Source organism: Trachurus japonicus, chromosome 8 (assembly GCF_045865225.1).
Source record: "Trachurus japonicus isolate A0001 chromosome 8, Traja_1.0".
In the NCBI taxonomy this organism is placed as follows: Eukaryota; Metazoa; Chordata; class Actinopteri; order Carangiformes; family Carangidae; genus Trachurus; species Trachurus japonicus.
This window is the reverse complement of record NC_140914.1, coordinates 23,412,740-23,536,497: the sequence shown is the minus strand read 5'-3', so window position 1 is coordinate 23,536,497 and position 123,758 is coordinate 23,412,740. Positions and strand designations below refer to the sequence as shown.

Genomic DNA, 123,758 nt, shown 5'->3' with positions numbered 1-123,758 from the left:
GCAATGCTCAATGTGAATGTTCATTTATTGATCAAGTGTTTCTGCTCAGTGTCTACATGGTCTTGGGCTCCACCTAAAAATCCTGTCGCTGGCTGCCTGCCACCTCTCTCTCTCTCTCTTCCTGGGATACAATAGTTTGACAAAGGTGTGTCGTGGGATATTTTAGTAGTCGGATTATAATGGTGCTTGCAGTGCACTTGATGTCGATGTTGAATAATACCTGTCAGACAAAGTGTCATGGGATGATTAGGCCTAGAGAGATGACTAAACACTAACCAAGGGCCTTTCACTTACTGTTTCCTTTAAATCATGTAGTAGACTGTATCTCTATTGTTGTCATTATGAGCCAGGCAGAACGTCTGGAAATTACCATCTTTACCCATTCTTTTTCAGGCTTATCAAATAAAAAAAACAGACACAAACAATGCTCATGTTTCCACCTACTGTAGGACTGTAGATTTTGGGGCCTTTCTCCCTCTGCCTCACTCATATCTGACTGATGAGGCCCATGTGACACATTCTCAGACTGGCCTTTAAGCCTCGGGTTGGCAGGGTAGTAACATTTCCATTCCTGATTCACCATATTAAAGTTCCACACACCATCAGACCATGCTGTTATCAGAAATTATGCCACTTTTTTCCACCACGGTGAATTTTATTCCCACCCCAGCCCCTTCTTCACCTCTACTCTCTTCCCTGTTTGCCTTCACCCTTCCCTCCTCACCTATCTATTTAAAATATAACGCTTGGCACACACCTTTAGTCATTGCTCCTGAGTCATGAGTGTGTGTACATTAGTAGAACGGCTGGGTGGCCTCAGTTACCATTTAAAGCTGTAGCTGTGGCCACTGAATTGTGCAGCAGCTTCTTCTCTTCCTCCTTCACCACTTCCCCTTCCTCTCTCGCTTGTATCAGTTCGTGTGTGTGTGTTTTTGGTCTTGGCTTCTCTTCCTTGTCTTCATTCATGCTGTTAAATTGGCTTTAAATGGACATTATTGTCATGGCCACATGGCTCATATGACCCCTTTAAATTAGCTACAACTCTGTGGCTCTACAGTGTGAAACAGTGCTCTTTTTAATGAAGAAGACAATGGCCTGGTAACTTCCCTGTAGCCTTGTATGTCTGTTCCAAGAGGCAATTTTTACATTAAATAAACAGGAACAATCAGAGCTAGACTTGTCAATTCATCAATGTTGAGTCAGAGTTTTGACTCTTGTGAAAGTCTGTACAGACTTGCACAGATGCTGTTAGAGGGGTTTGCAGATGGAAGTAAGTGTGTATAAGGTGGTCAAAGGTCTACCGGGCCCACTTATTGATTTACAGGCCGTAAGTCCCATTGTTAAGATCATACCTCACCCCAAGTTTATCCACGTCAGACTTATGTCAGCCAGGAACTTGTGTTTTATTTCATTTCTTTAATTGATCTTAAAGTAAAAGGTGTGACCAGGTGACGCTGGTAACAGAGATTTGAAGAGAAACCAGCTGAGAGGATTGTTTCTTCATGTTGACAATGTAATGGCGTGAACAGGGATTGGCTGGGAAATATTTAATCCACCCTCAAGGGAGTGCCTTCACTGCGTGTGTCTATACATTTGCACATAAATGGACAAGTGAATCATTGTTCTAGCCCAGCCTACTTTGAATCAAATGAAAAACTTTTGATGGCATCAAGTATTTTGCTTCTCATAATAAGAACTAAAAACTAGAGGAGAGTCATCAGACTTCTTACGTTAGACTTTGGATATGCATGTGTTTATATGTACTGTATGTGTGTTGTGGCTTACTAGTTGTAAGTGAGAAGTCTCTGATTAAGTGGTGTGTTGTCAACACTCTTCAGTAGGAATTTCTATGAGCCAAGTGCTTGGAATACTGTCCAGGGAAGACTCCTCTCATGTATCATAACAGTGTGTGTGTGTTTACGCCCTGGGTGCCCATGAAATGCACACCCTCTGAACCCGGGCCTTGCTGCCAAAGTCCTTAGTGCAATAAAGCTACCTAATGAATTTTTCTGAGGATTTCTATTCCAGACATGAGTTTATACAAACACTCTTGAGGTGTTGTGTATATTGACTATTACTATGAGCAGTGGTTGTCTAAATAGACCACTTGTCAAACTAAGTGACACTTTAACTGGAGCAACAAGTGGAAGCTCTGAGCTTTAAACCTGTCATTTAAAGTCAGGGAGAGTTGGGGAGCTGCTGCAAAAGACTGTAATTTTACTGTAAAAGTCCTTCCCGATTTGGCTAAAAACACCTTGTTTGTATGGCTCTACAAAATGGATGTTCAGCAGCTCGACCGTGCAGCCACTAGTGGAAGCCAACATGAGGCCAGAGTCAGGTGGTACAAAGGTTTTCAGCCAGGTGAATTGTTTGTCCGTCAGCCTTTCAATGCTTGTCACCACTCATCTTTTTTCTTTATGGCATTAAAAGGGGCCGAGGGCTCAACCTGGAATATCATAATTTACGAAAATAGTCAGACATTGATTGATCACGGTTATAACCTGTGGAAAAATCCACCAACCATCAACCAGCACCACTGCTGTTAAAAATTGCATTATAGTGTATAGGCTATTTGTTTTTAGTCATAAAAAGATGCTGCTTTTATGGATATTATGTAACATTATATGCTAAACATATACTGGTACTTTTAGTTAGAGTCAAGCTAGTTTTTAACCCTTAATGCTAACTCACTGTTGGCTGTAGCTTCATATTGACTAGACGGACATAATAGTGGTGTCAGTTTTCTTAATATGATGTACACCCACACACATAAGTGAATTTCCAAAACGATCAAACTATTCCTTTAAAGCAGAAGTAAGCGATCCGGTTGTTTTGGCTAACTCTGTGTCAGCCGATGGAGTTAGCAGTCCCCGCCCTCGTCCCTACGTCACCACATTCACGCGCATCCCTTGGCTGCACACACAGAGAGGACCGCCCCTTTATGCCGTTCTCTCTCCTCATTGGATAAAGGTTGTAGGATACAAGGAAAGTTTTCTCCTCGGCTTACAGCAGAGCAGAGTGACTGACAGACCCGTGTTTCAGACCAAACACTCTATGTAAGTCGGAAGATATAACTATTTAAGACTTATATTAACACAAATATTCCGCTTACTTCTGCTTTAAATAATGTCTTGTTTATCAGTAAATGAAACTAATTTAATCTGTAATATCCTAAGTCACCTACAGTGGCAAATTATATCACAGGAGTAAACGACAGGTGATCTCACTGACGTTTTGCCGTTCCCCTGCTGAAGTCAGGCATCACTATGGCCATGTGATAAGTTAATTAGTAACTGAGTGACCACTGTAGCACGTGTGTTTATATGCCTGTGTGTGTGCGATTCAGAGGTCAAAGAACCTTAAATGACAACAGCCGATCATATCCAAATGCTATCTCTGATGCCAGTGGGAGTATGTTTATGAGGATGGCAGAGCTCAGTGGTAAACTTCACATGGACCTGCACAGTCATCAGTGAGTCTGTGCATGTGTGACTGATTGTGTGTGTTAAGCCAAAACAAAAACACTGCTGACATGCCACCAGCAAGTCTACTCATAAAACAAATTTCTGATGTTCATTACAAAAAACACACCCACACAGCCTAACAAACTATTCATATGTGTGCCTTAAAGCATGCATGTGTAGTGTCACTGTTTCCCGGTGAATTGAAGCTGTTGTGACACGTTTGTGTGGCGTCACCAGCTCAGGTTTTTTTTTCTTCAAATAAGGTAACCAACCAGGCAGCCTGCAGGAGCAGCACAACAGAAGAAACAGTCTGTTCTTCAGTTCTGCCACGCCCTGCGTTTCTACACCCATCCCACCATGACTTCCTGTTCCTCTAATGAGTAAAGATGCTGCAACTTTTCTTTGCCTTAAACCTCAGGAGGCCCTCCACAAACTCACCTCCTCGTCTCTCCTGTCCATCTACATGTAGAGAGTTTCCTCTTCTTCCTGCTGTCATGCATTTCATGAGGAGAATTTGATATTTTATATGCATTATAAGGGTTGCTTAGGATAAAACAAACAAGAGCATTTTGGTGTCTATGTGGGCGTATGTCTGCGGGGGAAGGGAGAGGAACCATAAAAGGCCTGTTGCTAATGGGTAAAGCTGGTCTTAGGGGGTGCGCATGAATACTATATCTATTATCCACACACACACACACGCACGCACACACACGCACATAGGCAGAGTTAAACATCTGCTGCCTTGAGTCTAACTGCTACTAGACTGCAAGACTGCAGTTCAATACAAAAAACATTAGCTGCAATTAGCCTTGAGTGAGGTTGAGAGCTAAGGCCTGGAAATGTGGATGTCAAAGAGGGGCGGAAACAATAAGAGTGAGATGAGACAGAGAAGAGAGATGCATCCAGCAGATAAGATCTGATGGAGTAAAGTTGGAGACACAGAAAGGGAAGAAGACAATTAAAAATGTGTCACGACACCCTGGAAAAGCATCACATGTGTCATGCAGAGGATTTTCACTCTTGCCTCACTGCCTTCCTGGGCTTGTGTAGAAGGCTATGTATGAGCACGTGAGCTCAAGCTGAATGGGGTAATGTTGGGATTTCGTCCTTACCTAATTACCCCCATTTGGTTTTTTGGAGGAGAGTTAGATGAAAATAATAGATACCAGTCTATTTTATTTTAGCCTGTCATAGCACAAAGACTGGAAACAGGTGGAAACAGCTTACCAGGCTGTGTTCAAGGATCCATCTAGAAAGAAACGGGCACATAAACCCTTTTAAAATAGCCAGTTGTCATCTATTACTTAAGGGTCCTATGCTGCTAACTTGTTTTGTATTAAGCTAACTGAAGCCCCATAGGCTATTTTCTAAACCAATAAAATGAAAACACTACATTTCAAGTTTATCACCAGTCTTACTGTGTAAACTGGGTTAGAAATGTTCGATTTCTTTTAGAGTTGCCGCAGTGCAAATTAGTTCACTTGTCAAACTTTGGCTTATTAACTTTGCTCAGTTCAAAGTTGTGTCTGTCAGCGGACTCTCCTCATTCATCCATCCCCCCCTCTTCACCGAGGAGCCATGTCGATCCTCTCCTCTCTTCTTACGCCCTTTCTTTCTCCCATGTCTTATAGCAGCCTGTTGAAAAGTGACTGGCTGACCAATTGTTTGCCATCTGTGACTGGTCATAGTTTCGGAGAGGGAAGCCCTATTCACCGACGTTCCCTCACCCCCTTCCTGCATCCCTCCCTCTCTCCCTTCCTCCCTCCTTCCTCTCCTCTGATACAGCCAAAGGATTGGTTGTGTGCAGCGTCATTGATCCGTGGGTCACCGTGGTGATAGTCTCACTCCAAGGCACGGGCCAGTTACCAGCTGTGTGTGAACATGTATATGTGTGTGTGTGTGTGTTGTGCCTGCCAGCTGGCCTGTTCGTGCTCCGATTGGATTAGCTTCCCATTTACGGCCCAAATGGATCCTTAACTCCAACCCCCCACTTCTTACTCACTCACACAGACACACACTCACTTTACTGGCCACACCCCAGGATGGCAGCCTGACCACTATCTTTGCGTCATTAATCAAACTTACTATGTAGCTATGAAACTTCTTGGAATTCACCTTCGAAGTTCTGCATGTGTGTGTGTGTATGTGTGTGTGTGTGTGTGTGTGCGCTTGAGACTAGTTCATCCACTGTAGCTTAACAAATTGTTCAGATTAACGAACACATTTTAGTTGTTATACAGGTTTGGCACTTTTAAATCTGTGTCACAGCTCATGTTGGTTTCACTCCAGCTCTACAACAAATGTGACTTGTTACCGCCGGCTACAAACTAAAGCACAAAGTCTTCAGCTAATAATAATCGATCAAAGTCTATAATATTACCCCGGAGAATCTCCCTGCTCTTTGAAATTTGTGTGATTATTATGGCTAAATCTGATCAAGAGCTTGAAGTGTATAACCCAGTTTTCAGACTGTTTTTGTGAGACAAAGGGAGCTTCTTTATAATGGCTGAACTAATGTAATAACCACATGCAGTGCTAAAGGCTGTGGGGCTTTTCTGAATGGTGTTTTTTTTCCTTTTTCTCTTCCTCATGAACACACACCAGCCCCTCTGTCCTCTCTTCTTCTTACTCTTCCCCTTCCTGTGCAACAACCTCACTTCCTCTTAGTGTTCAGGCCTCTTATTGGCCCAGAGTAAGGACTGAGGTGCCTTTTAAGGCTGTGAGGCTTTATTCTGATCTCGTGCTAAACAGGCATTGAGTTTCCAATGTCTCAACCATTAATGGTGAAATGTCACAACTGAACCTACATAGACACATCCTGTCGTGTATAATTGGCGATGTCTGTGATGTTTTTTGAAATAAAGTGCGTATACAAAGACACACATGTGTGCACCATCACGTGGGAGAGAACAGTGTTTTTGTATGAAGTTTATGCAAAATACAGGTAGCTCTTCACCCCTGCTGCCCAGGCTGAGAAGACTTACCTATCTCTGTATCTAAATCTGTATCCCACTGATATGTGCACAACACACACACATACACAAACACACACTTTGACACACTCCTTATTCACCCCCCATGCACGGTGGTTAACCCAGGGAGGCTTATCTATCCTCTACCATCTGTCTCTCTTGTTTAGTGGGAGGGCTCCTGTTCGTAGATTGGCTGAATTCTCATGCTGCCAGCCTTTTGATTGGCTCGTTTGGGAATTGTGAGCCTCTTGACTGGCGGCGGCGCTGCTCTCACTTCCTGATTTTCCTTATTCCATGGCTGCTCCCTCGACTGTGCAGCGAGAGAGAGGTCAGCCACCTACACACTACACACGCCCATGCACTTTGGTCTGTAGTCCTTGGCAGTCAGCTCTGTTTGTACATTCCTTACGTAACATTACAGCCCAGCGTGCCTCCTTGCTCTCTCTGTTTCCTCGTTCTCTGAATACCTTTTCATATCTCTGTATCATTCTCTGCCATTAACTTCCTGTATGTCTTCATTTAACCGTGACAGGCATCACTCAAAAGTCAACTGTTGATTAAAAGTGCACATTAACAGGGTGCCTAGTCATTCCTCTGTTCAAGCCTATTCTCAGCCCTACACATCTCTCCTCTCTCCTCTCTCCTCTCCTCTGCATAGTAACCGAGCCCACCCTCTCCGTTTGCCATCAAAAAAACAACTTCATTGCAGCGCTGCAGCATGCACCCAATGCCCCTGAAATGCTGAGTAAAGTTTGCATGCGTTGCTTTGCTTTGTTGTATTGTAACACCTCCTTTTTTGTTTCAGGCCAGCAGGCAGATTGTGTTATATGTGTGTGTGTGTGTGTCTGTGTGTGTGTGTGTGTGTGTGTGTGTGTGCTAGTGGGCTATATTGTTTTGTATGGTGCGGTGCTGTTCATTTCTGTTTGCAGTTCCCACCCTTCTCTTCTCTCACACTCGCCGTTTGAATGAGCTGCCTGCTCCGTGCTGATTGGCTGCCGGCGGCTGCCATATAAGGGCATAGGGCAGCAGCAGAGGCAGGAAATGGGGTAAAGAGGAAGTGGAGAACCGGCTCTCGGAGACCGGCAGCAGAATGTGCAGCCTATAGAGAATTCACAAGACACTGCCACACCTTTCCTTCGATCCTTCTCCATCTTTTCTTTTCAGTTTCTAACATGTCATCCCTTCATTTTTAACATCATGTTCTCCTCTCTCATGTTCATGTTCTCTTTTTGTCTTAGCACAAATCACCCACTCTTTTCTTCCTCCCTCCCTTTTCCTCCCCTCCTCTCCCTCCTGACTTAGCATCCTTTCCCTGTTAGCATGTTGAAAAACGTGTCTGGACACATTGGTAATGCCTGCTGTGTGCATAAGTGTGCTCAAAGTGTGTGACTGGAAGCCTCTTAATCACTCATGGCAGCGATCTTTCAGCTTAGTGCAGCAAACTAGCTTTACTTTTACAGCCGAGAGCTGGACAAAGTCCACTTGGAGCCGTGCAGCAGCAGAACATGGTGCCGCTGTACAGCAGACTGTTATATGAGTACAGTATGATGTAATGTGTCAGTGTGAGACATTCGAGGGAGAGCTCTGTGTTCGGCTGACGTGCTCTAGCTTGCAGATAAACACAAAAATGCCATCGTGATCCAGAGAGTTTCGTTTGAGAAATGGAGGCCACAGGTTTGTGCTGTGTGGACAAATCAGAGCCAGAGCCTTAGCTCCCTGTTGCAGACACTACAGTTACGTTTTAACAAGTTCTAGGGAGTAAAGATCAAAACATACAGGTGCTGGGTATTTTATGAGCCATTTAGTATTTTTTTAGGGTGACTTTGTTTAAAGCAGACTACCTCTGGGGTTATGAATAAAGGTTTTGGCTCTCCCACCCAAACCTTTTATCAGATGATTCGGATGCCTCCCCGTGGGGGGGTTGCAGGCACATCCAGCTGAGATACCCCCAGGCAGAGGCAGAGCACACTGGAGAGATCCCATCTGGCCCAGGACGGGGGATGAACTACCTTGTGTAGTCTCCTGCCACCACAAACCAGACCAGAATAAAGCAGTGTAAGATGAGGAAGGGAGGGGTGGGTCTTCATTTAGAAAACTATGACCTCCACATTTCTTTAAAATATACATAGTAAATGTATAATTATAACACACTGTTACTAAACTGTGCTAACGTCTTTATCAAAGGCCAAGAACTGATAAAAGTCGACAAACAAACTTGTGACTTTTGTCAAATGAGAAAAACTAGGAGCAGTCTGACAGCGCTAAGTAACAATTGTAGTGTCATAACTGTATCAATCAATCCCAGCCCTGTTTGCACTGTAACACTGGCTCTAATCTAAGAGTTAATCTCTTGTCTCAGTTGGGCCGTGGCAGTGGAGTCGACCGCTGGAGTCTGGTTGTACCTGTGAAGTGACTTAGAGGATGATGACACTGCTGCCAGTCTGATTTCACAACTCTGTCCCCCCTTCTCTCTCTCAGCAGGTTTGTGTTTCTGTTTGTTGTTTGAATTGGCATGAATGTGTGAGGTGTTTTGTATTTGTGTGTGTGTGTGTGTCTGTGTGTGTCTGTGTGCATGTGTATTTGTTGACCTGGGTGTGTATTAGTGAGGCCGCACCCTCCTTTTTAACACTGACGTCCATAAAAGGAGATCTTTAAGTTTGTCACATGACAACAATCTGAGGAATGCAAGACCGGTCACATGGGATGCCGTCTCAAGGAAATCAGCTTCACCCCCCAAGGACTATGAAATTATGTGTGTTGTCTTTGTGTGTGTTTGTGTGTCTGTAGCCTATGTGAGAGTTTATGTTCGCCTCATTAGGTGTGCTCCCGTTTGCTGACACCTATAAAGACCTTTCATATACTGTATGTGTCAGCAATTAACAGAGTATAGCTTTGTGTGTCTCTGTAGAGTGCATGCCTCTCTTCTATGAATGTGTGTGTGTGTTTGTGTGTGTGTGTGTTTCAGGGGAATTCACAGCTCAAGAGATTTCACTTCTCGTTCAGTTGTGTTTCAGTAACTGGAAACTGCAGAGGAGGATGTTCCAATTTCCTTCTCTCTCTGTGTGTGTTTGTGAGATGATGGATTGTGTGCTTCAGTGTGTTGTTTGTCAGTCACAACAGTTGTGTGGGTCCACACCTGTCAACTTCACATCAGGATGAAAGCAGAGAAGCGTCTGAATGATTTGAAATGTCAAAATAAAAGCCTCCGATTCCCTCGGCAGCTCTCGTGTAGGACGAAACATGAAACAGTACTACTTATTTTGTGTGCATGTGTGTTTATGTAGAAATGAGAATCAGCACTCACACCACTTCCTAAAGCTGTAGCCGCTGTGTGGGCTGCAGCGCATACTGCTCTGTGCTGCCTCCTACAGCTGCCAGCCGTTTACTGAAACCACATGGTTGTCGCCTTTTTTTTTTTTCTTGCTGCACACAGAGAGGGACTTCCTCTTTATTCACTATGGGGGACCATATAAGGTCAACATTTGACAGGTATAGACACACAGACACCGCTACTACACGAGTGAAGACGCTGGCATTGGTTGGAACGGTGGAAGCCATATCTGGTCAAAGTGAAGCTGCATGAACCATCTTTCCTTTTATCTGCTGCTGTGTCAGTATGTGTGTGTAAGTGTGTGTGTGTGTGTGTTAGTCATCATGAAGACAGGAAATTTTGGGCAACAGCCTGGTGAGGTTTAGCTGTCATCAGCATTGCATTTCTGTTTTTTTCCAGACTGGGCCAAGAGTTGCTTTTCTTTTACTGACATTTAAACTCAGTGACTGAGTTGAAGGTTTTCATATGAGAGCTGCAGCAGCCAGCAGGGAGGCTCTAGGTATGGTTATACAGGTCCATCAACATACCCCAACAAGTACTGTATGGATTGCTTAGTTTTTTCACATTCATGGCCCCCTGAGTGTGATGCTTGCAGACTCTGGTGGCCTCCTTGACCTTTCCTTTTGTGTCAACATGTGTGATTCTGAGTGAAATGTCTTAACGACTATGTTGTGTTTAAAAGTGCAACCTCACACAGCCGCTGGCCTGACTGTAGGCCTCCACATCAGCCCTCAGAAAACAGGTTTCCTCACACACTCTCTTGCTACAATCTTGTTTTTCTCAACAGTGTCTGCAAACTGATTGGCACTGGAGGAATAGTTCATGGTCCAAGGAAGAAACCATTACATTTTGGAGCAGATCTGACTCATTTGATGTGTTGTTTTTCTCTGAAGTCTGGTGTATGTTGTTCTTTCAGGTGTTAGCATTTAATCTGGCAGTTTTCAGACACAGATTTGTCTTAGAGTTGTAAGACGTAAACTTCTGAATGAAACCAGTGCGATTCCTCTCTGCCCCTCATCCCTCTGTCATCCCAGGAATGTGCCGTACACCACTTTACCACAGGAAATGAATAAACAGATTCTAATTCAGGCTCCTGTCATCCCTGGGCACTTGGTTTCTCTGGTCGTGACCTCCGAGCTCCGCCGCCAAAGACTCAGCTCGAGCGTCTGCAAGCGGAGGGAGGAGGGATGAAGAAGAGAAAAGCCTGATGAAGACACAGCTTCACTCCCTCTTGCCTGAGAGAACAGAGGGAGGTGATGTAACTTTGGGAATAAACACCGGGGTAGATCCTCCTCCATTCTCCCTCCTTTTTTTTATTCACTCCCTTCATTCATTCATTTACTCCCTCTCCTCCGTCATTTCCTTGACTGTGGTATGTTTCTCTGTTAACTGCACCATCTCTCTCTCTCTCTCTGTGGAGGTTAACAAGCCTGTTTGGCAGCATGTCCAAATAAAACACCCCTCCCTCCCTCCTCCCCTCCCTCTTCCCATCTCCCTCTCTGCATTGTTACACTGACCATTTGCACAAAGCTGTGGCCTAGTTGCACTCTGGTTTCCCTCCTCACTGAGCGCATATATTCACTTCCTGTCCGGGGGTTAAAGTGGGAACAGCTGTCTTAAAAGAGCGGGCTCAAGGTATCGCTCATTGGAAACAAAGAGGGAAGACGCTGGGAGAGAGGAGAAAGGAGATTATGTTTGTGCGTGTGGACACGAGTTTGTATAAATGTGCATCTCTATGTGTGTTCGTCGTGTGTAAATGTGTCACAGTTAACGTGGGATTCCCGATGCAGTGGGATACAGTCAAACTCTGAAATGTAGGTCAAGAGGCACAGCACTTTCCTTGCACTGTTGCATAACCATGAACACACGCGTACACTACACATACACACGCTCGTGCATATATATGCACAACTGTGTAGCTCGATCCCGCTCAACCAAGATACACAACGTTAGCTGTGCAGGGAAGAATCCAGTTTGCTCTTTATGAAACCCTCAGTTGCAGCTGCTCCCTCCCTCTATCACTGCACATAGACCTCTGATATGAAAATGTCCACTGCACTGTGTGTGTTTATATGACATGTGTCCACATATGGGCTGAGCGGATGGAAGAAGAATAGAGGAGATTAGACGTGTGCAGGTAGATAACTTGCTGCACAGCTACTGGCTGAGGGCTGCAGGTAATCACCTGGGCTGGATTGCCTTTTAAGGAGACTCTTGTCACACAGTCTCTGCTGTAAATCCCTCATTCACTCACTATGGATCCTCCCTCTCCCTCTCCTTCTCTCTCTCTCAGATCACTGTTCTTTTTTCTCCCTTCTTTTCTCCTTACATCCACTTTCTCTCCTCAGTTTTCTCAAAGTGTTTTTCAGTCAGTCTCTCGCCCTCCCTTCCCGCCCCGCTGTTTTACACACTCCTCTGTCCCACACACTACAAACGGGACAATAGACAGAGGATGAAGTGGAGAACGAGAGTGAGAAGAAAAAGAAGAAGAAAGAGAGATGGGGGATTGAGAGAAGGGGAGTTACGCCTTTCTTGGCTCATCTGATTGTAAGCTGATAACCTGGAACGTACTACCAAGCTGTTACATAAGGGATAGGAGACACCCTGAGAGACTGTACATGTGTGTGTGAGTGTGTGTGTGTGTGTGTGTGTGTGATAGAGAGAGAGAGAGACAAAGTAAGGACCAGCCCCATTTCTGTCTTGTTTTCCCAAGTTTCTTTGGTAACGCACGGATAACTGGGTCACACTGCCATTTTTTTCATATGAAAGAATTTCCATGTATCTGTGGTTCATTTGTGTATGTGTGTGTGTGTGCGTGTATGTGAGTGTCGAGCATGTCGAGAGTCAGCGGGTCTTGGCTTTTATTCATCCGATTTTCTCTGACCTAATTTCACAACATATCACATCACATAGAAACTATAGTGAACTTACATTATAGACCAGTGAACAAGGGCATGCGGTGGAAAATCCTGAAAAACACATTTGTTTCATTTCAGAAATGAAAGAGTGAATTGCAACAGAGGGGAGGGAGAGGTGATGTCCGGGGAATGTTGTTTGCATAAAGTATTAAAAGTAAAACTTTTTGTAAAATTCCCTGGACACCCCTTCCCCTCCCTTCCCCTCTTTACATGGCCCTGTGTACATTTACATTTGGTTGCAGTTTCTACTTGAGTAACTCTCCTAAACAATTAAGGACAAACCCTTCACTTACTGTGAAAACGGGGCCATGAACAGAACAAAGACATATGAAGTGTTCTCTTGAGCTCCTGGGCTTCACATTATGACATGAAATATTAAAATATGATCGTCTGCCCTCGCTACACTACGTCTGATGACTCAGACAGGGGGAAAGCTGTATTTCTGTGGTGACATGATCGGAAACCTGACGCCAGCTTTTACAAGAAATTCAATAGTCTCAAATTAGAAAGCACTCACCGTGTGTATGTAGGCTATATAATGTAGGGATGTCCATCAAAGCTGAACAAGTTGTTTATCTGCATGATGTGCTTCCATGTCTCTATCAGTAGCTAGTCACATAGGCTAAATACAACCATGGGCTCCATGCATTAGTTTACAGTTTGAAGAAATTGCTTGAGATTCAGGGAAATATGAACTTTCTGGGCCAAATATCTGATGGGTTTGATACCACTCTCATATCTGAGAAGCTCCATCCAGTAGCTCTGTGGCTTGGGTAACTTTATTAGCACAAAGACTGGAAACAGGAGGGATCATCCACCTCTGTAGCTCACTTATTGTCATTTTGCATCTGTTGTGTTTTTTATAAGAAGAAGTAAGTTTAAGTGTAATAAAAATAATTTGCGGTTTTACAGATTGTTTCTTGGCCGGGATTTGTTACTAGGCAACCGACAGAAACTCAGTTAGTTGCTCTTGGGCAAGAGACAGTCCAACACATAACTCCTTGTCTTGTGTTTGCACTTGGGTTTTGTACTAATGGTGGTGTCAGTCTTCTCATTCAACTCTCAGCAGGAATGTGTGCGTCCAAAATTGTCAAACTAGCCCTTGTCAAAGAAGTGCAGTTGTCCATGAGAACAGAACAGACCCGACTGTATTGTCTGAGTAGGTCAACATTTAAAAAAAAATCCCCACATCTGCAGGGAAAACAGATCACTTCCTCATTATGCCCACGATCTACGTTCTCAGACAAACACTTATTGTGCGGGAGTGGCAGCTGCTTGGGCAGAAGTATGGACTACCAGGTATTACTGCAGTTAGAATAATGAAATAGTTTTAATCCAGCTCTGTTTTTCTTCTGCTTTTGCAGGCTGATACATCTCTGACCTCCGGTTAAGAACAAGGAGAAGTGAGGCTGATTCACCAGAATTTGATATATTTAGAGTAACATAGAAGAATATAATATTTCACTGAAAACTGGTGTAGTTATTGAACAGCCCCATCACTTATGTGTCGTGTCATGTGTAGGCTGTACAGTGTGGGAATCAAGGTTCAATTTGATTCATACAAACTGTCACAACGATAGGCTACTATTTACTACTGATGGACACACTTCTGTCCATCAGCAGGAAGGGGCACGAGCACTCGGCTCTGAAGATATGAAACTTATTCAACCTTTGTATCACGCTTTGTCAGCGTTTTGTTTCTTGGTTTATTTTGCACTGTAGTGGGAAGTGAAATTTGCATTGATATCACATCTGATAGCTAAATGTGTAATTTGACACTTACACTGGTGGCGGTCAACACAGGATATTTAGCAGGAAAGGTTCATTAATCAGACGTTCTGCATAAACACACTTTGTCTTTGTCAATATGATGACAACTCACTTTAGATGATCTCTGAAACCAGTGTACCCCTGTGCCCACAAGATGGCTGACCATTGTGTGTGTGTGTGTGTTTAAGGTGGCCATCTGTGCCAGATGTTAATGATCCCCCGGTGTGTGTGTGTGTGTGTGTGTGTGTGTGTGTGTGTGTGTGTGTGTGTGTGTGTGTGTGTGTGTGTGTGTGTGTGTATGTGTGTTTGATAGCTCGGTGTGTGCAAGAGTGTGTCAGCAGATGGTGTGTGTCTGTCACACACATGCTCTCTTCCATTATCAGTTCCCCACCATCAATTATTCACAATAGGAGATCGAAACCTGTGAAGAAAAGATACAGGAGCAAATTGACAGTCAAATCAGTCACATTTCATTGCACAAGCTGCTAAATTACACATTTTACTTCAGGCTGATCAGATGTGTCTGTTAGGTCTTGCCTGTTTGAGAAAGTGTGTGTTTTTATATGTGTAAACTGTATGCATATGTGTGAGTGTGCATGTGCATGTGCAAAATGAAAAAGAACCAACGCTAAATCTTTCAGGCGATCTGTGTAATAAGAGGCCAAGCAGAGAACAGCTGGTGCTTGTGCTTGACAACGAGTGTGTGTGTGTGTGTGTGTGTGTGTGTGTGTGTGTGTGTCCAGAGAGGAGAGGCTCTGTGAGGGGGCCTCTAACTCTTTGTTGCAATGGGGCATATCATTAGCATCTAAAACTCCTTTTTGCCCATGAGATGAAAAGGTGGAGATGGTGCAAAGAGAGAGAGAGAGAGAGAGAGAAGAAAGGATGGAGATATAAGGGGGCGAGTGAGGGAAAAGAAGAAGGGGACCCAGGGGATACAACAGGAAAGTGGTGGCAATGACCAGCAACACCTGCCAGCTCGCACAACTGTACCCTCGGTGTGTGTGTGTGTGTGTGTGTGTCCAATCCATGCAGATACACATGTGCTGCTCCCAGTGCAGATCTGTGTGTGTGTGTGTGTGACCATGAAATTGATTCAGAAGTAGGCGGTGGCTCTGACGGGTGCAGTTTGCAGCTGCCGCCAGTGGGTGGCGCAACAGAGCTCCTTTACACTCTGTGAGGAGACAGAGCGAAGACTGGAGGTGCAGGCCTGAATGTCAGTCAACACATTGTAAAGTAGAAAACTTTATTATACAGGAGAGAAATTCACACTGTCTCCTCACAGGAAACAGATTCAGGTCTAATAAAGAAAAAAGAATATGAGTGAAATAGTTTTAGATTCATTAAAAAGTCTACATGCATTATTCATTAGAATACTACCTAAGTAGAGTTTGTAATGGCAGTTATGTATACATTATGGTATTTTGACTATATAGTATTGCATATGTATTATGTCTATAAAAATGCAGTAGTACCACTGTATATGATGTCATATTGTGATATATTGTTCTAACGTTGGGCTATCATTATACACTGACGTAAATGATAGAATTGCATGTAAATGATTCATTATTTACATATAGCTAATCCTGTTGCTTGATGCTTGTTACAATTATGCAACTCTAAAGCCATAAAGCCTCTGGGTGGTCTGGACCAGTTGTAAGTGTATATACAGAGTTTATACAGACAGTGAACATGTTTTATGATTTATACTTTTGAATTTAAAGTCCAAGATTGTCAAAACTTTAATATTATTATTATTAAATCATTACCATGTTACACATTGTAAACAGCATTAGTGACTTAACCACAGATAACTGTCCTCAGCTCAGCTCAGCTCTGGTTTAGCATCTCTCAGCTCATTGTTTTGGTTTTAAAGCCCAGATTTGTCCCGTCGTGCTTCACTCTCTGTCATTTCCTGCAGGTTGGAGGTTGTGGAGTACTTATCTATACTCAGCATGTTGACCTGCAGAGAAACTACAATGAGCAGCAGCCCAGTTTTCATTATTTTCCCCACTTACTCTTCCCGTAGTTCTTTTCTCTACAACTATGGTGTACACTGTGCATGGTTGCACTTGTGTGCACATCCGACAGGCAAAGTTATCAAACAGGTGGTGAAGACAGTGGAGTAGGAAAAGATGTTAATTAGGGGAGACCAAAACAGAACTACATGAAAAGTGAATATTGGGTTTTATTTGAACTTTTTGGACATTCAAACAACATGACTCAACCAAGTGATAATGTTTTTCATCTTTATAAAACGACAGCACTGTTGCCAAGAAGGTTTGACTCCCGGGCCTGGGTCCTTCCTGGGTTTCTCTCTGGGTTCTCCATCCTCCTTCCACAGTCCATCGACATGTATCAGGCTGATTAGAGACTTTAAATTGCTTGTGGGTGTGAATGTGAGTGTATGTGAGGTATTTGTCCCCATATGTGGTCCTGTGATAGACTGGTGACCATGCCCTCGCCTTATGTCCCTATGTCCCCCCATGGATAAATGGCATAAAAAATGGGTGGATGGAAGTCAGTGTTGTGTTTGTAGCTCAAACAAATGATGTATGCTTCTTTAACCAATGTCTATCTGTGAAGAAGCTCAGAAAATGTAAAAGGAGACCCATTTCCATTTCTTTTTCAATGAAGAGAAGTTTAGGTAGCACTGCAGCTGTTTACTGCCACAGGGATCAAAGAGGTGGCTCATGGTGTTCAGAGAGGGAAGGAAATTAGTCAGGAAGGAGAGATACTCAGGCTACTGACCACAGAAACAGTGTTCATTCATGAGGGCAGGATGTGATGTCACAGGCCCTCGCTGAGCGGCAGGAAGAGATATTTTTAGTGGCGTCCTGATCAAGTTTCCCTGTAGTCAGTGCAGGAGGCGCCAATCAGCCCCCACAATCAATTCAAGCACACAAGTGCACACACACGCGCACACACAAACAAAAGACGATGTGGTGCATTCTCATGACCTTGAGAAGAAAATCAGCGTCTCATTTCATCGCCTACAAAAGTCAGAGAGTCAGCGGTGGGGGGATGGGGAGGTGAAAATGAGATGAGATGATGTGACAGCTGCACACAAAGCTGACCGTCATGCTATTACACACTCACACAAACACTCAGACAGAATGATACCAATGCAAAAAAGACACACACAAACACACCCTGCAGTGCCCTACTCATGCCTCATTGCTCTGTCTCTCTCCACTGACCTATATCTTTCAGTCGGCTACAGGCGGCATAGCCACACAGACACACACACACACACATAGAGCTACACACATATAATCACACACACTTCATAATGTGTTAAACAGAAGGAGAAGCTATGGAATTGCTCTGCTGATCTTGGCTCGACTGCTTTGCTGTCGCCATGGCAAAAAGTGGGTGGAGAATCTGGAGGTACCCCCAATGCACACACACACACACACACACACACACACACACACATGGGCACACACACACACACAATGCTGACCTTTGGCCCGACTCCTGTGTGGAGATTGGTGGCCAAGGCGAGGAGGGGAGTGTGTGGTGTTCCCCAGTGGCTCCAGCTTCCAGCTCTTTGTTAGTGGAGAGGAGGCCCTTGGTAAGGCTGCAGCTGTGCGCACACACACATTCACACACACATCCACACACACACACACACACACACACACACACACACACACACACACACACACACACACACACACTCACAAGCAAACACACACATTCCTTAATGATTGCAAGAGACACCAGAGCACACAGCTCACTCACTCACTTCACACACTCGGCATTGTGTAGCTGCCTGTTTGAGAAAATGCTTCCATAACTGTTGCTCTGGCTTCTGTCCACTGGGAAACCACCAGCAGCATCAACATAACATTTAATTTATGGCTTAAATGTTGATGTAATAACACTTTATCCGTTATTACATCACCATTTATTCAGTAAATACAGCGCAAAGTGCTTCAGTATAGTAACAACACTCTTCAGCTTGCTGGCAGCTCAGTACTATGCTAACATGCTCATAGCGACAGTATGAAATAAACCATCTTAGACCAGAAGTTGTCTGTTTAGTCTGTTAGTTGCTAACATTTGCTAACTTGCACTAAACACAAAGCATGGTCAAGGCTGATGGGTATGTAGTAATTGTAATTAGACTTAAAGGGATAGTTCAACATGGGAAAAAAAGAGAAAATCCCAAGGCACTCATCTTGTATCAAAATATTAAAATGGCTTTATTGTATTAAGGGCCAAACATAGTTAAAAAAGGACGCAACATTTGGCAAATTGGTCCATTGCCATAATCCCTATAGTTTTAGGAGCAGGTTCGTTATACCTTTAATTGTCGGTGCAAACTACAAACAACTCCATCTTGTAACATTACGTTATTATCTCATAGCGTTGTGAATGTGCAGGTCACAACTTGTCCATCAGAGCGTTTTGGAGTTGTTGGATTGTGTGTTTGATGAGGGAAACCAAGAAATCCCATAAGCCTCCGTAGCGAATAGCTCTGAGCAGCTCGCGGCTCTGCTCCGCCGTTCTAAAAATAGCTTGCACTATAGGGATTATAGCAATAGACCAATTTGCCAAAATGTTGAACTATCCCTTTAAGGAAATTTTGGTGGTGTGGTGTCTAGGACTGTTCCCTCTCAGCAAGAATGCGATTCTAACTTGCCCTAGGTGTGAATCTGAGTGTGTTTGCGTTGTCTATCTCTATGTGCCGGCCCTGGGAAAGACTGGTGATCTGCGTCAGCTGGGATCGACTCCAGCAGTATAGACAATGGATGGATAGAAATTTTGGTCACAAACCACAAACCAAAGTATTGGACAAATTTGACTTTAGCTTGAGGATGAGGGTGGATGGAAAGTTAAGGGATCAGTAAAACTGTTGATGAGTCTACCAAATTTTCTGCCAACCCACTCAATAGTTGTGGTGATATTTCACTCAATCCTCACAAATGACCACCTCAGGCAAACACTAGGAGAAAATTCAAAGGCTCACCAAACCTGGTCAGGTTCATCCTCTGTGGACTATGAAAGTCTGTGAAACTTTCCATGCCAATCCACCCAGTAGTTGTTAAAATATTTCAGTCTGGAATAAATTGGTGGAGCAACTCGCCATCATTCTCAGGACTACACTGCTACAGCGGCAGGGACAATGAAAACAGGGATGAAACAATGTAATGAAGAACACAGTGAAAACAGTTGAGCAATCTGGAGAATCTCGAGAATTAAAGTTAGAGTCCTATTTTAAGTTTCAGTCAAGAAGAACTTGGACTAATTTTAAGTTGTCTCTGAGAGGAGCAGTGAAAAGCTAAGTGCTGAAGATGGAGCTTGATAATGTCCACAGTCTGAAGATTATTTGAGATGATCGATATCTGTTCAGCTCCCTGAAGCTTCAGTCAGAATCCTAAATAACCCAGAGGTTTGTAACTCTGAGTTGATTTTCATTCTCTCTTCTTGTTTGTGAGGAAACATGACACTAACAACCAGACAAGAAGGACAGGGACAAAAAAAGAGAGACATGGAGAGAAGGTCTCTCAGGACAACTGCCATTATGACAGTGATCAATGTGATCAATAAAGGGACCAGCTGACATCAGGCGCAAGTACTCAAACATGTCAGGTCATCTGCTGCCCTCACCAGAATCTCATTAGACACACTAGGATGCAGTTTGAATTTCGTGTCAAAGGTATTTGTTGTATCTACCTGACACAGTATCACATGTTTCAGTGTGGGACCAGAGCGCTACAATGGGACAGTTTGTTACATGACGGCTGATGTTTTTCACACACACACACACACACACACACACACACACACACACACACACACACACACACACACACACACACACACTGTACCATCAGAGCTGAGACTCTCTCCGACCTCAGCCACGAGCAGGTCAATATTCACAGTCAAATATGGGTTAATGCAGAGCTGACATAGATCTCATAGATCTCATGTGTTTTTGATTATTATCAGTCTGATGTGTATCACCATCCAGAACCTGTCGAAGCTCCTACAGGCTCGTGTGAACGTGTCGGCTAAAATCTGACACAGTCCCATGCAGGTGCCCATATACGCACATTTACACATACCATCTTCCATTGGTTTCTCAGCACCTCTTTGTTCTCTCCATCCCATATTCACACACGTTGATATTCTTCCAATTATATAATCTCTCTCTGGTTCACATGCATTTATCAAGCAGGTCCTTCAGTCATGAGTTAAAGCTGCAAGAACATCTGCACAGTTGCAGCCAAAAGATGCATTTAATTCACCGTATAATGCATGAGACCTCAATGAGAAGACTTCTTTTCAACCAGCACTTGTTCCACACAGGCCTTCGGTTGGTCATATTATCCAGACACATCTGGAGAGGCGTTTTCTGATTGGTGGATGTTTTAATGCAGGGGTGAAAAAGAGCTCCTGATTGGCTATGGCTCAGAGGTGTGTGATAGAAAAACATACTGATTGGTCAGCTTTGCATCTGCTGACGCAATGCTGCAGTGCCGTGAGTGCAGCAAGTGTGTCAGTGTGTCAGAGTGTGTGTGTGTGTTCGCTGCAGCAGACTGCCTGCCCTTCATCAACCAACAGATTTGAAGCGGGTCTCCCTGGCAACCATGCTCAAAGCTTGACGTGAGAACAAAGATAGCTTCCCTCTGTGTCCCTCCCTGCCTCCTTCTGACCAGGCGCTGGAGACTCCTGCAAATGCTTGTGTTTGAGTGTGTGTGTGTGTGTGTGTGTGTGTGTGTGTGTGTGTGTGTTCATCTGGGATGATGATATATAATAATCAGAGAGAGAGAGAGAGATGGTGTGTATGTGTATCTCTGTGTGTGTGTGTGTGTGTGTGTGTGTTTGTGTGTTTATGACAGAGAATCAAACACAAATGAACTTCCATTTGCAACAATGGAGGCACCCGTCTGGAAGGGAAGATAGGCAAAGAATGAAGGGAAATGCACCTCCATACACACACACGCACAAACACACGCACACATTTTGTCCATTAAAGGCTGGTTTAATGACATTAATCTGCAGTCTGGTCTGTGGCTGACATGAGGCGTACATATGTCTGTAATTGTTCTGTTTCCGAGTAACTCTGCATTGGTAAGCACCAAGCTGGAAATGACAGAGCTTTCAGAAAAATCTGTTTTCCTTTTATAATAATAAGGTGAAATTGATGTCAATGCTATTTACAAGCTACAAACCTGTGATTACAGTGACGTTGGTGTGAGATAAATGCAGCATCAATAAGAAAAGGCCTAAAAAACATGGACGACCATGGCCCGGTGCAGTTAAACCTGACTTTAATGAACATGTTGTCTCGCTGTCAGTGCACATTGATTTAATCCTCAACAGTCTTGATGGTGTAGATGCTGACAGTCGTTTTTCATCTACACCACATGATGCGAATGATTTACTGTATCTATGTATTTGTTTTCTACATAAAGTACAGAGTGAACCAGTCTTTGTGTTTGATGTAACACCCATCAGAAGCCTGTTTATGGTCATCAACAGATATTTCCCAAATAAAATGGCTGTGGTCATGTGTGAAACAGACTCTCGGTTCATTGTGATGAGGATTGTGATGATGACAATGTCGCTTCCTAACAACCAACAAACTCACAGTGGAACATCTGTGGATGCTGACCACTGTCAGTCTGCCAGTCCAACAACAAGCCTGAATCAATTATTCATCTGAACCTGCTGCAGTTGGCACAGGAGGAGGTGGGGGAGTTGCACTTTAGGAGAGAAAGCTTGTTACTGTAATCAATGCCAAAGAATTGACTCTTTCCATTTTAGGATCAGTACGGTCATTGTGCTGCAGAGGCTTTCATCCCTCTTAAAGGTGGACGCCTAAAATACTTTGCTTAGAGGAGCAGTTTAACATTTTGGGAAATCAGCTTGTTAGATTTAGATGCAAGGATCCATACCATACTTGAGCCTGACGCAGCGTAGCTGAGTCTAGCATAACAGCAGTAGATGCTGCTTTTCTGGCCCTGTGTGAATGTTACAGCTTGTTTGTTAAATCTGTACAAAAACTAAAGTGTAAAAAAAAAAGACATTGTAATTTTACAAGGAGTTACATACTGGAAGTATTTTTCCACTTTTTGTCATGTATTTCTAAATGTGTATGTGACTTTGCTCTGTGCTCTCTTCGATGTGACTCATTAAAATAGCAGTACCCCCAACAGGAACATTAAAATTTCAGAGTCAGTGCATTTCTTTTCAAAAACTCAAGCAGCAAAAAAAGTTAAATGAAATATTGATGTTTCTGTCACACACTGTATATTTCAAACAGGGCTTCTGGTTCCTCTGTATGCTACCTTCAAGTTCAGCTATGTGAGCAGTAGCTTCAAAAAGCTTATCATTTCCATGTTGCAAAGCTGATATTTGCAGTAGTCCGACAGAGATCATTGGTATCTGCCTGGTCAAAGGAACAAAAACATCAACCTTTGTGCACGACTTCCCTGGGTCTGAATTTTCTTCACTGGACCTAAAGGCACCATCGCACAGTGTTAAAGTGAACCTCTGAAGAGTCACTTGATAAAATCACTGATGCACAATTCAGTTCTATAACTCAGGATGATCAAAAATAAACATTACACAACATGGGTATACAGGCAAAAGAAAATCTATATGTCAGGGTATGCCTGGTGGTTTTATTAGATTGTGATTCTGGGGCTGAAATTACACTGAGATTGGATTTGTTTGAAGATGTTCTGTCTGAAGATTGGATTCACCCAACGAGAGAGGGCAAAGAGAGAGAGAGAGAGAGATTACCATTGATTAAATTGCACTTTGGGATCGGATTACTTTCCATTTGCAAACCCACCAGAATCTGACAACATGTGAAGTACTGTACACACTGAAGCATCATGTCTCTGTTGTGACTCTGAATTTATGAAGAGTGGTTATTTATAAAAACAACATAAAACTGTTTTCTTTATCTGGACACTGTAAATATTGAGGAGGATGTAAGAAGTCAGTACTAAACTGTGTGAGTTTGGGTCAGCTGGAAAGAGAATCCCAATTTCCTCTGTGTTGCACAAGTTATGGTGATTTAACAGAGCTCATTGTGCCAGAAATGACTCGACAAAACCCTGAGACATTTTCATGCAAACTTACTAACTCTGCCTCAGAAGTCTGGAAAACAAGGCAAGGTGAACATTTCAATCAAGATAAGATTAAAGCAGAAGTAAGCGGAATGTTTGTGTTAATATAAGTCTTAAATAGTTCTATCTTCCGACAGCAATCACTTATATAGAGTGTTTGGTCTGAAACACGGGTCTGTCAGTCACTCTGCTCTGCTGTAAGCCGAGGAGAAAACTTTCCTTGTATCCTACAACCTTTATCCAATGAGGAGAGAGAACGGCATAAAGGGGCGGTCCTCTCTGTGTGTGCAGCCAAGGGATGCGCGTGAATGTGGTGACGTAGGGACGAGGGCGGGGACTGCTAACTCCATCGGCTGACAGGAAGTTAGCCAAAACGACCGGATCGCTTACTTCTGCTTTAAGATATACTTGATTGATCCCACGCAGGGAAATAATGATTATTTCTCTAGTTCCCCCCTGTTAATGCTTTTCCATTGACTGATGAACTCTGACAAATAGCTCCATATCTTTCTTTTTTTAAGTATATTTTTTGGGCATTTTCGCCTTTAATTGATAGGTTAGTGAAGAGAGACAGGAAATGGGGAGGCAGAGAGGGGCGATGACATGCAGCAAAGGGCCGCCTGAGTCGGGATTCGATATGGCACTAACGGTAGCGATCACTATAGCCTCTGTATATGGGGCGCCTGCTCTGCCAACTGATCTAAACGACGCCCCGCTCCATATCTTTCGAAACGCTGTGCATCTGCATGACATGAATTTATATTACCTTGTAATCCAATGCACGATAGAATAATAAAAACTTCATTCATTCATAAGTCAGTGAGGATAAAACTCACAATATTTAATTTCCTCTGCCTTAAATCTTCCAGATGGAGCAAATGGTTGTTATAAATAAAACATGTAAATCAAACTGTCATTGAATAACAATGAAATAATACATTCTGTCAAAGAGAGGTCAAAGGTCAGAGGGTTTGGTGCTTCTTCAGCAGGAGAGTTGGACGCCTGCTGCAAAAACCGACCTCTAATCTTACACAGTTCCTTTGCATAGAGCAACTCATGCTTATCTTAACGTGTGGTTTGTAAAGGAGCAACAGGGATGAAGTGCTGTCAGTCCCATCGCTCACTTTGCCTAAAGACACAGGGACAGTTGAGCAGCGTCCACTCTGGACAGAGCAACAACACTCATGTAATTTCACTAGGAGGGAAATGAGCCACAAGATAATTCTGCTTTGACCTTTGTGTTTACAAAAGAAAAAAGAAAAAAAATCCACCCTTTGTTTGTATACTTGCATATACATGTGTGTGTGTTTGTTTCTATGCGTGTAGCCTAGACACTGCGTGAGGAGACTCCAGTGTGATCTGTTTGGCCTCTTTGTTTATGGAGCCTTTCCTGCCCTCTCATGTGCGTGCTGGGCCATGAATAGAGCTTTGTGACTGGACGCTCACAACCCGTCCTCATGATTTCAATGCTGGTCCTTCTGATCAGTGAGGCCCAGACAGACAGTTGAGACTGATACGATGTTGGCATCTTCATAAACAAAAAGATTGGAGTGATGGAGGTGAAGGAGGTGCAATGAGTTAATTCAACCGTCTCCTTACTTTATCTTCTAACACTCCTAATCTTCCTCCCTCCTCTGCTGATGCTCTTTAGTCTAAATCTTGTCTTTACTGAAACTTAATCAGTCTCTTTTTCTGTCTTTTACTTCAGCTCCCTGATTTCTGTCCATTCCAGGTGGGCGTGGCCTGCAGCGCAACGTCACTGATGGTTATATAGGCTGCAGCTGTGGCGGCGGGCTCGCGCTGCTGAGACAGGCAGAGCACTGAGGACCGGCGGCGGCGCGCGCTCACAGACTCCCACTCAGCCGTACACACACACACACATACACACATTCACACTCACACACACACACACATATACACACACTCCCCAAACAAAGAGAAGCACGCGAGGCAGCACAGCATCCCACCCTTTCAGCCGCGAGCTCAGTCACTTGCAGAAGCAGAACCGCCCCCCCCCCTCTCCCAGAACCAGACCCCTCTCTCTCTCTCACACGTCCTACCTACCGACAGAACCGGTCCGGTCCCGATCGAGGCTCTCAGCGCACAGAACCGACAATGACAACTAACGGAGCGTCTAACGGAACCAGCGACATGCTGCAGATCCAGTTCGGTCTCATCAACTGCGGGAACAAATACCTGACGGCGGAGACCTTCGGCTTCAAGATCAACGCCTCCGCCACCAGCATGAAGAAGAAGCAGATCTGGACCCTGGAGCAGAGCGGCGACGACTCCAGCGGGAACGTCTTCCACCTCAAGTCACATCTGGGCCGGTACATCGCCGCCGACAAGGACGGGAACGTGACCGGAGAGAGCGAGACCCCGGGCCCGGAGTGCCGGTTCGTCATCACCGCCCACGACGACGGCCGCTGGTCGCTGCAGTCCGAGCCGCACGGCCGCTACCTGGGCGGCACCGAGGACCGGATCATCTGCTTCGCGCAGACCGCGTCGGTGGCGGAGAAATGGAGCGTGCACATCGCCATGCACCCGCAGGTCAACATCTTCAGCCTGACGCGCAAGCGGTACGCGCACCTGAGCGGCAAGGTGGACGAGATCGCCATCGACCGGGACGTCCCGTGGGGGGTGGACTCCATGATCACGCTGGTGTTCCGCGAGCAGCGCTACCACCTGCAGACCTCCGACAACCGCTTCCTGAGGAACGACGGCGCGCTGGTCGCCACCACGGACAAGAGCACGGGCTACACGCTGGAGTTCCGCTCCGGTAAGGTGGCCTTCAGGGACTGTAGCGGCCGGTACCTCGCGCCCTCCGGGCCCTCCGGTACCATGAAGTCCGGCAAGAGCGCGCGCGTGGGCAAGGACGAGCTGTTCGTGCTGGAGCAGAGCCACCCGCAGGTCGTGCTCACCGCGGGCAACGAGAGGAACGTGTCCACCAGGCAAGGTGGGTCGGTGTGTGTGTGTGTGTGTGTGTGTGTGTGTGTGTGTGTGTGTGTGTGTGTGTGTGTGTGTGTGTGTGTGTGTGTGTGTGTGTGTGTCCTGGTAGAGGAAGGGTTAAAGTGATGGAATGTCAGGCTGCATCTCCCCTGCAACACACACACACGCAGACACAGAACAATGATGGCCTATATATTCACACACAACTCCAGGCCTGAGTGTATTTGTACATGCTCAACAAAGGCATGTTGACCCAGAGTACATTAACACTGATGATATGTTGAAATGTGGGAAAAGGCCACATCATCACAGTCTGAGGCTCGGCCTGTCTGTGAGTGATGCACCACCTCTACACTCTCACACACACACGTCAACAGGACAGAAAACAAGAGCTGATGACTGAGCGTTGTCCATGTTGGCTCACGTCTTTCTAGTGAATTTTACACACAACTGACTTGAAAAGAGTGTGACAAAGAGGCAAGCAGTCGTCGGGCCTGTTAACACACATCCAGCTCCATGTGCACGTGTGCCAGTATTCAAATGTAAAACAGCCTTAAACTGGCAAGAGGCAGAACTGGCACAAAGCAGCACAGCCCCAAGGACACACACATACATACACAAAACAACACAATTAAAATGACTGAGTAAATGGGTCCTGATTACTCATACAGAAGCGTTTCACCTCTGCTGCAGCTTCCAGGGGAGTCCCTACTGGTCAGAACTTTGTTTAAAACATAGAGCAGAGCCCATCTCCGTTGACTCTAATGATATATTGAGTCATCTTTATTTTAGTCACTCAGCCCTGGTGGCATCACGGCTCTAAACCCAAACTCCTGAGTGCATTTTCCTGCAGCTGTATAATCATCCCGGATAGCAAAGCTGAAATTTGAGCCTGTTTTGTAGGTTTGAAAGCAGCCAAGGTCTCACACGTTCACACACAGGAATTTTATTTGATGCACCTGGCTGCACTGTCCTTACGTGACTGTATAGCTTCTTTTTTCTTTTTTTAAATTCTAGATCTGTGTGTGTGTGTGTGTGTCTGGTGTACAGCTGTTCCAGTGGGCAGAGATACGAGCTTGTCCACCCGCCTTCTTCCTTCCTTCCTTTCACGTCCTCACCCCCTGCTTAATTCTTTCCACTTCTTCCTGGCCGTCACCTCCTTTCACCCACTCCCCTCATTGTTCATCCCATATTCATTTCTCACCTTTTCCCTTTATGCCTTCCTCTCTCCCATCCTCCCATCACTTGTCCTCCTCAGCCTCCTCCCCCCACTCCTTTCCTGCAGCTCCAGCCTGAAGGCCTGCATGGCTGCTGTGTGTCTGAGGCCATTAACAGAGGCATCCCTCATGCTGCACACTTGATGGGCTAAGTGTCTAAGTACAGGAGCACCGTTTAGCCTCTGATAAAAGGCTGTAAAGTGTAAACACATCTTTGAACTTGACCAGGAAAGATGCTGGGTGGAATAGAAGTGTGAGCTCTGAGTGATCGTGCGGACCAGAATGTGAAAACACCTCTGTGAATGTGCTTTGGATAAAAACAAGGAAAGGCCAGAGAGACACTGGCACTGTGTCTGTAATGAATCATAGCTGTGCACTAATTGATGCTCTTTAAGCCTATATTTAGTCTCTGGTTGGGATGAACACACTGGTGAGAAAGAATACACTGTGGTTTTAGTGGTTTGACTTCCTCTTTTCACAAAGTATGATCCACCTCTCCTTTTATTTTCCTCTGCTGTCTCCGTGTCACACCCCGAGCCTGTTTGCTGCCTCCACACTTTGTCTACCTGTCAGAGGGATGTTTATCAACTTTTCTCTCCTTTTAGAACGCTCAGTCTCCGGCTCAAAATGGACGCCATTTTTGTAGATGGATGTTGGGATAAAAAGCTTCATGAGATGGAAACAATGTTGAAAACTGGCAATTTTAAATGAATTCTTTGGGATTAGATGATGACATCCTCTGTAACGAGAGCATGAATTATTGTTCGTTAATCTCCATCCAACAAATGTTGCTGTTCGCTCCAACGTTTTTGTAGATCAGATTAGGCCCTTTTATAACAGAGGTTGCAGGTCAGTGAAGGCAACATCCCTTTTGAATGACATGCTTAAACCATGCACTACCACAGGGTTCACTTCTACATGCACAAATTAAGCTTCTATTGACCATATTCACAGCATCGCCATCGTTCCATACTGGTGTCTGTGTCCCTGGCTGCAACAAGCCGTACAAATGGCGGGAGTCTGATAAACTGCTTTCCTTTCATCGCTTCCCAGTTAATACAGATTTAAGAAAGGCATCGGTTGTTAACGTCCGAAGGGAGATTGGGCCATATTTCAAAGTAAAACGACATTTGGGTTAAACTGATTTGGATTAAGTTAGCTGGCATTAGCTGCAACATTAGCGGTAACGTTATATGGCGGCGTTGAATCTTCCCACCCCGAGTGACGACGTAAGCGAAGATGGCGACACTGTGAATATGGCTAATAAGGATATGTTTTAGCACTAAAAAGAAAAGTCTAAGTGGCAACTGGCTTTTTTCAGTGCAATTCATTATTTCACATCATCCTTTGTTGGTTTTAGGTAAGAGTTAAAGGAAACATGGACCGGACTGTGTCAAAATGATTAAATAAGCTAATGATAAATATCATCAGTCCAAGGTTGTGATACCTGATCAGTGCTAATGCTGTATGCTGTGTCTACATGGGGAGTCAGAGGTAGATGTAGGCTATAATTGATGAGTTTTACTTACATTCATACAGTGTTGATCCTGAGAGCTGATTAACATGTAGAACACATTTTACTCCTTATGAAGCATTTAAAAAGCCAATTAATTTTTTTAAAACCATGTCTAAATTGTGCATTTTTAACCTTCACGTTTGCTAGTTTGTCTTTTGGCACATTGCTGCCTTTCTCTGCACGTTACTGTCTGTGTCCAACTGTCGATCTGGGAAAAACTGGTGTGAAACTGGCAGCTGGGCAGTATGCATCACTGCACATTTCTCCACAGCAACACTGTTGGCACCAGTCTGACACCAGTGTTTTAGACACGGAGAATCTAAAACACTGGTGTCAGTCAGATTGGTGCTCCATATCGGGGGGTACCTCCACTTGAGATAATTAATTGTGGATTAAGAAAGTTGTATCAGTGCAGCAGAAGTCAGTTCCAGGTCCAGTGAGCCAGTTGTGTTGGTTGGATGCTCTCACTGATTGACCCCACGTCCTCCCTGCCCTGTCTGCGTCCCGCGGCTCAAATCTGTCCATAACGAGCAAGAGGTCTGAATCTTGCGAGAGGACCGTGTTCAACCCCGCCAACAACTGGATCATTGTGATGTGGATTAAATGTTGAGAGGAATTAAACGGCCTCCAGATGTTTTTAGAACCGACAGATGCTCGCAGCCTCCCTCTGCAGGGGCGATTGGCCTGGCAGGCCGTGAGCCAAGATGGTGGTTGAGGTCGGCTGGCTTCCATTAGCAGCCCAAAGGTTTTTGACGTGTGCAAGCCCTAGTGGGGCAGTCCACAAGCTGCGCCGTCCAATCAAAACGGCTGATTTTGTGACTCATGTTTAATTGTTGTTGATGAAATTTGTGTTCTGGGACGAAGTTAATCCAGTTTAGACGTCCTCCGATAAATAGGGTCATGATATGTTGAGTTTGTTGGGAAGGCTGAGACCCAACTAGGGGGAGTTTCTGCACATTGGAAACTTTATTCCTATTTATCTTTACATACAGCTGCATAAAGTAAAATTGTAATTGTAGTTTTGGTTTTCATTTGCTCTTCAGGTTTATTTTAGAAACGCAGAACAATTTCACATGTCAGTTTAATAAGCAAAATGTGTGCAGTGATGAATATTATCCACATGTTGGTTGAACTCCACTGCCACTTTTTGACATTTAAAAATTGTCTGCTCACATGCGGTGGTCGCTGTTATTGATCTCTACATCCTTACATCTCAACAACAAGCTGGTTAATAAATTATTTCCCTGAGAGAAAAAACAAGACCCAAGTTGTGCAAAAATAGTGTATTGAATCAATCAATTGACTATATGACCCCACCTCATGTGGCTCCAACTGACCTACATTGGATTTGATATTAAACTCATTTTGAACAATAGTGTCTCTGATCTTCTCGGCTCATTGCAGCACTTTATGAGTTATGTGTTTGTTGTTGTTGCTGTGAAGAAATCACAGGAAATTCTTTTCTGAGCACTGACTACGATGCTGCCAGAAACCCTTAACTCCTAATTTATTTTCTCTTCCACCGACGTCCATTATCTTTTTATTTCTCGTTCCACCGTTAACTGAAAAAGGCACGCAAGTTTACATATTTTCATTCTACCAGTTGGTTGAATAAACCATTTTTGTCTGTAGTGAACCTCCGCAAGCGAGTTTCCATCTGACAAATATTAGATGAACGGTACAACAGTCCTTCTGTTTCTACTGTTCTTATCGTTCATAGAGCTGCCTCTAATTTGACCCTGTGCTGTAGCTTGTTTCCTGCTCCTACTCTCCTCGTCCCGAGTCACAAATTCCCTGAGAGACTGTTTAACGGCTCCTCATATGAACGGAGACACAATTATCAGTCAGTTAGCCTGGAGCTCAATGGCCCATTAAGTGGCCTGTTCTGCCCCTAAACCGTGGTGCAAGTGTGAGTGAAGACTGAGCACCGGTTTGTCTTCAGCTAAATGGATGAGCCCATCACTTCCTGTTGGCTACCGGTGTGACCGCTGAGTGCTGTTGACTGCTGCTGACTGCTCTTTGTAGCTGCTGGTCCCCCAGGCCGCTGGCTGTAAGGACCCATGGTGAGGGGCCTGAGGCGGAGACCACAATACTGCAGGGTTTCATTGTTCTTTTCTGCTCCTGGTTGTATATTTGTGTGATAGTGTGATTCCTGTCGGGGTCAGGCAGCTGTTTTTATGTCGGACAGTTGCTCAATGAATTCCTGATAGCATCTGACGCTGTGGCAGTAAGCCCTTGAGCGTTTTCTGGCAACTTCCTGTGACTAAGCTCCTGTTGTTTACAAGACTTGGTATGAATGTATGATGAAGCTCCTGTTAGTCTTATAAAACATGACCAAAGCCTCATGAAAAGCTTTTAAATGCCAAGTAATTCTTAAAACACTCTGACATTTAAAGCAGCCATTTGCCATTGTGGGAATTACACTTATTTACTTTGTTGCTGAGAGTTAAGTGGGTGGATTGGTGCCACTGTAATGAAGCCACAGCTACTAAAAAGTTAGCTTACAACAACAACTTAAATTTAAATGGGGTTATGTGCTGTGGACAGTGGCTATTATGTCATATTAAGTCATTGGTAAGAAAAAGTTTAACCTAAAAACCTTTATTGATTTCGCACTTAATCTGTTGTTACCTCTAGTTGTTTAGTCCTTAGGCGAAGATAAGATAAGCTAAGATGACCAGACTCTGGATGATGCTTCACATTAAGAATACACATATTTCAGAAGAAACAGACACTCTGTTCAGATTACAATTGGTTAAACTCTGTTTTTTGTTTTGTTTTGTTTTTTTTGGCCAGATCACTGCTGACTCCACTGTGAGCTCTCAAAAGTGTTGAAAATCACTCAACGTGTGAGATTCAAGTTAAAATCCGGCTCTACATCAGGCATTAGAGACAAAGGGAGACAAAAAAGAAAAATGCTGCTCCATGTTGTGTCTGGCCACAGTTCAGCTCTTACACCCTTTCTGTATCCTTCACCCCCCCACTGGCAGGAAATGAGACATGAGACACGCAGCTCCGACCTTGGCTGGTGTGTCTGTGTGAGTGAGTGTGTTAATCCCTGCAGGGTGAAGGGCGATGGTTTGCTCTCAACACAACCCACTCACCCACTGGAGGGGGGAAAAAAGGAAAAAGGCCATCAATGGAATGGATGTAGCCTTGGTAATGGTCACTGGTTTTGAAAAAGTGTGTGTGATGATGCTGTTATGTGTTCACATAATGTGTGTGTGTGTGTGTGTGTGTTTTAGTCTGGTGTCGGCAGAGCTTCACTCTGCTCCTTCATGTCGTCTACTTTATTACAGGGTTCGGCTGCAGCCGGTCTCCAGTGTGTCATCCTGCTCTGGGTGTGTCTCTACGTTAATGCCCTCGAACTCATAGTCAGTTGATTTTGGCAACACAATGAACACAGAACTGGCTTCAAATCAATTTACAGAAAGATTTGGGTCATCCCCAGGCACAATGCTGCATCTGACCTCATTTTTTTTTGCATTTGTAAAAGGAAGTGGGGGCATTCATGTGTTGTCTGGATTGTATATACTGTATGAGCACTGATGTTTCAGTGAGCACAGTGATGTGTGTAGGCTGGTTGGCCTGTCATACTGTGTGTGTGTGTTTGGATCAGAACAAAGGCCGATGATCTGGCTCCCTGTTTGTGCCCCAGCTGGTCGCCTCCTCAGTCAGGCCCGCCGAACAATGGGAGACACTCACACAAACACAGAGACACAATTGCACTTGATACAATCGTGTGCGTTCACAGCAGACCTCTGGAGCTGGCTCACAGCGACCAACAATCTGTGCCTGCCGCCATCGGGCTGAATGCGGTGGGCGGGGTGAACAGAAAGATGGACGGCTTGTTTTTGAAGAGCCGGAGTGTGCGTTCGTCGTGCTCTGGTGTGGTTTGGGAGGATTCAGCATGTGTGGCCGCGTCTTTTTGGTGTGGTTGTAATGGGATGCTGAGCGTACAGACCCTCCTCCCTCCTCCTGCTCTGACCCTGTGATCTTCAGACTGATCAGAATACGCTTATAGACGTGTAAACTGAACTCACACACACACAAGCTCAGACCCTGACAGGCAGCCTCGGCCTCTCTGAGTCACGGCTGCAGCTCCACAGGCCTCAGCACGACTGTTTTGTCTCCGTCAGTCTTATTTACTTTGAGTGCGTGTGTGTGTGTGCCCATCAGTGTTGTCCTTTTCCTTGTGGTAACTCATCCCAGTTTCAAGGTGCGTGTGTGTGTTTGTGGAAAGAAGTGACACCAAGTCTGTGATAATAGTGAAAAGAGCAGAACATTTTCTCCTCGTGCAGGAGCCACATGAACCAAACATCGACCAGTTTCCTCCAAAACATCCAGGTTTGTAAATGTTATGAAAACCCCTTTCACAGCGCCTGAATGCCTCAGCTATGGACATTCAAATTTCTGAGGAATAATTTATTCAAACCATCTTCATGGTCATGTTGAAGTGACAAATGCTGCACAGTTACAGTACAGCATGTAGTAAATGCTGCAAAACATGTGTGAAACTCCAACAGGATGATAGAAGACATTTACTTTCTAAAAGAATGCAACAGGTTTACAGAAAGCTAGCAGCCTGTGAGCTTTGCTTTGTTTAGTATAAACAAAAGCAGACACACTTAACACAATACACTTTGTATTGGGCTTTAGAGGTGTTGCAGATTCAGTTTCCTTTCAGCCAGAGCCAGGCTTAGCTGTTCACCTAAGACATGAGTGGTATGAATCAAAATGTGGTAGTGCTAACCCTTTTTTTTTTCACTTTTCCTTGAAGTTGATCAGATATGAATGTTTAAAATGAGCTGCTAACTTTTAAAAACCAGAGTAATACCAAGTGCAAACTATAGTCAGATACTGGATGATAAAATCAACATCACAGATGATTTCTCTCAGACTTCGTATGCAGCGTGTTGGAATGAGCTCATTCATGTTACAGGTTAGCCAGTAAGTCCTCGTGTCTAGCAGATGCTTATTCTCCCTCCACACGGCCACAGAAATAAATGGGCTTTCTCGTGCTACTGTACTGGGTGAGTGTGTGTGTGTGTTGGCTGAACAGGAGGCAGCCAGGATTAGAGGACAGTCCACTGATGTGACTGATGATGGTGCAGACGAGCAGAGTCTGACCCTCTTTTCGCCTCATTTTTTCCCCCTCCTCTCTTCCTCTAATGTTCCTTTAAACCTTCTTTGTCTGTTGCAGCTAAACTTCAATTTCATCTTCTTCTTTACCCCCCAACACCACCAGCCTTTCTCCACCATGTGTTTCCCATTATGGTCAGTTATATTTTCCTTCTCCATCATCTGTGTGTGTGTGTGCGTGTGTTCATGGTGTGTGTGTGTGTCCCCACATATTTCTACAGAAACTCAATCTGTCCATAGAGGCCAGATTTCCTAGGCTGACTCTAGCGGGCACTCAGCAGGACAGGGGTAATGCATTTCTTCTTCTTTTTTCCAGACACAAAATGTGAGCAGTAATTCTCCAGTGACTACGAGCTTACGTAATACGTTTGAACGCAGGCGTGTCTCCCCTTCTTTATGTTGAAGTACATCCTTGGCTTCAGATGAGGACAAATGGTGTTCAGCTTGTAATGGGACACCCCTGTGTGAAAGGAAAAGCAGTCCGAGTGTTAGGGACTGTATGAAAGACATTGGATCAGAGGGAGGACACAAGAACTGTTTGTAATTTTTCAGAACCTTTCTCTCAAATCCTTTATATACAACATTTAAACAGAAGTTAGAAGTTAATTGACCGATTGAGGGACTTTAAGTGAAAGAACTGAAGGTGGTGGCCATTGTATAATGTTGCATTTAAATTGAATGAGTACGTTTAATTTCCCCATTTTGTGATCTGTTATTAGTGATAATATTCAATCACATACTGTGTATAGACCCAGTGTATTCTTTGTGTTTCTCAAAACTGCTACATTAGTCCTACAAGCGAGACAGGACCTCTGTAGCTTCGTGTCCCATTGCTCATAGTGAAGTCATCACTCTACAATAAACCTCACAAGAATGGACAGGCTCTTACAATGTATCACTGTTCATCAGCAGAACAACTTCTAATCGTGACAAACATGTTTAAAAGAAAACAATATTCTAAGGCCGACTTTCCCTTCACCGTGTTCAGTGTGGAGGCGGTAAAAGAGCAAGAAACATGGAAAACATGAGCTGTAGGAGGGGGAGGAGAGGCCACACATGAAAAGAGAGATGGATAGGGAGCACATGAGTGTGTTGGTTTGTTTTTTCTCAAACACGTCTTTCATTCTCTCTGTCTGCTTCTCTCGCTCGCTCTGCACACATTTACACAGCAGACAGTTCATCTCTCTCTGTCCAGCCCCCCGGCTATAGGTCCATCCACGCCATGACTTCATCATATACAATAGCTCACATTGTGCCCCATGATCTGTGTGTGCGTGTGTGTGTGGAGGGGTACTCTGGAGGGTTGTGTATGTGTTTATCTTATACTTGACTGATGTTTGTTTACTTCTTTTGTTGCTGGAGTGGAGTTGATGTGATTTTAATGTGGTCTGGTTTTTCTATAGATGTATACTGAGGTGTATTGAAACACACACACACTGGTCCATAGCCCAATTTACAATGATGTGAAAGAGAAGAAAAAAATGCTAGAACCAGACATTGCTTCACATATTTGTCCTGATTGTTGAATCACAGCAACTATTGGACGGAAAGGATAAAGGCCTCTGGCATCGTGTATCTGACCAAATACTTGCAAAACTAAAGACACTAATAACTGTGACAAATGTTAGCATGCTAACTAAGATGGGGTCAACATTTTCCCTGCTAAGTCAGGATAGTCAGTGTCAGAATGGCACCGTGATGATATTAGCATTTAGCTCAAAGCTACAGGGTTAGGGTTAGTACAGAATCACAGTGCTGCTGGCATGGCTGTAAACTCAGCCCAATTTAATGTTAAATTTGATAGTTAATAAAAATACAAAGAAATGTGTTAGAAGTCAAATCTATTGTGTTATTGTTATGTACCTCATGTGCAGCCTAGTTTTTCCTTTGTGTTTCTGAGTTTGGTTGTTGTGATGAATCATCGCGATGCCGTGGTTCTGGTTCTGTGTTGGTCTGCTGTTGATCGCACATTTCTTGGTGTTTTTTATCGATCCGTCAGTCATTGCCAATACTAATGACTCTGGTGGCTGTGACATCCACCATGACCACTAATCCTTTGAACTATGGCGGGGTCTGTCTGGACAGATGTGTGTGTGCAGCTGTGTGAAATCCTTCACTAATCCAAGCCGTCTGATTTTGCTCATTTAGTGCGTCTGATCCTGACCAGGACGTGTGTGTGCGTTTGTGTATGTGTGTGTGTCTGCATCTGGACTGTAGGTCGTTAATGGTCATCAATCATCTGTGGTTATTTGCGGCCCTTCACGTGTGTGCTGGACTCATGACTGACCCTGTCATTTATTTCACCCCACCCAGGTATGGACTTGTCAGCCAATCAGGACGAAGAAGGCGACCAGGAGGTGTTCCAGGTGGAGATCTGCCGCGAAAACAGGAAGTGCGCGTTTCGGACCGCCGCTGGGAAATACTGGACCCTCACTGCCAATGGCGGCCTGCAGTGCACCGCCTCCACCAAGTAAGAATCACACACATCTGTACGTGTTAACACTCACCACAGTCACACCCGCTCCAGTCGGTTCAGTTCACACAACCTGTGTGTGCATGCAGCCGTGAATCACAGCTTAGTCCGTTGTCTTGTTCTGTAACTTGAGCTGTGATATGACTTGGAAGTTTTTGTGGATTGTGTGTGTGTGTGGCTGGGGGGTGGATGACATGGTTGTGTGTGTGTGTGCGGGGGAGGTAAAGTGTGAGTGAACTCATGTCATGGCAGTGACATGTTGTGGGAGATTAAGTGCGTTTGTGTGAAACCTGTGAGGAGTAATTCTCTTTTATGTGCAGTAGTTCTGTCCAGCCTGAGTGCAGGCTGTTAACCTCTGACCTTTTGACCTTTGACCTCGAGCTCCTGGATGATTTTCCCCACGAGGCCTCAGACAGACACAGGAGTCAGAGCTGAAGCAGCCTTCCCAGTCAACTTGTCATCTTGTCATCCTTGAGTTATGAGTAGAGAACTCGGTTGATATATCTGTGTTAAAATAAAGTACCTTTATTTTGAAAATCTGTTTCTAAAGCAAAGATGATTGGTGCTGAAAACAGACTGCAGATGTGACACAGTCTTGAAGCAGATGTAAATTACAGAGCACACCAATAATCTGATCCAGTGTCACATTGGGAGAAGCATGTGTGCCGAGTTAAGTCGGGGCTGAGGCTGACACCCCCACATTTTTCAAGATAAGATGAAGCTCAGACGGTCGTCGACACCGAGGGGTCACACCGCAGAACGCTCGCTGAAACCACGTTCACCGAATTCCTCCATCACATTCTTGAGCTTTGACTCTGTTCTCTCCCCGAAGATTAGACCACAAAAATGTTTTCTCGCACCGAGTCGTCTTGTGATTCCAGGAGAACATTTTGAAAAATGTCTGAGAGATCCTCTGATTAAAACACAGCAGAGATAAAACTGAGTGTTTTTCACGAAGGAGCGTTAAAGCCACACAGGAAAATAAATCCTAACTCTCTGCCAAGTGAAAGGATTTAACAAGGTACTTGATTCAAATTAAGTAAAGACTAGCAGCTTATCCCTCTGCCCAGAGCCTGCCTATCCAGTTACCCAACAATTACTTAAGCTCTTGATAAAACAGCTGGGTGGAGTTTCCTGAGCAACAGGAGATCTGAACCCGACTATGTGTTTACACCTGACTGCCACTAGATGCCCGGCTGCCATGTGAATTTAATCATCCTTCTTACCTCTCTGTGTAGGTCAGCTAATTGCTACTTTGACATTGAGTGGCGTGGGAAGAGGCTGACTCTCCGGGCCGCTAATGGGAAATACGTTGCCGCCAAGAAGAACGGACAGCTCGCAGCCACCATGGACTCTGCAGGTCAGTGATGCGGCCGTTCAGACAGTAAAGCTATGAGGAAATGAGAAAAAAAAAAACATGGCCGCTCCAGATGTTTCTAGGCTTCAAACGCTTCAGCAGCTCTGATGTAACTGTTTACTCCGTCCTGTGGGATTTGGCTTTGTTGAAGTCTTTTTTTTAAAGTCTTGTAGTTGTTTATTTTAGGCTCATCCCGGTGATTGAACATGTGTGTTTGCAGAGTCACTGAGGAGTTTGCATTGTTTCACTATAATATCAGATCTGAAGACAGAACTTTAACAATGCTGATCTGAAACAAACTCTGCATGGACGTGTGTGTGTGTGTGTGTGTGTGTTGTAGTTAAAACAACAGCTGGACATTTTATGTAAATAGGCTAATTTCTCCGGCCTTTTATTGGCTCTGAGCAGTTGCCTGGCAACCAGTGGAGACTCTGCATCTCAACCTCCACATTAACCTCCGTAAAATGGCAAATTGACATTTTCATACTTTTACATAAGATGTAATGACGGAATTAGCGAGGCTCCACAGATGCTGATGAGGTGGATTGTGGGTAAAATCAGACCTGCTGTTTGCACCGGCTAAGTGATGCTAACCTGCTGCTAGCGTCGGCGGTGTCGGTCTTCTGTGACGACAGGATTCCCAAGTGTCAAACAATTAAATTCAAACAGGATCTCACCCGGATTCTGACACAGATGTCATGAAGCAGACGAAGTGAAGACAGGACTCGATCGTTAAATCAGCTGCATTCATTTGTGCGAGACAACATGCAGTCAGCAACAGATCAGTCACTGCTGCCGTCTGGGTGTTGGCCTCTGAGCATCAATGCTGAAACTTTGTGCTGCAGTTTCTGCTGAGACGGCTGAGGTGTCTGTCACAAGTTGCTTGCGCAGATTTATTTTAATGAGATACATAAAAACTCAACCGCAGCAACCACACACACACTGTGCTGTTGCGCTACGTAAACATGCTGCGTCCTTTTGTTTGCATCCAGGTGAGACCGAGGAGTTCATCATGAAGCTGATCAACCGTCCCATCATCGTGCTGCGTGGGGAGCACGGCTTCATCGGCTGCAGGAAGGTGACGGGGACGCTGGACTCCAACCGCTCGTCCTACGACTACTTCACCCTGGAGTTCAGAGATGGCGCCTACAGCCTGCAAGGTGAGCTCTGTGCCGAAGCACGCGTTGGCTGTTAGTCGGACGCAGTCTGAACCTGCACATGTGCAGCAGACGGCGACTGTGCAGCGACCTGCTGCAGGCTTACGAGGGATTAAACCATCTATTCTTTAAGGGATTCTCATTATGGATTTACTCATTAATCATGCGTTGGTGCCAAAAAGAGGGATTTCATGCGGATGATTTCACTGCTTTTTTTGCATTATGTAATTCAAATGAAGCAAATTGAAGCCGAACCTTTTGTTCCCTCCCTCCGGTTTTCACACCCATCCCCCACCTTCTCCACACACCGCACCTCCGTCACCCTCGTTCCTCTCCCTCTCTAATCCATCCTTTTCCCCCTCTCTCTCTCTCTCTCTCTCTCCGTCCCCTGCAGATTCCACGGGTAAATACTGGATGGTCGGGAACGAGCAGTCGGTGGTGAGCAGCAGCGACACGCCCGTCGACTTCCTCTTCGAGTTCTGCGACTACAACAAGCTGGCCGTGCGCCACGCCGCCGACAGCAAGTACCTGCGCGGCGACCACGCCGGCGTGCTGAAGGCCAACGCCGACGACCTGGAAACCGCCACGCTCTGGGAGTACTGAGGGGGGTGTGAAACCATGGCAACGGGGGGGATGCAGTCGCCCCACTTCTGCAGTGCTGATGAATGAATGAAGTGTGGCGACGCGGCATGGCAGCACTACCCGTCCGTACATCTACCTATCCTCCCCCCCTCCCCCACTCCCCCTCCCCCTCATTCATCTCCTGTACTTCTGACTTTATTTGTTACAAACTGCACAGAGAGAACGGGAAGGATAGAAGGACGGAGACGCTCCTCTTCTCCATCTCCTGCCTCCCTTTTCCTTTCTTTTATCCTTCCTTCCTCCCTTACCCAGCTCTGCTCTGCAGCGCCGACCTTTATCTGTTGCCATAGTTACCACGGGGCTGTGCACTTTTTTTCTGCTCCAATCTGGTTCGCTGCTCGACCTGTCACTCACTTCCCTCCCCTCCTTCGCCTTACGATTGGGCCTCCCTCTCCCAGAGTAGAGCAGAGCCACATTTAAAGAGCCCCCTTTCTCTCTGAGTTAACCCCCCCACTCCCCACCCCCCACTCCCCACTCATCTCTACCTGTCTCTATTGTCTGTGTGAGCAGCGCATGGTGGCAGTATTTATGGTGTCTGGCCTGGTCTGGTGGAGCCAGACCTGTTTCTACCTGGTCTAACCTCCCACTCAGACTCAGATCAGCTGGATGTGGAGCGATGAGAGCGCGGCGGTGTCTGAATCAGGTGGAAACTGGTCTCCTGCTCCTCTCAGACCAGACCCAGTATGTTTGTCTTCAGGAGCAGGTCTTCGCTGCCTGTGTGTGTGATATAACTGGATCTTATGATGATGATAAAGATATCAAAACATGTAACTGACGGGTTTAACCTCCCCTCTCTTCATCTCAACTGTAAAATATTGAAATGTAAAACCAGTTTTTCCTGTGTTGTTCTCTAGCTGTGTTCTCTTCAGGTGGCGAGCGGGGGGGAGGGGGAGGGGGTCCGACATATCCTGGACCAAACAGGACGTAGGAAGTTAACACACTTGTTCTCTTTGTCCCCCTTCACAAGCTTAAACCTATTGTCCCGGGAACAGTATAAAGAAAATTAAAAAAGAAATAAATAAAAATAAAAATGGTGCGGTCACTTATGTTTACTGCACCCGCACGTCTTACTGGTAAAAAAAAAAAAACACTTGCTGACACAGTTGGATTAATTTCTTTTTCTATGTCCAAGGCACAGACATTATCATGGGTAGGAGTACAGTAGGTAGCCATGGCAACGGGAGTGAAATGATTCATAGATCCTTTTTTGAAAGCTGCTTTTTTTTCTTTTGAATCCCCTCGACCAAACAGAAACCTCAGCCTTTATCTATTCTAGACCAAACCTTTGATACTGGAGAAACAAACCGTCATCTCACACACACAACCAACTACAAAACTGGAACCTGGTGCTACTGACTCACTCAACAACACGTTCACAACCATCTCCGTCCCGTCGAAACGCCTCGCGTGGAGCGGCAGCTGGCGTTTTCCGCTGCGTCTCTGCACTCGAGTGCGTCGCCATATAACCGATAGGCCTGTGAGGTTGGATGTTTTATGTTCATGACTTGTCGTCGTTGTAGGTGGGGGAGGGATGAGTTTAAAAAAAGGAGCAGACTCTGAATTTGTCGTCTATTTAACTGAGATGTCTGTTCTGCAGTCGTGTAGCACATCGCCCTCTTTGATTCTCAACCCTTCTGCTTTTTTTTCACAACACATTAAGCAGCAGTGGTTTTTACAGTACACTTCAGATTACCTTGGCCCTGGATTACTGGGCTCTCCATCCAATCATCATCATCATCATCATGCAGCATTCCTCTGATGTGGAAAACCAATCACTGCAGCCCCATTAAATCATACATGATTGTAGCCGGCTCTAAACCAAGTTTGTCCACTTTGGCTTTTTTTTTTTTTTTTTTTTGCATGAAGGGCTGAGAATCTCAAGCGAATAAAAAAGGACTGGTTATCCTCAAAGAACCCAGCGTCTCCAAGGTTACCAAGACCAAGGCTTAGACGAACGGATGTGGAAGGGTAAACATGTGGTAATGACTGTGCCTTACTCTTTAGTTTTTGGGCAGTAGGAAAAAAAAAAAAGATTTAAAAAAGTTGAAAAAAAAAAAAGATTAAAGTCCACATCTTTGCTTTGTATAACTGGAACTTCCTTTTGTATTATTATTTTGTATAATTTTTTTTCAATATTGTGGAATTAATCACTCTCTTGTGCCATTGGTTCACCTGAAATCCAACGACCAATAAAACTGGGATTTGGAACGCTTCTCGTCTCCGTCATTGTTGTCTTTTAGACCTTTTAGTTTCCTGATATTTTCAACACTCCCACTAAGTTTCAAACAAGGATTAACAACAAATAGCCTACACAGACAGTCAGGATTTCCATTCTGCATATATACAGTTTAGCAGCAGCAGATTCACCATCACAGCTCTCAGTCTAAACAGGACGAGGAGAAGAGTTGGTGAATCTGAGCTTCCTGAAGTTAGTTTAGATGTCTTGTGATGGTTCTGTAGCTTCAAAACACTGGATGGACCTGCTGCTCGGCTCATTTCTCATATAATCACGGTGCTTCACACAGGTTTCTGACCACAGCAGCTCCATGTTCTGCCCCACTTACACACATACACACACATGGATATGGAAACACACACACTTTTTCCTCTCTCCTGAATAGAGCCTTTGTGTTGAAACATTTATTCCAGTGCAGGGAGAGGGCAACCCCCTCCGAAGATTCACACACACACACACACACACACACACACACATGGTGGTAATGTAATGATAGAGCCTCCAGAGCAGGTCTCTAATCCATTTCCCCCCGTCAGACTTGCAGATCCCAGAGGAACACCCAACATGGCAAAACAAACACACACCACCTCCCCATCTAATCTCCTCCGCTCTGCTGCCTCACCCCCCGCCTCCCACCCTCCTTCCTCTCCCACTCATCAACCCCTTTTTACCTTATGCACTTTTTTTTTTTTACATTTTCCACCTCTTCCTTTTCCACCCCTCTCCTCCCTCCCTCCTTCTCTCCTCTGAGAGATTTCGCTGAAAAGATGAGTCACTAAAAAATATGACCCAGATCCCAGAAATGGGTGCAGTGGTTTATGGGTAAAGTGTCAGGCTGCAGGCAGAGCAGGCTGGTTGTTTCTCTCTCTCTGTCTCTCTCTCTCTGTCTGTCTCTCACAGAACAAATGAACGAGTGAGGCGAGGGAGGGAGGGAGGGGGGGCATGGATGGATCAGGGGACAGTAAAGGGAGGGAGGAGGAGAAATTGTGTACGAAATGGCTGCCATCTCCACCCACATCTGAGTATCCCCTGCACCCCCCAGCCGGCCGCCTTGTTGCCATGGAAACAGCAGCTGCTAGAAGCCGAGAGGTCTGAATCGAAGAGGCAGGCGGGTGTGTGGCGTCGTCAGGGCCAGAAAATGTCAAAAACCTTCATCACATAACAAAATGAAGGCTGACGGAGGCCTGTAGCGAGGCTTGTGTGTGTGGTTTGAGGGGGGTGGGGTGCACAGAGCTTGGGGGGGGGGGGCGAGGAGCCTCGGGAGCAGCAGGAGTGGGAGGGGGGAGGGGGCGTCTGCCTTTGATCAGAAAAAAGCTCATCATTGAGGAAACAGCACCGAGGCCAAACCCGGCTGAGCTGCTTCAAACCTTTCCCCCTCCTATGTTCCTCCCATGTACTCCACAACAGATGTGTGTGTGTGTGTGTGTGTGTGTGTACACTGTCTCCTCCATCTTTCATCTGGCCGCCTTTCTACAGTCTCCCTCCGCTCTAATCAAATCTACATCCACCCGTGTTTTTCCATGGCAGCCAGTCAGCGGGTCACTGGGTCGCTCAGTAATCTCTTTAGGGGATGTGAAGGGGCAACGTGGGCCTGCGCTGGATGAATAGCTGTTGACTCACTATGACAGATCAGCCATAAAAGAGAGAGACAGAGAGAGGACACTCCTGACAGGACATACTCTTACACCTACAACCGGACTGAAAAAATGAATCATGCAGCAAATTATGGAAATAAATTCCACTACAGACGAAAAGTCCTGCTGCTGCTTTCAAGCTAAAATGCTCAGCATGTTTTCATGCTCAGCGTCTTAGCGTCCTAGCCCACGTTGCTAATTTGCAGCACAAAGTAGCCTACAACTGGGGATGATGTAGTAGACCAATGGTTCTCAAACTTTTTTTTTTTTTCATCAAGGCCCCCTAAACTGACACAAATTAGACCATGGACCCCCCCCATTGGACAACATTTTGAAACAAACACCAGAAATACACAAATATTTGTTCCAAGACTGAAAAACATTACTTCAAATTATGGCCAAAGGTGTGAATTGTTGGAATTGGAAAAATGTTGAGAGATTTCTTGAAAAAAAAGGGGTTATTTCTGGAAAAAAGTGGTAAAATTTCGAGAAAAAGTTGGGGACCCCCTTGAACCCTCTCAAGGACCCCTGGGGGTCCCCGGACCCCACTTTGAGAACCACTTATGTAGACTACAGTTAAAGGATCAACAAAGTGGTAACAAATCATCCTGAGAGGGGCATTCATGTTTGTTATAAATATAAAAGCTTTGACCTGCAGGGAGAACCAGATGTCAGGGCATCAATGTGACTGAGGCTCATCATCAATATTTGAAGCAGATTATATGGGAATTGATTATCAAAGTTGGTTCAGGCCGATAAGTATGGCAGCAGAAGTCACGGCACAACTGTAAAAACACACTCTCATTAAAAATAGACACACTCATTACAGATACACACAAACAATAACAGACACAAACAATGCCGGCGGAGGTGGAGCAGCAGAAACTGTCAGGGGAGAAACATGCTGCCAGACACCAGCGGTCCCTGTGGACGAGGCAGCAGAGGGCTTTAATATGCATATGCACACACACACACACACACACACACACACAATGTTTGAGTCTCGGGTCTGAAGGTTGTCTCGGTCACAACAAATAAATGCAAAGCCTATAGAGGTGGGTGTACAGTACAGTTCGAGCCACGCTGTCTCTCACAGGAACATGACTCAGAGGAACAGGAAGCTGCAGCGGAGGCTGTTTATCCAGCTCAGGTGTCTCAGCAGATACACAGGTTCATGTATGGTTCATGTTTTCAAGGCTACACACTGAAACACAGCTCACATGGCGTCTTATCAGAATCCATTCAGGGCATCTGGTCCGTACCGGCTATTCACCACGACGACAGGGTTTGTTTTCAGTGGGTTGAATGAATAAATGTACTGACTGATGTGTCGGTTTACAGTGTTTATATCTCAGAGTAGATAAGGACAACGTGTCTCTATCATACACAACTTCACTCACTGCATAAAAGAACAATATTAACTGAACAACACTGATTTAAAAGAACAATCTGTTGGTGGTGATATGTATAAAGTGATTAAGTGCACATAGATGTGTGTTGTTTTATTTTGGATAATCTAGCAAATCACAGTGACTGTATAAGAGTGAGTGAGTGAGTACATGTAGGGTACAGGGATGTCAAACATGTGGCCCAAAACTGGCCCACTAGAGGGTCCAATCTAGCCCACGGGATGAATTTGCCACATGTGAAAATTACATTCAAGACAGAAGAGGCATAATATTGTTGAAATTGCATGTGTTTTTTCCCATGAAATGAAATTTCAGGTTGTTCATAACATGTTTTGTAAAAGGACAGTTCATTGAACGTAAACATCTAAATAATGTACTTCTTTGCACTTAAACAAACAGAAACGTTAAGAGTTCTCATTATTTATAGGTTATTTTGCTCTTATTTTACCAGTCTGGCCCACTTGAGATCAAATTGCGCTGAATGTGGCCCCTGAACTAAAACGAGTTTGACACCCCTGATCTCATCCATCATCTCCTAGCTGCAGTTTAGTTTTCAGAGTATGTTAAGTGTGTGTGTGAGTGACAGCAGCACGTTACCACCAGTCTCCTTTATTGAGCCTTATCACGTTAGTTAAGCCAACCCCTTTGTTCTTTGAATTGAATGAGTCATTAGCAGATAATACTCTATAATACTATCCAACTGTAATCCATGACCCACACACTCGTCTGGAGGGCCCCGGGGTGTCCTGAAGGACGACAACAGGAATAAAACACAGCTGGAGAGGATTTTCTTTTAAAGGAGGAGGCGTGATTGTTTTCAGACTGGAGCTCTTCATGACATCAGAGAGCAGCGGTGACAGTCAGGGTCAGAGGTCGGGGTTTATAGAGGGTGATTACACAGTCACAACCGCAGTCATGGGAGTCACTCACACAAACTGTACTGTGGCCTACAGCAAACAGTGAGTTTACACATTAGGATCATTGTACCCATGAAGAGACAACACGCCTTTTAATAGGTCACATGGCCGTTACTCAACATGGAGTAATTATTTCATGCTTCATGTACTAACACTGAATTTGGAAAAGCTGCTTTTAATTTCTCTGTTGCTTCCTCCTGGAACATTTTTAACAAACACTCAAACTCAACACAATTGTTATTTTGGGAAAAGTTTAAAACTATCAAATATTATTTCTCTGCTTTTGAATGTACGGTGTGTTCCTATGAGAGCTTTTCTTCTATCATATTTATCATTTTTTAATCATTTCATCAGGGTTTGGCCTCAATGCTTCCTCAAGACTTAAAGCAGAAGTAAGCGGAATATTTATGTTAATATAAGTAGTTATACCTTCCGACAGCAATCACTTATATAGAGTGTTTGGTCTGAAACACGGGTCTGTCAGTCACTCTGCTCTGCTGTAAGCCGAGGAGAAAACTTTCCTTGTATCCTACAACCTTTATCCAATGAGGAGAGAGAACGGCATAAAGGGGCGGTCCTCTCTGTGTGTACAGCCAAGGGATGCACGTGAATGTGGTGACGTAGGGACGAGGGCGGGGACTGCTAACTCCATCGGCTGACAAGAAGTTAGCCAAAACAACCAGATCGCTTACTTCTGCTTTAAATAAAGGTTGAATGAGAATGAAATGAACAAATAAGAATCAGGACTCAAGCCTATAAAACCAGAGTGAGATCACTCCGCATTTAGTTCAGCTACTGTAAAGTCAGTTCAGTTTGTTTTGTAGTGCTGTCTGGATGTAAACAGGTAATAATTATACCCCGTAGTGGCCTCATGGTATCCCACAATGCATCATATAAAAGTGATGGTCGCTCAACAAGCAATATGTACCATCATGCATTTCGCTTATGGTGAAAACAGAAAAATGGCGCTTGATGAGCTCAGTAAATTCTCCTCTGCACACACACACCTGACCAAACTCTTCAGCCTCAGTCTGCCGAGGCTCTGATCTGTCACATCATGATGACATCATCACAGTTATCGCTGCCTGGACTCATGTGGAAACTTTGATTGTGTTAAACAGGAAGCTTGTGTTGACTGAAAGCAAGAAAGTTGAAATATCAACTATATCGCATTATGGGAAGTGTTAACCGCCATCTCAGTCCAGAAGTTTGTGGTTATGAGTAAAGTAATTTGTCGCTAGTCAAAATGTCAGATGTGCACAGTAACAAACTGCCGTGGAGGTCCACAGATGTCCTCATGTATCTTTGTTAAATACTACATACATGATCTCATTCATGGCATTCATTGGCTGTTGGAAGATGCTGAATCTGATTAAAGTCTAATTCTGGCTCTCACACCAGCAGTCTGTCTCATACCACCCATGACTAATACCATTAGGACCCCCGGGCTAAAATGGGGGGGTTCTCTGTGCTACTTTTACAGTCTGCATGCAGGAACAAGAGGCCTGCGAGTGTGTGACTGAGTGTGTGTGTGTGTGCCTGTAAAGCAAAATGATTTGTCACACTCGCAGCACACTTGGCTGAACAAAGAAGACCCCTCTCTCTGTAACATCACAAAGCCCGGCGGACGCAACGCCGTGATTGGTGGAAAACACCTTCTCCGTCATGTGATTGGTTCATAGCTCCGGGGCTCAGTTATCATGAGTCAGCCCCTTTTTCTGCTTGAGAGGAGGGAGGGAGGAGGGAGACAGACAGACCAGGAGAGAGGTTTTTATAACACACAAACAAACACAACATGTGAAGTGGCGTGAAGCAGAATGAGGAGGTAACGTGAACTGAAAACTTTATTAGAAAGTTGTGTGGTCTCACACGTTACACAAAAGGTACGGATAAAGGGAATGCTAACTTTTTTTTTTTTCATTATGTACTCAAAAATATCTGTATAAACTGGAAATAAATGTCTAAAGATTTTCAACCGTTTATCATGGCAACCCCAATACTGAAGCAGGAAAACGTGAAAAAAGGAACATGTTGGGGGCTCTATGACATTATTGAAATCCCTAGATCAGTGGGAGAAGGCAAAGAGTCCCAATGTGTGTGTGTCGTTCTACAGATGCACTTTTCAATCATTTCAGTGTGTTTTACTGTCTGAACTCAAAGAAGACCAACAGAGAGTCTGGAATCTGCACGGAAACAGACAAACAGACCGAGAAAGGTAATGCACACAGAAAATGATAACAAGGGAGTAACATGAGATCTAAAAAACTCCACTGAAATGAGAAGTATAACTGTAGTAAGAGAACATGAGTGTCCGAGGGCGACCTCATTGCACCAGGATGAACACACTTGTCAGTGTGTGTGTGTGTGTGTGCGTTAGAAGCGTCTGTAGTAGCGGTGCGGGGGTCCGTAGTGCATGGGCAGGTCCATCACGTCCATGTTGTGGTGGTGAGGGTTGACCGGAGGGTTGTGGTGGTGATGATGGTGATGGTGGTTGTTGTTGTTGTTATTGTTCAGTGGGGGCAGGTGCTGGAGGGGGGGCACGTAGGGCGCCGGGGGCAACCGGGGCACGATCACCTGGTGGTATATCCCGCGCTGAGGCGGACCCGGGGGGTAGCGGGCGCGCGGGGGGACGAACAGCGGGGCCTGCACCGCCTGTGGGTGGGGCGGGGCGGCGGGGTTCTGGTTGGCTGGGTTCTCGGGGGGCGGACCCACACGCGGCCGCTTCGCTTCGGTTATGGGCTCCGGGGGAGGACCGACTCTCTTCCCTGAATTATCTGAGAGAAGAAATAACAGGAAGTTACTGATGATGATGAAATGGATATCTATGTAGTACTGAAGATAGATAGATAAACCATGATGAGTGCATGTCTTCCTACTCCTTTTTCAAACTTGTGTATATTACTGTATGATTTGATGGTACACTTATATATATATTTTTTCATTTTAGACATGTTAAATAAAATTCATTCATTCAACCAGCTGTATTGTCCCCGGTCCCGGTCGTAAAGACTTCCTCCGGAGGACTGAGCCTCACCCCTGCACACCCTCACCTGCTACACACACTTTACACAAACACTTTCAGACAAACCAAACACAGGAAACACTCCTGCAACTGCTGCCGGTTCAGGCTGTAAACATCCAACTTGTCTGAATAAATAATGGTTAAAAAGACAAAGAGGAAGCAGCAGAGAGAAGAGCGGCCATTTCTCTGGCAGGGAACAGGACCCAACCACTTTTGTACATCAGTCTATAAGAAGTAGATAAAGGCGGCGGGTGGGTGATTAATAGGCTTCAGACATTGATCGATCGTTGACAACATTCAGTGAACGTTTGGTCACAGTTTTTTAAAGTGCGGCTGAGCGACTGCAGCACCGACCTGAACTCTTCTTATTCAGCTCCGCCTCTCCCTCCTTCTGGATCTCCTGGATGATTCTCTCGTCATCTTGCTGCGGAAACACAAACACCAAGACGAGGGCAGATAAATAACAGGCGACACAGCTACCAAAACAATTTCCACCTGAATCAACCACTTCCTTCTGCAGCGCTACCCCCTGTAATCCACAATCATCAAAACAGGCTTCAGCCAACGCAGCGCTGGTTGAACTACAGGCATGTTGTGTCACAGTCTGGAGGAGACCGACTCCACGCCGCGGTGTGTGGAGCCAAGGGCGGCCATGTTTTGTCTAGCTGAGGGTGGATCCGTATGGAACGTGCGTTACTCCAACTTAAATATTAAACGTTGGAGGTTAAAGCTACTGTCTTGATTCACCTCTGTGTGTTTCATTTAAACAATGCTCAGGAGGCGGCAGACCCCCTTCACCGACCCTCCATTTGTCCCTGTATTTATCCGTTTCTTGGCGAAGCCGTCAGGAGCAGCTCTTGGCCGGCTCCGCTGCCTCTGCAGAGCGGCTGGAGCAGCTCCAGCTCATTAACTTCTCGGGGACTAATTGTTGCTTCTGGTTGCCAGCGCTACCGCGGCCAGGTCGCCGTGGGCCGCCATGGAGTCAGATGCTCGGGGGTCAGAGTGCAGGAAGAGCAGGTGAAGTGTAGTTATAGGTGTGTAGAACGAATGAAGGAGTGAACTGAACTGAGTTGCATGTGTTATTTACAAGTATTCTGGCAGACCATCAAGTTTAATTTCAAAAGGGAATGATTAAAGGGATACTTCACCCAAAATCAATAATTCACCAATCATCTACTCACTGACATGCCAAGGAAGGGTTGGGAGAACTTTCGGAGATATCAAAACGCTTTTGGAGTTCCAGAGGGGTCCGGCTGGCAACAGGTTTTCATATAATGGCGGCGGATAGAGTTCACTTTTGAATCGTCCAAAACACACACTATGAAACATCCAAATATCTCCATACTACTCGTTCGTACTGACCCAAGTGTCCTGAAGCCGCCACATGAAAATGTTGTTTGGAAAAAAATGTATTTGATCTCTGTTTTTAGTGTTGTTGTAGCAGTAGCTCCCAGTGGCTCTGTTGATGTCATTTGCTGTGAGATGTTCGTTCGTCGTTGTTAACCATTGGATGTAAACACAGAAGAAAATCTTGCAGCAAATCTCGTGCATCTCGTGCAGCCACTGGGAGCTACTATGACAACAAGGCAGAGATCAAATTAATTTTTTCATGTCGCAGCATCAGTACACTTGGATGAGTACGGACGAGCAGTATGGAGGTATTTGGATGTTTCATAGTGTGTGTTTTGGACGATTCAAAAGTGAACTCTCTCTGCTGCCATTTTATGAAAACCCGTTGCCAGCCGGACCCCCCCTGGAACTCTAAAAGCGTTTTGATGACTGCAAAAGTTCTACAAACCCTTCCTTGGCATGAATAGATGATTGGGAGAATTAGCGATTTTGGGTGAAGTATCCCTTTAAGGGGCAGGGAAGTTTTCTTCATCCTGCTCCCTTCCAGGCATGGAAAGTGTAAATTAGTCAGTAATGTATGAAAGAAAGCACAGGAGGACAGAGTGGTGTTGGGACAGTTACCGTGGGGTCGGTCCAGAGGGAACACTTGCGGCAGTGGCGGCAGGGCGCTCCGGGAGAGCGGGCGTGCTGACAGAAGTGGTTGTAGCCGGTGATGGCCTCTCGGCAGAGGTAGCACATGAAGCTGCCGCAGCGGCACGACATCCGGTTGCAGCCCTCCGACTTGACCAGACCCGTCCCGCACTTGACGCACTTCCTCACCCGAGCTGCCGTCATACGCTCCTCGCTGCAGGACGGGGACGAAGGACAGACGGAGTCAAACATTTGGAGAAACAGGAAGCACAGAGAGTCGTAAAGAAAGAAGAGATGGAGATAGGAGTAGAGACCAACAGACTGAGTTTTTCCCTGTGTATTTTAAATCTTGGTGTCAAATGAGAAATTTTGTCTGCAGCTCAGTTTCATGTTTGTGTTTTTCCCTCCAGATTAACAAGAGGCCGTCACCCTGAGGTTTAGTGTCAGGGTCAGACAAACAGTTTACATGTGAAATCATGTCGACTGTCGCTCCATCATGCAGACAACATGACTTTGGTCCACAAGGACTTAGACAGGACGACCCCCGAGTCCCAAACCAGCTTTCGTCCTTTTCTCCATTTCATCACTTTCACAGTTTACAGCTGTTTTCAGTTGCTAACAAGCATTGGTCTGTAGTATATATAGCTACTGAAACTACCTTTTGAAACCTCTTAACACGGTCTATGTTTCCAACATACGTCTCAGCTGAACAGTTGATCTCATCCCCAAAACTGAACTACACACTGAACTACAAAATACTAACAACAGACAGCATTACATTAAATATATTTTTTTAAGTTTGATTTAAGTTTAAGTTTAAGTATGTTTTTTCTAGATAGATTAGCATTTTATCGTAGAAAAAACATTTTAGCACTTCATTGAGTGCACTAAATTATTGTATATTGTAACAAGAATGCAACACAGCATTTTGCTTCATGTATTGTACATAGAGACCTACAGTTGTTGTGCAAAAATTTTATAAAACTTAATCAGGAAATTCCAAAGAGGACGCACAAAAAACCCCAAACATTATCACTCGTTCTCATCAGCATCAGCAAACCAGTCAGAGACTGCAGGAGAGTGGTGGAACGCCACATTATCTCACACAACAAATGTTGTGTTTCTTGCCCTTTGACCTCTCTGTATTGTTGGGTCCAATGAGACCAATGATGACAAACCATCATGGCAGAGAGCAGCTCACAGTAATGTTTGCTCCTCTCTGACCTGGGACATCCACAGTTGCCTGCTGCCCAATGATGTTTCTTCCTCAGCTGTTTTCATTATATCAATTTCATTATATTATCATATTTATATCATTTAAATGTTCAATATTTTTTCATATTTCATTTTATTATCAATATTTTGTTATGATTGTCTGTAGATTTCAATGTGGCTGCAGCAGAAATGTTTTTTGTTCTGTTGGGATTGTATTTTTAATTGTTTTGAACGAAGTGGGTTAGCATTTAAAAAATGTGCTGTAAAAGTTAAGCAGGTGGTCAACCAGTAACTGAGAAAAGAGTTCATGAATTTTGGTGACTAATACTACTGATCAGGTATGGCTGCCATGGTAATGTTAGCTTACTGCTAACTTATTCAGACGAATTGATCTAGCTTTTAAAAAAAAGTAACAACGACGAACAAAGTAAAATTTACATTTTACTAATCCAACAACCAGCTGATATCAGCAGAGTTTATGGAGATGAAGGACACACATGGGCCCAATGCAACTGCAAATGTGTATATTTTACATATTTGAATATTTTCTTTCTTCAACTTCACAGTTGTTTTTTTTTTAGACACTGTTGATGTATGAATTTCTCTGTGGCTGATTTGCTTTTTTATAATTTTTAACACTATGTTTGTGCGATTCAAATGTGGTAAAAATTCTAACATCTCATCAGAGATCCAACTACATTCAAAAAATTATAGATAAAACTAAATATCACTAAAAGGAGAGCTGTTTCAGAATCCTGTTTGATTTATTAGAAATCTCTTTATAACGATAATCATTATTTACTTTCACAGCTCTGGTCTGATTGGACATAACTGGACTGAGGTCCCTCCCTGTTCACCATTATTCCTGCACATGAGACCAAACCCTGACATATGGAGTGCACTAATGTTGCCTTTGTGCTTCTTTTCGTTTTGTCCTGTTATAATCATCATGTCTGTCCCGCTCGGACCCTGATCCACTGATCTGTCCACCAGGCCGCTTCCCGTTTCTTTCAGCACCAGGAAGTAAGAAGATCCGTGAACGGCTCAAAACAGGAAGCGCTGCCGGTGGGCCTGCCGGGCCACAGGAAGCAGCCGGCCTCTCCACTTCCTGGAGGGTTGTCCGGGAAACTGAGCTGTTTACCCAGCACTGTCTCTGTCTCTTGACCATGGAGCTGTTTCTAGTGTTTTTGGAAGAAGGCCACTTTAAATCAATAGCCTGACAGTAAAGGATAAGCTACCTGACATGCGGTGAACTACCTTAAAAACAGTAAGACAATGATGACTGACAACTGTTAAGTCACTGGTAAAAGATGGACTGGGGACAGATACGTGTAAAACACTGCTCTATTCAAAAAGGCCTGGTGTGTGGTTCAAAAGATGGGGGAGAAAAGGTCTTTAGACTAATGCGAGATTGCTTATCCCAGAATAGCCAAACTACTCCCTAAAATAGCAAACACATAATAGCAAATAGGAGAAATGGCTCAGAAAGAGCTGATAAAGGCGTCTGGTGTGAGATACTTACAAGAGCACCCTCATGCGGATCTCATCCCTCTCCAGGACCTGCTCACACGTCTTCCCTACATGCAGCTTCCACTGGACATGGCACTTTCTACAGCTCTCCTTCAGAAAGACAGAGAAAGAAGAGAATCAGACTGGTACAGTGAGAGACGAGACAGAGGGGTAACGTAGGGGAGAAGAGAATGACTTAGGGTGCAAAAAATGTTCTTTGTAACATTTATTATTAGTCACGCATCATCACATTTTAAGAGATTATGCCACATTTCCACACCCCTTCCACCCGGCCCTGCTCCTCCTCTGACATTATCCCGTTTACTGCTGAATAAGAGCAGGCCTGTGGCCGGTTGCTGCTCTATATGCTGCTGGTGCCGCCACTGCAGGGACTCGGACTTGCACAGACACATCTAGGTGTGGCTCTCCCTGCAAATGTGAGTGCGCGTCTGCAGCGAGAGTGCGACTCACTCGCCGCCGACTGCTCGGTTGCCTAGAAACAGCAACTCCATCCTCTCCAGCCTCCAACCTTCCTCCGTCGTGTCAGCCGGAGGCATCACGCACACACACACACACACACACACACGTCGGCTTGGGGTTGCCTCCTTTGCTAACCCTTAGCTAAGTGGTGTCGCCATAAATATTTGAATCGCTCATGTAATATTGAAGAACGTGGCATATGACAGCTGATGCAGCACAGAGTGATCCATATCTCCACGGAAACCTCCAGTCTGACCCCCAGCAGCGGAAGGAAACACACCCTTTACATCCAGTGACCTCTTTAAATCACTGTTTGTGTGTGTGTGTTTTATCTTGTATGTCTTTAACACAAGCTTGTTGCTGTCACTGTACTCACTGATATGACTGTGGGTGTGCAAGGTCAGCCAGGGGGGGGTGGAGAACTGGGCTGGAGGAGACAGTTTTCATGAGCATTTGGCGCGTTTTGGATCGTTGCACTGGGAAAACTCTTGAGAGGCACACAAGGACTTTTAAGAGACAACTGTGGAACCGGTTTGGTAGCTCCAAGCGAGGGCAGGACCCATTTTCCGAGCCACACGAAACATGAAAGAGCTGAGACAGCAGGATCATTTTTTATGGCATTACAGACTCATGAGGGAATGCCCATGCAGAGACATGCATGTAGCATAATGGAAGAGAAATGGGAGTGTGTGAGTATGATGGGAAAACTCTCACTGGTGTACGATTTCAGTTAAATTTGGGGGAGGCGGGGGGGTTGTCCCCCTTAGAGAGGGGGAGGAGAGGTGTAGAAAAATCCAAGTGTCAGAAAAAGCCAGATCACACAAAGACGGCGGAGGCAGAGGGCGGGAGGCAGAGCGGTGAGAGATCGCCTCCTAGTGGTAACCCTAGAGACCAGGAAGAGGAGCAGCATGAGAAAGAGTGAAAGAGCGAGTTGTGTGTGTGTGTGTGTGCGGGACCTGTTTGACGAGCTGTTGAAAACCAGGAACACACCGGCGCTCTTATACTGCTGCTAAAAATACAGCCGGTGATGTCGCAGTCAACACTTGCATGGGGCGTGTCTGCCCCGCCCCCAGGTGTCTCATCTGAATTCATGTGACAGTGACTGGAATGTGACAAAGGTCAAGACACACACACACACAACTATATTTTATGTGCCAATGACAGCAGTCTGAGGAACTTGAATCTAGAGGAAAATCAAATGTTCAGCCTCTCCATTCATCCACTTGCACTCACCCCTCCCCTTGTTCTAACTTGTCCTGCTCTATTCACCTCCTCTTGGGTCCTACCCTCCCTCCTCCTCTCCTCCCCTCTCCCCACCCCAAACCTCCTTCTTTCATTCACACCTCACCTCTCCTCTGCTGGATCTTTCTCTATCTCCTCTCTTGTGCTGCAGCCTGCAGCATCCCTTATATGGCAGTAACGCTGCTGATTGGGGTGGGGTGGGGGACTTGCATCAAGTGTTCATGTGTAGGTGTGTATGTGCATGTTTTTTTTTTTTGTGGGGAGGTGGCTTTTACTGCAATCTAATCTCAGTGCGGATCACAGGGCAGGAAGGAAGAGAAGAAAGGTAAAACTGATAGAAGATGCTTCTATGGGAGAACTGATGAAATACATAGGAACATAGGAGATTTGATAATGTATGTGACATCAACTGGAGTTACACTGAAATACAGTGTTGCACAGTTTCAGCTCTTGTTTGCACTGTGGCGGCCTTTCAGTGGCCTACATATTACATTCCTCCAATTTCATGAAGTAATCATAACCAGGCCAGGAACAAGCCTGTCCAAATTTCCTCATAACCACATGTGGAATACATTAGCATCTGCTTGTGTGCATGCGTGTGTGTGTATGTGTGTGTGTAGGTCAGACAGAGCCAGGGGAGAGAAGCAGGAGGGGAAAAAAAAAAGAGGGAGGAGAATCTAGGTCAAACTTGGTCTGAACCACCTTTGAAACGGAGGAGGAAGTGTGTCCAACCAGTAAGAAACCAGTACGAGGGGAGTGGGAAGTGCGGCTGACCAATGAGGTCGCCGAGTGGCAGCAGACGGGTGGGCTCATGGAAGTGTGTCAGTTACATAATGAAGCCCCTCCCTGTTCGTAGACTGAGCGGGCCGAGGGGCCGGCTGCACAACAACTGTCTTCAGCCGTGATTCTGTTGATGGGAACCAGGGACCCGAAAATTAAATAGAGTAAAAAACAACACGCATAAAGCCAGAGCGTTAAATGATCACATTCTTGTGACGGTATTTGTGTTGGTAACTGGTTTCTGCCACACACAGAGAAAACACTGCAAAACAGCCTCTTACATCTTGATTGTTCCGTTTTAAACAGTAAACAACTTTGAGTTTCCTAGTGTTCAGTTGACAAAGAAAGGGCATGGCAACGATCCTATACGTAATTTCAGAGTGTTCTTTAAAGAAAACAATAGAAACACTGGTCTCTGAGTGTTGACCTACATCTGCAGCTGTTGGTTACTGCGATGCAGACGACTACTATTCAGAAAAAGAGAAGATATCTGGAGCATGTCTAACTTTTTTTTGTATCTTTGGGTGTGTATGAGGATGTAATGGAGTGCAGATGTGCAGTCAGGCTGCAGGTCAGCCACTGTGAACCTCTGGCTCCACCTACAGGTGACTGGACAGAACTGCAAGAGAAAAGACGAACAGCCGGATCGGATCTGCATGGAGCTTTTGCACATAACAACTTCAGAGATTCGTCTGCTGGTATCTGAGTCCCTGTGCTTTCAAACTGTGACTGTCATGTTAATGTTCAGCCTGAACAGTGATCCAGTTATCAGCACAGACAATACTGCAGGTCGGGGGAACGAGACACATAATTTAACACACCAGAAACAGAGAAGCTATATACATGTAGTGTTAAAATCCAACAAAAATACACTGAGCCACAGATGCAGGCTGAATAGGCTGAATAGATTTCCTCGTGGAGCTGCAGCTTCATCCCCCTGGCTGGAGTTTGATGTATAGAAATCCATGTCAAACTCAAAAGAGCTGTCTCGAGTCAACAAAACTTGACTTACTTTTTAATGATGATAATAAACAAGAAAGAAATGGTCAGCCCTGATATAGAGTAAGCAGTCAGTGCTAAAAGTTGGTCCTGCAAACCCCACTTTTGCAGTTCCTAACCTATCATTAAGTACTTTTTTTTTTTAGTTTTTACAACTGGAACCATCGTACTGAAACTAAATTTAGTCTCTGGCTCCTTTGGCTGAAACACAGGTTTAGCGGAAACGTGATGTAACACTACAGCTACGGCAGCATTACGCTGCCCTGGCTCCTCCTGAGGATCCTTTAAACACAGGTCCCTGTGTTTGTGTCTGATGTGATGACTATTAAAAGACAGTGAAGTCAGATGTGTCTCTGTGTAGTTAGTGAAACTGTTACCAAGTTCAAAATAGAGTTCCACTTAATTCTATTAGCAACATTTTGACCAAATACGGATCTCTCTCCATTTGTGCAACATCTTGACTCAGGACGACCCAAACTGGTAGAAACGTTTTTAGGGTTGAAATGAAAGTGTGTATTCAACTAAGTGTAATTTACTAGAGTCCATGATGGCATCTTGACCTGGTTTTATGTGAATATTAAATCAAACAGAGATGTTTGTTTTGCATTTTTTTCTCAATAAACAATCATGTTTACTAGATGAGCAACAGTGTAGCACAATGATAACGATGTCAATGATCTACCTCAGTCCAGAGATGCAGGAGGGCTTTACTTAATGACAAACTGCCAAGAGGGAAGTCGACATGGGGTATATAAACACACACATTCATCATACAGACATCTCTCTCTCTGGTTCTGGGAATGTAGCAATAGGTGTGTGTGTGTGTGTGTGTGTGTGTGTGTGTGTGTGTGTGTGTGTGTTGAGCCATAGAGAGATTATGGCGTGTGTGAGACGTGAGGATGGAAACCAAGAAAAAGGAGACAAAAGGCACATCAGGGGAAATAAGGGAGGGCTGTGTTTTTGTGGTTTGAGTGTGAGACTAAGACTGTAGGAGTGTGTTTATGTGTGTTTGTGTGAGCGATTCTGAAAAATAATGGAGATTTTCAACTGGAATCCATGTGACCGCACTGGCAGACACGAAGCAACGCCTCCCCCAGCATTCCTCAGACAGAGGGAGGTGGCCCAGAGATAAACAGAGCAGGAGACAGAGGTGGCGACCTCGCCAGATGGAACCGTTTCATCATCAAAAACTGTTCATCAATCTTTCCTCTCTCTTACTTATTTTGATCTCTGCCTCTTGTCCAGGTCGCACAGAGGTGGTTTATAGTGAAGCGGACACAGCGCACAGAGCATTTAGGTTTCATCACATTGAATTATTCATGACGCCCCCTTTTGAAAACAAATCAAGACCCAAACTCTCTCTTTAACTTGACTCTTGACATATGGTTACATCACAGGATGCTTAGTCTGTGATAGAGACTGTGACATTTCGCTTTAACGTCACAGCCCGTGGAGGAAAGCAGGCGGCCGTTTCCCCACAAAGTGTTTCACAAAGTAAAGGAATGATGAGTTGGACTGACCTTGCGGCAGCGAGGGTTGGGACAGCTGAACAGAGACATGTCTTTGTCCAACAGGGCCGGGAAGTTGCAGAACGGACACCTGCGAAGGCCGGAGAGGAAGGAGGGTTAAGGAGTGACGGTGAGAGGAAATGAATGATACAGCTGACACAAAAACACAGACAGAAAGATCCCACTGTGGGAAAACAAAGAGCCATTATTTAAAGGGGCTGATGAGTGCGCCTCCTGTTCAGCACCATGAATTATCATGTATCCATGACAACCTGACTGTCAGTTTTATGTCAAAGCACAAACCTTGTTTTCAAAAGGTGCTACATAAAGAAGATAATTATTAGGTTTCGTTCAAAATCTACTGCAAACATTCAGCTGCACTAATAGCCCATAACAATGTGTTTGCAACCTATCATAAAGGATCAGGGCTGCAACTGCCAATCATTTCTATTAATTAATCTATTATTACTTCTTAGTTCAGTCTATATCATCTTTGTAAAATATTTTTTAATGACTAAAAATTTGAATAGAGCTAAATCACATAAGAAATGAAGGTGCAAACAGCAGCACGCTTACCGCACTAGTTCATCGGCACAGGTGGCAGCGACCGCCTCCTCTGCCTGCCTCTCATAATATCTACACAGTATATTTTCTGGAAGAACCTTCTCCAGCTCACAGACTGGGTAGGAGCACGGGCAGCCCCCCTCCATGCAGCTCAGCTCCGACTGCAACAAGAACACACACAGATTAACACACACATTTAGAAATGCTCTGAACCAGATGATTAATTACATGATTGTTTAATTGGGATATTTTAAATCAAACTTTACACGTTTTATTATAAATTACAAATGCTTTTTACGACCACTGGCCTTGTTTTCTTGAGACAGTTACACAGTGATAAGTGTGGCTCCTTTCATTTCACTGCGGTTTGAAACTCAGCCTGCAGAGACTTGGACTGCAGTTAGTCAGACATTATGTCCACTGCATGACCCAGTGCTGCTTTCCAACCATTCATTCATTATCCATACTACTTATCTGTGCAGGGTCATGGGGCCAATCTCAGCTGACTTTGAAGCCAGGGCGAGTTCACCCTGGACAGACCTCCAGACTGTCACAGGGCCGATATATAGCAAAACATTCACATCTATCAGTAATGAAGACTCAGCCATTAAGCTGAACCTGCATGATTCTGGGCTGTGGGAGGAGGCCAGAGTGTCTTTTGACTATTATTGAATTTTTAACAAGGATTCCTAACATCATTGATTTTTATAAGATTAGTGTTTTTTAGTTGCCTGGCTACATTAGAGTGTGTGTGTGTGTGTGTGTGTGTGTGTGTACCTTTCCAGAGCCAAACACTGCCTCCTGAGCGTATCTGACGAGGCACTCTTTACAGAACAGGTGACCGTCTGAACACTGCGTCATCTTCTCAAACGCAAACTCCCCAAAGCAGCAGCCACACTCGATCAGCTGGCCGTCCTGGAGAGGGAATGATGTGCAGTCATATGTTAATGTAGCTCTGTGTTCACATGTTTCTGCTGCAAACATTTTAATTACATAGTGGAGCCCTCATAAATGATCATAGCGTATGTGGTAAATTCAGCGCCGCCAACCATTAAACTAACTTTAAAAAAACACTATGCTGAACAATAAACCAACATGAACTCGGCTATTGGGTGATAAACACTTTTGATTTTGCACCATTTCTGAAAGTCTGGGTTTAATGTATCATATCACATATAACATTTTAATTCACTTCAATTAAGAAGTTGTGTTTCCTACCTTCTTACAAATACAAAGCATTAACTGTTACACTATTACAGTTACATAAATAAGAATAATGTCCTTTTTCAGTATCTGCCCAGTCTTTTTTTCCCTTTACAAACAAGAGTTTCCTACCTTCTTATATTCATCCTCATTGACCTGCAGAGCCAAGAGAAAGTCCTCGTGCTGCAGAGTGAAAAGCGAGAGAGAGAGAGAGAGTGAGTGAGGCAGGTGAGGGACAGTTAAATACAGTGAGGAAAATCTGTCCAATAGATCGACCCCCCTGTGACAGTTACAGCAAACAAATACGTTCCCCTTCATTTGGTCAGCTTCTACTGTACGTAGGAGGCTCAGACTGACAGATTAAAAAAAAAAAAAAAAAACATAGTGAAAGCCAAGAGGAGATGATGACACTGGAGTAGTTGAGCTGGCAGCAACATCAGCATTTAGAAGGAAGGTGTTTAATCTTGCAGTAACCCTGAGATTTACCTCAGAGAGACTGAAGAGATGATCACGGTGATGCTATTATCATCCCTGTAAACCTTAAATGGCAAAGCAGCTGCATCTACTGAATCTTAAATTTGGCTCATTAAAGATGATGTTGTTGTGTGGATTATATTATCCTTGGTTCTGGTAGCTAGGCTACAGCTGAAATAAATGCAGTGGAGAAAGTCGATCTAAAATTACTGGCAGTTTCCTCCAGTCACTCTCCTCAGTTTATAAAGCACAAGACCAGAAGCCTCTGAATATTGTTAGAGATGAGCTCCTCTGTTTGAGGTAATGCTCTCTGAGAAGATTGTGTTCTCAGCTCGTGTGTGGCATTTGGTGTATTTTAACATGTTTGGCTTCCACATTTATGCTATGAGAGGTTTTATTAATATGCTGCAATGGATGTTGTAGTTGCCTGCAATCCTCCCAGTTTGTAATGGCAATAAAATCAACTCAGCCCAACTATACAAACAGTCACATTATACAGGTGGAAAGAGCTGTGATGCAGGTAGAGCAAATAATGACATGATATTAAGTTGGATAAAGCCTGTGGGTGTGTGAGTGACAGAGGAATGTCATGAAAAATTCTTAACACAAAAAGAAACGTGTGTGTACAATACCTCTGCCCATTCCTTGGCTTTCTGCTGATAAAACGACAGCTCCTTCTGCACTGAAGCTTCCAGGTTGCTGTACGTTCTGCAGTAGCGACGGTCATTCTCCAAGAAATACATCCTCTTGTCCAACTTAGTTGAACCTGGTGACAAAGTGAGTGAGAGTGAGAGCCGGAATAAATACTGTATTTATTATCTTAATGGTGCCAACAGTTCAGTCACAGACTTGCACAACAACATGCACCTGTACTGTAGCCCTGCAGGCAAACTCATTTACTGAAGCATTTGCAAATGAGAGACAAGCAGAAAGGCTTCATCAACAAACTATGATTTATGTTTTCTAACTTTTTTAAGCATTACAAACACAAGTTTGTATTTGTACTAGGTAATGCAGCTGCAGGTGGGTGCCGAGATCAGAGTGTGTGGTGCGAACAACGGCAGTGTGCACAGAGAGAAAAGTGTGAGCGTTTACTCACCATGCTCGAAATGGAAATCGACGTAGCAGCGCTCAGAGGAGGTTCTGCTCCGTCGTCTCTTTCCTGAGGGGTCGCCTGATTCTTGCCACTTCTTCAGCGCTTCACATAAGGCCTGGGAGAGCAGGAGAGAGGGACAGTGAGGGGTTGCCGAAGAGGGAGCTGGACAAGGAGGCAAGCAGGTGGAGAAAGAGGAGAATTGCCGCTGCATGCCCAAGATGCACGGCGTTCTGCTGGACCATGGGGTACCTTGCGTGTGATTGCATAGTGTCCCTTCAGAGCATTGAGGGCCCATTTGATGTCCTGACAGCTGAGCATCCTGAAATCTGCCATGAGCAAGTCGGCGGCCTGCATCACAGCCTCTGGTCCCACCGTGCCCAGCTTGGTGTAGTCGAATAGGTCCTCGGTCACCTGAAAAGACCCGGCGCGCAAACATCAACACAAACGCACAGACCCTCAGGTGTCTGGTTCCAAAACACATGAAGAGTGTGAGACGGTGTCTAAATTTGATTTTGAAACGAGGCCGTTTCCTGACTGAGGAGTGGGCGGTGGGCAGCAGAATAATCAAGCATACAGATGGAGAGAATGAAAAGGTCTGTTTCCACAATCTGCTGTTTTATGGAACAAAATGGAAGAGCCTGAGGTGGGACTGCCGTTTCTTACTGTATGCTCTCATACTGTATGTGTGTAGCACACCATACAACTGAGTTACTGTCTCCTTCTGTTCCACTCAAATAATACACTGTTGTTGTTCTCTCTGTATATTTATCATCTGTTTACAATTCAAGCCCATTCCTGAAAAGGCTGCAGTGTTCAGTAAATGTTCAGAGTCATAATCCAGTGACTAAAACCAAGGGGAAAATATCTCCTTCACATAATTACATAACGAGGAACAATCTTTCCTTCATTATGTTCAGTGATGTAACTGCTTGTTGTGCAGGCAAGGATCTTAAACTGAACCACGTTGCTATATCCTAACTTAACGAAATTCAAGTTCGGCATCTAAATATTTCCCTTTCACACAAGAAATTGTTTTTATTTAATCAATTTATTTCTATACTGTTGTGGGTGTAACAAACAAACCCACCTCTGTCTGGGTGTCTCCAGGCTCCAGGAGGATGCTGCTGGGAGCTGCTCCGGCTGCTGCAGTCTCCCTCCTTGGGTACTCTGGGTTCTCCAACAGCAGGTTACAGATACTGGAATCACAGAGGGGAGGATGTGGGTGAACAGGTTTGAATGGATCAAAGCATGTACACTGAATGTTCAAGTGCGGGTAAGCCCCTAAAATATACACTCATAGTTTCATTTCAAAAAAAGTACTTGCAAGGATTTTCACAACAGTCTGTCACTATCTGCCCACATGCACAGGTTCAGTCAAGTGCACAAATTTGGTAACTTTTCCTGTTAAAATCTAAGGTCAGGCACTTTGATAACTTAAAAAGACACCTCTAAGCAGTAAAGCAAGTTATTGAATTAATTACATGGATAAATCAAAGTGCAAAAACACACAACAGTCATAGTATATCTACTTTACACTGCAAATGACTTAATCTGATATTTATAAATGACTGTGTTTTAATTCAGACAACAGTTAATGATTATAGTCAGTATTACATAGTATTGTATAATATAAGTTTTTTTAATAAAAAATAAATCAATGTAAAATGCCTGTTAAAAGTTGACCAGAGGACAGGCTGGCATATGGTCTGTTTATTTTGTTACCCAAGAATCCCAAACTCAACATCAATCAGTTTACTGTCACATGAGTCCAGAAACTGGGAAAAAAGTCACATTTTTGCAGCTGAAACTACTGAATTTTAAGCATTGTTGTATCTGTCAGGTCGAATCTAGCAAATTCCTGTTTTAATGTAATGCAATCCAATAACAAATACATTTATTTGTCAGTGATTCCAGTTCAGAGGTACACAGCACATACAAAGTGCATGTCAATTCCAGTTGAGAACAGGTCTATTTCCTCAAACTAGACAAGTTCTATTTTATTTTATTTATTTATTTAGAGGACAGTGCACATTCAATTAGTAGTCAGTAAATCAGAGAAAATGGGTAGGTGTTACTTACACATTCAAGTCTTTCACATTATTCTTTTGGATCAGTTCTGCTACATAGGCGTCCTGGACATCTGGGAATAGATCCAGCTGTGGAGAAAACACAAGACATGAAGGGACACAGACAGAAGGAGTTGACAGAAACAATGTGAAAGGCAGTTGCACCACAGTTTAAGTCATTTAACTTGATATCAACCAACTTATGTAAATGAATGTGTCTTTCTTCGTAATACTTTGTGTTTCGGTGTACATTCTGGTGCAGGCTTCATGTATGTGGAACTTACAACAACAGTGATGAGGGGTCTGATGTGGGGATGCTGGTCCGGTCTCTCTCGTGGTGCAGAGGGACCAGGCCGTGCGTCCTCTATTCGTGGAATGTCCTCAGGTGCAGGGGGGACTGCGACCTGACCAGGGGCTGGATTGGCCCTTTCTGGGTTAGGGGCCATAAGGAGACGGGCCCCCCCGGGGACTGGGACCGGGGCTGTGGGCGCTGGAGGAACAGCAGGGTTAGAGTTCACATTAGGCACCCTGATGTTTAGGCCACAGGCTGCTGGACCTGCGCCGGCGCCAGCTTGCGGTGGAGGGTTGGGGACGGCCTCCCCGGGCACCTGGCTCCCCAGGATGATCCGGTGACCTGCCTCTGGAGGTCCGAGTCTCTCTGGGGCTGCAGCTATGAGCACTGCAGGGGGGATGACCGGGATCACCTGAGGTGCTTGTGCTGCCTGGACTGGGGGCTGGGCGGGGGCCTGGGCCAGCGGTTGTGGCTCAATCTGAATGAGATTGCCTTGCATTCGATTGAGCGACACAGGCTGTAGTAGGTTCTGTGTCCTGAGCTGCAGCTGGGGCTGGGTTATCAGAGCGGAGGCTTGGATGCTCGGCTGTTGTGGAACAACCAGCTTCGCCTGGTGGATGAGGCGGGGCTGTACGGTTGCGGTCTGTGTTGATGTACCAGGCTGAGGTTGTGTCTGTGTGTGAAGCTGTGACTGTGCAGATGAAGTACTAGCCTGAGGATTGTCTTGTGAAAGAGTACTTGTACTTGCCTGCTCTTGAGTCTTTGTAGAAGAACCAGATGCAGTTGCTGCGACTGCACAGGAATGAAGTGTGGCACTGGCAGAGGTACTCGCCTGAGACCCGGCCGGTATGTGTGCTGAAGAGCCAGCTTGTGACTGTGTGAGTCCAGATGTGCTGGGCTGAGGCTGAGTACGTACTCGTATAGGTGCTCTGGATGAGATGTGGTTAGCCTTGGCGTTTGTGGAGGTAGATGGGGTTTGGTCAGAAGAAACTGCGTGGAGCTCCACTTTTGTATGTGCTGCCGTACCGTCCTTTTGCTGTGATATTGTGTTGGGTTTTGGCTGTGACAGTGTGTGTGAAGCAGAGCCCGGTTGTGGCTGCGTGTGTCCAGAAGTGCTAGACTGCACTGGCGTCTGTGTTCGTATGGCTGGCCTTATTGCGGACGTGTTAGTGCTGGCTTCTCTGGAGGTAGAGGGGGCAGAGCTGGGTTCCCCTGCACCAGAAGCTGCACTACTGTGACTTACAACTTGGATTAGGTTGTTAGAGGCCCCGTTCCATTTCGCAGCTGGGCGAATCACATGTCTGCGTGCAGGAGTTAGTGGCTGCAGGAGAACAAAGGAGGCAAAACAGACAAATTGATCTATGGCAGTGTTTTTCAACCTTGGGGTCGGGACCCCACGTGGGGTCGCCTGGAATTCAAATGGGGTCGCCTGAAATGTCTAGTAATTGATTTAAAAAAATGACTGATGAAATTATATATATTTTTTAACTAATTATTATTCTTTTTAAAATTATTATTGAAACACCACACACAAACAACTGTATTCTATACTTTCACTTTCTTGAATATAAATCGAGTTTAATAAAAAGCAGCATATAAAAATATCTTGATTGACAGCTGCGATCACGGGTCGCCAGAAATTTGTGATGTCAAAATGACATCACAAGCCAAAAAGGTTGGGAACCACTGATCTATGGGCTCAAACAAAGATGCTACTTCTGTTCACCTCTGCAACTCGCACTATTGAAAGCACTTATCTTGTCTTGTTGATTTTAAAAAAAACAGGTCTCTGTGACAGGCACAATAAAGATACAAAAAACACTGTTTGTCAGTCACCTCCAGTATGCTGATGTCATCATCATCGGCATCATCTGGGACTAAAACAGGACTGCCAGGTACCAGAGTTACCGGCTCCTCATCCGAGTCATCAGAAATGGTGATGAGCTCCCTCTGACGTGCACGGGAGCCTACACAGCAACATCGCACAGTTAATATCAGTATTTTCAGAACAGTGCATGAGGATAAATGAGTCGTCCATGGCTGTATGTGTCAAAGTCTATGAAAGAGAAACTAAATCAAGACAGAACATAGTAGGAGGCATGAGATATCTGTTTGTCTTTGATGGTGTATATTAATCTCAATGAGGGAACATGTCTGCTACATCTGACCGAACCGAAGAAACAAATAGCAATTGTGTTATTCAAATCTGGTTCCTTTGGGGAAAAAACTACTGTGTGTGTGCTGTGTGTATGTATGCCATGAGTCAAAAACAGGGCCCACAGAGCTTTGAAGTGGTTTGTTGCAAGTTGCACATTCTGTACAAATTTTGCAACTTGAATCAACTGAGTTTTGGATTATGGACATCAATGGTATGGTTGATGGTACTATCAAAAAGTGCACGAATCATTATTTGTCATTGCCAAGTTACAATAATTTTAGTATGTAACAAATTACATACAATCAGTTATTTCTCAAATCAAGGTGTGTGTCATCTGAACTTACGGCAAGTATGCGGCAAGCAAGAGCAAGAGCTGTGCAGGAGATTTATTTCACTGCCTTTAGGTATTTTACTTCCAGTACATTTGCTGAAAACTGTGCAGACTTCATTTTCAGCTGTCAGACTGTCACTTTGTTCCTCTCAGGAAAGCAATGTGTGTCATGCCAGTGAATTTTGTGGTATAAGCGAATTGTGACTGACATTTTACTTCACATGATCAACCGTTATACTTGACATGACAGTGCTACTGCCAATGTCTCTCAGGTTCACTACTTAGAGCTTATATTGCAATTATGACAATGTAAATAAACTATTTGAAATGAGAGATGTTGAAATACAAATGAGGCCAGTATGTTTTTTAATGCATGGGTTTTTATTTCTCAACACAGAGTGCTAGTCTGTGGTTTGTAGAGAGTGCTGACAGGTTTACTGAAAATCTTTTATGGATGAGTTTCACTTCTCAAATATCTACAATTTAAACTCTGGTCTCATTTGAAGGAGAACTGAATAAATGTGTCATTTTAACATCACATTACTGTGACACACTTCTTTGTCTGTGAAATCTGAATATTGACAACAAGCTTCTCTATCTACTTCTTCACATCACATGCTGCAGCAGGTCAAACAGCAAAGTGTTTGACCTGCAACCACAACTCTGAAACTACGTCAGACCTGACATATAAACCACCATCAAACCGGGTTAGGGGGTTTTCAAACTTTTGTAATCCAGGGGGAAGGAATACAAACAGTTAGTCAGCCTCACATGTGAAACATATTGCTAAGTCCTTATAAGTAAATACACTGGTGCATGTTGCATTTATGACCTGTCACACCCTGACACTCGACTATATGGCTGTTGATGATTAAACTGAACAATGAGCACTGATGGTTTTATTACAGATTGAGTATTTTGGTAACTGAGTGTGTCTCACCTTGGCTGCGATGGACGTTGAAACTTGCCAGGTGAATTACATCGTCGTCACTGCCTCCATCTGCCATCGTGAAACTACACTTACCAGCTCCCTAAACCTGACCACACACAGTCACTGCTCAGTCAGCACCATCACCATCTACTCCACACACACACAGAGAGATACACACAGACACACAAACAATTACTAACGTGCTGGTATTCCCCTAAAAATTTAAACCAACGGTTTCACTTTGAAAATGCACAGTTAGTCATGGCAGTTGCCAAACATTAAAGCCCGGTCTCCACCCTATTAGTTTAACTAAAATGATCCGACACACATAACATCAGCTGCTATACAATGATCATCTGCCGTGGAGAAACTAACAAAAAGGAAGAGTGTGCAAAAGCAGAAATGTAAAGTATGTGAAGGAGGGTGAGACAGAGAATTGTCTCACCGCCTAGCAACCTATTGTGAATAATTCTCTTCATTAGCTGTAGATGCTAATCCAGCCCTCGTCGATCTAATTTGAACCAAACTAAGTGTATCCCCTCAGTGAAATTCCTACATGTTATCAAACAGAAACGTTAGACGCTAATATTTCGAGGGGCTGGTAATGTTGAAACTGTGGCCATATGAGTTCTGGTTCATCATCGTCTTGGCATTAGCCTGAACACGGTAACATAAGTCTGAAGTTTACGATGCTGTGGTTATATATAAAGTATGTCAGAGCGACAATCGATTAACGTTATTTCCGTGCACACACACAACAATCCACTGCTTCCAGCTAAGCTAATGCCCATTAGCTGGGCTGCTAGCTAGCCAGTAGGGTAACTAGTTAGCTCACTTCTGTAACGATTTCTGTCCATAACACGGCTTCAAACCAAATATATGGAGTCTAAGGCCAATGTGTGAAACACAGACAAGCAGAAATGTACACTACCGCACCTTCGTGTTGATTAACCAGCCCAAAACGCCTTCTTGGTGGACTGACTATCCGTGAATATCGAAACAAACTGCCAAAACAAGAACAGATGTGACGTCACGCGTACAGTGCTTCGCTGCGTAAAGGCGGTACGGTGGCCTTCTGGGAACTGTGGTCTGAAGGGAGAAGGTATCTTCGGAATTGTAGGCAGATTCAGGTCTTGGCTGAAGTCCACACATGCGAGGGTTAGGACGACAGAGATGAGGGCGTAGGACAGTTCTCTAAGCTAACTGTAGCATTACTGGGATGTCTCAAGTAATAAAAGAAAAAGAAAAAAATAATATAAATATGAAATAGATGATCCATAATCATAAATTGTCAAAAATCATCACCATTATTTTGACAAAGATCTTGAGTGTCTCAAGTTTAAATTAAAACTCATCCATTAGCTGTGAAATAATGTATACATGTAAACACAGCTTTGGTAGATTTACCTTAGATTATTAGATCACCATTAGTTATACATACAGATACATGTATAGATATATACTGTAGAACAAAAGTTGCAGCTTTTCATCACACACATTTTCTGTCTTGTGTGATCATAAAAACACAAGACAAGAATTGGTTGAAGAAAATAGGCTTCACCCTATTGTTTACATTTTAAAAAACTTGTCATTATGATTGAGTAAAACAGATTACAAACAGATTAACCAATAATGTATCTTAATTGCAGCCATATTTCATTTATTTAGACAGTCTCTTGCTCGTAATCAACTGTCTGCTGACATACAGAAATACAGAAAATAATGCACATAACACAAAGCATGTATTTTCAATTTAATTTCTTTTAATATAATCTTATTTACATTGTATTTTTTCATAAATGTTTAGTACATAGTAAGTTACAATACTCTTGCATCCATTACACAGTGAACTCAGAACCTAGAAAATGCTGATTGAAATGATACTCCGTAACTGTCTCCGAAACTTCAATCTACAACAGATCCCAAAGTTTTCCACATTGCTCACTCAACATTTCGGTTTTTGATTTCATTCACTTCTATGGAAAATTAATGACTGTAAAGAGACTTTGATCATTCATGGTGGTCTTCAGGAGAATGACTACTTTTTCTAACTTTCAGGCTATTGACAAAAAGGAGACAGGCAGAGAAACATCAGGGCCACAAAGGAAAAAAAAAAGTTGGTGAGATGGATGATGAAACATGTATGAAAGGCTTATGAGATTTTATTATACATGTCACAAACAACCAAAGAATTCCTGAAGCTGACTCCTTCTTTCCGTCCATCGTGGCTCATTTTGAAAAAAAAAAAATCCAGGTCATGCTCTCAGTCCTCTCCATAACGTCAGTAGAGTTAGATTTTAAAATTAGGCCTGGGACAGTCAATCCCTTTCACTTCAATAAATGTAACATGGTATTCAAAACACCAACACACTAACAGTTTCCATACACTGACAAGAGTATTTCACCACAATAATATGAATGTTAAAAAAATGTAACGAAATTCAATAAAACCCACTTTGTGGATTACTTGAAATTGCAAGTGAACTGACCCTTCGACTCTGACAGAGGGGGTGATGAAGAGATTAGTGTCGGCTCTTTGTAGAGCATATAGCAGCTTGGTCGGTAATCACTTAGTAATAAATAATAAAATATCAGAGTGGATCAGAGTGGTCGCAGATACAAACGGAAGAGACAAAGAGTTACCAAACAGAGGAGCAGGCTCATTTGATCCTTTTTTTTTCTTTTTCTTTTTTTTAACAGCGAAACTGGGTGCCATGCCTGACACACACACGCACGCGCACACACATACACGCTCCCAGACAGACACAAACACAATCTCGCACTGCCACTCTGACATGCACACACACATACACACACACATTCTGGTACATGACAGTGGTTAAACATGAAGCATGAATACTAGTCAGTCAATCAGCTTGTCAGACAGAAAGACAATCAATCTCCGCCTTGTTCTTCACTCATCTGACTTCAATGTCTCTGTTCGCAGGCTCATATGTGATTGGCTGATTCCCGGAGACTCGAGCACGACTTGTGGTGGTTAGACATTCTGAAGAATGACATCATAGCTTGTTAAAACTGAAGGATAAAAATGCTTCTTCAAAACATCTGAAAAATTTTTAAAATACTTTTCTTTTTTTGCTTTTGTTTTTTGTTTTTTTCCTTCCCCCTCCTGCTGTGCTTCCTCCTTTAACCCCCAACAGTTCGGTGGTGAAGAGGTGGCAAGAGGTGGTGTGTGTTTGTCCGTGTGTGTGTGTGTTCTTGTGATGCTTGGCCACGCTGTATACTCCCGTGTATACTTGATATTCTGTTGGGGTGTGTGTATATAAGTAAAATGTCAAAGAGTTGTGTGTAAGCACAAGTGTGACTGTGTGTATGTTGGTTTTGGTTGTGGATTCATCACTCCACAGCGAAGCCGCAGGTCTCCTCCACAGCCGTCAGCAGTTTCTCATAAAGTTTCTCGTAAGACTCGTAGGGAGGGATGTCTATCCTGTTAAAACTAGAGACGGAGAGGAAGAATTAGTGACTCCACATGTGTCAACGACAAGACAAGTATTCTTTTTTACTTTTATGCAGCCTTACCATGTGTGAGCCTTGGGCAGGTTGTCTGTGTTGGCGTCTATCAAATGGATGGTAAAGAGCCTTGGTCCTGCAGAACCTGTAGAACCTTACACACATACATTCTAGTTATCACTGCTCTACTCCGGTGCACAGAGCATTACATTTCACAACAAATCTTCAGTTCTACGGCAGCAAATTAAACTGTGTCTTCTCAAAACGCCTGGACGTTTGCGTGTTTGCAACAGAATTTTAGTACTGTGCTCATGCTGGGTAAGAAAAGAAGCTGCTCAGACGCCTCACAAAACCACCTGTCACAACACTGACATGCCTCTCCGCTGATTTACACAAAAACGCAACAGCACACTATACAAACTCCTATCTGGTACCATCAAAGGAGACTTGTGATATTTTATTAACGTGGAGCCTTTGCCAACACGGTCTAATGTGTTTTTTCTCTACTCTTCCAGAGTGAGTGGAACGACGTAAACATTAAATAAAGATTCATTATCCACATGGACTCAAAGATAATTTACTGGGACTTGGACTGGGCATGAACCACTGATCCTGGACATCTCTAACAGTAATCAATCTCTTCATTGATCCATGGCTGCAACAACTGATCATTAATGAAGTCAATCAAGAACGTTTCTTAAAAGGTGAAATCTTTGATGCTTCTCTATGGATAATTTATTTCACTTATTTAAATTATATATAAACTACTGTAATAGATAATTTATATGTTTTATATACATTTATATAATTAATATATTTTTATATGAAAAATAATTATATATGAATTTACTTCAATCTATGAAACCATGGTTTTGGTTCAAAGAGGGATTGTTCCCCATAAATTTCATCAGGGTCTCTGGCTCTCTGCTATATTCTCCTTACTCTGCTAATCCATGTGGACGGTCTTGTATAATTATTGCCATGAAGACAGAAATCTGAATGTAATAACCAAAGTTTAAAATCAAATGACTGATGTGTGTCGAGTACATGTGTGTGGTGTCTGAGCCAGTGCATGACCCACCCTGCAGCGCCTTGAACCCCTGTAGCGGGACCCTAGTGGAGCCTGTGACAAACTGCAGCAGACGTCCTCTCCTCTCCTCGCTGAAGGCCTCCACCGCCTGCCAGAACCACCGCACCACGTTGCTTTCACTTGTGCAATGCTTCAGGCGGGTGTTTGTCTTCCAGTCTGCAAGGTCGATCTTCCCCAGTCCACCGATAATCAACTGGACGAGGGGGACAGGGACAGATTCAGCCATGGGAAACACAATAAATAAAGAAAACGAACAAAAGATAACTAGACATTAGCAAGCTGGACACTAGAAAAAAACTGACTGCAATTGCTGACATGCAATATACAGACTGTTAAATTTTCATCTTTCTCTTTTCATTGTGACAACTGCTTTACTGTTTGGAGACAGCGCATGTACCTCAAGTTCTTTATGGTCAAAAGGTTTGAGGAGATGCTGGGGGATGAGCTCACTGAATCCCTTCTGTAGAGCCAGAAACTGGGCTTCAATTCCTCGCATAAACCTCCAGTTCACATAAAGTCTGAAAAAACACAAACACAAAAGATGTTGGTCAAATAAATATATACTGAGATAAAATGTGCATTACAGCTCTTATATCGTTTACTCTGTGCATCTGTCCCTGGGCACAGATTGGACAATAGTACCCGCAAGACAGATGGAACTTAATTGTCTCTTTGTTTTTACCTTACGTATTCCTTCTTGTTCTCCTCAGTGACGGGGATATTACGCCCATTAGGTTTGAGTTCATGTTGTAAAAACTTTCCAAAGGCGTTGTGCTCCACGCAGAATGTGTGGTCGAGGACCGAAGTGATGTCGTTCTCTCTGCGTTAAGAGAAATTACAGTATATGACACTCATGTAGAGATTATTGATAAAAATGTCTCTGCTGTCAGATTGATTTGACAAGTGCGGAGGTGGAAGTGCTCACAATATCCAGACGAGGCTCTTGTGCAACTCGGGGTCGGTGGTCTCCAGGTCGTTGAGCTGGATGGGTTTGCCTAGCAGCTGTTTGTAGAAGGGCAGCGTGAAGCTCCCGTTGATGTAGTGACCATGAAAAACCGCGAGGCCCATCACACGACCCACAAAGTGGAAATATGACAGGTGGTCCTGGAAGAAATAAAAACGCAGAGAGTGACGCAGACAGACAGAAAGAGAGGGTCAGAGAGAATCCTCTACTTAAGTTGAGGCTGTGATGAACTTGAGTGCGCGTTTGTTTGTGTGAACTCACAGGGTTGATGGAGGAGTCTGGGTTGATCTGTAGTGTGTAGATATTGTCCGTGGAGTACTGGAACAGGCCGTAATAGGGGTTCAACATTTCGTGGCACAGCAGGTACAGCCACTCCCTACAGACAACAACCACATGGTTAACAAATGTTCAAAAGTCACAGTCTAATAAAATAAACTGAAAAAAAAAAATCTAGATGACATAGCGCAGTATTTCTATCAACTCAAAAGCTCAGGTACAAAAAGAATCAAGAAGTGGGATCTGTAGTTTCAAGAATATCATATTTGCCAATTATTTCTACAGAATGATGAATCTGGTTAGGTTCACCACCATCACCCGTTTCGAATCATTTAACATTTCCACTAATGTCAGACAATAAAAGGTCAAGACGACCAAAGAAAACCTGTTTGTGTTGATACATTCTGAACGCTCAGCTCTACTTGGATAATGTGCAGCTGTTACTGCACTTACAGCCTCAATGCTAGTTCTGGCCATTCAGCCCAGTTCACTTACTGGATGTTAGAGAGATAAAACAAACTGAAACTGCCAAAAATCATTTGAAAAAAACACTGCCAAAGATTTACTCTACATGGTCTACTCTTCAGATACTGAAAATTAAGTAGAGATTATAGTAAAATGTACGTAATAGTATGCTATAGTAGATAAGTATAGTAAAATGTATTTACATTCCAACCGGGCTTTAAAAACAGGGACGATGTGTGGATGTTAAACATTATTGCATTATCTGAACCACATGTAGACTTCAGTGACTCTGAATTACCTGGCCACCCCTCCATAGTCCAGACCCTCCTCTCCCCTGAACTTCACCATCAGACGCTTCTTCAGATCTTTGGGTCTCATCTTCATTATCTGCCGATACGACTCCTGCACACACACACACAACACACACACACGTATGTATATCAACGGATTCCCATTACACACGGGAAACAACGAGGGTTCCACAACGCGTCTCTCTCTCTCTGTGTGATGCTCTGCTCCACTGTTTATTAATAGGCACAATCAGTGCGGCCTTTGTTCTCTTCTATGGAGAACAGACACTGAAAGAATGGTTTGTTGTGACTGGTGTAGGAGTCAGAGGAGTGTGGATGTGTCTGTATACATGGAAACTTTCACAGCATCTGCCCCCTCTGCACGCTGGATTCGTACGACCGTCTGATCCTTCTGCATGTTTGTATGACTGAGAAGACAGGAGCGAGAGAGAGAGAGAGGGGGAGATGTTGTCTTTCGTTTCATTCGTCCCCAGCTGCGCAGCTGCACCCACCTCGAAGATCTCCTCTCGGGACACCTCGATGCGACAGTGTCCTGCTTGAGGCTGCTGCAGGGACAGCTCGTGTCGGAGCAGCTTCAACTTATGGACCAAGTCTCTCTCGTAGCGGGCCGCCACATCCCCGTCTCCTCCTCCGCCTCCGCCGCTGCCCACCCCTCCGCCTCCCCCCTCCTCGCCCCCCACATCCATCTGGGGGGCTTGGGAGGATTCCTTCGCTTGAGATTGCTGGCTGGAGACGGGGACAAGCAGAGGAGAAAGTGTAGTGTGGGGTGGGGTGGTGGTGGAGACATCATGACGAGAGGGAAGGAAGTCAGGCAAGATGAGTTGACAAAAAGGAAAGAAAAAAAAAAGAGCAGACTGGATTACACACTGTGCATTTGCCCAGAACAGCTAAATCTGTTGTAAACCCACATTTCTGTAAATCACACGATTCAGCATTATTAACAGAGCTGATGACTGTTAGTAGGTCATGCTCAGATCCAGTCTGAGTTCAGCATTATAGCAGTGACAGATTAGATTAACAGCAGATTAGTTTTAAAACCACTTTTTGTGTCAGAGATGTCCGCCACCTTGGTCTAGACTTTAGTCTGCCATTTGAAAAAATATATATAGCATTTTTCAAGTGTGTGTGTGTGTGTGTGTGGACATTCTTGTACCTGATGATGGTGTGTAAGCGTGGGTCTGTGAATTGTGTGGTTCGGTTGTTGTGGTCCACGAAGTAGATCCGGCCAGACACGGTGCTTCGGACCTCCCAGCCCACTGGCAGCGGCCCAAGCTCCTCGCAGCTCACACTGGCCAGGTCCCTGCAGCAGTGACAAGGAAGCAGACTGAGACCACTGAGCTTTCAACCAGACTACTTCCAAACACTTCTAATCCTACATACTCTATGTTCTTAGCCCATCACACTGACCAAAAGCCACTATGAGGAGGCCCACGGAAATGACCTTAGAAATTTTCCCTTAATCTGTTGTTGTAATTAGTGCAGAACAAAATAAGGACAACATGGACTCTCAGCCCTTTGCAGTCTGAAGACATGCCAGAGGAGCAGGCTGTTAGTTTGTGTGCGAGGGGACAGCTCGGAGCAGTTTTACTCTTCTTCTGCTAAGTGGTGCATGAAGTGATGCTGACATGAAAGTTAGCACCCATTTTCATTCATTTCTAAATCCACGTCTTGGCTTGAATGTGAAGTTTCCCAGTCATAAAGTCAGAGTAATCCTTAAAATGACACGGCGCTACAAAGATGCAATTGTATATATCTGCTGTATTATCCTCTGTCGCTGCAATGACCTACTTTCTCAGTGGCGTTTATTCAAGGTTCATCTCATTTCAGGTTATGCTTGGAGTAGAGACGTGAGTGAAGTGAGGAGGTTTATCGTACCGCGGTATCCGAGGGTCATGCCAGGTGCTGACGCCCGTCTGTGTGTGAAGGAAGTACACCTGGCCCTGCACTGTTGTTCGCTGCTCTGTTGTTAAAAAAAACACAACAAAGAAATGTGTTACACAACTTTATAAATTCGACAGGAGAGATTTGGGTCAAATAAATATATAACAGCGACATTTGGTGTTTGACTGACCGTATCCCTCTGGTAGGTCAGGCGGTTGGTGCCCGTGAGGTCTGTTCTGAGGGGTGTGGCCGTGGCCTCTGGAGTCCTGCCCTCGGATTCGCTGGGTTTGAAGACGGCTCTCCTGACTGGGTGAGTCCAGCCGGCAGTTCCCGCCCCCTGCGGCACCAGTCGTGTCGGAGTAGGGCAGAGGCTCTTCGCTGAAACATCCCTCAAACACGGGCCTAAACACACACACACATAGACACAGACGGTGTGAGACGCACACACTCCACTGAGGTCTTATTTTCTCTGCTTCACTGGAATCACATGATAGGCCAACCGCTTTTTATTTGGAAGTCATACAAACAAAAACAAACAAATGATTATGATTAAACTGAGAAAAAACATCCAAAATGAGTCTCAGTACCACTTCACATGGGATCTCAGAGTGACAAAGGAAGACTGTGGCGTCGTCATAAGAATCTAATCAACTTACAGAATGTTCAGACGTCACCTTATCATTATCGTGCAGCTGAGGTTTGTCATATTACATTACATTATTCAGACAGATAAAGCCTCAACCTGAATACATTTATTCCGAAACATAACAAAGTCAAGTGTTTCCAATACAGGAAACGAGGTCACTGATTGGCCTCATAAGTATGAAAATTATGTGGTGAACTTCCCAGTCAACAACTGTCAAAGTTTTATGGACAAAAAGTTGGACAATCTTTTGCAAGAACGATGTTCTATCCCTTAGAAAAATATCAAATATTTTGAGATTTACTCAAATTTTAGTCCCTTTGTTTGTAACACTTCATTAAAAGGAAAACTCAGTGCAACATTCCTAAAGACAATCAAAAATGATCATTCTTTAAAAGGATAGCTCATTTTGGCAAATTGTCCCACTGCCATAATCCCTGTAGTCATAGGAGTAGGTTCGCTACCTTTAATTGTCGGTTATGAGACAGGGTTGTTTTCGAGGTAAATTCATTCATTCAAAACTGCTGATGCGCGTTGCCATCAGGGGCAGTTTTTCGGTAAGCAGTCTATGCATTTGCCTCGAAAACAACTGTCTCGTAACGTTCCGTTATTATCTCATAGCGTGATGAATGTGCAGGTCACAACTTGTCCACAGAGCGTTTTGGAGTTGTTGGATTGTGTGTTTGATGAGTTTGATGAGGGAAACCAAGAAATCCCATTAGCCCCTGTAGCGTTGCTCTGAGCTGCTTGCGGCTCTGCTCCGCCGTTCTAAAAATAGCTTGCACCGACAATTAAAGGTAACGAACCTACCTAAAACTATAGGTATTGGCAATGGGCCAATTTGCCAAAATGTTGAAATATCCCTTTAAGTCTTGCAACTGAACACAATATAACACAATAGCCTTTGAAACGTATCCATACAATTACCAATGTGCTTATATCTAAGTGTTTCTCTAAACTCTCACCACACGCCAGCGACACACTCACCCATCATTTTCCAGAAGTCCTCTGCAGTCCACCACTGGGCCCCCGCTGCCAATGCGGTCTCGTGTCTGCAAACTCACTGGAAACAAGCAGGTGGTAAAGGTCAGTGATGACAGTGTGACAGAGAAGGAGAGGGCAGAATATGAACACAGTGAGAGAAAAATGACACCCAGAGAGAGGGAGAGGGATAAGGTGTCTGTGACCGGCCTTACCTACGATCTGCCCTCGCACTGCGTCGCTGTCCGAGGGGTTGAGCTTACAGAGATCTAAACGCTGGTCTGGAAGGGAAAGGGGAAGAAATGCATCACAACCAAAGTCAACCAATAAAAATCTTCACTTGCTTGTGCTTTTGGTAACAAATTGAACTTACATCCTGTGTCTTTTAGCCGGCTGATAGCATTGGAAAGAAGTCGTATGCAGCCCAGGAAGCCCGCCCCCTGTCGTTTATGGATCTTTTTGTGGTTCCATATACTGATGGTGATGGAGTCTGTCTTTCCAATGTAGCTGAAAGAGAAACATTACTTTCTTATGTCTTTACTTTAAAAGTAGAACACTGATGCAATAACAGTGCATTTATTACATAAGAACATCTTTAGACATTATTTCTTTGTAGAAAATATGACAAAATATCTGTAACTGTATTTAAATCCTTGAGAAAGAAATAAGCAGTACCCAGTAGACTAGCTGTGGGTTTGGTGTAAGAGACTTACAGGTCATAGTGCTGATTCCATTTGGGGTCCAGTGTGCTCTTGACTGTGTCTGTCGAGTGGCATTGACCTGATCCATCCACCACGACTTTGGCAAATGGATCTGGCAGGCCTGCGTGCACATAACTCATATTAACCGTCCACTAAATCAACTCACAAAGACGATAACAATACAAAGCTGCAATAACACTCTGCACAGTTAAGTCCAGATCTCCATTACTGTGGATATTCAGCTGAATTTGATTCCTTTCCTTATCTTTCCGAGGCTGACCTGCAGTGTGCAGTCCTCTGACCCAAAAGCAACACATCCTATTTGCTCGACACTGTTATTAACAGTATCAGGAGCGCACATTGTAATCACAGGATGTGATAGTGGTGGAAGATAGCTGTGGATGACCTTGATTCTGGCAGTATTAGGTGGACCAAGTCCAGAAAAAAAAAAAAGAGGCTACACAAACCTGGCGTATTCACAAACTCTGAGAAGATGAACAAACATCTCATTGTGGGCCGATCGCTGCAGTGTGTGCAGGCAGCCAGACTTGTTTATTATGCTGCTATCACAGGTCAACAGTTAACTTCCCTGCTGTGACGGCATGGTGGGAATGCATAGTACGACCACAGAATAGTACAGCAGCAACAGTTAACACTAATGCAAATGAGCTCACAGCTTTGCCTTTGCCGGTGGCAAACAAACAGATCCTTACAGAAACACATCGTCTCATCACACTCGCCAGTCATCACACTGTCAAGATTCACGCACATGAAAATAAGCATAATAGAGGTACTTACGAAAGAAGTCTTTCTTTGCGAGGTTCTTGGCACATAATACTGCAAAACAAAACATCATTATGAACAAAATGCCACATGCACACAATTATGTAAATTATCTCACAGTGTGTAGGCTGCTACAAATGGATGCTGGTGCAGATAAAAACGTCTGAGGAGGAAGACGGTCGGTTAGGATAATATATGAATTCCAGGGGATGGTAATGAGCAGGAAAACTTATGTGACATGCAGACAGAGTGCGCAGTAAAGTATAGGCTGGTGTCAGAAGGACCACTGTACACACACACACACGCAAGCAAGCACAAACACCAAACAGGCTGTCCACAGAGACAGTGGCAGAATGCCTTCTCTGCCACATCATCTTGTACACCCAAACAGCACCAGGGCTCGAACTGACCAAGACCTTGCGAATTTGTAAGTCTGTGCTGATAAGTTTAATTCATCATGTGCTTGTTTGATTGCCCAGACGGCCCTTTGTGGTGCCACAACTGGCACAGATGACTCAAGGAGAGTTCTGCTGTAACATGAAAACCACAACTTGAACCACAAGAAGCCAATTTTTAGAGACACACTCATGTCCAGTTCTTGATTACAGGGCAACGTGGACATTGAACAAAAACAAGCAGCTTGTTTTCATCATCGGGTTATGTAATGCAGCTCAAAAGTGCCTGCAAAACAAGGTGACATAAAACTACAACAATATTTACACTGCAGGTTCTAATGGCCAAGTCTGTTTGCATTAGAGCCCATTATTGGAAACTTTATGTGGTTGGAGAATCTAAGTAAACATGCACTGAATCAGCTGGTCCAAAAACGGAAACCCTAAAAGAGATTTTAAATCTCCTTAACACTGACAATTAAGATAAACTTTTTTTTTTTTTTACAGCCAGACCCATTCTGACTCTTATGTTTCTGTTTCTTGTTGTTCATTGTTTTTAGAGAAATGTTTGTCCCCGTTTCTGAGATCCTCTCTTTCAAAATGAGAGCAATGGGAGCATATCTGACCAATCAGGTGGAATGTGAAACTATATCATGTCAATCACCTGAATCCAGCTGGGCGTGGGAGACACGGGGGCTTAGAGTGGGGGGAAAATGTCTTTCCATAAATTCCTCAAGGTTCAGTTTCCTCCTGCGTACATTTACATGAGACTCTTGGAAAAACAATCAGAGCTGAAACAACTAGTCAACGTATCTAGTCTAGCTTTCTAACAAACACCCAGCCACACTTTCTGTGTTCGGTGCGACTGTAAATTGAATATCTTTGGATCTCAGACTGCGAGCGAGCTGAATGTGTCACCACGGAGGATTATAATTAACAATTTTCACTAAATAATTACCAGATTAATCAGGAAAGAAATCTGTGGATTAATTAATAAAGGCAATCATTGTTAATTGCAGTCTTAAATACAACCTATGTTCTGAGCAGAGGTGGGGGTGAGACTGGCAGCGTTTCAGAAATGCAGATTCGTGGGGCCATCTTGGCTCCGGGGAACAAAAGCAACCTCATGATCTATTCACGCTGGTGCTAAGTGACTTACTACACCACCTAAACCGTTATCATGGCTTTGAGATCCAATTAAAACCTGGCACAGTTTGGTCTGGCTCAGACAGAAACCTAGGAAGTTAGTGAGTCGGCCGGCGGTTTGGGATGTGGTGACTGTGGTGGCGTAGATGTGTCTGGTGTAGCCTGGTCTATTTCCTGTGATTAAACCATGGAGAATGGCTGCAGGATATCCTTCCCTCTTCCTCATCAAGCCCGTCCATTCCTCCTCCTCCTGACTCACACATTCCTCACTGAGAGCTCATCTTTTCTACACAGACACAATGAAAGAAACACAGCAACAATACAGAGAGAGGAAGAGAGAGGGAGCGAGAATCAACTCTCTGGTTTTTGCTCTTGCCTTACTAGCAGAAGAGGACTTTCTCTGTCACTGTCACTGCTGTGCTCTCCTCCCCTCTCGCCCTCCAATCTCTTGCCAGAGGAAAGAGACACCCCTAATTTCAGCCCATCGCTCTTTTTTTTCTTGCCTCTTGACCAGCTCTTCTGTGGCAATGAATGTGTGACAGGCCCTTTTCTCTGCATCTCAGGAAATTTCTCATCCTGCCAAGGTCATGGCTGGTAAAGACACACACAGCCACAGCTCAGCTCGTTCTCAATTTCCCCCACTGCTGCTTTCTTTTTTGGCATTTATGTCCCCTCTTTAAAAAAAAACAGAGAACGGGGGGGAAGAGGCAGTGGGGGGAAGTGTGGGGGGTGATTTCTATTCATCCAATCTTTAGGGAACAAGTAGAAACAGTTCAAGGGAGACGCTGAAAAACTGAGCTTCTTCTGTGCCGGGCCAGCAGCTCATCAAGGAATTTGGAGTCGCAGCACGTTTTGTAGCGCAATCAACAATCTCACAAATATTTCAAGACTTTGCAACTTCGCTCCACTCTTGCATCTTAATCACGGAAACACTTCATATTCCTCAGGTAAATGACAAGAGCCATAAAACGGTAGAAGCTCTAGAGCTCATTAAACCTGCTTAAATCACAGATAACGGTCAAGCACTTTGGCCAAACTGTCAAGATGCTGCACACCGAGATTGATAGCACTTTTTCATCAAATCTAACAAAAAATGATGAAGACTAAAATCCTTACAGAGCAGACAAGACTCTGGAGACGACACTGTTTTGAAATGCACACACAGATGTACTAGAGAACTAGACTGACTCATGGGAGATTACGGCAATGTCATATCCTGTTTGAGCTTTTTTATTTCTTCACTCTAGTTAGTCCTCATTCTCACACTCGTCTACCCTCTTTCCACCTCTCTCTCTCTCTCCCTCTCCCTCTCTCGTGAGCAGCACCTGTGCTGTCCTGGCATTGCCTCACGTTGCTGCTTGGACAAGTCGGTGTTCAATCCGACTACCTGGCACCAAAATCCAGGCAGCACGTGCTTCCCATGAGCAAATTAACATTATCCTGCTGAATCACTTTTTTTTCCTCTATTCATTCAATGGCATTTTTCTAAATAAACCCCAAGCCTGTTCATTTCAAAACAGACACACATCTCCCCTCTGCTTTCTGACCCATTTCTTTCCTGCATTTTGCGTTGTCCTGACGATGTTCCTGCATTCACCATGCCAACGTCAACAAATCAATATGAAAATATTACTAAAAGGACTTTACACAAACGGTAGCATAATAAATATTCCTTAACAAAGAATCTAGATTATGTATACATTCCCCTAAATGGGAAAGCAGCCTTAGACTTTTGGATCCCACGGTATGTGTATATGTAAAAACTTAAAAAGACAACTAATAGAACATAAATAAATAAACAGGACATTTGTTGTCAGTATTTGGATTCAGTACCATCTGCTGAACAAGTTTCAGCATGCGTTTCCCGCTTAAGTCTAATACTGTCCATCCACATCTCGCTAAACCACATTACCTAGGGATAATGTGACACTTTCTTATACCCAAAGCGCTTCTCCTTCAGCTATTTTAAGCTTATCCCCTAAAACTGATGACAGGGACAGAAAGACACAACAATCACCTCTCAGTTGGCTGAAATGCGTCTGTATAAACATAAACGCAATCTCGGAAATGTGAACCAATGTCAAACTTGCCTGGTCTTTGTTTGTGTCCCTGCTACAGACACACACACGGGCCTTTCTGATGTAGGCCAAACAACCGCTCTCTCTGACAGACTAAACAGAGCGCAGGCCAGCGGAGCAGCATTGTGCTCCCATTGGCTCATCACACATTCCTCACCCAATTAGAATTCCACTCATACCTGTGGGGGCGGGACACAGTCAGGGGCAATAACCTCTGTTTGCATCTAAGCTGAAATAATGACTGACTGGACTGCACACACAAACACACACTATTGGACCCATTAAAATCCTGATGGATTAGTTAGTACATTAATACAGTATTTTGTAATTGCACTAATTGATCGAATACGGAAAAAATCCATCAAACATTTCCTGAGCCCATGGTGACGTCCATAAATGTATTATTTTGTCTGGCAAACAATAGAAAAACCCGGAGATTTGCAGATTAATGATGAAAAAAGAAAAAGAGGATATATTTACTTTTCAGACTTACTCACACAATTGACTGATAATCCAAATCATTGGATTGCTTATGAATCTTTTTTTTTTGCCCCATCACATCACTTTTTTTAAATTTTTTTTTACCCCTGTGCTTTACTATATGTTTATATTCTAAGAGGTTGTCCTAGTCTTCTTAAGAGAGCTTGGCTCAGGAGTTTTTGCTGTTGAGAGCCAGTGGAGACAAATGTCATAGTCCCCAATACAGATAAACTTGACGTTTAACCGAATTAAGCAAACAAGTGGGAAAAGTGTGTCAGATTTGTGAATCTATTATTTGTCAGAATTATGCCAGCTCTGCGGCTCTTGACATCCAGTTTCACAAAAAGGGGAACAGAGCAGAAAAATAAGTTGTCAGCACATGGTGGACATTTTTAGTAACTTCAATGGCGTTCAGGACAGCACTTATGCTCACAAGACATCCATCACAATCATACACTGAGAGTGCCCTCCTACCCTGGTCCACACACACCACAGCAAGTCAGCCATCAAGAAAATGCTGGTGTGTTTACTCAAGTTTGAATCAGGAGAAGGACAAGGCGTCTGCCCAGCGGCATAGAGTGGCTATTACCATTTGAATAGAGGCCCCTGGGTGCCCAGTGGGGTCACATTAGCTACAGTAAAAACCATTGTTCCAGCTGTGCATGTGAGTGAGTGAGTGTGAATGTGTGTGTATGAGGGACGGAGAGCGAGCGAGCGAGAGGGAGAGAGAGAGACTCCTGTGTGCCCTTACAGAGGAGAGTCTGACCCAAAAAATGGACAAAAATGTTAGAGTCGAGTACAGTGTACCCAAAGAAGCAAACGTGTCAAGCTTCTCTGGGGAAGGACAAGTTCAGTGAGTCAGACATTTGTCTAGATGCAGCTGACACAGCGGCGAAATGCCAATCAATACTCATGGGTAAACTAGGCTAACATGTCAAATCTACCGACAGATCAATTTCCAGAGAGGCGGTTGTTCGACATTTGCTTTCATCTTTGATACAGCGCTCGTCGCATTCGGGTCAGGCGACGGGTTTGGCTTGTGGTCAGCCCCAAAAAATGGGTGTAACGTTAGCTAGCAAAGCGTTAGCGGTCAACATTAACTACCAGTGTTACTATTAGCTAACGCTAGCTGGCTAAGAGGCAAGTGCTATGAACCGATAAAGTTTCTGAACATGGCTCTCAAGCTGTTGGTGTTTTTCTTATTGACCTGAAAGCAGCTGGCCGGTCGGACGTGTGAGCTGTGAGAGCCACAGGACAGTGGACTCCTTCTCGACTGTCCTTTCGGTAATTTGCTTAGCATCTCGGCTAACAAGCTAGCACTTGTGCTTCTGTATTTGCCACACAACAACCGGATGTTTGGGCAAAAGGCAGACCCGAAAGCCCCAAAGACACTTGGCGGTGTCTTGTTAGCTCTGCTGGTAGCAACACTTCACGATAGTGGCGAGAGGGGTGAAACATTGAAGCTACAGTTAAAACATGCACCGTAAGCGCTTTCTTTCGGTCTCGTTTTTTTACCTGTCAGTCGGATTTTGATGCTGGACCCGTTCCTCCGAGTCCCAGGATTCGACATCACTCCGGGAGAAACGATCACACAAACTTCCCGTTGGAGTCGCCCAAAAACACAGTTTCACCACTTAACGGGGGCGCGAATAACTTCAGTTTAAAATCATACGGTTTGTTTTTGTTTTCCTCACGGGTAAAAATGTATTATTTCATGGCAAAGTCCTGCGCTCCTTCGAAACCGCACAACACAGGAGAACATTTTCGGGCAGGCTCAAGCACGTACTGACGTCATGTTCTTAACGGGTCTAACGTTACGTGCTCGCGTTCGGGAAGCGTGGGCGTGCCCGTGACGGCACTTTTGATGAGGGACTCAAACATTTGGTTTTACTTTTGTTTTAGATTAACTTTAATTGCTTACAGCATTTATGGTCATTGATTAGTCGACAAGTTCAGCATTTTTCCAATGTAAGCATCATTTTGAACGTAGATTTCGACCGAGAAATGAAGGTAAGAGAGGAAATCAATGATCAGTGATGCATTTTGTTTCATTTAAATGGAGGCTTAAATTGCACTCACACATAGGCTTCATTTCATCAGGTTTGGGGGACAACAGGAATAAAAAAAAAAAAAAGGAAAACATAACAATAATGACATCCCTATTAAATAAAATGTTCACACCAATGGAACATGCAGAACAACAATGAGCTCAAAACAATAAGACCAATAACTTCTTAGAGAGACTATTGCCAGCCAAGTCTTAACCTGGAAGACTTAATCACTTTTATTCATTTTAGTCCCTTTTCTTACATAATCTCCAACAGTCAGTAAATTGTTCATGCTGGTTTCTCATCAATAATCTCTCAGAGCATGTTGTTTTTCTTTGATGCCAATGTTAAACCTCCTACACCAGCACTTTGTATTCAGCTTGACATTTTTAACTAATCAAGTCCAAAGTATCAATAGTAGTTCAGATAAAAATGGATGGATGCGCCTGTTATATTCTTCTTATTTGTCCTTATTCAAATAAAGCTGCCTATTTTTATTGGTAAATAAAAAATGTAACTACTCTGTAGGCTACGATAGATTTATCTACACTCCAAAGAGTTGACAGCAATGGGATACAGCAACGCAATTAATGTTATTAATTAATGGTAAATATAGGCTTTAGCTACTAATGTGCTGTTGATATGAATTGTGAGAGACAACTTCCTCCCACAAGCACTTGAAGGCTAGACCGTGATGCTGACTTTACACAGCACTCAGCAGCTTGGCCTGCTGATCAAAACAGTGGCTGCATTGCAGTTAAACTAAAGCCATCATTTATCTAATATGATATGCTTTACTAACTGTTTGTCAGGAATGTGAAGTATAGCGTGTGGAGGTAGGCACTGTTATGGTCCAGTATGGAGGCTGAGGGAGAGCTGGGAGGACGGGGATAACAGTCAGAGGGATTTGGCTCTTGAGCAGCACTGGGTTTAGCTGCACGGCTGCTGTATTAACTGCTGGAACAATGGACCCTCTCAGCAGCCTGTTTACAGGGCACAGTAAATCCACATAAGCAGTGAAACGGCTTGTCGGACACTAGACTTGGCTCACAAATACACACTTAGTCTCACAAACAAAAACGTGCAGTTTTGGCCTTTGTATCATTTTTTCTATCTGTGAAGTGATGACTTCATGTCTTTCTTTTAACCCATCTCTCCTCTCAGTGTCTTCTTCCCATTTTTTCTGCCCCAACTGCGCTACATCTGTGCAGTTCCCACTTGTGTTTGTATGTATTTGTATGTTTAACTATGTCAACACTCCACAGGTGGCACCCCCCCCACCCACACACACACACACACACAAAACTCTTATACACAAATTAGTTTATCCCTCCAAAACGGCCGTGTACAGCTGTTAGCATGATTATGTGATTATGTCTCTGTGTTTGTGTGTATGTGTGCACAACTAGACAAAAACGTGTGTGTGCGTGCACTTGTCTATGTGGTGTGTGTGTGTGTGTGTGTGTGTGTGTCACTCAAAGAGCCCCTGAGACCAGCTGAGTGTGTTCACAGCTACTTAAATAATTCCAGTCATAGACTAACTTGGTTATAGGCTGCCTCTGGGAACACACACACACACGCATGCACACACACACAGTTAATGAAGTCATTATTATTTGTGCAGAACAGTTGGGAAATCCCATTGGGTTGTGAAATAAGGGTCTCCCCCCCCCTCCTCATGCTAATATTTAGATAAAAGAAGAAAACAGAGAAGACGGGAAACTGAGAAGTTTCATTAGGCTGAGAGAGGGGGAAGAAGAGAGGACAAAGAGGACATAGATTTCACATACAGTGAACGTGTGCCATTTGCTCTCAAAATCTGTGTAATGCCAGAAAATGTGTGTTTGTGTGTGTGATTAGTGTCAGTCTGTGTCTCAGTGCCCCCTCTGGGGAACAGAGGCAACAGCTGCTTCAGTTCTGAGGAATCTTCTCTCTGGATAATATCAAGACAAAGTTGAGTAGTTGAGAGAGCTGTATTCACATACAGTGTTGAGTTATTTTATTTGAATATCTTTAGATGATGCTATTTTGAAACTGTCACTTCATTTCAAAGAGAAAAACTATATTTTGCTCCACTGTAATTATTTCCCCATCATCGTCACTAATTATTTATAGATTCAAATTGACATCAATGGCAGTCTAATAAAGTACAATATGTTGAAGCTTATATGGCATTTTCCAAACGTATAGGCTTGTGAGCCAGTACACAAATCTATAAGCATCTCTCAAATATTTATTATTGAGATGACTGTCTTACTAAATACAGGCCTTTACTGGTGAAATATTCATAAAACACTTTAATGTTTCACTGTGAGCAGCTTTCAATGCAACAGACACTGATATGTCAGTATTAATAGTATACTACATAATAATAATATGGTAGTAATATACAAAAATCTATGACAGTGGTAATTTCTTTTGCATAACAACTAGCCTACTTTTATTTTTGTATTAAGTCCATTCACTAATAATGAAGTAATATTATGAATAAAATTTGTTTTGTTTTTTACATTGTTGTACTTAAAGGATGTGACTGTGTTTTTCCTAGCACTGCAGCAGCGGCTTTGAGAAAAGTGAAGACTCTGTGACAGTGCCTCAGCAGTCTTTGGTGGAGACAAGAATTGTCTCCTCATCATCATCTGTGAGTTCATTCACTTCATCTAAACCTGACTCAGCCTTCTCACAGATGGACTTTACCCAAATTCAGCTCTGTCTCACAAGCCTGTTGATGTTTCTACCCTGTCCTGTTCAGTCCACAAGAGGCTATGTAAAGATAAAAGATTTTGTGAGTATAAAACATATTGATTTATTCACAATAATAAACGGGGTCTGGGCAGCCTGTAGAGCAATATTATGAAATTACTCTAAGAATGCAAAAAAATATATAAACGAGGAGACAAATTGCCCACTCTGCTTCTGTGTCACACTTTTAATTTAAGATGCCTTACTCATCCCAAATCCCATCAGGCGCACGAAGAGAGAGCAATTGATGTTTTAGAGCAGCGGCACGGTGGGATGAAAATTAAGGTGTGGAAGAGCGGAGGGACGGAGAAGATAGCTGGGGTGAGGAAAGGAGATGGTTTCAGCCTGAGTGATGGCTTTCCAGGGAAACCCTAAATGGAAAGAGGTAGATTGAAGAATTCCCAGATCCTGCGCTGCCAGGCAGATCGGAGGGATGAGACCTCAGGGTGATGGCTGGTTTTAGAGTTGTGACCATATCAGGAAGGAGAAGGTCTGATATAAAACACCATGGCCTGGACACACACACCCATTCTCCTCCTCTCCCTCCTGCGTTGGTGAGTATCATCACTGTCCGTCCTCTCACTCGATTTAACAACTTTATTCACACTTTCTGTCTCTTTCTTTTTCAGCCTGTCTCTGCAGCAGCTGGTTGGTAAGTGAGTTGGTCAGTTGGTGTGTGTTGGTGGCAGCAGCAGCAACAGCAGCCATGCCGGGTGGATATAAAGGGGAGTGTGGGGACGATGTGGACCCCATGCCGTTCCTGGTTCCCTCAGAGAAGGAGCGGCTGGATGCTATGAATAAACCATACGACATCAAGCGCTCCTGCTGGGTCAAAGATGAGAAGGAGGCTTTTGTTGCTGGGGAGATCCAGTCTGAAGATGGGGACAAAGTCACCATCAAAACCACCAAGAACACAGTAAGACAAAGACTGAACCTGTGCATTTAAGCATATTTGATTAGACATAGTGACTGATTGAATATTTTATTTCTGATCAGACTGTGACTGTGAAGAAGGACGATGTCCAGCAGATGAACCCTCCTAAGTTCTACCAGGCCAGCGACATGGCCAACCTCACGTTCCTCAACGAGGCCAGCGTTATGGAAAACCTGCGCAGCCGTTACGTCAGCATGAGGATCTATGTAAGCCTGTTACTGACCACAGGTGTAGAATTTAGATTTATCAGGTTGATATTATATAGCACTTACTGACATGAAAATATAATACAGCCAACAACGTAATGTGGCTATGGAGAAACTTTCATTAGCGTTATTTCAACCCAAGACATTCTTGCATTATGGGACATGTAGGTTTCAGTGTTTTTTTGAGCTTTACCCAACCTGTGGATGGAAACTCTCAGGGGTTTTCTGGCCTCTACAGCGTTTTCCCAACTCTGTTGAAATGAAATACTAAAGTAAGGGATGGATTACCCTTTTAAAATGCATGCTGGGCTGAGGCAAACATCTGGGCAGGCTTAAATGAATTGTGATCAATCTCTAAATGTTTGCTCAGAACTGGACTTTTCCCTTAAAATGCACCAGACATTTCTCTATAGAATAAACAGGGAGGGCAGGAAACATAAAGGGAAAAAACTTAATGTGTGGCCACTTTACTGCAAGTGCATTGACTACATTACTCTGCTGCTACCCTCAAGCCCTTTTATTTCTCTCTTCTAGACCTACTCAGGCCTCTTCTGTGTGACGATCAACCCGTACAAATGGTTGCCCATCTACGGCGCTAAAGTGGCCCAGATATACAAGGGGAAGAAACGCAACGAAGTTCCTCCTCACCTCTTCTCCATCTCTGACAACGCTTACCACGACATGCTGATGGGTGAGAGTAAAATATCAGATGTGGGGAAAAAATGACACAGGGAGAGAGACAGAGAGACGCTTTTTGGAGAGTAAAGGGAAGGAAGAAATTTTAATCATCAATCAAAAGGTCATTGATGGGTGAGGGGAGGGGGGGTGAAGCTGGCAAACAAGGGAGGTAAGCATGCAAATGCTATGTAGTAATTTGGGATATGCCCCCATGAGATGAGTTGCTAGAAAGTCATTACACGGTTATAAGTGGAAAGAGGGAGCGGGGCAGTTGTTGGAGGTGTGTAATCACTGTGGCGTGCAGTGATTTGTTGAGGGAGTAGAGGAATACTTTGCAGCCATTATGTGGCATCAGGGGAGAGCTGACAGCTGTCTGTGTTGTTGGTACTGCTGACAGGGAGCGTCAGCAGCCCTCTGATCTGCTCAGAGGGAAATCAGCAGTAATTATGTTCGCCTCACTCACACTCTCTCTGTTTCTCCCCTCTCACGTCTCCTTCGTGTCTCCTGACGTCGCAGAGCATGAGAACCAGTCTATGCTGATCACGTAAGGGCATCAGATGTTTTTTGTTTTTTTTTTGGTTTCTAAGCTAGAGCCCTCCCCCCAAAATGATGTATAGCCCACCATGTGGTCTTCATGTCTCAATATTATTTAAATCCTTATTGGCGTCTTTCCTCCAGTGGAGAATCTGGTGCTGGCAAGACTGAGAACACTAAGAAGGTCATCCAGTACTTTGCCAATGTTGGAGCCTCTGGGTGCAAAGTCTCAGACTCTAAGGCAAGTGTGTGTTTGTGCAGAGCCATGCATTCATATGTTGCTTTTGTTGTATGGCATAAATCATGTAAACTCTCCTCTCCTCTCCTCTCCTCTCCTCTCCTCTCCTCTCCTCTCCTCTCCTCTCCTCTCCTCTCCTCTCCTCTCCTCTCCTCTCCTCTCCTCTCCTCTCCTCTCCTCTCCTCTCCTCTCCTCTCCTCTCCCCTCTCCTCCCCTCCCCTCCCCTCCCCTCTCCTCTCCTCTCTCCTCTCCTCTCCTCTCCTCTCCTCTCCTCTCCTCTCCTCTCCTCTCCTCCTCTCCTCTCCTCTCCTCTCCTCTCCTCTCCTCTCCTCTCCTCTCCTCTCCTCTCCTCTCCCCTCTCCTCTCCCTCTCCTCTCCTCTCCTCTCCCTCTCCTCTCCTCTCCTCTCCTCTCCTCTCCTCCTCCCCTCTCCTCTCCTCTCCTCCCCTCCCCTCTCCTCTCCTCTCCTCCCCTCTCCTCTCCTCTCCTCTCCTCTCCTCCCCTCTCCTCTCCTCTCCTCTCCTCTCCTCTCCTCTCCTCTCCTCTCCTCTCCTCTCCTCTCCTCTCCTCTCCTCTCCTCTCCTCTCCTCTCCTCTCCTCTCCTCTCCTCTCCTCTCCTCTCCTCTCCTCTCAGGGGTCTCTGGAGGACCAGATCATTCAGGCTAACCCAGTGCTGGAGGCATTTGGGAACGCCAAGACCATCAGGAACAACAACTCCTCACGCTTCGTAAGGACAATATGTGATCATGTTACAGTAAACATCATTAGAGGACACAAAAAATGTTCAAACATATGAACACAACATCATCAAATTAATGGTGATCCATGTATCTGCATTTTAAGGGAAAATTCATTCGCATCCACTTTGGGCCGACAGCTAAGCTGGCCGGTGCTGATATTGAGACCTGTGAGTACATTTATTTTGCAAGCGCTTAGCTTATATGTGTTATATTTCATGAACTATAGATGTTATTCTGTAGAAAAATAGAAAAATAGCAGTAATGCGAAAATAATTAAGACAAGAGGATCCTCATAATGTGTGTCTCGGGTGTTTTCTTTTGCTTCAGATCTGCTGGAGAAATCAAGAGTGATTTCCCAGCAGGCCGCTGAGAGAGGATACCACATCTTCTACCAGCTCCTCTCTGGAAAGAAGCCGGAGCTCATGGGTGAGAGACATGAAGCTGCACTGTCACTGGTTAATACTGAAACACTGTTAAGTTGAGTTAATGTAAACAGGAATAACAAAGTAGAGTTCTTTTCACTGCTCATTGTTTTAACATTGGCTTTATGAAATTGCTTAGAGTTGAAGAACTTCCCCTCTCTTTCTAACACCAGGGATAGTCTCACACATCTGCATGTGTCCAAGGTAATAAATTGTTAAAGGATGTTGTATAATAGATCAAAAAGACACACATGGCTGTTCCAAAATGTGACTGAACGAGGCAGTGCTGTTAAACATAGCACAGTCTGGTGAAATCCAGAGAAGCAATGTTCCCTAGTTGTAAGATATTGAAAACATATATATAAATTGTGTCAGCTGCAACACCAAGTGTTGTGATTTAGAGATTTCTTTTTAGATTTTTGATAGAATTTATAGGGGTGGAACCTATGTACAAGCCAACCGGCTTCGTTCCCTCCTTGCACCATTGAAATTTGTGTGCTAAATAAATAAACTCAAACTCAATTTGATAGTTAGCTAAAAGTTTAGGTAGGTGTCAGAAGTAAAAGAGAGAGCTAATTTAAACTCACCTAAATAATGAATATATCGTGCAGAGGAAGTAACGTAGGGTAATTAAGTCCAATAATGGCCAGTTTAAAATGACCTCAAATAAAGAAGGAAAAAAAAAAGATTTTACGGTGCCGTTGATTAAATGTTAATTTACCTAATTAAATCATGATGTTAAATTAGGGGTGGGCAAAAATATCGATATGGCAATATATCGTGATACGTTATACCGCGATACGATATCGATATTCAATATTTAAATATCGATTTTTTGTTTTCAAAAAAAAAAAAAATTCAAAAAAAATTTTTTTTTTTCAATTTTTTTTTCAAATAATAAATCATGTTTCAGACCTAAATCCAATTGAAATATGTTGTTGTAACTTGCACTTGTATAAAATGGCATGGATAATTTGAATTACATTGTTTTGACTCAGTTTGTCCCATGAATTATCACTATCGTCTGATGTACATACAACTCGGATTTTAAGATGCATAATGCCTTTTACATTTTTCAGTGAACTATGTAGAATATCGTAGAATATCGCAATATATCGCGATATATCGCAAAAATTTGGATATCGCAATATCGTATCGTATCGTATCGTGACTCAAGTATCGTGATGCGTATCGTATCGTGAGGTCCTTGGCAATACCCAGCCCTATGTTAAATGCTTTGTTTTGCAGGGGCTCTGCTTCTGAACCCAGACCCCAAACAGTATGTGTGGGTCTGTCAGGGAGTCACAGTGGTGGACAACATGGACGATGGAGAGGAGCTGCTGCTCACTGATGTGGGTCAACTCTTGTTCTCTCTCATGTTTGGATTCACAGCCTCTCTGAGTTTTTCATGCTGAGCTTTGATGTTCAAGTTGTAATAAAAAACTGAAGCTCTTACAATTAGAAATCTTGCCATATAAATTCATCAGCCTGCTGATGGTGCTGTTGTGTCTCTTTGTGTTGCGTTGGTGTGCATAACCAGTTATCTCTTCTTTTTTTCCCTCTCTATGCTTGTGTGTACACAGGAAGCCTTTGATGTCCTGGGCTTCACTCCTGAGGAGAAGATGAGTGTGTACAAGCTGACCGGAGGCATAATGCACTTTGGCAACATGAAGTTCAAACAGAAACCCAGAGAGGAACAAGCTGATGTGGATTCCACTGAGGGTATAAAAAGCCCACCTCTCTCTTTTTCTACACCAAGCTACCCTTTTTTCTTTTTCTGTCCTTCTGGCCCAGTTCTCTATCTTGTTACATTTGATATTTGTCTTTCATTCTTGTGTCCCAGCTCATATTTTCTGACTCCATATTGTTTCTTCCTTCCATTAATCTCAGTCCTATTTTCTGTGCCCCACTTTGTGTTGAAAGACACTGTTCAAATAATCTTATTAAATCCTCGTCCACTCTCTTATTCCTTTTCTAAAGTGGCCGACAAAGTCGCTCACCTCATCGGCATCAACTCTGGGGAGCTGCAGAAGGGCGTAACACGTCCCAGGGTCAAGGTTGGCAATGAGTTTGTGACCAAAGGTATTTCAAGGATGTTATTTAGATGATTCAAGACATGAGTGTTCAACAAGTGGGAACAATGCATTTACCGGTAGCCAAAATGCAATATTTCAACTCAGGTCAGAACCAGGACCAGTGTGTCTACTCCATCGGTGCTCTGGCAAAAGCCATCTACGACCGGATGTTCAAGTGGATGGTGACCCGCATCAACAAGACCCTGGACACCAAGATGCAGCGGCAGTACTTCATAGGAGTGCTGGACATCGCTGGGTTTGAGATCTTTGAGGTGAGAATGATGCAGATGGACTAGGTGCTAGGTTACATCTCATGATAAAAACCTTTTCATCTTTGCCTTTTTTTAATCTCCAGTTGAACAGCTTTGAACAACTGTGCATCAACTTCACCAACGAGAAGCTGCAGCAGTTCTTCAACCACCACATGTTTGTGCTGGAGCAAGAAGAGTACAAGAAGGAGGGCATCGACTGGGTCTTCATTGACTTTGGCCTGGACCTGCAGGCCTGTATCGACCTGCTGGAAAGGGTAGGGCGCTCACAAATACACTGTGAACATAAAGAACATGGATACAGTATATTTTATGTTGCATAGACTGTATCTCATTACTTGTCTCTTTACCTCCTCTCCAGCCCATGGGGATTTTCTCAATCCTGGAGGAACAGTGTGTGTTTCCAAAGGCGACAGATGCGACCTTCAAAGCAGCTCTGTATGACAACCACCAGGGCAAGTCGTCCAACTTCCTCAAGCCAAAAGGGGGGAAGAAAGGAGTCGAGGCCCACTTTGAACTGGTGCACTATGCTGGCACTGTGAGTACTCCGTTGTTGTTGTCAGATCATTTAATGTAATGGCAGATGTTAGGGGCTGGTAGGTCACAGCTGATATTGTTGACAAAGTCATGATGAACATGAATTACATGGCATCAGTCAAGCTGTTTGTACTTTTCACAGGTGGGTTACAACATTTCTGGTTGGCTGGAGAAGAACAAAGACCCTCTGAATGAGACGGTCGTGGGGCTCTTCCAGAAGTCCTCCATGCAGCTGCTGGCTCTGCTCTTCAAAGAGGAGGAGGCCGCTGCAGGAACCAAGAAGCAGAAGAAAGGCTCGTCCTTCCAGACCGTCTCCAACTTCTACAGGGTAACTCACACTGGATCGCTTATGTGTGCACAGATTGATTGATTGTTCTTTGTTTCGAACATTAAAAAAAAGAGAAAAAGAAAAGACATATAAAATAAATAACACGTGTTATAGTGTCCCACAAAACAAGACCAATATTCAAATCCATAAACAATATATGCTCAAAAAGGAGCAGGAGGAAGCTGAGCTTTTCAGTTCCCACCTCTTATTCACTTCTCCATCATTCCATATTCAAAGCAAAACAAAATCACTAATGCACTCAAACATACGTTTAAAACCAAATGCTGAGGTGGATCTCACAGTAAGCTCACAAACTCACAGAGTCCGTTCTCAACAGGAACAACTGAATAAGCTGATGAGCACCCTGCGAAGCACTGCTCCTCACTTTGTCCGCTGCATCGTGCCCAATGAGTTCAAGAAGTCAGGTCAGTGTGTGAAGAGTGTGTGTGTGTGATGTTTAAATTCTGGTTTCATGGCACAAACACAGTGTATTTCAAACAGAGAAATATGTTTAACTATGTAGATGTATTCTATTTGAGACCTTGATGAAATATTTACTATCAGCTGGAAATGTTTGGCCTTGACAATAACCGCCCCCGCCCCTCTCTGTCTCATTCTCTATAGCTGTGACAGATAACCATCTGATCCTGCACCAGTTAGCCTGTAATGGTGTACTAGAAGGCATCCGCATCTGCAGGAAAGGATTCCCCAACAGACTACAGTACCCAGAATTCAAACAGAGGTGTGATCCCCATCAGTTTTGTCTAGAGCATCTCTTTAGTTTCATTCTGTGCAGTAACTCTGCTGTATATTCAGTTTTCTATCTGATGGCTAAACTGTGTGTATTTATGGCCTTTTCGTGGCCCTGTGTTGGGAAAGTGTGATTCTCCCTAACAAACATTACTTTTTAAGATTGTTTTTTGAGAAATTCTATAACTTCATTTATGGAATGTCTCCTAGGTACTACATCCTCAACCCCAACGTCATCCCCAAGGGATTCGTTGACAACAAGAAGGCCTCTGAGCTCATCCTGAGTTCTATTGGTCTGGATAATATGGAGTACCGCATCGGCCACACCAAGGTACGGCCCCAGTTGTAATGAGTCACATTTACACAAATGAACGCACTAATACTGGCAGTGATACCCAGGGTTGGAAAGTAACTAATTACATTTAATACGATGCACCTACGTACGGTTTTTAGGTATTTTCAACAGTGAAATTGAAGTACTTTGCAAACAGAGTATGAGTTATACAGTATGTCAGTATATTACAGCTCTATATGTACAACAAACTACTTTTTCTGTTCCTCCCTCTCTCACCTGTCTGCGTTTCCTCCTCTCCAGGTGTTTTTCCGTGCAGGGGTCCTGGCCAAGCTGGAGGACATGAGAGACGAGCGTCTGGCCAAGATCATAACTATGCTGCAGGCTCAACTCAGAGGAACTCTAATGAGGATCGAGTTTAAGAAGATGGTGGACAGACGGTCAGTGTGTGTCTGTGTGTGCGCACAGCAGGTTTTTCCTTTAATGGTGAGCAGTGAACAGTGTTTCTGTGCTTATGTGATGCAGAATCGCACTGATGGCCATCCAACGCAACGTGAGGAAATTCCTCCAGTTACGTTTCTGGGGCTGGTGGAAACTCTACACTAAGGTAAAATGCTGAGTTTTCTCCTGTTGACAAATGATAAACTAACTTCATTACCACCTTCATCATCATCATCATATTTTCTGCCTTGCGGCTCCCCTAGGTGAAGCCCCTGCTGATGGTTGCCCGTCAGGAGGAGATCTTCAAGGCCCAGGAGGATGAGCTGAGGGCGGCGGTGGAGAAAGTCAAGGAGCTGGAGGGCAAGATCAAAGATCTTGAGGGGAAGATGTTCACTCTGTCTCAGGAGAAGAGCGACCTGGCCCTGGCGCTGGCTGCAGTAAGTGCACATGTGCAGACAACTGAGTTTCCAGAGGCCTGACAGATTTAGAGCATCATACAGAGTGTGTCCCTTGAAATTGTTTTTGGGGTGCGGAGTTGATGTGCACATATGACAATGAACTATTCACAAGCCAGAATATTCTCTGCTAAATGATTATTAACACACTACAAACTCACTATACTGTTGTATCTCTCTGGCAGTACCAAACTTATAAGGATATCTGTGTGTAGTTACAAACTGAAGAATAGTTAAAAAGGGGTGGGAAATTTAAAAAGTTTTGTACTTCTTCCCACTCCTTTTTCGAACAATGTGCGGTGTTTTGTTATGTCTTGGCTCTATTTTTATTTTTATTATTTTTATTTTTATTTCTTTTGTATGTACAAATAGTTACATATTTTTTTTATACATGTTCGAAAAAAAAAAATTCATTCAAACTGCACTTTGCATTTATGTCAGTTTTTAAATTGATTTTAACTTTTATTCCTGTTGTGCCAGTGCAATTTTATGAAACTTTTATTTTATTTTTAGTCTGTTATTATTATGACTTAGCAGTGAAGCAACTACGACAATCATGTCACAGATGTCAATGTTCTGTCCTGTTTAAACACTGTTGTCTTTATGTGTATATTTTATTCCATGCTTGCAGTCTTGTTGCACTAGCCTATGTGCCCGAGACGAATTGACCTGTTGGGACAATAAAGTTTATTTGATTTGATTTGATATACACACCTTATCTCCTCGTGTCCCCGCAGGAGCAGGACACGCTGGGTGATGCCGAGGAGCGCTGCACCCAGCTGATGCACCAAAAGGTCCATCTGGAGGAGTCAGTGCAGGTAATTTACCTTTAACAGTGAATAACAGTCAGTCACCTCTAGGCAGGTGGTGAGGATGCAGTGATACAGCAACAAACACACACAGAGCGTCAGTGCAGCACAACTGACATTAATTTCAAGGAATGTTACCGACACATGGGAAGATTAACACTTCACTGATTTCAGGTGACTACTGACAATATTAAATGAATGATCTGTGTTGTATGGATTCAGGACACAAAATGAGAAAAAATAGAGGTGAATAACTTAGACTGTGAATTCAGGACCTGCGTGAGCGCCTGGAGGAGGAAGAGGGAAACACAGCGTCCCTGCACGGCCAGAGGAGGCAGCTGGAGGGAGAACTGAATGAGCTGAAGAGAGACCTGGAGTCTCTGGAGTCCACGCTGGCCAAGACAGAGAAAGAGAAACAGGTAAAGAGGAGGAAGATGAGTCTGAGGAGAGAGGAAGTAAAAGTATAGCAGCTGTGCAGGTATATATATATGTTTTCTTTTTATTTTGGTGCCTATTTCTAGTCAGTGTGTAGATCTGGACCCATCTGGGCATTATATAGAGTTTACCACTGAATTCTTGTTCAATGGTGCATTTAGGGTCTGGACTTCAGGGTGCGAACTCTGACAGGCGACCTGAGCCAGAGGGACGACAACATCGTCAAGCTGCAGAAGGAGAAGAGAGCTCTGGAGGAACTGCAACAGGTAGACAAACACACACACATGCACATCAAGTCATATTTCTTATTATGTAAGTGTAGATATAGTTTAATAGTGACGATTTATTTTAAAATGTATTCAGAAAACTGTGGAGGATCTCCAAACAGAGGAAGACAAAGTCAACCATCTGACCAAGACAAACAGCAAGCTCAACACCCAAGTGAATGAGGTATGAAACTCTTCACCTTCATAGGAACACAACAGAGTGTCTGCACCCGCCACTGAATATACTCAGCATTCGTGTGTGTGTGTGTGTGTGTGTGTGTGTAGCTGGAGGACAGCTGGGAGCAGGAGAAGAGGATCAGGGCGGAGGTGGAGAAAGCGAGGAGGAAGGCGGAGGGAGACCTGAAGATGACCATCGAGAACCTGAATGAGATGGAGAACGCAAAGCTGGACCTGGAGGAGGTCATTAAGAAGTGAGAAAGAAAAGCCACACAAGCACACATGCATGTATGCACACACACACACACACAGACACACACAGTGGTTCCTGATCCTCTCCTCTCTGTATTTGTTCTTCTAGGAGAGATTTTGAGATCAACAACATGAACTCGAAGCTGGAGGATGAACAAGCTCTCAGCTCCGTGCTCGGCCGTAAGCTCAAAGAGCATCAGGTTTGTGCTTTAGACACACAACAGCCCATGTTTCTTTTATTCCATTACTGTAAACCCTGGAGATGTAGTCCCTGAAATTATTACAAATGTTGTTTATTCTTGAGCACTTGTTCATCCGGTTGTCCTTCAGGGCCGCATCGAGGAGCTGGAGGAGGAGCTGGAAGCTGAGCGAGCCATGAGGGCCAAGGTTGGTACATCATATCTTCAACAGCTTCAGCCATAGCGTCATATGACATGTTGCAGTTGAAGATTCAAGTTGATTCTCTGTTCGCCGACAGGTTGAGAAGCAGAGGGCCGAGCTGTCACGTGACCTGGAGGATCTCAGTGATAGGCTGGAAGAGGCGGGAGGAGCCACCGTCGCTCAGGTGAGTGTTTTCTCTGACAGCAGGTCAATCAACCAGAGGGCAGCAGCTCTCCCTGCGTAACATCCACCACCTGCTCCGTGCTCCGCTCTCACTTCAGATCGAGCAGAACAGGAAGCGTGAGACGGACCTGCTGAAGCTGAGGCGGGAGCTGGAGGAGGCGGCGCTCCAATCAGAGGCCACGGCGGCGGCGCTGAGGAAGAAGCACTCGGACGCGATGGCAGAGCTGGGCGAGCAGCTGGAGAACCTGACCAGGCTGAAGGTCAAACTGGAGAAGGACAAACTGAGCATGAAGGCTGAGATCGAAGACCTCAACGTCACCATGGAGGCCACCCAGAGAGCAAAGGTGCAATTTTTTTGTTTTTGTTGCTGTTGTTGTTTCTTTTTTTTCTTTTTTCTTTTTTGATTTTTTTTTTTTGATTATTCTGTTATATGTATTTAAGTGATATTATGTATGGGTATATACTATGTGTTTAAATTCTGTATGTTGTTATTATTTTGAGTCTGATGTAGAGGATCTGTATCCTGTATCAGATGTTTTTTCATTAAATTAAATTAAATTCATTTGAAGAACTTGTGCGATTAACCCCAATAAGAAAACATATCACACAAAAATATAAACTCCTCCTCAATTCTGGTTTTGCTTTTGGGTGTTTTTACACTTGCAGATGAACTCGGACGCTCACGCCCACAAACTGGAGGACAACCTGGCAGAGGCCAACGCTCGCCTGGCGGAGATGGAGCGAACTCAGACTGAGCTGAGCACAGCCAAGATCCATCTGACGGGTGAGTGCGCACACACACACACACACAAACGCATGCACACTTCTGTAGAGTTCATCTGCAGAGTTGGGTCTTCTATCCTTTTTTTGTTTTGTTTTGCGTGTGCAGCGGAAAATAACGATCTGAGCCGGGAAGTGGAGGATGTGCAGAGTAAGTTGACCCAGGTGACCAGGCTGAAGGCCTCGCTCACCTCGCAGATCGATGAGCTCAAGAGACAGGTGGATGAGGAGAGCAAGGTATTATAAAAACACACACACGTGTCTTGGTTTAACCTTAGTATTATATTTTCTTCACATTTTCTCAGTTGAGAGTTGCTCAGTCTTTCTCTGTCCTCTGATAAAACCGACGATACGCCCTCTCTCCTTCTCTGCAGGGCCGTAACACAGCGGTGGTGGCCCTGGCCAACGCCCGTCATGACCTCGCCCTCCTGAAGGAGCAGCTGGAGGAGGAGTCAGAAGGCCGCGGGGAGCTGCAGCGCCTCGTGTCCAAGCTCAACGCTGACGTGACCTCCTGGAGGACCAAGTATGAGACCGACGCCATCCACCGCACCGAGGAGCTGGAGGAGACCAAGTAGGTTAAATAGGAAAAAACAACAAAAACTCAGTGTAAATCAGTGGCAATTTTATGTTTTTTTTTTCCTAACTGTTTATTATGTGAAATCACAAAAAAAAAAGTGTTGATACTTTTTCATTTAATCGCACGGATGCCTCTTCCTCTCTCCTCCCACTCTCCTCCAGGCGCAAACTGGCCGTGCGTCTCCAGGAGGCCGAGGAGGCGGCGGAGGCGGCTCAGGCCAGAGCTGCCAGTTTGGAGAAGATCAAGCAGAGGCTGCAGGGAGAAGTGGAGGACCTCACCATAGACCTGGAGAAGGTACGACCAAACACACACACTGGAAAGATTAATGTCTGTATGTCCGTCTAATTTCTGTCACCAGAGTTGTTCATGCTAATAGTATAATCTATTTTTCCACTAATTTCTTAATTAATCACTTGAATGTAAAAATAAATGACCATCATGTTAATATATGTGTTTTTGCTATTGACCAACTGTATCCTGAAACCAGAAACTGTATTTTGACTCAATATAACAACAGTTATTAGTTTCCCAGTATTGCCCATGTAGTGTCACCTCTCAGCTCATGTCTGTGGTTTTTTTTCCTAATGATATCAAAGTGTCAAAATCAAAAGTCAGGTCAACACTGTATTGTGGGGTGCCGTGTGGAGCAGTGGGTTTAGCAAGCGCCCCATATGCAGAGGCTACAGTCCTCACTCTGCCTCCCCATTTCCTGTCTCTCTCAACTGTACTGTGCTATCAAATAAAGGCAAAAATATACCGAAAAAAAAAAAAAAACACGGTATTGCCCTACCATGGAAATGTACAGTCTACATGTATGAAACAGTGTCTATATCAGTAAAAAAAGAATCAGTTAAAAATGTAGAACTAATGAATTAACTTGAAACTAGCAGTAAAAGTACATCTTTTAGTGTGAGAACGATTTTGTCTCTGTTTGTGTGACCAGTCCAACGCGGCCGCAGCAGCTCTGGATAAGAAGCAGCGAGTTTTCGATAAGCTGGCGGCCGAGTGGAGCCAGAAGAACGAGGAGCTGCAACTGGAGCTGGACAACAGCCAGAGGGAGAGTCGCTCCTACATGACGGAGCTCTACAAGCTGAGGACGGCCTACGAGGAGAGCCAGGATCAGATAGAAATCGTCCGCAAGGATAACAAAACCCTCTCAGGTCAGGTGTCTTCTAACCGCCGTGTGTTCAACAACAGATCATACTGAGAAATAAAAACCTGAATACAAATGTGTTCTAACGTGTGTCCCGTGTCCTCACAGAGGAGATCAAGGAGCTGGTGGACCAGCTTGGCGAAGGAGGCCGCAGCGTCCACGAGCTGCAGAAGGCCAAGAAGAAACTGGAGGTGGAGAAGGAGGAGCTGCATCTGGCTCTGGAGGAGGCCGAAGCTTCACTAGAGGTGCAGAGCGCTCTCATTGACAGGAAAAACAGCAGATAGTAAAAACTGAATGATGGAAAAATGAGGACACATGGATTTTATAATGACGGAGCAAACCAGGGACATTTGTGTGGATTCATGAGACCAGCTGTCAATGTGTCAATGTGTGTGTCCAGGTGGAGGAAGGCAAGCTGGTGCGTGTGCAGCTGGAGCTGGCTCAAGTCAAGGCCGACATCGACCGCCGAATCCACGAGAAGGAGGAGGAGTTTGAAGTCACCAGGTTAGATTTTCAAACATAAACACACCACCTTAAAGAGATATGTTGCAGATTTATTTATTTAAAGGGATAGTTCACCCAAAATTCAAATTTCTCATTATCTACTCACCCTCATGTCGACTAAGGGCTGGGAGAATTTTCAGAGTCCTCCGTGCCTTCTCTGAGTTACGGGGTGGTCGGTGCAGCAGTATTTGTCCATATGACGGTTGCAAACGGAGCTCACTTTTCTTCGTCCAAAAAGACACACCAAAAAACATCCAAATACCTCCATACTGCTCGTCTGTAATGTCCCTCTTGTATTGAAGCAAAAATAGTCCTAGTCGACATGAGGGTGAATAGATAATGAGTGAAATTTGAATTTTGGGTGAACTATCCCTTTAAGTTAATCACTTATTTATTACCTCTGCACTATTATCCACATAAAGGAGGTTTGTATCTGTTGCACATGAGCTTATCTTTGTAACCGTGACACTCCATCTATCTACAGGAAGAACCATGCTCGTACAGTGGAGTCACTGCAGGCCAGTCTGGAGGCAGAGGCCAAAGGTCGCGCCGAGGCTCTGAGGATGAAGAAGAAGATGGAAGGAGACCTGAACGAGATGGAGATCCAGCTGGAGCATGCTAACAGGAACAACGCCGAGCTGGTCAAAACCCTCAAGAAGCTGCAGCAGCAGATCAAAGTAGGAGTTTTATTTAATCAATAAGAATATTGAACACTTAAGAGGAATACCAAAGCAATAACCCTCGTTCGCCTTCCATCCAGGATCTGCAGGTGCAGATGGACGAGGACGCCCGTCATCACGAGGAGCTGAGGGAGAAGTACAGCCTCCAGGAGCGCCGCCTGTGTCTCATGCAGGGGGAGATGGAGGAGCTGAGAGGAGGCCTGGAGGCGTCCGAGAGGGCCCGCAAACTCATAGAGCAGGAGCTGGTGGACATCACGGAGAGGTTCAGTGAGATCAACATGCATGTAAGTGGCTGCAGTCGTTGGTTTTTATGGTTTTACATTACCAACATACTGCATTTTTAATTCTCCTTTTTTTCCCCCCTGCTGCTGCTGTTTCCTCTCACACCAGAACCAAAGTCTGACCATCCTGAAGAGGAAGCTGGAGGCCGACCTCACCCGAGTGTCCAGTGAGAACGAGGAGCTGATCTCAGAGTTTCGTGCTGCTGACGAGAGAGCGAAGAAGGCTGTGATTGATGTGAGCAACAATACACATTAAAAAAAAAGACATTAAGTTTTAACATTAAGCAAACATTAACATGTCATGACATAAGCACCAATTTACAAAAAATGAATTGCATGACTTGGTACTTTTTTATTTTATTTTCATTTTTGTTCTCAGTACAAACATGTTGTCTAATCACAGATAAGGGAATTCAGCTATGAAATTTGGTTAAGAATTAGACGTAATGAAAGTAACAAATACATAATAGACACTGAAAATACATAATCAACTTGTTAATGGGAGAGAAAAGACAGAAATAAAACAGAAGAAAGTAGATAATTAAATTCATAATTTAAAAAATATATAAAAATAATGAAAAGGGAAAAAATGGGAGTAGGTGGCGGTGGTGGGCGGTGTTATGGTTGTCATTGTATTAGTAATTTCATTATAGGGCTCCATCTTTTAACAGAAATGTTCTTTTGTAACCTCAGAGAATAGGTTATATACTCCATTACATGGATATCCCAATTCCTTTGGATCCACAGGTGATATATAGGTGGTTCAGCCCTTAACCAGTTGATCATAATACATTTTAAAGCTGCGGTTAATGAGATTTACAATAAATAATTTGCAGCTCTGCGCTCTATGACTTCAGGCTTTAGTCCGAGTAAGACAATTCGAGGGTCTTGAGGGATGTGACTAGTAGTTTGATCTGCTGTTGGTGAGACATTGAGATCAAAAGGAAACTCATTTTTATGTGATTCAGGCAACGAAACTGTGTGAGGAGCTTCGGCAGGAGCAGGACCGGAGCTCCCACCTGGAGAAGGTCAAGAAGAACCACGAGCAGAACATCAGAGACCTGATGCTGAAGCTGGAGGAGGCCGAGCAGCAGGCGCTGAAGGCCGGAAAACGCACCATCCAGAAACTGGAAACCAAGGTGAGCAGTCAGTTGGTGGTTAATCCAGTCAACAACATCTCAGACGGGCCTGTCGTCCACATGTTGTATCATTTCCCACCCTGTTAGATCAAGGAGTTGGAGAATGAGCTGGACCAGGAGCAGAAGCGCCACGTGGAGACGGTGAAAAGCCTCCGCAAGGGAGAGCGCCGACTCAAGGAGCTGGTCTTCCAGACGGAGGAGGACCATAAGACCAACCAGCGCATGCAAGAGCTGGTGGAGAAACTGCAGAACAAGCTCAAGTGCTACAAACGCCAGATAGAGGACGCTGTGAGTGGATTTAAGACTCTAATCTCACTGCTGCTTTAACAGGTTCTCACTGTTACAAATACACAGTCAGATGACCGTTTCTGATGGTGCACACAGTTAAAACTAAGACTAACGCTAAACTCCAAGTCATTAAAATCAGCAATTGTTGGCTAAATAAGTGACACACCTCAGGGCAATATGGCAGCTCAACACTACCATAGTAATAGAAAAAACACAAACTTGAAGAACTCGACATCTTTGTTGGATTTGATGTGATTATTAGCTTTCTGGCAGAGTTAATTCAATTCAATTTTAATTTATTTAAAAGGGACAATGTACAGTTAAAAGTCTGACAACTCCTTAAAGTAGTGATGCTTTTAATTACTTGGTTCATGAATCCCATTAGAGCCTTGCATATTCAAAATGATGTCAATCAAAAAAGGAGGACACTGTAAATTCCTCAAAAGCAGACAGCAGATATTTGTCCTGGCTCGCCCTCATACACAAAGTGTGTGTGTGTGTGTGTGTGTGTGTTTGTGTGTGTTCGTGTAACACTAACCCAAACTTCTCCGCTGCAGGAGGAGCAGGCCAACAGCAGCCTGTCTAAGTACAGGAAGACGGTCCACGAGCTGGACGATGCCGAGGAGCGCGCGGAAATGGCGGAGATGGCCCTGAATAAAATGAGGACCAGGAACAGAGCCTCGACCACGAAGGGCTTCACCTCGGTGGAGATCGTCCAGGTCACCAAACCCTCCAGCGGAGGACAGGACGGGTAGAGGGGGAGCAGTCACACACACACATTGCTAGCAGGTGGGCATATACTGTATAGAGGCATGCAAAAGTTTGGGCACTCCTGGTCAAATTTTGTATTAATGTGAACAGTAAAGCAAGTGGAAGATGAAATTATCTAATTTACTTGACATTTTTAAACAATATAATTTTTTTCAATTTTCATCTTTTACATTTTCAAAATAACAGAAAATGAAAAAGACCCGCAGCAAAGGTTTGGCCACCCTGCATAGTTAGTACCTAGTAGCCCCCCCGTTGGAAACTATCACAGCATGTAAATAGGAAACAGCGCTTGTCTGATACCTTGGTCAGAGTTATCTGAGAGCTCAAGGTTTTCCGTCCTTTGCAGGCTGCTGTTTTGTTTCCCCTTTTCACTCTAAAATTGTAGAAAACTAAAATAATACACTGATATTGCTTAAAATATTGCAAAAGAGTGTTTCATGTTTAATTTTATGCCTTTTGGAGATCATTGAATCCTCCACTTGCTTAACTGTTCACATTAACAGAAATTTTGACCTTTTGCATGCCACTGTACACACACAAAGAGAAGATTTTCTGAGCATGTTTTTTTTTCCTTTTACACTTTGTGTATGATCTTTGTTATTTTTCTCCCACAGAGTGACACACACTCATTCAGCCCTCCAGAGGATGCTTCACTGAAGACGTATGAGACCAGGCGTGGGAAGAAGTCTTAAAAAGAAAGTCTTACACAGCTCCTTAGAAAGTCTTAAGTAATTAAACAAGTCTTTAACATCACCAATAGTCTTAATCAGTGTAGTCATAGGACTGGTCACATTGACTGCTCTAGTCCATTTTAGCCTGCACGCTATGTTTCACTGTTAGTTGGCCTTCAGTGTGTTGTATGTTATGTCTCTTGTCTACGAGTGTAGATCTGAATGTGTTTAGTACGGAGCTGTCAGGGGTGGAGGGTTGGTTGCGTCTGTCCTGTGAGGTTGTTGTGTTTGTTTCATGTCTGTACAGTGAGGAAATATGTATTTGATCCCCTGCTGATTCTGTGTCTCCAGTCTTTAGTTTTTATGTTAAGTTTAGTTTAACAGAGAGAGACAGAATATCAACAAAACATCCATAAATAATATCATCATATAAAGGTTATAAATTAATTTATATTTGATCAAGTGAAATAAGGGCAAAGATCAGCAGGGGATCAAATACTTTTTGTCCCCACTGTATGTATGTGTGTGTGTCTCTGCGCCTTGCGTCGTCTCAGTTGGTGTCTTCAGGCTGGAGGGAGGAGTGGGTGAAGCTGTGTTCTCACGTCAACGATAGAGAGCCCACCTGTCTGTGTGTCGCTCCTGCTCGTGTGTTGAACATGTGTGTGTGTGTGTAGCGTGTATTGACCTGCAGCAAAGTCTTAATAAAAACGACAAGCAAGTGACAGTGTCCCTTCACTACTGTGTAAACAGATCTGTGGCTTCTTCACAGGAAGGGCTCATGCTCTGCTGAGCGCACACACACACACACAGACATGGATGTGAGGTATTTAAACTGCATAACAGCTGTGGGTCGCTGGTTCCTCTTTACTCTCTGAAGCTTTTTTGAGCTTTTCAAGACATTGTTTAGGTTTCATAAATCCAGTTTCCTTGCTGCCTGTAACCAGACAGCAGATAGAAAAGGTCAGCAACTATCTGCTGGAAATATTAGTAATGTTTACTAATGTTAAACAGGGCCGTTGCTAGGAATTCTGGGCCCCCTGAAAGAATACCAAAGCGGGCCCCTGACTTTTCCACTTTTTTTCTTAGACTATAGTATTCTCATTTTTTATTTAGCCTACTTTATTTTGATGCTAATGCAGCATTACTATGAGTATCAGTCAGGGTCTTATGCAGAATAATTCAGTCATACAAAGATTAGACTACTGGGGTTTTTTGTGGGCCCTACTGGACGCTGGGCCCCTAGAATTATCATCACCTTTCTCCCCTATACAACGGTCCTGATGTTAAATGAACGGATGATGTCAGTGTTTTGTTAGCCATGAAAGTCTTGATATGATGCTGGTTGAAGACTGGGTCAAAATGTGGCAGCCACTTTAAGCACTTACCATTTCAGTTTACAATGAGCCTGTGTGGTGCATACTAATGTAGAGATGTGCTCTTAAGTAAATCATCACATTACCACAAAGTAATTGCCTGAAGCCTTGGTGGCCCCCGAGGGTCAGAGGCAGTTTACTGTTTACACTGTGTGAAGAATAAGGAGTCACCGATTCACATTCTGATATTTGGACATTGTGCTGAAATAGATATCTTAAGGTAGTATGGTGAAATTTAATAAACATTTTCATACATGATTATAACAACACACGTGTTTCAAGCTACAGAAGCTGTAGTGCAGTTCGATACCATCATGATACCAAACTTCCCCTAGTGCTTTTCTGAATGCCGCAGTGTAACAAGAACAAAAGGCACCTAATCTCATACATCAACATGGAATTTATTTTCATTTTAGTTTCAGATGAATGTTTCACATTTTGTACAAAATCATTAGAAAATGCCTGACACTCCAAAACCCCCACGGCTAGTCCTTCGTTTAGTGGCTTCAGACACCAAAAAGATTATTCGGGAATCATGCAGCATCCTGGACCAGTTGATGCGGCTCAGCCTGAGCTCCCAATTAATCAAACTATAATCCACAGTTAAACTCGACGGCCCAACACTCGCTATCCCAGAGTCTGGAAGTCATAACCTGACAGTATGGTACAACGATATCTTGCCACATCTAGTTATGTACAGAGTAGATACAGCGGGGATGAAGAGGAAAGAGGAGACTGTCAGTGAAGACTAGTCACTGACAGCGTCCCGCCTCTTTCTCCGCTGATCTGCTGCCTGACTCTAAAAATGATCGTCACCACCCGAATGTCTGTGATGTATGGACACAGTAGCACATCAACACCACCATGCATGTTTTCATACGCATGACACATCATTGGTTACGATTGGTTATGTAGATTTAAAAAAGATAATTACTATCAGAGTTTAAAATCAACCAATGACTGCAGGCCTGAGGAGCGGGGAGGGGGTTGGGGGTGGGGTGGGGTAGGGCGGTAGGGTCCACCGAGCCTCTGTTTGGATGAGGTAAAAGTGAGCGCGGACGAGTGGAGGCTAATTACTCACTGTTTAGCTAATGTACATGCCCAGCAAACGCACATAAAAATGAGGTCTCGACGTGAGCACGCAAACACACACACACTCCTAATCACCCATCACCTCTGCCTCGTGCCAAAAGCTTCCAAATCGAAGGGGTAAAAACCCCAACTGATGCCGCAGTCTTCACAGGACAGTGTGTGACTGCATGTGAGAGAGGAGGCGGTTAGAAAAAGATGGTACACACCCTCGATTAAGATCCAACAAATGAAAATAAGATTTTATTAAGCCAATGCAAAGAGATCCCTCTCTCAGACAGAAGAAACCATGACTCTGGGGCAGAGAGGCACTTACACAATCACTTTCATTTTACACAGTGCTTGCGTCTGTGTGTGTGTGTGTCTTAAGGAGACACAGCTACATTTCTTTTTTGTCTTTTTTTCCCTCCCCCCCTCGATCAAATGTCCAATACACACACACACAGATGCTCATTTTCACATTGGAGCATGTTTTTAGCGGTTGGCACGTGTACATGCAAAGCTTCAGTCAGGCCCGCGCAGGCCAAACTGAGGGAAAAGGAAGCGGAGGAGGGAAGGAGGGAAGAAACAGACAGACATGGATGTGAACAGACGAACGCACAGACTGACTGACAGACAGGCTCTTGAACGCTTTGAGTGTTTAGAAACACACGCCCCGGTCTTTGATCCTGCCCCTGCCCCCCTTGTGTCACATGTTCATAGCAGCACCAGAGAAGCCCTCTGATTGGTGGATGCAGCCGTTCGCACAGTCAGTCAGTTTCAAGGATGAGTGGCGGTTGCTCGTTCTCCTCCTCTAAGCGCAAGTCATTCAGGTCGTCTTCCAGACCCGTCCCTCCCACGGCGCCCTGCTCTTCGCAGTAACCTTGGGAACGAGGAGTCAAAAGGTCAAATACTTAAAGCCAACCTCAGGACAGCTTGCATTCTTCCTTCACGGCAGCACTGGTGTGACTGACTTACCTTTAGTGACTGCAGCACTGTAGGTCTGGGCCACAAGTGGGCGGTCATGTGACCCCTGCTCAAGGATCTCACTGGGCGCCTCAGTGCTGCCGTCTAACCTGGGATCAGTAACAAGCACAGATTGAGTAAAAGAAACTCTGTAGAACTGTTCCTCAGCATTTGTCTAAAGCTACGTCCACACTACGACATCCTTGTTTTAAAACTCTCCGTCACAAGTGATGTCTGTCCAGACCACCTGAAAAGACTCATAACTGAGAAACTAAAGGAAAAGCAGTCACACAGCTCTTCATCCATTTTTAAATATTAGCTTTATGGACAGACAGCATGAAAGGTTGGAAAAATGATCGCAACCCAAATTAATATTTAAAGCCACAACTCAGAAATTTAACTATTTTCTAAAAGAAATATTTAAAGCCTTTTCAATACTTCTTCTTCTGAAGAAGCCCTTACAGAAAGGTGAATCATCCATTTTAAAATTAGAGTAAATTATGTAAAAACACACATATAGCAAAGATATTCACTCAGTGTGATACAAACTGATATTTCAGTTGGTTTCAGGAGAAAACAACCCTGGACCAGGAAGATAAAATAAAACAAAGCAGCTCCCGATTGAGTATCTAAAGGAATAATCTGTGCAATCCAATACCATAAACCACCTACAGTCAGTAAGTCAAATACACTGACAATGTGTACACAGGAAGCAGATTGTCTACTCTGCAGTTGTGGTGGATTGGTTGAAAAAAAAAAAACACTTTGGATGAGGTGCAAAAAAGCAGCTGCAGTGTTAAGATGCTGAATTTAATTGAACAACAGCTGCTGGCAAAGACAACAAGCTCAAATACTGTCATTTCATAATCTATGTTGCTCTGGTAGCTGAGGCTGTGGGCATCTTCTTTATAGTTTGCAAAGTTTTCTGTTTTTACCAGTCCAGACTGCGATGCAGTCTCAGACTTTTCAAATTAAAAAGGGGCCAGCAGTGTTTCCAAAACGCTCTGCTCTTAACTCTGGGGTAGTGTGGATGGCAGGTGAAAGCTTAGGAAGCGATGTGTTTTAAAATGAAACCGCAGAAGTGTGAACACAGCATCATTTACACTCTTTCACTTAACTCTGTGTGTATTTGTGTATGTGTGTGTTACCTGTGCTGCTTCATAAGTGTGCATTCTCCTCCCTCTTGTGGATCCAGGTTGTAGAGATACAGGTAACCATCAGCTGCTGCAACCAGTAACCTGGGGATCTTCTGAATCCTGATTTGAAAAAAGAAAAGCAAAGGTTCGCATCTTAAACCAAAAAAGAGAAAGAAATGGAATCAAACCTAATTTAAAACAATCACAACTACCACGATGACCAAAATGTTTTCCATCTTAACAGATGATTTAAAACCAAGTCAACTCCGTACATCAGGTGCTAGTGAGAAGCCAAATGGAAACTCTATGACCAGCACTCACACAGCTAAGGCGCAGATGTTCTTATGTCCGCAGAAGGGCAGACGCACGGTGGCGAACGCTCGCCCCTGCGTGAACATCTCCGTGACCTGGGAAGGCAGGTAGGTGGTGGATGCCATCAGGACCTTGCCCAGATACCCTCCCCATGTGGTGGGCTCCTCTGCAGGCCTACAGACACACACACACGGAGAGAATGTGAGAAGCCTGCGTGTCTCTGTTTAACATGAACATAATTAGGTAACAAGATCCAGTCGAGTTTCCTCAGGAGTCTTTTAGCAAACAGGAAAAGTACGTACACATACTTCTCCTTCTGTGTTTCTAATTTGAAGATGTGGACCGTCTCTGTGTTGCTGGAGGCCGACAGGTACAGGCCTTCCATACTGAACGCCAGTGAACAAATGCTCACGCACCTGAGAGATGACGCACAGAGAGCACAGGGCAGGAGAGGAACATAAACATTCAGTACATGCAGTTTTGGAAAAACCACAACTGTAACGTGCCAGTCATCTATCTACCTCTTCACTCCTCGCCGAAACTCAAAGAGCTTCTGTCCCTCTGGGATTGAGAAGACACGAATGACTGTGCCCTGGGAGGAAGTGAAAGAGAGGATGACAACACTTGAGAATGAAGCAACAACAAGGATCAGCCTTTATTCACACATGAATAAGCCCCATAAATAACAGACCAGTGCCCCGTGCAGTTACTGTCCTACCTTCTCTGAGGCTGTAGCCAGTTTGGTTCCACTGGCATCGAAAGCCAGAGCCGCTAACGGGCTGTCGTGGGCTGGAATCATATTAGCCGCTCGCTGGAAAAACAAATACCCAGCCTGGTTAGAGATGTGCTTCTTCAGAAAAAATAAATTAACAAAAGAACCGTCTCACAGAATGAAGAGAGGCAGTCTGAATGAACAAGATCTGGCTTTGGCTCTCCTCCAACGTGAAATTCAATAGTCGCTATAATGAGCAGCAGAAACTATTCCTCAGCTACGCAGACAAGTGTTTGTGTGCCAGGGCAAAACAAACTGCTGTATAATAAGATAAGAGCCAAGACAGGATAAATTGTTAAATTATTAAACCTCAGAGCTGTGCTAAAGGCAGAGGCCTTCGCTGTGCTTGTGTTCACCTACCAGGTTGACCGTGTCAAACACTTGAACCTCTCCTATTGTGGCGCTGCCTGGATACGCCAGGTAGCAGTTATCATTGCTGATGGAAAGGGCACACAGTCCTGCACAAATGTGTACACAAACAGAAACTAATGAACAAAGACAGATAAAACACATTGGTCTGAACTAGAATAGCTGAAACTATAATCGTGAATATTGTGAGACTGTTTTAACCATAAGATTTACAATAGTTCTGGCAGTATTTGTTTTCTTTTTTCTGTATACATGTTATCTGGCAACCTTCTGAGAAGCAGCAGCCAGAGCAGAGATAATGGTGATATAACAATACAACTGACTAGAAATAGACTGAGGGAAATGGAAGAAACCAAAAACCTTGATTTCCCTGTGAGCACATTTATTGTACAAGGTAAAACTTTATGTTGAGATATTAATAGTCAAAGTGCAGACTCACCTGAAGGGTTGGGCGGAGTCTCTCTGATAGTGTGCAGCACTTTCATGTCTCGGATGTTGTGAATGTACAGCGACTCCTCCAGACACACGATCAGCCTCTGTAGAGGAGCCGCAAAAAACATTGATGAAGTCACAGCGGTCAAAGACAAACACTGCTAAAGTTAAGACGTGCCGGCCCGGCAGTGACATTCGCTCAACACGAACAAGTGCTTTGATGAAGATGTGACTGCAGTGAGACAGACGGGTGCTTCTGTGCCTCGTCCTACCTGTCTGTTGAGCTTGACAGCCAGGATGGTGTTGGAATAGGAGTAGTTGCAGATCTCAGTTCCCTTCTTGAAGTGACAGACTTTGAGCTTTCTGGGGGCTTTCAGGCTGACGATGGCCACCAGGCTGCTGGAGAACAGACGCTCCACAATACACACATCCTCCGTGTCCGCTGCGCATACACACACAAATAATCACTTAGCACCTCTTATCTTTTTTTAACTGCCTCTCTGTAATCCTTGTGGTATCTTCTTTTTTTTTTTTTTTTTACATTTAAGGGAGTGAGGCAGTTAAAATGAAAATGAAAATTAAATGAAATCACATGATAACACGCTGATTGTGTGAGTTTCGTTGTACCTAAACAGAAAAGCAAAGGCTTTACCACATGATCTATTTTTAGTGAATTAGTCATGGAACACTTGGGTTAATTTAAACAATTTATTTGCCAAAATGACTCAGTGTCTGAATGTCCTCTTATGACACAACTTGTGCCTGCTACAACTACTCAAATGTAACAGGACTGTCATAAAGTATATTATAAGGATGGAGCAGGGAACATACTGCAGTGTCCACCCGCTAATGAGGAGGAAGTTTGATATTAAAGAAAAGTGGAAATGTGCTGACAAACTTGATTAATATTTAAAGTACAAGCAATCCTCTAATGGTGCAGTGATTGTGTTCAGTCTAGACAGCATTAAATGCAAAAACTCAGAAAAGAAGATGACTCAGCAATACTATTACATTATAGTAGCACTATTATTGTAGAGCAACGTACACATTGGACAAAAGGTAGTAGAAAATACTTACTACATTCATATATCTGCTCCAGTTTGTCCACTGAGGACAGGGAGAAAAACTTGTATCCTGACTTGGTGCCAACAGCTAAGGACCTATTTACATAAAAGAAACGGACAGCAGCAGCATTGGTTAGGCATTGCATCAGCGAGATATCACGTACCCACACACACAAACACTGAATACTGATATGCTCGTCGTGTGTCATTATTACAGTGGCCTTTCAAACTAGATCCTGGCATGTTTAATATCAGTGTTGACGACTGGAGATGTTTTGTAACCCCGGGCCTCTGTGGTCCACAGGAGCCACCTGTCAATTTAACGGAGTAAGGTTACTCTGTGTGCCTTACTGAAGACGTGTGTACACGTGTTTCCTAACTCTGTCAAAACAGAAAACAGTGTCACGGTTCGAGAAAGTCACAGCTTTATCAAACATGTCTCCTGCTGTAGCTCTTATCCTGACAAATATCAGCCCGGTCGCAACGTTTCCGTCCAAACCGGACAGAATGACTTTGACTCCAGCCCAGTCCCGCTGTAATTAATATATTAGCCATGAGAGATTTCACCTCTGCCACCCGAGAAGTTACATGACACCTAACCTACATGTGTATTGTGGCTAAAGTTAGCCTCGGACCACACAACATCACGTTAGCTACAAAGCTAGGCTAATGACGGCTGGAATAAAAACATATCCGGTCGTTTCCTTCAGCTAGCTGACACCAACGAGCCTCGGTGGACATTTCTAACATGAGAAACCACCTCCAGGATTTTTCCCACATCGATGCCTGACAGGCCAGTGAGACGCCCAGACAAGTCCTCGGTGAGCTAGCTGCCGCCAGCTAGCCTGACAGCACAGGCCAGCGGACCCCCAGCCTCTCTCCCCCCGGCCCAGCCTTAACGTACGTGTTGTCCTGGTTGAAGTTGGCGAAGAGGAGCTGGCTGCCGCCGGCGTCCCCGCTTTGACTGGCCAGGTTCATGGGCTCGGCACCGTCGACATATATAAAGCTCTGGGAGAAATAGCAGCAGTCGGGCTGGATTATCGCTGTGGTGAGGGCCAGACGTCTGGAGCTTCACGGAGCCATCTCTCTCCTGCTTCGGCCCTGCTGTAGTGATTGTTGTTGTTTTTCATAGAGGCTGTTGCTCCTCCCGACTGCGCATGCGCCCAGCACGCAGCGTGAAGCGGCCTTAAAGGGCCAGTACAGTTTTTTTTATATATACGTGCGCAGGACAAACTCACTCAAATGTAATTAAATGTAAATGGGAGTGGTGTTTCTGTTTCTGAGCATAGCTTCTACCAGGGGGAGGAAACAGTTACTAAAACAGTTTTCCTAGGAAAACCCCCGCTGTTCAGTTACTGTTCATGATTTGATCTAACGGCGCCCCCCACCGTCAAAATGTGCACACAGCATCTATAATAAATGTCAGAGATCTTACTGCACATGCTGGGTCAGAATATTTATTTATCGAAGGTACAAGACAATGCAGACCAGTTATGGTGCAGGAAGTGTTAAAATAACTTTTTGTGAATGAAAGTCTACTGTCTAAATGGTGCATTGCAAGTAAAAGTGCTGTAGCTACTAAAAGTAAAAAGTAAAAGTAAAGTAAAGTAGGCTTCAGAGCAGAAATATAGACTACTATGTTCTACTACGAGGCTACTCACTCATATTTTATCTGGGCTTAGTGTCTTCACATATAAAAATCATAAACCAAACCAAATGTGTCATATTTATATGCTATAAAAAGTACAATATCGCTTTCTGAAATGTAGTAAAGTAGAAGTTTCATGTACCATTGAAGGAAAATACTGTACAAATAATGTCTGCCAAATCACAATACTCAAGTAACATTGTAGTCTTGACAAACGTAATGTTTAGTATATGGGTGTATCTAAGTCCCTTTATTAAATAATATGTTATAAATGCATGGATGCCAAACAAATAATGTGAACTTTGAATATAACAAATATATTTCTGTCATATGTGTAAACAGTACATGCTCAGTATGCTTATGCACAGCAGTGACTATGTATCTTTTTTTTTTTTTAATCTGTCTATTGCATATCACAAAATTATAACTGTACAATTTTATCAAATTGCATTATATTTCAGTTTTTGTTTCAACATGGCTGTTTTCACAGGTCATACACTGATTATATTCTGACCAGCCTACTTTATTTGAGCATGAGCTTGGCAGCTCATACATTAACATCTGAGGCGGCTGGAGGGACATGACCTGATGGATGGGATGGGAAGGAAAGAGTGAGAGCGATTTAGGACGTGAGTCACAGGTCTTGTCGGTGTGTCTTCAGGGCAGTTTCAGGTGTAAGTCTGAGCATGCCCCAACGTGACCATGACGGATACAAATTATTGACTGGATACAACAACACAGAGCTTGGCAGCTGAGAAGTGGCTGCCTGGGACAGACTAAGGTGCAGATGGCTGACACTCATCCTGTGTGCGGATCTCACAGAACAAAAGACGGATATAGAGTAAAAACACTGTCTCCTACTTGGCACAAGTATAAAAAGGCAAGAAAAAATCTGAGAAATCCTAGGACACCTACACAAAAATCAGTCCACCATGATGAACCTTTACCCTAACACATGCCCCTGCTGTCCTCAAAAACATTCATGCTAAACCATGCCTGTAAAGCTGCTTTGCAGCAATTAGGCAAATCTGAGCGACATAGGAAGACAACAAGAACATTGGCATTACAACATTCATTGTGTCTTAGCTGAGACTTGAACCCACAACCTCTGACACCAAGAACCAGCTCCATGGAGCTAATGGCTAGAGGAGAGCCATGGTGTGTTCCACATATTTCCACATGTTTTCATCAACATCAGCAAACCAGTCAGTGACTGCAGCAGAGTGGTCAAATACCATATAACGTATGTATATGATGACAAACCATCATGGCAGAGAGTGGCTCACACTGTAATGTTCGCTGCTCTCTGACTTGGGACATCCACAGTTGCCTGCTGCCGGAACACATTTCTTCCTCAGTCGTTATTTTTTTCCCCTATATTTTGTATCATTTTGATTTTCAATATTTTTTTTTCATATTTTATTTTATGTATTGTCAATATTTTGATAAGAAATTGTATAAACTTGGGGCGGTGTTTAGCTCAGTTGGTAGAGCACCTGCCCCATGTGTTGAGGCTATTACTGTCCTCACTGGCGGCCTGTGTCATCCCCCCCTCTCTGCCTCCCATTTCCTGTCTCTCTCTAAACTCTCCTGTCCATTAAAAGCGAAAAAGCAGCAGGGGGTGAACTAGAAAAGAGTTCACAAATTTTGGTGATTGTGGTGCATGTTGTGTGAAAGCAATGAAAAGTGATTCACAAATTGCTCCACATGAACTTGTGTTTTGCAGGCTGTGTTAAGAGTTTTGAAAATGTGACTTCAGTTTCCACCAATGCATGTTAGCAATTGAAAAAAAAAACTGTAAGCAAGCAATAGAAAGCCGTCTTTTTATGGGTTTTACACTTTTTTTTTTTAAAGTAATGTGACAATGATTCTGTGTCCACTTTGGAATCACTTTGCCAATCAGAGCATTTACAGTAAGATCATTGTTTGCTGCCATGTCACTACTTCTGTGTCAGGTGCGTCTTGTGGATCAGTTTGCTGTTTTCAGGGAGTGAGTGGCTGCCTCTCCTCCAGAGCTCTGTCAACACAGGCAGAGGTCCATGCACTGTGTACTGGCCTTTGGTTTACACAAGCCATAGCTTCCAACCAAACATGATGATCAGAAAGAAAGAGGTGAGGGATATAAAAAAGTGCAAGGCCACATATTCAGCTTTAAAAGCACATATGAGGCAAATGTCCATGGTTTTTCTGCTACAAATGTAAATGATAAGATGATAAGAGACAGCAAAAGTTTTGATAAATACGTTTTATATTTATTTCCCACATTTGACATGACATAATACTAAAGAATGATTGGAATTTGTGATTTAAGACCAAATACAAGCTGATTTTATGAAGCTCTGAAAAACATTTTAATATTAATACTAAAACTACCATTTCTACGACTACTACTAATAATACATAATAATAATACAAACTACAAAAGTTTCAATATGAAGCCATTGCATTTGCAGTGTATATTATTTACCTGTACACATGCTTGTCCGACCAATGTCATTGATATTTTGAACGTTATCTCTGAAAACAACCACAGTGGTAAATGTGTAACACATTTACTTGGAAGAGGGGGAACTTGTTTGGATGTCTGTGTGTGTGTTTGCATAATGTTGCCATCCTGTTTCACACAGCTGCTGCACACTGCCACAAAGGGCTTCTGGTGGACACTGTTATTATTGGACAATATTTAATTTTCCATTCAGTTTGTGTGTGTGTGGGTGGGTTGTTTGAAGCATGAGTGGGTCTACAAAATGAACTTTAGTGACACAGAGAGAGAAACGTGAGGCAGCAAAGAGGAGCAGTGTCTTTTAAAGAAATTCAGACCTACTCTAAACACACAGGTAGAATAGGTAGTCCTGCTTTTTGCATTATATGATATTATATGATATGATATTATATGATATGATATGATACTATATTATGTTATATTATATTATATTATATTAACAATTACTTCTTGCTGATATTTTCGGTGTACTTTAATTTACTATAATTTAGAGTTTCGAATACTTTTTCCTCTATAGGCTATATTTGAGGAATCAAATACTTCAACAAAAAACAATACAAAAAAACAAAACAAAAAAAACCCCTTCATGGCCCAAACCATTTCTCAGATTTAACACATGCACTCTTTTCTGTCTGTCTCCCATGTGTAGGAAAGTTACAACTTTCACTTTTCTTTTCCTGCACGTGTCTTCCGTCTCTAACTGTTCTCACGTCTGTTTATTCTAAATAATAAACGGAGGCAGCAGGGAGAGTTGTCGTGATGTGGGGAGGGGTTGCTGTTTGCTGCCCTGTTATCATCAGCCAGGAGAGGGGAAAGGGGGAGGGAGGGGAGGCGAGAGGAGGGGTTACGAGCTCAGTCCCGCGGAACATCCTGCAAACACATCTGAGACTCGGAACAAAACTCTGCTCAGTTGAGTCGCTCGCTGCGAGCCCCGGCGCACACCGCCTCCGCTCCGACGGATGGCTCGTTGTTTGATCTGCGCTCAGAGCCCCGACTCCGCGGTCAGAAGTCGTCCCGTTGTTGTTGTTGAATAGTTGACCGACTCTGCAGGTCGTTGCCCCCCGCTGGACCTATGTGTTTATGTCTGGACGCACGGCGGTGGGACATCCGGAATGGGGAATCCGTAGGAGGGGACGAGGTTCGCTGGTGTGCCGCTGGTAGATAGAGCGCGAGCGCACCGACGCGTTGCGCGCACACGACCTACGCACGAGATGGACTTGAAGAGGACTAAGTTTGGGAGGTAATTTTATTTAGACTGGGGAGTTTGTCCGCTATAACATCTGGCTCCATGTCCTGCATGTGTGACGGACCCATTGGCATCCATGCGCAGTGACGCGCGGGCACAGACAACCAGGAGGATGTTATAGATTAGTTTGTGACTGTGTGTTTGTGTTTGTGTGTCTGTGTGAGAGAGAGGGGGGGAGAGTCCATTTGTGTTCCTGCTCTCGCGGCCAAAGACTGAAAATACATGATGAACGATTTAATTTTCAGTGGTAGGCCTGGGCTACTATCAGAATCACTTTATTTTATCCACCTCCCTCCACCAGTCTCTGTGATACCCAGACTCCGTGTGGAGTTGTTCCCTTGAAACATATTCACACATGAATGAATAAATTAGGCTACATGAAATGACCTCACAATGAAAAACTACATCCACTATTTGTGGTAAAGAGGGAAATAAGCAACCAAACAGGATCACTGTTCGGGTATGTTGTTTACCATGTGTTGCAGCTGGATGAATCATCAGTACATATTCTTTCCATAATGCATAAACAGCTAAAAATGCCATCAGTAAGTAATGATAGTTGATACAAGTGAAACTCTAAGTCTACAGGTATCTGGAATCTGGATATATAATAAAAAGCACATTGACTTATTGATGAAGCAAGCTAAACCTGTTAGCTGCATGAATGATCTTTTAAATTAAATCAAATCTTTTGTCAAAAAGAAAAAAGAAAAGTGTTTGCAAAAAGTCAACAATGAGCTGCTAAAATTAAAGAGCAAGAAGACAGTTAACTTCAGTCGTAACAGATTTAAAAACGAAAACAGTTCGCTGAAAGCCACTATTGTGAAGAAAAACCAAAAACTTAAATTAATGAGCAGATAAAAGATAAAATTGTTGCATTTCCTGTCCCTCTACAGCTACCCTGTTAATTAAAGGCAAAAAAACCCAAGAATATACTTAAAAAAAACAAAACAAAACAAACTATAGGCTATGGCAGCTTTTATATAATACATTTTCTTTTCTTTTTTAAAGGTTGTGTCCATTCAAAAAGACAATATTTGGGACATGATGGGTGGTGTCAATAGAGGGAGGTGCTTGTTTGAGAAGGTGATTCGGTTAGTCAGCAGAGGTTGGGAGCCACGGACAATGACAATTAATCACACTGAATTTTTCCCTAGAGCGTTCATCAGTCAGTTTGCATGTGTGTGTGTCATGCGCTGTTTGTGTGTGTGTGGGTGGGAGATGATGATAATCGTGAGAACCAGAGTTGCAGTCCCAGGGGAGATGAACTTGATCTTTGCTGGAAAAGGAATAGTCCTGCAGTTACAAAGTGTATGTAAACACACACACACACACACACACACACACACGGACACACACACACACACGGACACACACATACCTACAGTGTACTATCCTACCATGATCCAAAGTTTCTGATCCTCTTAGATGCAACCGATCCTATTAATGTGTGGAATGTGCTGTAATGGGCTTTAATCACTAAGCGTACTTTATGACGTGAAAACTTTGGTTCCCCCATATGCAGTACACTCACACACACACACACACACACACACATACACACACACACACACACACACACACAGGGACACGTGAACCATATGATAAACAAGTGTGTGAAAAGAAAGAATCTGAGTACCGGAGAGAAAGAAAAGAGAGAGAATAGAAAGCTGACAACAATGACCTCTCTGATCAGACCCTGTGAATCCCTATCCCTTGATTTCAGCTCATTATACACACACACACACACACACACACACACACACACGGTTCTGTCATGACTGATTAGAGGCCATCAAAGTGCCACATTCAGGTTCATTGATAGCTCCACAATACCAGAAAAAATACTTTCCCCTTGTTCTTCACTTGGCACAGACAGCAGAGCTACGGGGGGAAAAGAAGAGAGAATGGCAGCCGTACAGTGACGTAATGTTATCTCACTAAATGTTTTCTTCTGGGGATTATAAAATCCACAGTTTCTCTCATTTCTCTGTGGCCTGAACTCCACAGTGAAAGATTGTACTCCTCTCTCAGTCATGCAGACATTCAAGGTGACCATGATTTCAATAAAAGAGGGATAGGAAGGCCAGAAAAGTTTATTTTGTAAAAGCAGACTAGAACAAATGATCAAATGATTTTAAATATTATGAACAATAAGGCACAGAGAAAAATGAAATGGATAGAAAATATGTGAGAGAGGTGTTTTTAATGCGTTAGAGAGTTCTGATGTCCTGCACGACCAACCTGACCCACAACAGGAAAACACACCGACATTCCTGTTATGTGGGCTGTGATGGTGAGTGCATACACACGTGCACACACACACACACACACACACACACACACACACACACACACACACACACACACACACACACACACACTGTGACACAATGTCAGTATTAGTAGCTATAGTATTAGTAGTGTAGTGTGTAGTGTGACTCTTGAACTTAAGGTCATGGGTTTGATTCCCATGTTGACAGGGATCACACCCCAGCAGCACTCACCAGTGTTACACTCTCAAAATTTCTGCGAGGATATTTTCTAGTTTTCCAGTTAAAACTTAATATGTCTTATATACTGTATTGCTGTAAACTATATCAAACCATTTCTTTGATTCAACAAATGAACCCTGCGTATGGATCAACTTATGTGGGATGTGTCAAAACTGGATCACCAACTTGGCGAAGCTGGTATTTGCATCAGACTTCAGAGGTCTCAAATTCATTTGGTTTCAGTTGTCATCTGTTTTTTGTAATTTGATTAAATGTAAATTTGTGAAGGAATTCACGCTACTAATGCAAAATATCATTCCAGTGCACTATGGTCCTAATCTGTAGAGACCTTTGTTGTTATAGTTTACATTCGTTCTCCTAAGCTGCGTATTTCTAAATCATGTTGTGTATACAGTAGCCCTGAGGCCACGTGTTATTCCAACAGCGGAGTGCTGTTTGTTCTCTGCTTACAGTAGCTGTCATTCCTTTGACTTGTTGAGCAACTTGTTGGATGTTTCACCGAAGACGTATTTCCCCTGTGAACATTTTGCCTCCAGCCTCTGTTAGACGAGCTGGAGAAAATGATGCAGCCCTGCAAAAAGGAGGATATAGATTACAGTATACTGACCCATGCAAGTTTGCAGGAGAAAAAGAAGAAGAGAAAAACATCCCAGAGTCCTGAGTCCAGGTGAGGAAGAGTTTGTGGAGAGGAATTTGCAGCTTCCTGGCAGAGGAGACAGAACAATAACTCTGGTGTCTAAGTTTTAGTACCTGTTTCTTCAAAGCTGCAAGGTGCACTTTAAAGAAACACATTTAGCAAAACCATTTGTCATGGGAAGTTTAGCATTTCAAAAACAGATAGTTGCACTTTGTTTGAATGTGGAGAGGAAGTGTTAGGCTTCTTTCTCACAAGATAATATTTACCGCAGATACTCAGACAACATTTCAACCTCTAGACAAAAACAAAACAACACAGTGCAGCCATTTGGAATGAGTGATGTTATACCAGATGTCTGGTCATTACATTTAGTTATCAACATTTTTCAATAGGGTTTACTTTTTCATAATTATCCCCACAGTTTGGCCACATATCAACATTACAGTTAGTGTCTTCTCTGAAGTCCAGCATTTATGTACCCAGATGTTCAGACATCCAACATGCATTGCATCCAAGAGAGAGGTCTATCAGGCTTTTCCTCACCTGGCTCATAAAGGTCATCACAGAGTGAAATGAAGGTACTCGGTGCTGTTAAATAAGGGTTTACACTGGACCATCATAGGACCATAATGCTACCGTCCCTCTGGCCCAGGACATTCACCACTGCTCTGTTTCCAATCACAGTTCTTCCTCGGCAGCCGAGTGGAAACCAGCCTCGTCCTCGGCGGTGAATCTGTGGAGTGTTCACTTCATGGCTCACTAAAACAAAGCTGCAAAGTTATATTAGAGTTATATGAATCAGTTATGCCATCACAGTAATTCATGCATGTGGTTCTATGTGTGCAGAGTTTGGTTGTGAGAACTTCACACGGTCACAGTTCCTCATGAAGAAGACAGTTACACTGACTCCATCCTGATTTAATGAGTTCACTATAGCAACAGCTGCAGTGTTTACATTTTAAACATTTCC

The 123,758-nt window shown here is 43.9% G+C and overlaps 6 protein-coding genes across 9 annotated transcripts in view; 3 read left to right on the top strand and 3 right to left on the bottom strand.

Annotated features, from left to right (window-relative positions):
- The first annotated feature begins 25,341 nt into the window (after positions 1-25,341).
- fscn1a (fascin actin-bundling protein 1a) lies at positions 25,342-41,094 on the top strand. Its single transcript, XM_085784779.1, has 5 exons — positions 25,342-26,506; positions 36,688-36,844; positions 38,086-38,207; positions 39,197-39,364; positions 39,756-41,094. Exons 1-5 carry the CDS (start codon positions 25,666-25,668, stop codon positions 39,962-39,964), a joined length of 1,497 nt encoding a protein of 498 aa, XP_085640905.1. The 5' UTR covers positions 25,342-25,665; the 3' UTR covers positions 39,965-41,094.
- Positions 41,095-48,025: 6,931 nt separating this feature from the next.
- On the bottom strand, positions 48,026-69,113 carry rnf216 (ring finger protein 216). The gene is made up of 17 exons (XM_085785334.1): positions 68,986-69,113; positions 68,059-68,196; positions 66,466-66,596; positions 64,622-65,950; positions 64,351-64,427; positions 63,359-63,467; positions 62,521-62,682; positions 62,275-62,386; positions 61,808-61,941; positions 60,834-60,884; positions 60,276-60,413; positions 59,511-59,659; positions 58,947-59,025; positions 53,939-54,036; positions 51,193-51,415; positions 49,576-49,645; positions 48,026-48,973 (listed from the first exon to the last, which is right to left on the bottom strand). Exons 2-17 carry the CDS (start codon positions 68,123-68,125, stop codon positions 48,573-48,575), a joined length of 3,330 nt encoding a protein of 1,109 aa, XP_085641460.1. The 5' UTR covers positions 68,126-68,196; positions 68,986-69,113; the 3' UTR covers positions 48,026-48,572.
- Positions 69,114-69,794: 681 nt separating this feature from the next.
- smurf1 (SMAD specific E3 ubiquitin protein ligase 1) lies at positions 69,795-85,512 on the bottom strand. 2 transcript variants are annotated; one of them, XM_085784778.1, is made up of 18 exons: positions 85,227-85,512; positions 79,631-79,669; positions 78,845-78,953; positions 78,505-78,638; positions 78,347-78,412; positions 78,138-78,213; positions 76,698-76,909; positions 76,502-76,586; positions 75,780-75,926; positions 75,118-75,352; positions 74,614-74,717; positions 73,836-73,950; positions 73,536-73,714; positions 73,293-73,430; positions 73,008-73,128; positions 72,602-72,803; positions 71,590-71,665; positions 69,795-71,506 (listed from the first exon to the last, which is right to left on the bottom strand). In XM_085784778.1, exons 1-18 carry the CDS (start codon positions 85,279-85,281, stop codon positions 71,407-71,409), a joined length of 2,193 nt encoding a protein of 730 aa, XP_085640904.1. In that variant the 5' UTR covers positions 85,282-85,512; the 3' UTR covers positions 69,795-71,406. The 2 variants fall into 2 exon arrangements, with proteins under 2 accessions (XP_085640904.1, XP_085640903.1); XM_085784777.1 differs by having other exon boundaries at positions 70,891-71,506; positions 71,590-71,674; positions 85,227-85,498.
- A 3,625-nt stretch (positions 85,513-89,137) lies between these two features.
- Positions 89,138-107,374, top strand: LOC146983275 (myosin-16-like). The gene is made up of 44 exons (XM_085784776.1): positions 89,138-89,417; positions 89,498-89,641; positions 90,176-90,332; positions 90,836-90,863; positions 90,998-91,094; positions 91,725-91,817; positions 91,934-91,997; positions 92,158-92,256; positions 93,501-93,604; positions 93,836-93,974; positions 94,233-94,334; positions 94,433-94,599; positions 94,683-94,853; positions 94,958-95,134; positions 95,276-95,461; positions 95,799-95,886; positions 96,086-96,203; positions 96,422-96,542; positions 96,807-96,943; positions 97,029-97,110; positions 97,208-97,381; positions 98,137-98,217; positions 98,481-98,627; positions 98,805-98,909; positions 99,007-99,093; positions 99,195-99,340; positions 99,448-99,538; positions 99,669-99,725; positions 99,817-99,903; positions 100,001-100,246; positions 100,569-100,686; positions 100,792-100,919; positions 101,057-101,253; positions 101,421-101,553; positions 102,203-102,419; positions 102,521-102,657; positions 102,813-102,916; positions 103,401-103,593; positions 103,677-103,880; positions 103,987-104,112; positions 104,846-105,016; positions 105,104-105,304; positions 105,862-106,093; positions 106,690-107,374. The coding sequence occupies exons 1-43, from the start codon at positions 89,208-89,210 to the stop codon at positions 106,057-106,059; spliced, it is 5,832 nt and encodes a 1,943-aa protein (XP_085640902.1). The 5' UTR covers positions 89,138-89,207; the 3' UTR covers positions 106,060-106,093; positions 106,690-107,374.
- Positions 107,375-109,623: 2,249 nt separating this feature from the next.
- Positions 109,624-115,349, bottom strand: wipi2 (WD repeat domain, phosphoinositide interacting 2). 2 transcript variants are annotated; one of them, XM_085784773.1, is made up of 12 exons: positions 115,143-115,349; positions 114,252-114,334; positions 113,447-113,616; positions 113,182-113,278; positions 112,734-112,831; positions 112,320-112,412; positions 112,123-112,193; positions 111,904-112,017; positions 111,611-111,775; positions 111,302-111,409; positions 110,166-110,263; positions 109,624-110,070 (listed from the first exon to the last, which is right to left on the bottom strand). In XM_085784773.1, the coding sequence occupies exons 1-12, from the start codon at positions 115,214-115,216 to the stop codon at positions 109,958-109,960; spliced, it is 1,284 nt and encodes a 427-aa protein (XP_085640899.1). In that variant the 5' UTR covers positions 115,217-115,349; the 3' UTR covers positions 109,624-109,957. The 2 variants fall into 2 exon arrangements, with proteins under 2 accessions (XP_085640899.1, XP_085640900.1); XM_085784774.1 differs by having other exon boundaries at positions 111,910-112,017.
- Positions 115,350-119,296: 3,947 nt separating this feature from the next.
- Positions 119,297-123,758, top strand: part of mmd2a (monocyte to macrophage differentiation-associated 2a) — a 10,187-nt gene continuing 5,725 nt past the window's right edge. Inside the window, exon 1 of one of the 2 annotated variants that reach the window (XM_085785332.1) lies at positions 119,297-119,629. In XM_085785332.1, coding sequence (XP_085641458.1) covers positions 119,601-119,629 — 29 coding nt within the window. In that variant the 5' untranslated portion in view covers positions 119,297-119,600. Of the gene's footprint in view, positions 119,630-120,887; positions 120,947-123,758 lie in introns of those variants that run through there. The other variant, XM_085785333.1, reaches the window with a different exon arrangement.

What these genes read in the sequence shown, in the direction of transcription:
- smurf1 (XM_085784777.1), bottom strand. Translation starts at nt 85,281, where the DNA reads ATGTCGAATCCTGGGACTCGGAGGAACGGGTCCAGCATCAAAATCCGA. An exon ending in CATCAAAATCCGACTGACAG is followed by an intron (nt 79,670 to 85,226) that starts GTAAAAAAACGA and finishes TTTGTTTTGCAG; the next exon opens with TATTATGTGCCAAGAACCTC. An exon ending in CTGCCCAAGGCTCACACATG is followed by an intron (nt 71,507 to 71,589) that starts GTAAGGCTGCAT and finishes CTCCGTCTCTAG; the next exon opens with TTTTAACAGGATAGACATCC.
- LOC146983275 (XM_085784776.1), top strand. Translation starts at nt 89,208, where the DNA reads ATGCCGGGTGGATATAAAGGGGAGTGTGGGGACGATGTGGACCCCATG. An exon ending in CCGTCTCCAACTTCTACAGG is followed by an intron (nt 95,462 to 95,798) that starts GTAACTCACACT and finishes CGTTCTCAACAG; the next exon opens with GAACAACTGAATAAGCTGAT. An exon ending in CTGGAGGAGGTCATTAAGAA is followed by an intron (nt 99,341 to 99,447) that starts GTGAGAAAGAAA and finishes TTGTTCTTCTAG; the next exon opens with GAGAGATTTTGAGATCAACA.
- fscn1a (XM_085784779.1), top strand. Translation starts at nt 25,666, where the DNA reads ATGACAACTAACGGAGCGTCTAACGGAACCAGCGACATGCTGCAGATC. An exon ending in CAGTGCACCGCCTCCACCAA is followed by an intron (nt 36,845 to 38,085) that starts GTAAGAATCACA and finishes CTCTCTGTGTAG; the next exon opens with GTCAGCTAATTGCTACTTTG. An exon ending in AGCCACCATGGACTCTGCAG is followed by an intron (nt 38,208 to 39,196) that starts GTCAGTGATGCG and finishes GTTTGCATCCAG; the next exon opens with GTGAGACCGAGGAGTTCATC.
- wipi2 (XM_085784773.1), bottom strand. Translation starts at nt 115,216, where the DNA reads ATGAACCTGGCCAGTCAAAGCGGGGACGCCGGCGGCAGCCAGCTCCTC. An exon ending in GACTCCGCCCAACCCTTCAG is followed by an intron (nt 112,832 to 113,181) that starts GTGAGTCTGCAC and finishes ACATTTGTGCAG; the next exon opens with GACTGTGTGCCCTTTCCATC. An exon ending in TGGCTACAGCCTCAGAGAAG is followed by an intron (nt 112,194 to 112,319) that starts GTAGGACAGTAA and finishes ACTTCCTCCCAG; the next exon opens with GGCACAGTCATTCGTGTCTT.
- rnf216 (XM_085785334.1), bottom strand. Translation starts at nt 68,125, where the DNA reads ATGGCAGATGGAGGCAGTGACGACGATGTAATTCACCTGGCAAGTTTC. An exon ending in CAACGTCCATCGCAGCCAAG is followed by an intron (nt 66,597 to 68,058) that starts GTGAGACACACT and finishes GTTGCTGTGTAG; the next exon opens with GCTCCCGTGCACGTCAGAGG. An exon ending in GACCCCTCATCACTGTTGTT is followed by an intron (nt 64,428 to 64,621) that starts GTAAGTTCCACA and finishes TTTTCTCCACAG; the next exon opens with CTGGATCTATTCCCAGATGT.